At 39.7% G+C, this 144,179-nt stretch overlaps 1 long non-coding RNA gene across 1 annotated transcript; it reads left to right on the top strand.

Moving 5' to 3' along the window:
* Positions 1-38,165: 38,165 nt before the first annotated feature.
* On the top strand, positions 38,166-97,304 carry LOC139078772 (uncharacterized). The gene is made up of 3 exons (XR_011531824.1): positions 38,166-38,358; positions 66,396-66,492; positions 96,179-97,304. It is a non-coding gene; the product is annotated as an uncharacterized lncRNA (long non-coding RNA).
* Positions 97,305-144,179: the final 46,875 nt, after the last annotated feature.

Genomic DNA, 144,179 nt, shown 5'->3' with positions numbered 1-144,179 from the left:
GCTCCCTGATGGGGAAGGACCTTATGTGTCACCCTCAGATTGTGCAACACTACTTCCACCGTCCCTCCCGCACCCAGCCCTCCCCACCCTCCGTCCCTGCCTCTGTTTTGGGCTGGGGGTGGAGCGAGGCCAGTGTGTGAGATGCCCTCTGCTCAACAGCGATGTGAGGGGCAGAGGGAAGGGCCCTGCAGTGACCCAAACAGGCCCTCATGGACTCCCGTTTGCTGATCTTTGAAATTCCCCAACAGAGAATAAAGCTTCTGTCTGGAAACAGATGTGGGGGACACAATGGAAAGAGAACAACGAGCTCGGAAGACTTGGATTGTAGTCCTTGCTCGCAGCTTGGCTGTTTATCGCTTGCCCTTTTCAGAGTCATTTAACTCTCCCGGTGACAGGTTTCTCTTATCTGAAGTGGGGGGAGAGTTGAACCTGCTGTCGATGTCCTGGGAGCTGCTTTGATGTTTAACAACCTCACACACGACGTGAAGCTGCTGTGTGCACGAGAGGAGGTGTCGTCATCCTGGGAGAGGGAACATACTGAAATTAAAGGTGATCAAAATCAATCGACCCAATGGCTGGAGAATTGGACACTGGCTATTGTACTTAGAGATGTATCTGAAACATACGTTAGAGATAAAAAAAGACTTGGAATTGTTTTTAGAGCATAAAAAATTAATATTTATATATTTCATAGGTATCACTTACAAAAAGTGCAGTATGGTTGATCCTTTTCTCCTGCATTCCATGAAACTTAGATGACAGACCAAGAACAGAATATAAGAGCAAATTTCTCTTGGCTCCTGGCTTCGTGATTTCCCTGTTCATGTTTATGAGGGGCCAGGTAATTTTCAGATTTTAATCTCAGTAAGATGATTTGAAGGGAAACAACCTGTATCAGTCAGGGACCAACCAGGAGACAGAAAACACACAGTCATGTGAAGAGGGAATGTTTAGAATAAAGAGTCATTAACTGTAGTAGGATTATGGGGAATTGGTTAGCAAGGAGGAAAGAGAGCTCTAGTGAACACAGGATTTGCAGATAGAAAGTGCAGTCACTATCCATAAGGCTGAGGTCCAGACCTCCTGGAGGGCACAGAGGCTCCCTGGATGGCCATGAAGTTGCTCAGGTAACATGCTGGCAGAACTTGCTGGAAACCTGCCCTCTGGGGTGCCAGGGAGAGCTGTCCACAGGGAGGTGCCATCCCTCAAAGCTTCCTGCAGAGTCGCTGAGGAGCACTACTGGTCACTGGGCCCTGCAGGAGCTGGGCCCGTTCACTGTAGGAGCTGGACGTTGGACAGACCATGCGTGGCTCGAGCCTGGAGAAGTGAGCACTGTGGAATCAGGGAGAGAAAAACTCCTTCCTCTGGCAGTGTCCCTCCAGCGTCCACTACTAACAAAGGTTCACCTTGTGCCAGCTGGCAAAGGCGGAACTTCGAGAGGATCCAGCTCCATTACACAGAACAGTGAAGGGTAGATTTGGAGCTGAGGCAATAGATTGATAACTGACACAGACCGTGACATATTACAAGAAACCTCGGGCTCTGGACCCAGCACTGCGACTCGCTAGACACAGGGCCCAGGCGCGTCCCGCTCTCCATGCCTCAAATTCCATGTCTACAAAATGGCATCCTCTATGCTTATCCCTCAAGGCCATTGTGAGGATCAAATAAGATAGAAGGTGGGAGTTGTGCGTCATTAATAAGAGGAACAGCAGCGTTAATACAGGCTAGCATTGAAAATGCTGGATTCTGCGATAGACTGCCTGAATCCGTTTCTCCACTCATAAGCTGGGTGACTGTGGGCGATCCACCTGCCCTCTGGGCCTGATTTCCTTACATGTAGTGATGACACCCACCTCATCACCTCATTATCTTGAGGAGTCAGTGTGATACCCACTCAGAGTGTTTGCACATATTAAGGGCAAAATACATGCTAGCTGTTGTTGTTCATTCATATTGTTAAATTACTTCACATAAAATAGTCACATGTTCTCGTTTCCGTTCCTCTGTATTCACTCACCTTTATTCATCCAGCACCTACTGTTTGCATGCAACATGTTCGGTGTTGCTTTGGAGGCCCAGAAACAGAGACCACTTTGAAAAGTGGGAGCTATAACATTTTCAGGGATGTGGTTCCTTAAAAGGAAATGCTGTTCATTTTTCTCAAGGCCAGTAAACACCCATATTCACTTGAATTATGGTCTTTCTAAAATTGGCCCAGTGTGATTTCCCTAATCCTGAGGATTTAAAGTCTAAACAAGCTTTAATTTTTAAAGAAAGTTTTGCAGCAAGAATTTCTCAAAACATTTTCTGGATGAAGGGTTGAGATTTTTCTATGTGTTTGTTTTAATTAATGTAGCTAAATATGTGGCATTCAAACCACTGAGCAACAGTCCTTTTGTGGGGAGAGGATATGAGAGCCCAACCAGGCCCTGTGGGCTTCACTGCCTCCATTCCGTGTCAGCATGACAGATGCTGGGAGGGGAGATGCCAACGGCAACGACACTGAGGTGTGCTCAGAGCCCGCTGTGCCCCACTGGCCTCTTAATTATTTCCCTGATTGCAATTTCTTCACCCTTCAATCCTTCCAGCGAAGGGATGCTCAGCCTTAGCAATACTGACATTTTGGGTTGGATCATTCTTTGTTGCGGGCTGTCCTGTGCATTGCAGGATGTTTAGCAGTGTCACTGGCCAACACTCACGAGATGCCAGGAGCACCTCCGTCTCTACTCTGACAAACAAAAATGTCTCCGGAAGTTGTCAAATGTCCCCCAGGGACAAAATCACCCCTGGCTGAGGACCTCTGGCAGCCCTTAAGAATCTTCCTGAAAGCAAGCCTTTCCCCAGCCTGAATAACGTTCACATTCTTTAAGGCGGCACTCAAGCCTCTTCAACACCCTGACTCCTCCTGTATCTCCAGGTCTTATCTACTCTCATTTTGACTCCAAACAGTGGATATGCTCAGAATTTTCTTCCATGGCTGTTCAGTCTTACCACTCTTCTTTCCTTCCATTTCCATCTCTGTACTCTCCAGCTATGCAAGGAAGATTTGAATAAGCAGAAAGATATAATCTAGTTTTGGATAGAAAATCTCAATATTGTAAGATCAGTTCTCCTTAAAATAACTTATAATTAGTATGATCTCAGTAAAACTACTAGGAGAAATGTTTGTAGAAGCCAGGCTAGCTTGTTCTAAAGTTTTATGTAGAAAGTAAACGTGTGAGAATAACTAGAAAAATTTTAAAGAGTACTGAGGTACAATTATTAAAACATACCAGTTATTAAAATATTATATATAAAGGTATTGTAACTGAAACAATTATTGTGTGATGTATAATTACAGATGATTTAATAAAATAAAATAAATATTATAGAAATATGACCAAATGCATGTGTGAATTTAATATAGGAGAAAGAAGGCATTTCAAATCATTGGGGAAATGGTGGATTGTTCAATAAATGGTTTGCGGACAACAAGCTAGCCATCTGGAAAAAAATAAATCCTTACCTTACTTCTTACATTAAATTACTTCCCAGGTACTTCATAAATGTAAACGTTAAAAAAAAGACATCTAAGAAAAAAATGGAATCATTTTATTAGGAATTTCTAAATAAGAAGAAAAATCCATGACCCATGAGAGGAAAATATTGATAATTTTAGTTAATAAGAAATTGTGCTTCACAAAAAACACCAGAACAAAGTTAAAAAACAAAAATAAATGGCAATGATATTGGTAAGATGTGGTCAAAAAAGGGTTAATTTCTTAAAATATAAAGAGTCTATGAATAAATAAGAATCAAATCAAGTAGAAAAATGACCAATAGGCATGGGCAAGAACTGCAGAAAACAAAGCAGTAAAAATCTCAGAATATTCTCAAAATCAGCTTTATTATAAGAAACATAAATTAACGATGCTCCATTTATATCTATGAAAATGTCAAAGATCAGAAAGTTATCAATAAACAGAATTTTTATAAGGGTAGAGAAATAATACACTCTTACCTTGCTACAACTTAAAGGGAGAACAATTTAACAACGTCTTTCAAAACTCTACATGAACATATCCAGTCATTCCATCTTTTTTATTGTGGTAACATTGGTTTATAACATTATATAAATTTCAGGTGTAAGTCATTACATTTTGATTCCTGTGCAGATTACATCATTTTCACCACCTACAGACTGGTTACAATCCATCACCACGCAAACATACCTAATCACCCCTTTTGCCCTCCTCCCTCCCCCCTTCCCTTATGGTAACCACCAATCCAATCTCTTTCTGTCTGTGATTGTTTGTTGTTTTTATCTTCTACTTATGGGTAAGATCGTACGGCATTTGATTTTCTCACTCTGACTTATTTCGCTTAGCATCATACCCTCCAGGTCCATCCAAGTTGTCACAAATGGCCGGATGTCATACTTTCTTATGGCTGAGTAGTGTTCCATTGTGTATATATACCACATCTTCTTTACCCATTCGTCTCTTGATGTGCACCTAGGTTGCTTCCAAGTCTTGTCTATTGTGAATAATGTTGCAATGAACATAGGGGTGCATGTATCTTTATGCATTTGTGTTTTCATGTTCTTTGGATAAATACCCAGCAGTGGGATAACTGGATCGTATGGTAGTTCTATTCTTAATTTTTTGAGGAATCTCCATACTGTTTTCCATAGCGGCTGCACCAGTTTGCACTCCCACTAGCAGTGTACGAGGGTTCCCCTCTCTCCACATCCTCTCCAACAGTTGTTTCCTGTCTTGTTAATTATAGCTATTCTGATGGGAGTGAGGTGATATCTCATTGTAGTTTTGATTTGCATTTCCCTAATAATCAGTGATGTTAAACATCTTTTCATGTGCCTATTGGCCGTCTGTATATCTTCTTTGGAAAAATATCTGTTTAGATCTTTTGCCCATTTTATAATTGGGTTGTTAGTTTCTTGTTGTTGATATGTATGAGTTCTTTATTTTGGATATTAACCCCTTGTAAGATATATGGTTTGCAAATATCTTCTCCCAGTTGTTGTCTTTTTGTCTTGTTGATGGTTTCTTTTGCTGTGCAGAAGCTTTTAAATTTGATGTAGTCCCATTTGCTTATTTTTCTACGGTTTCCCTTGCCGGGTCAGACATGGTACTTGAAAATATGCTGCTGTGTCTGTTTCTGTGCCAGAACCATGCTGTTTTAGACTCTAGCTTTGTAGTGTATTTTGAAACCAGGGAGTGTGATACCTCCAGCTTTGTTCTTTTCTCTCAGGAGATTGGGCTAATTGGGTCTAATTGGGGTCTTTTGTTATTCCATATAAATTTCAGGATTCTTTGTTCTATTTCTATGAAAAACATCATTGGAACTTTGATAGGGATTGCATTGAATCTGTAGATTGCTTTAGGAAGTATAGACATTTTAACTATGTTAATTCTTCCAATCCAAGAGCACGGATTATCTTTCGATTTACTTATGTCTTCCCTGGTTTCTTTCAACAATGCTTTATAGTTTTCATCATACAGGTCTTTCACCTCTTTGGTTAAATTTATTCCTAGTTATTTTATACTTTGTGTTGCAATTGTGAATTGGATTGTATTCTTAATTTGTCTTTCTGCTACTTCATTGTTAGTGTATAGAAACACAACTGATTTTTGTATGTTGATTTTGTATCTTGCAACTTGACCATGTTAATTTATTATTTCTAAAAGTTTTTTGGTGGATTCTTTAGGGTTATCTATATATAAAACTATGTCATCTGCAAATAGTGACAGTTTCTCTTCTTCCTTTCCAGTTTGGGTCCCTTTTATTTCTTTTTCATGCCTGATTGCTCCAGCTAGGACTTTCAATATTATGTTAAATAAGAGTGGTGAAAGTGGGCATCCTTGTCTGATTTCTGTTGTTAGAAGGATAGATTTCAGCTTTTCTCCACTGAGAATGATATTAGCTGTGGGCTTGTCATATATGGCCTTTATTATGTTGAAGTACTTTCCTTCCATATCCATTTTATTCAGAGTTCTTATCATACATGGCTGCTGTATCTTGTCAACTGCTTTCTCTGCATCTATTGAGATTATCATGTGAGTTTTATTCTTCATTTTGTTAATGTGGTGTATCATGTTGATTGATTTATGAATATTGAACCATCCATGCATCCCTGGAATAAATTCCACTTGATCATGATGTATAATCTTTTTAATGTATTGTTGTATTCAATTTGCTAGTATTTTGTTGAGGATTTTTGCATTGATCTTCATCAATGATATTGGTCTGTTATTTCCTTTTTTCGTGTTGTCCTTGTCTGGTTTTCATATCAGGTTAACTTTGGCTTTGTATAATGAATTAGTAAACTTCTTCTCCTCTTCAGTTTTTTGGAAAAGTTTGAGAAGGATAGGTATTAAGTCATCTTTGAATGTTTGGTAGAATTCACCAGGGAAGATGTCTGGTCCTGGACTCTTATTTTTGGGAGGATTTTGATTACTGTTTTGATCTCCTTACTGGTGATTGGTCTATTGAAATTCTTTCTTTCTTCTTGATTCAGTTTTAGAAGGTTGTGTGATTCTAAGAATTTATCCATTTCTTTTAGATTATCCAATTTCTTGGCATATAGCTTTTCTTAGCATTCTCTTATAATCTTTTGCATTTCTGAGGTGTCTGTTGTAATTTCTCCTCTTTCATTTCTGATTTTATTCATTTGAGCCTTCTCTCTTTTTTCTTGATGAGTCCAGCTAAAAGTTTGTCAGTTTTTTTATCTTTTCTAAGAACCAGCTCTTGGTTTCATTGATCTTTTCCATTTTTTTTTTTTTTGTAGTCTCTATTTCATTTATTTCTGCTCTGATTTTTATTTCCTTCCTTCTACTGAGTTTGGGCTTTGTTTGTTCTTCTTTTTCCTGTTCCTTTAGGTGCACTGTTAGATTGTTTATATGGGATTTTTCATGTTTGTTGCGGTAGGCCTGTATTGCTATAAACTTCCCTCTTATAACCACTTTTGCTGTATCCCATAAATTTTGGCATGTTGTATATTCATTTTCATTTGTCTCCAGGTATTTTTTGATTTCTCCTTTGATTTCTTCATTGACCCAATCATTGTTCAGTAGCATTTTGTTTAATCTCCACCTATTTGTGGCTTTTCTGAGTTTCTTCCTGTCACTGATTTCTAGTTTCATACCTTTATGGTCAGAAAAGCTGCTTCATATTATTTCAATCTTCTTAAATTTATTGAGACTTGTTTTGTGGTAAAATATGTGATCAATCCTGGATAATATTCCATATGTATTTGAAAAGAATGTGTATTCTGATGTTTTGGGATGGAATATTCTGTATATATCTACTAAGTCCATCTGGTCTAATGTGTCCTTTAAGGCCAATATTTCCTTATTGATCTTCTGTTTGGATGACCTATCCATTGGTCTAAGTGGAGTGTTCAAGTCCCCTACTACTATTGTGTTTCTGTAGGTTTCTCCCTTTCTGTCTGTTAATGATTGCTTTATATATTTAGGTGTTCCTATGTTGGGCACATAGATATTTACAAGTGTTATATCCTCCTGTTGGATCGTTCCCTTTATCATTATGTAGTGCCCTTCTTTGTCTCTTGTTGCAGTTTTTGTTTTATAGTCTATTTTGTCTGATATAAGTATTGCTACTTCAGCTTTCTTTTCATTGCCATTTGCATGGAGTATCTTTTCCCATCCCTTCACTTTCAGTTTGTGAATGTGTTTAGCTCTGAAGTGTGTCTCTTGTATGAAACATATGTATGGATCTTGTTTTTTTATCCAGTCAGCTACCCTATGCCTTTTGATCGGAGCATTTAGTCTGTTGGCATTTAAAGTAGCTATTGATAAATATTTACTTATTGCCATTTTGTTATTTTTTTCTGGGTGTTTTAGTAGTTCTTCTCTGTTCCTTTCTTCTTCTCTTACTCTCTTCCCTTGTGGTTTGATGGTTTTCTTTAGTATTATGTTTGGGTTCATTTCTCATAATTTTTTGAGTATTTATTATAGGTTTCTGGTTTGTGATTACCATGGGGTTCATATATAATAACATACATATATAGCAATCTATATTAAGTTGATGATCTCTTTGGTTTGACCTCTTTCTAAAAGCTCTACTTTTTTACTTCCCTCCTCCCACATTTTATGTTTTTTATATCAAATCTAACCTCTTCTTTCGTGTGTGTATCCATTACTCTCTTATTATTGAAATAAGTAATTTTAGTACTTTTGTCTTTTGACTTTCATGTTATCTTCATAGTTGGGTGATCTGCTATCTTTACTGTACTTTTGCCTTTACCAGTGATTTTATTGCCTTTTTTGGGGGGGTAATTTTCTTATTCCTATTTGTGGTCTTCTCTTTCCCACTTAAATATGTCCCTTTAGCATTTCTTGTGAAAACGGTTTCTTTCTCTTTTTTATTTTTTTTTTTTGAGGAAGATTAGTCCTGAGCTAACTCCTGCCAATCCTCCTCTTTTTGCTGAGGAAGACTGGCCCTGAGCTAACATCCATGCCCATCTTCCTCCACTTTATACGTGGGAGGCCCACCACAGCATGGCTCTTGCCAAGCGGTGCCATGTCCACACCTGGGATCCAAACTGGTGAACCCCATGCCACCGAGAAGTGGAATGTGTGCACTTAACCACTGTGCCACTGGGCCAGCCCCTAAAAATGGTTTCTTGGTGATAAACTCCTTTAAGTTTTGCTTTTCTGGGAAACTCTTTCTCTCTCCTTCCATTCTGAATGATAACCTTGCCAGGTAGAGTATTCTTGGCTGTAGGTTTTTTCCTTTCAGCACCTTAAATATATCATGCCATTCCCTTCTAGCCTGTAAGGTTTCTGCTGAGAAGACAGCCTTTGTATGTTACTTGTTGCCTCTCTCTTGTGGCTTTTAGGATTCTCTCTTTATCTTTAATTTTTGAAATTTTAATTATAATGTGTCTTGGTGTGCCTCTTTGGGTTTATCTTGTTTGGCGCTCTCTGTGCTTCCTGTACCTGGATATATGTTTCCTTCCTTAGGTTAGGAAAGTTTTCAGTTATTAGATCTTCAAATAGATTCTCTGCCCCTTTGTCTCTCTCTTCTCCCTCTGAGACACCTATAATACAGATGTTAGTGCACTTGGTGTTGTCTCAGAGGTCCCTTAGACAGTTCTAATTCTTTTTAATTCTTTTTTCTTTTACCTGCTCAGCTTGGGTGATTTCCTCTAGTCTTTCATGCAGCTCACTGACCTGTTCTTCTGTATAAGCTACTGTGCTATTCAGTCCCTCTAGTGAATTTTTCATTTCCAGTATTGTATTCTTCATTTCTGATTGGTTCTTTTTTATATTTTCTAATTCTTTGTTGATGTTCTCACTGGGTTCATCCATTTTTCTCCCAAGATCAATGAGCATCCTTATGACTTTTTGTTTGAATTCTTGTCAGGTAGATTGTTTATTTCTGTTTTGGTTAGTTATTTTCTCAGGTTTTGTCCTGTCCTCTTACTTGGAATGTATTACTTTGCCTCCTCATTTTGCTTCTTTTTCTGTGCTCATATCTGTGTATTGGGTAGGTCAGCTACATCTCCTGATCTTGGAGAGGTTGCCTTATGTAAGAGATGCCTTATGAGGCCCAACAGTGTGCTTCCTTCTTGTCACCAGTTCAAAATGTTCCAGGTGTGAACACTGTGTGGGCTATGTGTGTCCTTTTGTTGTGGCAGCAGGGTTTCTCTCCCTGCAGGTGCCCGGGTAGTCTAGGCTGTCCCCCTGGCCAGCTTGTTGTGGTGCTCAGCTGTGTGTGGCTGCTATGGACCCTTCAGTCACTTTTCAGGTGTGGGGAGCCCCAGTACAGTTGGTTGCAAGGTCTAATGGCACATTCCTATTGCAATTTTTCTGTTAAGTGAGTACACCCCTAGCGTGGCTTGTTGCTAGGCTCAGGGGCTTACAACTGCTCTAGGTCTCTGGCTTGCAAGGCTATTGTCAGCTCTCTCAGGATTGCAGCTGACCGGGGCTGGCCCCAGGCACAGGAGCACTCAATTGTTTCAGGCTTTGGAAGTTGGGGCTGATCCCCTATGTGGCTCTTTGAGAAGCACAAGTGTTCTGCAGCTGACAAGACCTACCACCCACAGGGCCACACACTGTCAATACAGTCCTGCCCTGTGCATGCGTCCCAACCCACTGAAGTGGACCCGGTCACCCCACTGCAGAGGCCCCACACACTCCACCAATGCCCCACACACTCCACCCACTCCTCATGCCTGCCCTGCCCTGCATAGATGGACCCACTCACCAGACTGCAGAGGATCCAGGCACCCAGCTTATGCAGGCCCACAAGTTGCCTGAGGGCTTGTTGTTGGCTGGGGTCAGTCCCTATTGTGGGCTGCCTGCCCTGGCTGAGCTGGACTAAATCAGAACTCTAACTGGTGGGGCAGAGCCTGGACAAACAGGTCAGGGGAAGAACTCCAACGGTATTTGCCAACATCTGTGTCAGCCTGCCTGTCCTAGGTCACAATAATGGCTGTTGCCAATGTCTCACCTCTCATGGAGATGCACCCAGAGCCTACCAGATGAGTCTCTTTTCACCAAGGACTGTGCAACTTTCTGGTGATTTTAGGTTGCTTTCTGAAATGGGTGAATTTGTGCATGGGCCCTTTAAGAGCTGGGTTTCTTCCCCTTGTGTCTGATAGCTTTTCTGGGGGTATTCCCTGTTGTTGTTAGTAGCCAGCAGAGTCAGATATCATGACACTTGTCTCATTTGTGCTGATTCCAAAGGATCTTATATCAGAAACACTCCCTCGCTCAGATCCCCCATGCCTCCAGAGAAGGCTGCGTACCTTAGGCTTTCTCCCTGCTGGCCATGAATCACCATGACTTTCAAAGGTGGCTTTTTTTTCCTCTACAGAAAGGAATTTCTGCCCCTTCCACCTCAGTCATGACTGTCCCTTGTTGTGGGGGTTCTTTTTATCCAGTTTTCAGTTCTCTCTTAGGGGTAATTGTTCCCAGAGTAGTTGTAAATTGGTCATGTCTGTTAGAGGAGGTGAGTTCAGAGTCCACCTACACTGCCATCTTGACACCTCTCCTCCAGTCATTCCATTTAAAAGAATTTATTCTACAGATAACCCATATGATACATGCAAAGACATTTGTGCGAGAATATTCACTAAAGGGTTGTTTAGTGATTAGTTAATAGCAAAAAACCAAAAGGCCTCCAAATGTTCATCAATATGAGGAATGACAAAGTAAATGATGGTATAATTGTATGAAACACTCTACAGAATGTGAAATATAATGTGGTTGATATATGTGTATTGAAACTGATTGATTTACAAGATACTTTAATGAGATATCTTAAGGAAAAAGGAAAGCATAGAATAGTGTTCACAATGTTTGTCTGTGTGTATGTGTGTGTGAGTTTGTGTGTGTCCATGTACATAGAATATTTCTGGAAAATAAGATGCAGAATTCACTAAGTTGACTTCTGAGGAAGGAGTGATTAAGAATCTTGTATGAGAACAGGATTTAATTTTCATTGCTTACTCTTGGGTTCTGCTGATTTTTTAAATATAACACAATGACAGCAATAAAAATGGCAAGGCAATCTCTACTCGCAGAATATTGACAAAGGCCGAGATGTGAAATAATTTAAAAAGGAATTTTTTGGACAGCTGTAAGATACTAATAGAAAAGTAAACATCTTATATTTTTGTAATCTTCTCCTGCTTGCAAAGTACATCTGCTGTTATCTACTGTTTCCCAAATTTATCTGATGAAAAGAATTACTCAGTTCTCTGGAAAGCACAGGAATCTGGATAGTTGGTATTTTTTTAAAATAAGCAACTCGAGTAGTTCTTATAATTCAGCAAACTTACAAAATATGCTCACTGTACCCTCAAAATAAGCCTATAAGTAGTAGTTAAAATATATATTCTTTATCTCCATTTTACAGATGAAGAAATTGAGGCTCATTGAGTTTACATGACTTTCCCTTAATAATCAAAGAACATTTCTGAGCTGTGACATACCTTTAACTATTAATATATCTTTCTCTGTTTTGTAGTCTAATTTATGATAATTATTCACTTTCAGCAATTAGAAGGAAAAATATTTTATGAATGTTGGAATATCCACACCCTAGTTAAAATTGCCACTCATAACCACATACCACTGGATGAAACCCAGTTCTTCAGGTCACGAGGAGTGAATTCTGGGGATGGATGTGAACCAGAGCATAAATCTTTATATAAATTTCACCCAGTTTTTCCCATTTTAGGATAAACATACAGAATGAAAAGGAGAAGGGGGGATTTTGCAAGTTAGTACGTTAATCCCGGCCTGCCACTAAATTGCCATAGGAATCATTTATTTTCTCATCTAGAAGGCCTTTTCTGAGACATTGTGAGAGGACGAAGTAATTACATGAATCATGCTGTCACTTAAAAAATAAAACACAAAAATAATTTAAGGAGGAAAGGGAAGTAGTGCCTTGAACATGCACGTATCCACCAGAAACTGGGACAGAGTCTCCCGGTCACGCTTGCTCAGGGCTCTAGGCCACGCTTGCTCGGGGTTCCAGGCCATGCTTGCTTGGGGTTCCAGGCCATGCTTGCTCGGGGTTCCAGGCCCGCCTGCTCAGGGTTCCAGGCCACGCTTGCTCGGGGTTCCAGGCCTGCCTGCTCAGGGTTCCAGGCCACGCTTGCTCGGAGTTCCAGGCCATGCTTGCTCAGGGTTCCAGGCCATGCTTGCTCAGGGTTCCAGGACTGCTTGCTCAGGGTTCCAGGCCACACTTGCTCAGGGTTCCAGGCCACACTTGCTCAGGGTTCCAGGCCTGCTTGCTCAGGGTTCCAGGCCTGCCTTCTCAGGGCTGCCTCCACTGGGGCAAACCTCCCCCTGGCACCCTGAGTAGCATCTCAGGCCTATCCTCCCAACTTCAAAGTGCAGTCAAATTTTGACTACTCAGAATTTTAAGAAATTAGCTGTTTTTGAGGGCCAATTTTTATTTTAATACCTGAGATCTATGCCTTTAAACACTAAAATATGAGCACATTCTAGCTGTTTTAGATAGAAATTAGTTTAAAATATATCTTTGTAGCCTTTTGTACAGACTACATTTAGCAGGACCCGCCTGTTTCCTATGACTAATGTCATCACCAGAAACCTGGTCCCGTAGGTACTGGGACACAGTGACTCCAATCAGGGCTGAGGAAGGATGTCTGAAATTACAGAGTGAGCTTTTTGGCCCTAAACTAAAATTGAATGGTCGCAGTTGATGTACCTATTTTTCAAGTTTTTAAGGTGTTTTATTTTGCTTTGTTTTCAGTATCTAATGTTTTGAATGGTTAGTAATCTTTTCACATGTCTTTTCTCCGTCATTGAGTGATTGGAAGCCCCTAAAAGGCAAGGACTGCACGGAAGTCCTGACCCACAGAATCTGTGAGCCATAAATGTGTATTGTTTTAAGCTGCTCAGTTTCTGCTATTTGCTGTGCAACAACAGAAAATGAAGACATTTTATTATATGTCTTTCCTTAATAAAAAGTAAGTTCCTTGAGGCAGAGATCTAGTTATCTTTTCTAGTTATCTTCACCAATATATCCCAACTCCTAGAACAGGCACATAGCAGGTCCTCCGGAAGCATTTATTGAGAGACGAAGGAAAGATAAGGCTGTCAGAAGGTGCAAAGTGTTGTATGTGAATCTCAGCCCATCTGGAACCAACGTTGTGGCTGGACCAGCCCTTGTGGTTTTTATTATGATTGCAAGACACTCTCAGCACTAACCATCAGGAAACTCTGGGAAAAAAAGGGTTTGTTACATGTAGGTCCTAGAAATTACATGGCACACCTGGGGCCAGTGAGGTTGTGGTGGGAAAGAGAGAGAGAGGGCACGCAGGCCTGGGGTTCTGCTTTTACTGAGATCTAAGGTGGGGGTCTAGGGTTTTTCAGGCTCACTCTTTTATTGGTGAATTTAAAACATAAAGGTAGGAATTTAAAGTGCAAGGTGAGAAAAAACCAGTGGCCACAATGGTCACTTATTGAAATCAACCAAGATCCCTAAAACAAAGAAGCCTGGGTGGGGGTCAAGGGGCTCCCTCCTTATCTAGTCCTGTGGCTGACAATGTGCTTATTCAAGAGATAACCCTCTTTGTAGTGGCTGCTTTAGTTGTCAAAGCTTAAGTCAGGCACTTGTATTACAAAAAGGAAAAACCAACTGTCAGGGCTTACACTACACAAAGAGTTATGGACACTTCACCAATTTAGCAAGAAAAAAATACTCAGAAGACAGAAAAGTGCAAATGTTTAGACTACTTTGCTTTTACCTCCATTCCTCTAAAACATAAATACTACAGACACAACTGTGATTACGTCTCTGAATACACTTCCTGAAGAATGGAGTAAATGCAGAGTTCTGAGATAGGCTAAACTTATAAAATATACCCTTATGTAGAAATACATTAAAATGATATCAACATGTTTGTAGGTAGGTAATTTTTTAACTTGCTATGATGTAATTTTAGGACTTTGAAAATAAAAAAAATCAACATGATTAAAATTTTATCAAGTTAATCCTAAAAATACAAATTTGTTACATTAATGCATGCATTTTTGTTCTTTTCTATCTTGCTTTGTGTTTAGTCATTTCTACATTGTGAATGACCTCATTTTAAATATTGAACTTGACAAATAAAAGTGGCAAGTAATAGGATATATTGGAGTATATGAAGAAGCCATTCCGTATAAACCTAATTTGGCCTGACTTTGTTTTTTCCAAAAGGGCCTGACTGTGGCTATTGAGCACGCATTGTACATCCGCTTTAAAACATTTACTATGGCAAGAACAAATGGCCTTAAGATAAAGGTGCAACTCCCCCTCCCAATGTTGGCATCTCCTTAAAGATTAAGCATCTTTCCTTAGGCTGGAAACTGATTGCAGCACTCATCTGTGACCACCCAGCTGGAGGCAACAGACCTGCCACCCTGCTGTGTTCACCGAGACAGCAAGCCTATCTGCCGTTTCCATCAATCGCTGTGCCGACAGACCAGCCTCGTGACTATTGTAAAAGGGACATTTCAATCATATGTGAAACATCCTCTTTGAGGGTATACAACCCCCCTGTATACGCCCACTTCTTTGGAGTGCTCTGTTCCTTTGTGGAAAGACTCTCCTGGGTTATAATCCTCAGATTTCAGCTCAGAATAAACTCAAATTTTCATTTATAGATTGGTTATGGATTATTTTCGTAGACAAACTTTTCAACTAGTTCTCTGTAAAAATCCCTATGAAATAGAGTTTCTTTGGTTTATATTGAAAACATTTTAAAAGCTAAAAGAAGTGTTCCAGAGGATAAGTAAGACATATTTTTGACTTAGTGACAAAATATGGTGCTTATCAAAGAGGCCAAATTGTTTCTATGAGAGTGTATGTGACTATGTGTGTATACAGGTGAGTGTGTGTGAACCCTTGTCCCAGGGCACTCTGTTTACAGTTAATTTCCACTCACATGAATTTGCAAACAGGATTCTTCTTTGAAGTGATACCATTATAACCTGATTTAGAGAGAGGGCATCCCCAGAGGGCCTGAGGGCCTCAGAGTCATGGCTAGAATATACGGTTAGAGAAAACACAGTATATCGGGTCCTCTAAGGTCCAGATGAAACCGGGCTCAAACCATATTTAGAGATGCTTTAGAAAGAAAAAGTATTACTGACTGGTTATGTGAGGGCAGATTCATTCACTTATTCATTCAACTTCATATTGAACTCCTTCAATGTACTAGGCACTGTTTTGGCCACATGGGATTCATCAAGGAACACAATCGAGAAAGCCCCTGACTCATGGGGCTCATGTTCAAGTGGGAAGTGGATGGGAAACCCACGACAAATTAATGAAGTAACTCTTCATGAGGTGGTGATAAGCGCCTTGAGGAAAAATTAAGCTGGGAGACAATGAAACAACAGGGAGATGTTCTTTCAGGAAGTGTGGCCGTGGAAGCCTCTTTGATAGAGCAGTATTTGAGCAGAGACTTCCCTGAATGAAGGGAGGGAGAAGTCCAGGCGATATCCAAAGGAAGGGCATCTGGGCAGAGAGAAAAGCAAAGGCCGAGGTTCCAAAGTGGAAGCGTGCTAGGAATGGCCAATGACCGCGATCATGTCATCCCTGCCCCCAAATCAGGTCCACAACTGCAACTATATCTGTTGCAAGCTACAGCCATAGTGATTACTTGAGTGGAGTGGGATGAGCAGAAAGTAGATGAGGGGTGTCAGGGGAAGACGGTGGGAAGGTGAGTGTAAAGGGCTTCAGGTTTCATTCACAATGAGTCGGGAGCCACTGGAGCTTCTTAAGTGCAGGAGTGATATCTGACTAATATTTTTTAAAGTGTGAATGTTTTCAATGTTTACCCTTGAGATGTGTGAAGAATAAACTGAAGGAGGAAAGTGGAAGCAGGGAGGCCCTTTAGAAGGGTATTGCAGTAATTCAGTGGGAGCTGATGGTGGCTTGTATCAGGATATAGCAGTGGGAATAGAAAGAATTGTTTGCTTTCTGGATGTATTCAAACAAAGCCAACATGATTTGCCAGTTAAATGGATGTAGAGTGAGAGAAAGAGAAATCAAGCATGATTGCAAGGTTTTTAGCCTGGGTAGCTGGAAGAATGGAGTTGCTGTTTTCTGAGATGGGGAAGATCAGATGGGAAACATAACTGAGAAATTATTCAAGAATTCAGTTATGCAGGTGTCGTTTTAGATGTCTATAAGACATTCAAATGCAGATGCCAAATGGAAAGTTTGCTATAGGAGTCTGGAGTTAGTGGAGAGGTCTAGACTAGAGATGTAAAGGAAGAAGTCACCAATCTGTAGATGGCATTTGAGACTATTGGATAGAATAAGGTCATCTATGAAGGGACTGTAAAGAGGAGCCATCTGAGGACTGAGCCCAAGGCCACTCCAAATTGCAGAGGTCAGAAAGATGAAGAGAAGCCAGCAAAGGAAGCCAAGACAGAATAGCTACTGAGGTGCATGGATAACCCTGATGCCAGGTCAGAAGAAAATTAGGAAAGACAGGTGGTGATCAATTCTGCTGATTGTAAGTGACTAAGTTAAGGACCGAGAGCATCTGAACTTTGGATTTATCACATGAGCGCAATTGGTGAATTTGACAAGAGCAGTTTTTATGGACTGGGGGAGTGAAAGTCTGATTCGAGTAAATGCAAAAGAAGATGGGGGAAAAAGACAGAGTCGGGGAAGGATGTGAGGATAGTTATACATAGACAGCTATTTCAATAGACTTTTGTTGAAGGAGGAACAGAGAAATGGAATGATAGCTAGAGAGGGATGTGAAGGAAAAGAATTATTTTTTACTATAGCATATTTGTATGCGGTTGATAATGTGATTGAGGAGTTGGATAAAATGATGATACCAAGAAAGAGAAGGAACAACTCCTCAAGTAATTCCATTGGACAGGGAAAAAGGAACAACATCCAGTGTGTAGAGTGAGTGCAGATGGAGCAGTCGGTGGGAACACGGACAGTTCCCCTATTGCAACAGGTAGAAACATAGTGTATACGTGCAGGTACATTAACAAATTTGGTGGCAGGGGCTTGACCTTGCTGGGCAGTCAAGCTTCAGTTTTTCCAGTGGTTTGTAACTCTAGCTACATATCCAAGTCATGTGGGGACATTAGAAAATACCAATGAGAAACACAAATTAAAACCACAACAAGATACCACTACACACCTATGAGAATGGCTAAGATGAAACATACGGACAATACCACACTCCAGCAATGAGGTGGACAACTGAAACTGCCACACACTGCTGGTGAGATTATACAGCCACAGTGCAAAGCAGTTTAGTAGTTTCCTGTCATGTGACCTGGGGATCCCACTCCAAGTTGTTGACCCAAGAGAAATGAAAATTTATATTCACCCCGAAACCTAGACATGAAGGTACACAGCGGTTCCAGTGCTAGTAACCAGAGGCCTGAAACAATCCAAATGTCCTTCAACAGATGAACGGGCAAATAAAGTGGAACATCATATAATGGAACACTACTCAGCAATAAAAAGGAGCAAACTATTGATACAACAACTTGGATTGACCTCAAAGGCATAGTGCTGAGTGAAAGAATCCAGTATTAAGAGGTTACATACTATATTATTCCATTTATATCATACTGCCCAAAAGGCAAAATTACAGTGATGGGGAACAAGTGAGTGGTTTTCAGGGGTGGCCGTGGGAGGTGGGTGTGACTATAGAGGGGTGCCTGAGTTATTTGGGGTGATAGAACTGTTCTTGCACATGTGTTAAACCTCATACAATTGTTCATGAATAAAAAAGTCAATTTTATTGTATGTTAATTACCAAAAAAAAAAATCCTCTTACTGGTAGTGAGAACCGTTGGGGAGTGTGTGGTGAGTAGATTCCATTTTCTGGTGCATGTGGCAGTGGGGACATCCCCCTTTCCAGGCTATCCCCCGGGAAGGAGGACTGAACTTTGCTCCTGGCTGCCCAGCTGGTGCTCTGGCTCTCCTGGAGATCCTATAGGATATTAGGAGATGACCTAATATCCTATAATAGACCCTTTCCTGTTTGAACTAAAAAAAAAAATGCCTAAACTCCACTTCATCATCCCCTCCCTCAAGAAGGTATGGATTCTTAAACTTTAAAAATTTTTAAGTCTAATTTACAGCCAGGGATGAAAATGACTAAGATCAAGAAAGTGAAAGTAAAGTTTAGGAAGAGTTTAAGATTAAATGATATTTTCCTGATAAGTGGCAACAAGCTGCAGAGGGCTTTGGCCCAGACTGGGGGGTGTGAGGGTCATCTAGGCTTGGAGTCTGGCAGTGAGAAAAGATCCGGCATTTTGCAGGCTGACCCATAAGGGGCATGAGGAGATTAGCTCTGGTGGTCTTTGGCAGACTGTGTTGGTGAGACAGTGGGTGATGAGGAGGGAACAGGGGTCTTGACGGCAGCATGCGGGCCTCTATGGATCTTCCCTTGAGCTACTCTGGCAGTTGTGTGCTTGGCAAGGGAAGCACGGGGAGCTTGATGGGTGCTCCCTGTCACATCAACCAACAGAGGTCATGAGGAAAGTGGGAACATTTCACCCTCTTCCTCTAATAATAATGGGAGAGGGAGTTGGTTATGGAAACCAACATGATCAAATTTATGTGATGAATATACCAACACATTTAAAGTACTTAAAATACTGCCTAGTGCACAGTAGGAGCTTAATAAAGGTTAACGGAAAAATAAAAAGATAATGTGTCTGAAAACACTTTTTCTTTCTGGGTATTAGTGTAAGAAATTATGTCTTCAAAGATTATATGCAACTAACAAAACCACTTTCTTTACTCATCAGATCTATTTTCCTCGATCTTTTGGGGTTCTTGGCAGATTCCATGATTTGGCACATGCTTAGAATAGCTCTGTTTATAGCAAAAATCTTCCTGCAAACACATTCGAGAAGACCTGTGATCCAGAGAACACTTCTGGGGCTCTGCATGGCTGAAAACACAGAACTCACAAAGAAATGTTCTGCTGAGCTCAGATCCTTTTGGGCTCTCCAGAGTTTGAGTTTACTGGTTCAGAACCTGTCTCTCTCTGCCTTTCTCTTTTTCCTTTATTCCTTTGCCATAATGAATCTCAGCAGAATTCTGCAAGAGGGTCACTCCCTGGGAATGAGGACCAAGAAAAGAAATGTACTCAACATTTACTCTGATAAGCATCTCACACAGGGAAGTTTCTTGTTGAACGCAATGAGGCAAAATAAAGTTTATGTCTGCTTTGGAGATAATCTAGGATGTACATTGAGAAACCAGTCTTTACGTGTGCTAAGTACTGTGCTTTGCTCTTTTACCTGTAAGATCATTCTTTTTATGACAATCCCATAAGGTAGATCAGGTAAGTAATGAAGATTTTATAGATGAGGAAGCCGAGACTCAGAAAGCAGCTTGTCTATGGTGACAAGTGGATGGCAGAACTGGGGTGTAAAGTCACCTCCTCTGCAGTGGACCTTTCTTCTCAGTTCTGTGACCTGCAGCCTTGTTCTGAGGCACAGGCGTCAGTGAGTCACTGTGAGCAGTAAACGCCCCCAGTGTCCTCCAAAGTGCTTGCTTCCTCTTGAAAGGGTTGTCTGGTGGGAGGTAATCCTAAGTTAGATCTGCTTTCAGCAGTTCACTCAGCTGCCTCATCTGTTTCTCAGGGCTCAAGGGTCCCATGGGTTTGGAAACCCAAAGTGGTGCCTCAGTACGCCCACGTCCTTACTCCCTAAACTGATTTTTCTCCAGGAGCCAGTGTCCGAACCCTGCTGTTTCTGTGTGTCTCATCTTCCTCTGTCTCAGGGGCAGGAAGTGGGGAAATCACTGACCTTCCACTTAAAAGGAAACACTGAGCAAGACATCCAAGATGCCTGTTAATCAGATGATCACGCCATCTCTGTGTGACCACTGCAGCTGGAGATGTGGTAATGCAGCACGCAGGCCAGGCTCTTTGCTGGCATCCAGCTTCTCTGTGGCTCTCCTGTGGGCTTGCCTATCTGAGTGGTGAGAGGCTGTCTTTTGCTTAAGATGTTTAGAAACCAGATACGGGATTTTCAAACTGAAGGGGGTCATCTTACACAATTCCTTTGGGGAGCCTAAGGGAGGTCACAGAAGTAAAGAAGGTTGGACTAAGACTTAGAACCAGGTCTCTTGCCTCTTTATTCAGTACTTTTACTGATAACAATATTATGGGTCATTTTTAGAAATGTTAAATTTCTATCTGGAAAGCAGAGTCAGGTTTTCTAAATAATGGGTACAGAAACTCATCCATTTTCTGTGAAGTTCCCAAAACTGGGTCAGACTTTGAATACATTGTTGACACAAATAATCCATAACCGACCTATAAATCAAAATTGGAGTGAGTTTATTCTGCGCCAGTGTGAGGATTATAACCCTGGAAGGCCTTAGTGGGCATTCCAGAGAAGCATGGGCTTCAGTACAGTCTTATATCTTTTTGGAACAAAGAACATACATTAAACACACCCAGGATACATCGTCATCAAAATTTCAAGAGGTACTCAGCTGCAACTTAGAAAAGTCAACGTGACTGTGATGTCAGGAAAGGGACTAATCCGGGCGTTCACCAGCAGGACGTTACCAGCAGGGAGTAGGAGGGGAAGTCTGCAGTCTTATCTAAAGAGAGAACAGCTTTTACTTTGATGGTTAAGCAGATGGACAATGTGTGTTGATAGGCCATAAGTCAGCCTTTTAGTTCAAGCCTAATCAATTTTGAACTCAAATAGTTACCCCATATAGCTCAATATGTGAAAATCTCGTCAACATAATAATTCCTCATGCTGACACACAGAAATCAGAAGGGTTTTCAGAGATATAATCTCTTTCATTTCTTCCCTAACTTATATTAAGCTCTTACTATGTGCTAGGCACTGTTTTAAGTACTTCAAAATGTGTTAATGCTTTTAATCACATAAATTTTATCGTGTCAATTTTGACCACATTAAAGATATTGTTGGACAATAATAGCATTGGCCAGCACGTTTGAACAGAGGCTGAGCTAAGCATTTTACAAATGTTATCCAGTTTAACCCAGACTTCTCTGAGCTCTAGACTCAAATCACCATTCCCCATTTCAATATCTCCTCTTGAGAGTTTCAGGGGCACCTCAAGTTCAGCTAGTCCTAAGGCAAGCACCTGCTCACCCCCCTGCCCCTCGTTTAAGACGTGTGCTCCCTACCTCAGCGAACACATCTACTAGACACTTCCTAGACTAGGAGCTGCCTTGACTCCATCTCCCTAGCTCTCCATTTCCAATTCATCACCAAGTTCTGTGGATTTTAACTCTTGAGCTTCTCTCAAATCTATTCATTATGGAGGATTGGAATTGGCCACCCCAAAATGTGTCTCTTTGGCATGAGGATTATTTTGGGCTTGTTACTTTTAAAAACTGTAGACATGGGAAAAGCTCTGAAAAGTAGAATTTAACCCTTTGTAAGGGTCACATTTGTAAGGGAAATCTCCATCTATAAAGGTGTCTGCTTCTCTGTACCAAGAAGAAGGGGGGGATGACCTTATCTTTAGAAACTCTTATCAATGTGGAAGGCAAGGGCTTAAATTTACATAATAACCTTACTCTTGTTTACTGTGCTTTTCTGGTAATCTCCCATAACTTACTTCTGCCACCCCAACATCCTCCTTTGCTTTTAGCTGAAGATGATATTTAAGGTGAGAGCTTCCATCATTTTGGTGAGTTACTCAGTTTTCCTGGGTCTCTCCCATATATACATGTTATAAAGCTCTGCCTAATTTTCTCTTGTCATTCTATCTTGTGTGAATTTAATTTGTAGCCTGCCCAGAAGGACCTAGAGTGGGTAGAGGAAATGTCTTCCTTCTCTACAGTTTGGTGACTTGGACTGATAACATTTCACTGGCTGGACACTGCTCGCTCCTGGACTGCTGCAGCTGTGAGATCCTGGGCCCCTGACAAGAGTCAGCAGGAGGTAAGAGTTCTTACCACATCAGTCTCCTGGGTCTCTGCCTCCAGGGTCCAATGGAAGTGAGAGTGGTGAGTTTTTTTGCTTTTCTAAATTTAGCTTAGCAGGAGAAAATTTTGGTGAAGCTAGCTTCTTGGACTCAGCAACTCTAGGATTTGGTTGAGTACTCACTGTTTGTAGATCCTTTTCCTCCTGGAGATAGTATTCTTCTTTGTCTCTGTCTTTGTTTTTTGTTTGTCATAAGACAGAGGCATAGCTCTATAAGCCTGTTGTCTGGGAATACACGCATGAGGTGAAAGCTGTTGCTAAGGGCATCTTGGAAGGCAAAAAGGCCACAAATTTGGTGGGCACGAGTCAAGAGGTTAAGAACCATTAGGACGCTTGCCACCTTAAGAACTCTCCCATGGAAGGATGAGTTGGTCACAGAACAGGGTAGATGACACAGGTCCCCTGTCAACTTCAAGAAAATGTCCATGCAATGACGAGGTACTCTGTAAAACACACACAGTCTCCAACCCTGTGGCAACACCTTCCTAGGTATTATTCTGGCTCCAAGAAACCCAAGGCTGAGCTAAAGCTGTTAATGTGCATATCAGATGAGGTTTGTTCTTTTGTCTTATTCTATGTCTTGAGAGCTTGGCTTTGTGACCTTTCTGGTGTCTGCTATCTGGAGGATGCATGTGCTGGTATGCATCGTGGCAGCCAGTCAGGTAGACTGGAGTTCCAGGACACACTCTCTTTGTCTGGCTGTGTCAGCTCTCAGGGGAGTTTGTCATAAGGGGTCCCAATTGCTTTCATAAGGGGCCTTTGTTGTCTCAACCTTCATTGCTTGATGTGCAACGAATGCCTTTTCTTTCTTAGACTATTTTTGGGAGTGAACTTTCTGGATCTCCTTTGGGTATGCCTCTTGCTTCCATGGTAAGTTTATTGGTATGAGTCACTGTTAAGATGCTACTCATCAATGTGGCCAAATGATGGATCATTTAAATTAGGAAAACTTCTAAATTTGGGGGAAAAGTTTGTGAGAACTCTCACCATAATTTTTATTGGGACCTATGAAAATACCAAGTTAAAAAGGAAATAGAAAAAAAATAAAACAACAACTCACCTTAAGACCCTGACTCAGGATATAATTGAATTGATACTATATAAAAGTGTGAGTGTTAAGATTATAAAGGTTGGAATGTTTGAGCTGATTTTTTATAAATAGGTTGTATCAACTTTACCTGAGCATGTTTTAAAATGTCTGACTGAGGGGCAAAAGGGGCAGAGCAAAATGGCAGGGTGAGCTGACCCGGGATTCTCTCCCCTCCAAAATACAGCAAAGGATTGGAAAAACTGAATTTCAGAGAATAAATCTAATGCCAACACATTAGAGACCTACAATACCAAGAAGGCGGAGATCATAAACCCTACTTATGGCCTCGGAGGTGCCGGAACGGTAGGAGAGAACATCGCTCCCTCCCCTAGAGTCTGCGATCGCTGCGGCGCGGGTCGGGAAGGAGCGGGGGAGGGGCCGCACGACCGGGGATCATCCAGGACTCCTGCCGCTGATTCAGTGGAGACCCGCTGACGGGGGGAAAGCTTCCATCCGCGGGGACCCCATAAATCAAGGGCCTTGGGAGACCAGAGAACAGAACGGAACTGAATCCAGATCGGTGTGAGTGAGTAACAGCCCCCCCCCCCCCCCCGCAAAGTGCACTGGGTGCCGCCATCTTGCCCGAAGTCGGAGAGTTCAGAACACGCGGCTCTTGACCACCATCTAGTGGCGACAGGCTGTAACTGCAACCAAATTCTACCACCATGTGAAAAAACCGCTCCTCTACCATCCAGCAATTTATAAAAGCCCCAGACCAGAAGGAAAACAATAAAAACACAGAATTAAGTCCTGAGGACTTGGAATTAGGTAAGCTAAGTGATAATGAGTTCAGAGCAGCTATAATCAAAAAACTCAATGAGGTAGAGAGAAAGATAGAGAAACAAGCCAAGTTCTGGAGTTACTTCACAAAAGAGATTGAAATCATAAAGAAGAATCAAACAGAATTACTAGAGATGAAAAACACAATGGACCAGATAAAACAGAATACGGATTCCCTGAATGCCCGTGTAGACACCATAGAAGAGCAAATTAACATAATTGAAGATAGACAGGCTGAATGGCTCCAGACAGAGGAAGAAAGAGAACTAAGAATTAAAAAAAACGAGGAAAATCTCTGAGAGAGTGGATTCAATGAGGAGTAAGAACATAAGGATCATAGGAATTCCCGAGAATGTGGGAAAGGAAAATGGAGCAGAAAGTGTGCTTAACGAAATTATTGAAGAGAACTTCCCAAGTCTAGGGATTGACAGAGAAATGTGTGTACAGGAAGGTTTCAGATCTCCTAGACTTGTCAGTGTAAAAAGACCTACTGCAAGGCACATAGTAGTAAAATTGGCAAGAAGGAAAGATGAGGAAAGAATACTCAGGGAAGTAAGAAAAAAGAAGAGAATAACCTATGAAGGAGCCCCTATCAGACTTTTAGTGGATTTCTCTACAGAAACCCTACAAGCTAGGAGAGAATGGAGTGACATATTCAAAGCTTTAAAAGATAAAAATCTTCAGCCAGGAGTTCTCTATCCAGCAAGAATTTCCTTCAGATATGAGGGAGAAATTAAATCTTTTCCAGACAAACAAAAGTTAAGGGAATTTGTAACTAAAAGCCCTCCACTACAAGAAATCCTCAAGAAGGCTCTCATACCTGAAAAAAGAAAAAAGGGAGAAAGGGGTCACAATCCACAGACTAGGGAGACCGATGGATAGAACCAGAACAGGATAGCAAATATTCAATTATAGCATTAGGGTAAAGGTAAGGAAACAAACCAAAGCAAGGACGATCTTATCACTCTAACTGCAAATTCATAACACGAGTTGGAATAAGAAATGAAAATAATTATTTAGGAGGGCAAGAGCAAAGGGTCTAAATCAGTATTGGTCAAGCAAGTAAGAGACCACCAGAGAATAGACTATATTATACACAAGATTCTAAATACAAACTTCAAGGTAGACACTAAAAGAAAGTACAGAACGGAGTCACAAATCATAAATAAGGAAAAATCTAAGAAACCCAGCATAAGAAATTGCAGTATTAAATGGGTAGTCTAAAGCACACAGGAATAGAAACGCAGGAAAACAAGATATTGAGCGACAGATTGACAGCATTAAGTCCACATGCATCAGTAATCACTCTCAATGTAAACGGATTGAACTCTCCAATAAAAAGACACAGAGTGGCAAAATGGATTAAAGAACAAGATCCAACAATTTGTTGCCTCCAGGAAACACACCTCAGCCCCAAGGACAAACACAGACTCAGGGTTAAGGGGTGGAGGACAATACTTCAAGCTAATAGCAAACAAAAAAAGGCAGGTGTTGCAATTCTTATATCAGACCAAGTGAATTTCAAAATAAGACAGGTAAAGAGAGACACAGAAGGACAATATATAATGATCAAAGGGACACTTCATCAAGAACAAATAACACTTATAAATATCTATGCACCCAACACAGGAGCACCAAGATTCATAAAGCAACTATTAACAGACCTAAAGGAAGATGTTAAAAACAACACAATAATAGTAGGGGACCTCAACACCCCACTCACATCAATTGACAGATCATCCAGACACAAAATCAACAAGGAAATAGTGGAGCTAAATGAAAAACTAAAACAATTGGACTTAATAGACATATATAGATCACTTCACCCTAAAAGAGCTGAATACACATTCTTCTCAAGTGCACAGGGAGCATTCTCAAGGATAGACCATATGTTGGGGAACAAGGCAAGCCTCTACAAATTTAAAAAAATTGAAATAATAACAAGCATCTTCTCCGATCACAATGCTATAAGGCTAGGAATTAATTACAAGAAAAAAGCTGAGAAAGGCACAAAGATGTGGAGACTAAACAACACACTACTGAACAAGCAATGGATCATTGAAGAAATTAAAGAAGAAATAAAAAAATACCTGGAAACAAATGAAAATGATAGCATGCCATACCAACTCATATGGGATACAGCAAAAGCTGTATTAAGAGGAAAATTCATCGCAATACAGGCACATCTTAACAAACAAGAAAAATCCCAAATAAGCAATCTTAAAGTACACCTAACTGAACTAGAGAAAAAAGAACAAATAAAGCCCAAAGTCAGCAGAAGGAGAGAAATAATAAAAATCAGAGCAAAAATAAATACTATTGAAACGAAAAAGGCAGTAGAAAGGATCAATGAAACAAAGAGCTGGTTTTTTGAGAAGATAAATAAAATTGACAAACCACTAGGCAGACTTACAAATAAAAAAAAGAGAGAAAGCTCAAATAAACAAAATCAGAAATGAGCGAGGAGAAATAACAACAGACTCTGCAGAAATACAACGAATTATAAGAGAATACTACAAAAAACTATATGCCAACAGAATGGATAACCTAGAGGAAATGGATAAATTCTTGGACTCCTACAATCTCCCAAAGCTCACTCAAGAAGAGGCAGACAATTTGAACAGACCAATCACAAGGAAAGAGATTGAAACAGCAATCAAAAATATCCCAAAGAATAAAACCCCAGGACCAGATGGCTTTCCTGGGGAATTCTACCAAACTTTCAGAGAGGATTTAATACCTATCCTTTTCAAGCTATTCCAAAAAATTAGGGAAGATGGAACACTTCCTAACACATTCTTTGAGGCCAACATCACGCCGATACCAAAACCAGACAAGGACACCACGAAAAAAGAGAACTACAGGCCAATATCATTGATGAACATAGATGCAAAAATTCTAAACAAAATTTTGGCAGCCAGAATTCAGCAATTCATCAAAAGGATCATACATCATGATCAGGTGGGATTCATACCAGGGACACAGGGCTGGTTCAACATCCACAAATCAGTCAATGTGATACACCACATCAACAAACTGAGGAATAAAAACCACATGATCATCTCAATAGATGCAGAGAGGGCATTTGACAAGATCCAACAGCCATTTATGATAAAAACTCTGAACAAAATGGGCATAGACGGGAACTACCTCAACATAATAAAGGCCATATATGACAGACCCACAGCTAACATCATACTCAATGGGCAAAAACTGAATGCCATCCCCCTGAAAACAGGAACGAGACAAGGATGCCCTCTATCACCACTCTTATTTAACATAGTTCTGGAGGTCCTGGCCAGAGCAATCAGGCAAGAAAAAGGAATAAAAGGAATCCAAATAGGGAGGGAAGAAGTGAAACTCTTGCTGTTTGCAGATGACATGATCTTATATACAGAAAACCCCAAAGAATCCATTGGAAAACTCTTAGAAGTAATCAACAACTACAGCAAAGTTGCAGGGTACAAAATCAATTTGCATAAATCAGTAGCATTTCTATACTCCAATAATGAACTAACAGAAAATGAACTCAAGAACACAATACCATTCACAATCGCAACAAAAAGAATAATATACCTTGGGGTAAATTTAACTAAGGAAGTGAAGGACCTATATAATGAAAATTACAAGGCCTTTCTGAGAGAATTGGATGACGACATAAGGAGATGGAAAGACATTCCATATACATGGATTGGAAGAATAAACATAGTTAAAATGTCTGTTCTACCTAAAGCAATCTACAGATTCAGTGCTATCCCAATCAGAATCCCAATGACATTCTTTACAGAATTAGAACAAAGAATCCTAAAATTCATATGGGGCAACAAAAGACCCCGAATTTCTAAAGCAATCCTGAGAAAAAAGAACAAAACGGGAGGCATCACAATCCCTGACTTCAAAACATACTACAAAGCTACAGTAATCAAAACAGCATGGTACTGGTACAAAAACAGGTGCACAGATCAATGGAACAGAATTGAAAGCCCAGAAATAAAACCACACATCTATGGACAGCTTATCTTTGACAAAGGAGCGGAGGGCATACAATGGAGAAAAGAAAGTCTTTTCAACAAATGGTGCTGGGAAAACTGGAAAGCCACATGTAAAAGAATGAAAATTGATCATTCTTTTTCACCATTCACCAAAATAAACTCAAAATGGATCAAAGACCTAAAGGTGAGACCTGAAACCATAAGGCTTCTGGAAGAAAATGCAGGCAGTACATTCTTTGACATCAGTATTAAAAGGATCTTTTCGGATACCATGCTTTCTCAGAGAAGGGAAACCATAGAAAGAATAAACAAATGGGACTTCATCAGACTAAAGAGCTTCTTCAAGGCAAATGAAAACAGGATTGAAAAAATAAACAACCCACTAACTGGGAAAAAATATTTGCAAGTCATATATCTGATAAAGGCTTAATATCCGTAATATATAAAGAACTCTCACAACTCAACAACAAAAAATCAAACAACCCAATCAAAAAATGGGCTGGAGACATGAACAGGCATTTCTCCAAAGAAGATATACTGATGGCCAATAGGCACATGAAAAGATGCTCATCGTCGCTGATCGTCAGGGAAATGCAAATCAAAACTACACTAAGATATCACCTTACACCCATTAGAATGACAAAAATATCTAAAACTAATAGTAACAAATGTTGGAGAGGTTGTGGAGAAAAAGGAACCCTCCTACACTGCTGGTGGGAATGCAAACTGGTGCAGCCACTATGGAAAACAGTATGGAGATTCCTCAAAAAATTAAACATAGAACTACCATATGATCCAGCCATCCCATTACTGGGTATTTATCCAAAGAGCTTGAAGTCAGCAATCCCAAAAGTCCTATGCACCCCAATGTTCATTGCAGCATTATTTACAATAGCCAAGACATGGAAGCAACCTAAGTGCCCAGCAACAGACGAATGGATAAAGAAGATGTGGTACATATATACAATGGAATACTACTCAGCTGTAAAACAGAACAAAATCATTCCATTTGCAATAACATGGATGGACCTTGAGGGAATTATGTTAAGTGAAATAAGCCAGTGAGAGAAGGATAATCTGTGTATGACTCCACTCATATGAGGAATTTAAAATTATGGACTAAGAACAGTTTAGTGGATACCAGGGGAAAGGTGGGGTGGGGGGTGGGCACAAAGTGTGAAGTTGTGCACCTACAACACGAAGGACAAACATTAATGTACAACTGAAATTTCACAAGATTGTGGCCTATCATTAACTCAATAAAAAAATAAATAAATAAATAAGAAATAAAATAAAATGTCTGACTGAGAATGTTTCCCCATCCAAAATTCTACTACCAAGACCTATTGATAAAGTCCTAATGAAAGCTATGATTAGAGGTATAAGAGTTGATGGAATTCAGATGAAATTTGTAGGAATTTGATATATTACGGGCTTTATGTAAAGTGATTGTATCTCTCTGTCTGGTTGTGTTATAGATTGTACTGTGCAGGTAGACATTGTCTCACTGGGGGATGTTTACCCTGCCTGACTGTAAGACTTTTAAAGGTGTGATACATTGTCCTGAAAGTTTTAGAACATACAAATCTTTGATCCACCTCTTAAGTTAATAATTTCCCTGATACAAAGAAGCAATTGGAAGGATGTAGCTGGAAGGGTGAGTCAGCCTCTTTTTTTGTCATTCAGGCTGTAATCCAGTTCTTTGGAGAACTGAAAGCAACCATCTTTGCTTTGCAAATCTCTGGAAGGCCACAGATTTGGCTCTAGAATGCAGTTCAAAGTTCACCTGTCTTTTGCTGACCCCACGGCCTCCCCTGTTCCTCTCAAAGTGCTCCTAGATATTAATTGAGACAAAAAAATTGAGACATTAGAAAGAGATAAGGCAAATATGCCCCAGAAACTCCTTCTTGAAGAAAACGTGACTGCTTTCTCTTTGTCTTTATGATGCAGATTTTCTGGTCCCATTTTCTCTAGGACCTGAGAGCCATTCTTTGAAATACAAATGTTTCCCAGAAACTAATAAGTTTTGTATTGCACTTCATTCATAAAAATTTAATGTCTTTGTCTCTGTCTACCTGTGTGTTTATGTGTGTCTGTATGTATGTTATATATGTGTGATATTTTACCTCCAGATCATATGGCCAAAATCAAGGGCTCTATTTAAATGACTTGAAGTAAGCACTTAACATGTCTTTCAAGTTAACATGATATGAAATAAACTTTGCTGAATGATTAAAATAGACATGTCCTCAAAATTATCATCATTGGGTATGATGCAGACATGCAGCCTGGGTTTACTAATTAAAAGACAAACAAAAAAGCTCATGCTATCCCTGTTACAAATTTTTCAGCATAATAACTCAGAAGGATGGCTAATTTTGTCTAATGTCTCATGAAGTTTTTTGGGTAATCTAAGCATAATTATTGAGAACAAATGATTTAGCTATAAATGAAATAAAATTTTATAGATAAAATTTTATCAATAATTATAGTTTATGGCATGTGTATTTAAAATAACTTCCAAAATCTCTTTGGTAAGTTGAAACTTTGAAGTTTTGCTAGGTTAATATAAATGATAAAATTCATTGAGTATCTAGATCATTTCCAAATAAGATACTAGACATTAATTACTAAGTGTGAGTTTATCTACTTTTGGCATCTTATTACAGAAAAACTAGAAGATGTTTGGGTTTATTGGTAAACAAGTCTTGTGTTTTAATGAAAGACTGTACTATAAAGAAATGTTTCTAAAATTATAAAAATTATTTATAAACTTCTGAGCTACAGAATGCTAATGTAAAAGAAAGTTTATAATTGCTTACTTAGTTTTTACTTAGAAATTAAGGTTTCTACATATTAAAAATTCTAGTATACAATTAAAGCTGCTAGAAATTAATATGGAAAACATATTTGTAATCAAGAAAGTAAGATGTACGTTTTCAGTAAACAAGGTATAAAGAATGGAAATAGTTTTGTTCATTGGGTTAAGATAGATAAATTGGTCGTAAAGTACTAGGAGGAAAAAAGGAGGCATGGGACAAATTATGAAAGTAAAAACAGCTATAGAAGGTTTATGAAAAAGAAATTCTGAAAACAGTTTTGTGCATGGTCAAGTTGGCTAAAATTAAAATGAATTTAATTAAGTAAATGAGTTTTAATATCAAAAGTAAACTGGTGCAAAATTAGAATTTGGCTTTTTTTCCCTTCTCTTAAAAGGATAATTTTCTTGAACTTTTAATCTGTTCTTGATAAAGAGATTATAAAAGATTTTCTCTTTGAGCAGTCTAGCAGAAGGGTAGGGATTTTATGTTTTATCAAAATAAATTGCCTGCATTGTTTATCAAGTCCTTAATCACAGGTGCTAAGGTCTTACAGCTATTTAATCTTCTGCATTTACCTAAAAATCTTTAATTGTCACTATGGTTAAATGGATAACTAAACATTGTTTCAAAGGGACCTACGGTATTATGTGGGTAAATGTTACTGGTGTAAGTTTTAAAAATTATATTAACATTCCTAAAATTCTGATCTGTCCTGATTGTCAGCCATAATTCTCATTATCGTCTTAAAGTGTTGTAGCCACAGAATTAACCGAGTTTGTCAATTGTCATTTTTAAGTGTTTTGTCATTTACAGACAGTTATTGTTTTACTCTGATGCTTTGGCAAATATGTCTCATCTTCAGAGAGATTCATGGAAAGGATTCTGATACTTGCTCTAGAATACAGGTTTCTGATGAATTTTCAGATTGTAAAATTGAACTAAGTAAGAAATTACAGAACTCTAAGAGAAACTTATGAACCCATAAAACTGCTAACAGAAAATTAAGATAAAAAATTGATTACACAGAACTGAATGAACTGATGAGGATGATTATAATTTTATGAGTTTTTGTTTAAAATGTTGCTGATTTTGTTTAGCATTTTGGGTTTTTTTTTCAGGTGTAGGGTAAACTTTTTCTCTTAATCTAACGATAACTTATAGAAATTTGGTAGGGGCTGGCTCCGTGGCCGAGTGGTTAAGTTTGCACGCTCCACTGCGGTGGCCCAGGGTTTGGATCCTGGGCGTGGACATGGCACCGCTCGTCAGGCCACTTTGAGGCGGCGTCCCACATCCCACAACTAGAAGGACCTGCAACTAAGATATACAACTATGTACAGGTGGGGGGTTGGTGAGATAAAGAAGAAGAAGAAAAAAAAAGATTGGCAACGTTGTTAGCCCAGGTGCCAATCATTGTTTTTTAATTTAATTTAATGTTTTTAATTTTTATTTTTTTCGGATGTACATCATATTTCGAATTCTGTATACATTACATCATGTTCACCACCCGAACACTAATTATAGTGCATCCCCTCACATGTGACCCTAATCACCTCTTTTGCCCTCCCCCCCTTCCCCAATGGTAACCACCAGTCCAATCTCCAATGCTATGTGGGGTTTTTTTGGTCATTTTTATCTTCTACTTATGAGTGACATCATCTGGTATTTGACTTTCTCTCTCTGACTTATTTCACTCAGCATAATACCCTCAAGGTCCATCCATGTTGTCACAAATGGCTGGATTTCATCATTTCTTATGGCTGAGTAGTAGCCCATCGTGTGTAAATACCATATCTTCTTTATCCATTCGTCCCTTGATGGGCACCTAGATTGCTTCCACGTCTTGGCTATTGTGCATAATGCCACAATGAACATAGGGGTGCAAGTGTCTTTATGCCTTTGCATTTTCAAGTTCTTTGGATAAATGCCCAGCAGTGGAATAGCTGGATCATATGACAGATCTATCCTTAATTTTCTGAGGAATCTCCACACTGCTTTCCATAGTGGCTGCACCAGTTTGCACTCCCACCAGCAGTGAACAAGGGTTCCCTTCTCTCCACATCCTCTCTAACATTCGTTGTTTCCTGTCTTGTTAATTATAGCCATTCTGACCGGAGTGAGGTGATACCTCATTGTAGTTTTGATTTGCATTTCCCTGATAGCTAATGATGTTGAGCATCTTTTCATATGCCTGTTGGCCACCTGTATATCTTCTTTGGAGAAATCTCTGTTCAGATCTTTTGCCCATTTTCTAATTGGATTGTTGGTTTTCTTGTTGTTGAGCTGTATGAGTTCTTTGTATATTTTGGATATTAACCCCTTATCTGATATGTGGTTTGCAAATATCTTCTCCTAATTGTTAGGTTGTCTTTTTGTTGTGTTGATGGTTTCCTTTGCTGTGCAGAAACTTTTTAGTTTGATGTAGTCCCATTTGTTCATTTTTTCTTGTGTTTAAAAAAAAGAAATTTGGTAAATTACACTTTTGTAAACAAAATTGAAACATTTATCTTTTTCTCGCTACTCAATCCTTCAAGAATTTGGAAACTTTCAGTAAATATTGTTATTTTTGTGGCAATATAGTTATTTGCATAAGTTCAATAAGATCTGTTCTCCTTATAACAGGACACAAGTGGAAACATTGATTATGTTACCAAAGCTTTGGCTGGAATGTCATATTTGAGAGAAACAGGCATAGACTCAGATATGACTAGACGGCTTTTGAGAAACAAAGTTTGGACTTTATGGAATAAACTCACTTGGAAACATTGGCCTGGTATCTTATTTCCTAGCAATCTTACCAGGGTAAGTAAGGAAGGTCACTTATCTGGCACATGCAGGAATCTCAATATTTTGGGGAACCTCAAGAGAAGAGAGGAATTCACCCAAATCTAAGGTATTGCAAGCAACACCTGATGACAAATCCTTGGCTTGGCTTTCCTGGCCTTGAGAGGCCTTTACAGTTCAATCTGAGATTCCTTAGAAAAGTTGCAGCAAAGCAGATTTAAAAGAGCCTATATGATCAATGGCTATTTTTGCTGTACTTATGCAAATAATTGGGCCAAGTTTATTGAAACTAAACTTACTTTGCAAACCAATTAGTCTTAATTTGGCTATCTTTGGTAAAAATGAGGGTGATTTTAGAGAGGAAAGTTATATTTCAGTAAAAACTGTAATACACATTTGTGGATATTAGATCCTAGTTCTGTTAATTGTTTTTGAGGTTTTTCCTACCTGTAAGCTGGACTAGATGCTGAATTCTTCTAGTCTCCTGAAATATCTGACTACAAATCTCTAAACTAACATTTAATTTTTTTCCATCATTTTCATTTGGAATCATTGAGAACAGAACTTGCCCTTTAACCTGAAGCCTTGCAAACTGAAGCTGAACAACTTGATATAAATTTAAGAGAGATTCACGTCTGTTGCTGTGTGAGCCACTCAGAAAGATACTTGAACACCCAATGACATCATCAGAGACATCTCAAGCTGAAAAAGATGCTTCAAACCTGACATCTAGAAATCTTCTGACTGGCTGCCCCCTGGACTCAGGAGCTGGTTTATAATGTGCTCCAACCATTAACCTTATTTTTTTCTTTTTATTTACGTAGAAATACTTCTTATTAAATACCTGATTGCTTCTTCCACAATATAGCCCTAACTTGGGGAACCCACCTGCATCAACACCTTCTAAAATAAATTTAAGTGGACTGATCTATTATCAGGACTAAGAAATGTGTTCAGTGAGATGGAACAATCTACCACTGAGCTTCTGGACTATGAAACTTCTTAAAGTTTCAAAGGCAAGACTGTGGGAGGTTGGCATTGGCCACCCCAAAATTTGTCTCTTTGGCATGAGGATTATTTTGGGCTGGTTAGTTTTAAAAACTGCAGACATGAGAGAAACTCTGAAAAGTGGAAGTTACCCTTTCTAAGAGACATTTACATTTGTAAGGTAAATCTACATTTGTAAAGATGTCTCCCTCTCTCTACCAGGAAGAAGGGAGGATGACCTCATCCCTAGAAACTTTTATCAATGTGGAAGGCAAGGACTTAAATCTGCATAATAACCTTATTCTTGTTTACTGTGCTTTTCTGATAATCTCCCGTAACTGACTCCCCCCACTCCCAACATCCTCCTTTGCCTTTAGCTGAGGATGGTATTCAAGGTGAGAGCCTCTGCCATTTTGGTGAGTTACTCAGTTATCCTGAGTCTCTCCCATGTGTACATGCTATGAAGCTTTGTTTGATTTTCTCCTGTTATTCTGTCTCATGTCAATTTAATTTGTAGCCCTGCCAGAAGGACCTAGAGTGGGTAGAGGATCTGTCTTCCTCCCCTATATTATATTTCTTCATCTCTATCAGACTACCCTATTCCAAAATACCATCATTTCTCACTTAGATTTTGGCAGAAGCCTCCTAATTGGCCTACCCACACCTACCCTCACATCCCTTAAGTATGTTTTCCAAATTGCATCCAGGGTAATCTCTTTAATAAGACAAATGTGAACAAATTCCACTTCTTAAAACATTTAACAGCTTCCCATTGCCCTTATAATAAAGACAAACTCCTTAGTATGGTCAATGGAGTTTTGCATGGTCCACCTCTCTCCCTTGTTTTCTACCACATTTCCCTCCTGCTATCAGCTATATTATTCTTCTCTTGGTCTTGTTACATGTAATGGTCCCTCCATCCTTGGGACCTTTGTGATGAGGATTTTTAGGCTGCTTAATTTTAAAATGGCTTATGATGAGGATTTTTAGGCTGGTTAGTTTTAAAACTACAGATGAGATTCAGGCTCCAAGGAGTGGAATTTGTTTGCCCCTTTGTTGGGAAACATTTACATTTCTAAGGGAAACCTCTATCTGTGAAGATGCCTCCCTCTCTGTGCCAGGAAGAAGGGGGGATGGTCTTATCTCTAGAAGCTCTTAATCAATGCCAGAGGCAAGAACTTAAGTTGGTTACTGTCTGGCAACCTCATGTAACTGACCCCCCCCCCCCCCCACAAATCCTCCTTTGTCTTTAGCCGAGGATAAAATTCAAGCGGTGACTTCTGCCATTTACTCAATCCGGTTGGTTTGATTCTTATCTAAAAGTTGTGGGACCGCCAAATGGCCAGACCATACGGGCACTGATACCATTTTAACTTTTTTACATATTCTTTGTCTTGTAAAGAGATAACTCACATACCTATGCCTTAAATTTAGCCCTAACCCTCAACTCGTGGCAGCAGCAGGAGCTCTGACTGCCCGTGGGTCCTGTCCCCATGCCAGCGGGGGCAGCAGCAGCGGCTCTGCCTGCCCATGGGCCCTGTCCCCATGCTATTCTACTCTCTAAATAAAAGAGCACTACTGCCAGATCTTAAGAGTCTAAGAAATCTTTCTTTTGACTCCTCGGCTCACCGACCCCGCATCACTTTGCACATACTATTTCCAATGCATGAATTGCCTCTTCCTCTAATCCAGTTAAATCCCTCATCCTTCATGTTGGCTTTCCCTAGTTTTCAGATTAATTAAAATCTCTCCCATTCTACCTTCTCAGCAGCATGACCTCTCATTTATATAATTATATTTTTTCATTTACTTGTGTGTTTCAAATCTTTCTTGCTCACTAGGCAGTAAACTCCATAAGGGCAGATGTGTCTATATTTGCTCAAAATTGTATTCTCAGTGCCAAGAATAGTGTCTGACCTATAGTGGGCGTTCATTTTTAGGTATTATCTGATAGATGAGTGAAATTAATAAATAGATTTGTCCGACATGATAGAATTTTATTGTGCTGTCACTACTATTTCAGCAAATTTTATACTGACTATAGAAAGTCTTCTCCATGTGATAGAATCAGAAACTCAAATGCTGTTAGGACCAGGTAGGTACTGTGCATGAAAGGGCAGTCATCATCTAAAGGCATAGCCATGGGAAATATAGACTCAGCAATTTTTCAGAAGAAACCATGTATTTTTTTACGTTTCTTATAGATAGAGAAAGCACTAAGAGGATTTTCCAGATAGATGAGGGAAAGGTGTGGGGAAAGCTTGCTAAATGCTACTAGAAAGGTGTGACGGGTTAAATAGTGTCCCTCCAAAATTCACATCCACTCAGAGCCTCAGAATGTGACCTTATTTGGAAATAGAGTCTTTGCAGATATAATTAGTTAAGGATTGAGGTGAGATCATATTGGGTTAGGGTGGACCCTAAACCCAATGACTGATGTCCCTATGAGAAGAGGAGAGGACACAGAGAGACTCGGAGAGGAAAAGGCCACATGAAGACGCAGGCAAGATTAGAGAGGCACTGCCACAAGCCTACACATGACAAAGATTTCCAGAAACCACCAGAAGCTAGCAGAGAGACAGGGAAGAGATTCTCCCTCTGAGTCCCCAGAAGGAACCAACCCTGCTGACATCTCGACTTCAGACTTCGGGACTCCCGAAGTGTGAAAGAATAAGTGTCTGTTGTTTGAAGCCACTCAGTTTGTGGTACTTTGTTATGGCAGCCCTTGGAAATGAACACAGCAGGCAAAAAAAAAAAAAAATCAGGACAAAATTATTCAGGTAAGATTTGGGCCACTGGAGGTCATTAGAGATCTTAGCAAGTGACCTTCCAGGGGTGAGGTTTGAGAAGTGACAGGGAAGTGAGAAAGCAGAAATCCATCCCCACACACCAATGCATCCTGTGAGTAGAAGCTTCCAGGGCAGAGGGATGCCCTGGGGCACTTGCCTGCCTGCAGGTCTGTCTGAGGTGCACATAGAGGAGGGACTTCCAGTCCTTGGCCATCTCCCGGGAACACATGAGACTGGCTGGGCGCAGGACCAAGAGAGAGAGTTTGGCTCTGCTCAGGGCCAATAACATGACACAAGTGGAGGGACCAGGGACAAGGCCAGAGCCAGATGGAGGCAGAGCCCCTCCATGTGGGGGAGTTGGGGACAGAGAACAGCTGATGACGTGAATGCGATTGCAGGGGCCAGTCACAGCACATGCCATTGGAGAGCCCAGGCCCTGTCCAGGCAGATGTCAAACTCAGGCATGGCTCAGAAAAGCACATCAGGGGCCAGGCCAGCCAGTGAGGAAGCTGGCAAGGGATTTCAAGTAGAGAGTGATGAGAGCAGTCATGTGGCACCTTGTACCTTGTTGTTCTAAGAATTGTGCCTATTCTCATCCAGACCCCAGCAGTGGAAGAAATGTGGACCTGATGGAGAGAGGTAAGGAGGAGTCTGGGTCTGAGATGGGCCACTGAGCCCTTCATTATGTGATGCTGAGTACTTTTAACCCAACTCTGAGCAGCTCGTCTCCAATAGCCTCTCTTGATTGTGCTTGCTGTATCTCTTAACTCTCTTATGTTTTCATTTCTTTTTTTAATTTGCATATTGTTTACATAACTTTACATAGGATAGGCACCTTTTTTCTTCCTCAACCTAGTATCTGTAAACTCAGTAAATGCTCAGCAAGTTGTTAATAGCTAATTTTAACAGAATTAGACATTATAGAGAATTCAAACCAATAGTCAGAAATGGCCATTTCCCACATCCCTGGGAAGCAGGATGTTAAAGGAACTATCTTCATGATTGTTTCTTCCTTGTCTATGTGGGAATAATGAGAGTATCAGCTCAACACTTTCCTAAGTGATAAACTATGTAATTCCCATTCCACAGTTCCATCAACATAAGCCCAGTTCTGCTGTTTAAAAAATAAATGAAAAAAATAAAATTATACTTCAATAAAAATCATTTTTAAAAATGTGCTCATTGCTCCCTTGAACACACAGAGAGTGTTTTCTTATGGGCTTTAGTTCAGAAATGAGGCAGCCACTGGTGATAATTTGGCAAATGATGAGGTAAACCTAATTAGGAAAGTCCTCAACAAATTCACCCACTTGTTTACTCAGCCATTTACTGTACCCAGTAAGAAGTGCTCCCTGAGCATCTTCCGTCTGTGCACCGGGCACTCTCCTAAGCACTATTATGGAGCAGAGATCCTCTCGCTCTCATGAAACACAGACAATGAACAATGGGCCAACAGCATATGTCATAATGAAACCAGTGGACAGTTAGCCATTAATGATTAGGTAACTAGTAACTAAAGTTTTTTTAGGCAGTTATTAATTATAGCTTTTAGTTGTTTGCCCACCCATGGTTAGCTGTACTGCTTTTTTTTTTTTTTTGAGGAAGATTAGCCCTGAGCTAACATCTGCCACCAATCCTCCTCCTTTTGCTGAGGAAGACTGGCCCTGAACTAAGATCCATGTACATCTTCCTCTACTTTATATGTGGGACGCCTGCCACAGCATGGCTTGCCAAGCGATGAGTAGATCCGCACCTGGGATCCAAACCGGAGAACTCTGGGTCGCTGAAGCAGAACATGCAAACTTACCCACTGTGCCACCCACCAGCCCCTATACGGCTAATTTTTAAGAGTCACGTAGATAGGCCATCCATTGTCTGACTCCCATTAAGTTCCTCATGGATAACATCTCTCTGATGCTTGGGTCACCATGGTAACAGATGCCTGAGTTGTTTTTTAGCAACTAAGAATCAACCCCTGTCCAGTTCAGGCCTGTCAAGACTACCAACCCACCAACCGGGCCTGCACAGGTGTATGACAGGTGAACTCCTGGCATCAGGGAGACAAAAATTCCACCCTCAGATGGTTAACACCACCATTTTGAGAACACGTGTCCTATGAAGAGCCGGGAGGTTTGACTCCACCTGTGCGGATCATCAATCACCTCACTCCTCCCTGCCTCCATCATCTGTCTCCACACCTCAGACCACTCTGCCCTCTACCCCATCAATATCCCTAGTCCAAAGTTTGGGGGAGGTGGATTTGAGATTTGTTCTCTCATCTCCTCACTCGGCTGTCTTGTGAATAAACGCTTTCTCTGCTGCAAACTTCTCATCTTAGGGATTGGCTACTTGTGCAACAGGGAAAATGAACCTGGCTCAGTAACAATAAGTGCTTAGAAAGAGTTACAGGATAGAGAATTAGAGTGTGTTATTTTAGATAAGGCATTCAGAGAAGGCTTCTATGAAGAGATGACATCTGAATGAGTAGAGACCTGGATGAGGTGAGGGGACAAACCAGGGATACATACTGGAGAAGACAGGTCCAACTGGAGGGGAGGGAAAACGGGAAGGCCTTGGAACTGTGAAAATTAATAAACAGAAACCTCATTTAAAATGGAGTTGAGAGGCTAGAAGAGAGAACTCTCACGCATGTGCCACTCAACACACACTATAGACCCCAAGAGGAAGAGACCATCCCTTCCGTCTCCCATAGGAAGTGGGACTAATTACCCCAGCAGAAGGAAGGAAGAAATTTCTCCTTGTCCAGCAACAGCTCAGCCAATGAAAAGCCACTATGCTTTAAACCCCTAGTCTCCTCCAGTGGACTTTTCCTCTCCAACAGCCCCTCTCAAATTCATCCTTGCCAGTGGTTCGCCTCAAACTGCGTGTCCTGGATCGCAATTCTTTGCCATTCCCAAATAAACCCATTCTATTGATTAAATCATGGGCTGTTTATTTCACATCAACAGAACATTCTTGGCATGCTGGGAGAATAGCAAACAAGCTGGATAGGCTGGGTCACAGGAGAAAGTTGTGGAGGATAAAAGTTGGAGAGGAATCCAGAGGCCAAATTACATAAGCCAGAACAAGGGCTTTGCATTTTATTCTACATGAGAGGGAAGCCTATGGAGTTTCTGAGTCAAGTAATGACAGGATTTGACTTAGGTATTAAAAGGATGATATTGGCTGTGTTTTGGAGGATACATGGTTAGGGGAGATATGGGACAAAAAATTTTTCTACCCTTCTGGGTTCTGTAGCAGGTCTAACAACTAAAGAGACATAAGAGAGAGTAACAGGAAAAAAAATAAATTTAATTACACATGTGCAGGAGCCCCAAAAAGGGATGAGACTCAAAAGGCAGCCAGACAATTGAGGCTAATATATTATCCTGAGCTTAGGAAAGGGTCAGGGACCTGGGACTACAAAGGGAAGGAAAGCAATTCACAGGAAAGTGAGAAGAGGAAATGCTTGGTAAACAAAGTTTGCCCTGTTATGCAGATAAGTTTCTCAGATAAAAATGTTCTCTCTGATAATAGCTGTCTTCCTGGTACAGGCCCCCTTTCCAGTGTAAATTTCCTTTATAATTGCAGGATTCTTCCACAAATGGGAAAATTTCTATTTCTTTTAGGTGTTTAAAGAGGAAGTAAGGAGTTCTTCCTGAGTCTCCTGTGTCTTGATTTCCTTTAGCTCAAAATAAGTGTCGTGTCAAAGTGGCATATTCTGGGGGCTTGCTCTGAACCCCTTCAGGGACAAGAGTGCAAGCAGAGAGGTCAGCCAGAAGGCTTTGCACTGGCCCAGGGCAGAGATGACAGTATTTGGACAAGGTGGTAGGAGTGGAGATGGTGAAAATTGGTCAGATTCATCCTGTATTTGTAAGGTAGTTGTAGTGGGTCGAATGGTGGCCCCTCCCAAAAACGATATATCACGTCAACTCCCTGGGACCTGTGAGTGTGACCTTATTTAGAAAAATAGTCTTTGCAGATGTAATTAATTTAGGATATTGAGAGGAGGAGTCATCCTCAATTATCTGGGTGGGCCCTAAATCCAATGACAAATGTCCTTATAAGAGATATACAGAAACTTGACACAATAAAAGCTCTTGCCCACATTTTCCTTACTCCCTCTGCCTTCTGACTGATCCCAGTGCTTACCCATGTGGCCCTCCACGGTATGGCATACCCATTCTCTTGGGATCTGTGGCTATAATAAATTATCTTTTCAATGGCAGTCATCTCCTGATCTGTTGGCCTTGTCATACCTAAATAATAATAAAATCTAGATTTAAAACAATTGGTGCAGTCAGCACGGTGGTCTGGCCTAGTGCGCACTAGACTGTTCTTGACTTACTAACTGGTTCCCCTAGATGGTTGCGGCACCCTAGGAAGGCACCCCTGCCTGCTGGTGTGCACTGATGCCATGGCCACAGATGCTGTCTATTGCATTTGCTCGGCATTGCCATTAACTCCCATCCTAAATTCAGAACTCAAAAGCTGAGTCCTCTCTGTGTTCCAATCCAATGGAGCTACTTACCTAGATTCTGGGATGATGCTCTGGAGGCACCTTTTTTTGGGGGGGGGGGAAGATTAGCTCTGAGCTAACATCTGCCACCAATCTTCCTCTTTTTTGCTGAGGAAGCCTGGCCTTGAGCTAACATCCGTGCCCATCTTGCCCTACTTTATATGTGGGACACCTGCCACAGCACGGCTTGACAAGCTGTGCATAGGTCTGCACCTGGGATCTGAACCGGCAAACCCTGGGCCACCTATATAGCTTCCATGTACATGAAAACTCAGGATATATGAGGCTTTTAATAATGATTCTGCCTACCTTTATATATATTAGGCTATATATATATATATATATATATATATATATATTAGGCTTTATATACATAGGCTAATGAGATGAGGAACTTTGTTTCTGGTCAAGGAGAATTAAGTTAGGTAAAGGGTGGACAGGAAGGAGGATGACCACCCCATCTCCACCACCACCACCACCACCACCACCACCAAGAGCTAATGACATAGGCTGTATACACCATGAAGAATGTGGATCTACCACAGCAGAGTGCTGGTAGGGACCATTATTACCCCGGCCAGACTATTCCTGCCCTTAAGATAAGGCTGTGCTCTTTGAAAGTGACTCACAGATTATTTTTTCATCATTTTAGTGATACCCCAAATTATCTCTAATTATCTTATCATGAAACTCTAAAGGTCTCCAGACTAAATTAATTCTAGGCCATTGGAATTTTAGTGTGGATTGCACCACACAAGTCAGCACTGAATTATTAGCATTTTACACTGGTCACCTTGTGTCCCTCTATACCAGAGTTGATGTCTCATCATTTTGCAAGCTCCTTATGGGTAGAGACTTCTATTTCTCCTTTACAGTATGAGTAAATATAAAATGCTCATTAAAAGCTTAGAAAAGTATGTAGTCTTATCTCTTATCAACTCACATAAGCAGAACTGGTTATGATATCTGATGTATCTTCAGGTTACAATCATATAGAATAATGTCAATGGGTCAAGGGTTTCCCAATTCAGTTAAGAAATTGGGTTCAATTGCCAAAAGTGTGGGCTTTATCATAGGATATTTATATCAAAAAAACAACTTCCAATCAGTCATCCATTGTTCTTCTCATACATGTGTGGCTTTAGGAAAGTTATCAGTGTGTTAGGGTTGATCCCCCAATGCCACTTCTCAGAATGACCCATGGGAAAATGGCAAAGGAGATAGGCCTCTCCCATTTCTCAACCCACAACTGATGCAAACTCTTTATTCGTCAACCAAATTGGAAAACCAGCCACAGACAAGCCAAAAGCAAATCCACTAACCCTGAGATTAGTGTATTCCAAATTTTCTGATCTTTTTTGCTCATATGTTTTACTAACACCCTTACCAGTTGGTCCCTCTAGGTTCAAGCTGCTTAAAGTGTGATCTATGAACCAGTAGCTGTGGCCTCCTCCAGGATGTTGCTGAAATGTAGAATATCAGACTCCTAACCCCAGACTCACAGAGTTAGAGCTTGCATTTCCCAAGGTGAAGTAGAAGTACATCAAGTTTGAGAAGCTTTACATTAGAAGAACTAAAATAAAGATTCCATTTTTATCCTGTGCAGTTTTTGTTTTTTGGGGGTCCTTTTTCCTCCCACAAAATTTTGAAAAAGGTAGAATGTTTCATGTATAACACTGGGAAAAAACAATGGAACTTCTAGTCATTTGAGTTGTCGGCTCCAATCCTAGCTAAGCCAAGAGTGGCTTTCTGGCGCGCGGCTTGCTGTATAATGCTTGAGAGAAATAGAAGGGAGTGGATCTGTATTTCAACCAATACTATTGATGAGGAACAAGGAAATGTAAAATTAAGATAACCAAGGATCCCAACATCCAAGATATTAAGAAATCCTTTGCCACAATAAGTCACGTGAAGATCCTCTCCTTTTTTATTGTCAGCAAGCATTCACTGAGAGCCTGCTAAGTCCTGGATCTATAAGAATGCACAAATCGCCTGCGAGTCTTGAAAGCCTCACAATCAAATTGAATTTCAAATAATTATGACACAAAGTGTGCACCAGCTGTTTCAAGAACAGAAGAGTCTATCAGTTCTGCTCAGGAAGGTCCCACAGAAGACCTCACTTTGGGCTGTGCAGGACCTATCCCCCAGTTGGAGAGAGGATGGCAGGGCCCCTCTGAGAGGGCTTCAGTCATGAGTCCAGAGCTGATGCCCCACTGTGGTAGCATCCTTCTTGCTAGAAGCAATCAGGTAATGAAAGAGTAGGAAAGAAATAGGCTTGGGATAAATGGATACCCTTCCTTACTAGTGTGTGCAATGAGCACAACTCTAGGACTTAGCATTTGATTACTAATGAGGACTTTGGAGCCAGACAAATCTGGCTCAAATTCCATCTGATTTGACAATGGGCTGTGGGTGTATAAGATGTTGTCACTGGGGGAAGTGCAGGAAATGGTACACAAGGACTCTCTGTACTATTTTTGAAACTTCCTGGGAGGCCTAAACTATTTCAAAATGAAAAATATATGTAAAAGAATCTCATCTGGTATTTAATTGCTTTAGAACCTAAGACAACTTTGCTTTCTGAGTCTTAATTTTCTCATCTGTAAAATGGTTATGGTAGCATAAACCACAGTAGTTATAGTAATTACAGTACTAGAGTTACATATACCATGATTGTATGTACTATGGATGCTAGACCATAGTCTAGTACATATTTGTTGTCTTTTTGGTCACTGAATATGCTCTCCCCTTTCTTCAGGGAATCATCCATCAGTTAATGTTCTCTACTCTCTCCCAGACAAGGTCAGGGAGTTGGAGGAAGATAAGACTCCTATTAGGCCAGTCTAACAGTATCAGTTATCCACTGGTGTATAAGAGACCATTCCTTAATTTAGTGATAAAAAAATAATTTTGTTATTTCCCACAAATCTGGGTTGGATAGCCAGTTTTCTTGCTGGTCTCACCTGACTTCACTCATGTAGCTGAATTTAGCTGGTGGATTGGAAAAGAATTTGGCTTATACTGGGCAGCTTGACTCGTGTCTGGGGATCAGTTGACATGGCTGAGCCTCCCTCTTCTGAGCCTGCTCTCCTTCCATGGGATCTGTTACGCTGCAGAAGGCTCTCCCAGGCCTCTCTTCATGGCATGCTGGCATGAGGTTCCCAAAGGGCAGAGGCAGAAGCTATGAGGCAGTGGCACTCACTCACCAATGTCACCTCTGCCACATTCTACCCATTAGAGCAGGTCACAGCCCAGTTGCACAGGGAGAGGAAATAGACTCCAGCTTTTGATGTGAGGAACTACAAAGTGTCTGTGGCCATATGTGATCCACCACATCAAGCTCCTCGCTCCTTGGACTTGGAATCTGGGGCAGAGTAATGTGAAAAATGATGCAAAAAGCCTGGAGTTAATTCACCTCACAGGGAAAATTCCAGCAAGACAGTGTATTAATTAGTTCCTGCTACCCGCTTCCTGCTCTTTCTTGTCCTTTCCGAGCCTGTTTCTTCAATGATTCTTTGGGTTCTGTAAACTCTCCTGTACTTTTCTTTTAAGTTCTCCTTGTGCTTCACTTGGATAGAGCTACTCTCTGTTGTCCACATTTATTTTATCTTATTTATTTTATTTTTTATCTTTTGGTGCGGAAGATTGGCACTGAGCTTAATATCTGTGCCCATCTTCCTCTTTTGTATGTGGGATGCCACCACAGCATGGCTTGGGATCTGGGCCCCTGAACTTAATCACTGTGCCACTGGGCCGGCCCTGTGTTGTCTGCATTTAAAGAACCCTGATATGAGTAGCTCCTTCACAGAGCTGTCGTAAGGTTCAGGTGAGATAATGTAAATGAAGTGCTTAGCAGGGTCCAGGCCCATAAACATCTCTCAGTGTGTTTAGTTATTATGATTATCATGATTTGAACTTTGGAGGGGTGACTAGAGGGAAAAGTGAAGAAGAATGGCATTGCAAAGATTCTTGCTCCCTCTCCCAGGGATCCTAGGATCTTTGGAACTGAGACTGAGTCTGGCTCCATATGTGGGTCAGGCCTCTCTTCCTGACTTCCGTAAACAGGCACAAAGAGTTTCAGTCCAGTCATGGGGATATTTTAAAGTTATTTTTATGTGATCCCATAATAAATTTATTCTCTAAAAAAGGAGAACCAGTGCCTGCCCAGAGACTGCCACCTCCTGTAGCACAGTTCCTCCCGAGTAGTAAAATAGACATAAAGTAAAAGTCAGGAACGTGGGAGCAGGATCATATTGATGCTCATGATCCTGACACGATATCGTGGGCTTCTTGTTCCCCTGCCAATGATATTACACTTCCTGGTGGATTCACTTGTTGGAAGTTCTGGTCTCCAAACACTTGGTGCAGACTCAGTGCACATGGGAATGTCATGTATGATAGAGATAGCATCTCAAAATCAGTGGGCAGAAGTACTACTTGATAAATAACAATTGAGTGGTCATTTGGGGGCAAAGAGTTAAAACTTCACTCACACCTTCACATAAATTCTGCATAAATTCAATATTAAAATGTAAGAAACAAATTCACTAAAGGACTATAGAGTGATGCTCTAAAAGGCTAAAACATGGGAGAATTATTTTTATATCTTTAGAGTGGAAAAAACTTTCTCACCATGACTCAAAATCAATAAGACATAAAAGGTTGGTAAATTTGACAACATAAAAGATTAGAGAATTGTATATGACAAAACACACACACATGTGCCAGAAATAAATTCAAAAGACAAGTGACGAAGTGAGAAAAAATATTTTTCAAGTCATATCACGGAAATAAGGTCAATCTCTCCAATACATAAAAAAACTCTAGAAATCAATAAGAAAAAAGAAAACAATGAAGTAAGAGCAAAACAAGAGATAATTTAGAAAGAGGAAATAATAAATTATTCCTATACATAGTCCATTTAGGAACAAACTTGTTAAACACATATATACAACTTAAAACTATACTGAAACAGTATTTTCACCTCTCAAATTGGCAAAACCATCAAGATTTGATAACACTCTTTGCTGGTAAAGACATGCTGGGGAAACGGCTACTCCCAGACATTTCTGTTGGAAAATGGCTTAGTACAATCTTTATGGAGGCCAGTTTGTCAATAAATATTAAAATTATAAATACTTATGCCTCTATACCCAGAAATTATACTTATAGGAATTTGTCTTACAAATATATTCACATACATATAAAATAATTTTTAATAGTAAAGATTAAAAGCAACTTAAATTTCCATCAATTGGCAACTTAAATTCTGGTACATTCGTAGAATATAACTCATTCAGTGGTTAAAAAGAAGACGAGAAGAAGGAAATGAGAAAGCTTTTTATGTACCAATGCGGAAGTTTCTCTAAGATTTACTCAGGGAGAAAAGCAAAGTTCAGAACAGTGGGTGTAGTGTCACCATTTGTGGTTAAAAAGGGGAAGGGCAGAGGAGAACGTGTACTGAAATGTCTAAATGTTTTTACCTGCACATGTATTCAAAAGCTCTGGGAGCTCACCAAACAAAAACCGGTAACAAGAGTGGGTGGGGAGGGAAGATCTTTCACTGTTATACCTTCTTATGATTTTGCCTTTTGAACTTGAATATATTGCTTAGCCAAAAAAATACCAATAATTAAAACAACTATCTCAAAGACAGAAGAAACATAAAATGAAGGTCCTGTCTTTTCAGGAAGACTGGGGAATTTAAGACCATCCATGTGCTGAAGTTCTAATGAGAATAACTACGTGGCTACCATTTGTAGAGCCTGTATACCTTACAAAGCATTTTCCTCTGCTCCCCCATCTCGCTACGTTACACGATTGCTCCCTTAATTCTTAAGACAACCTATGAAATTGTTTTTGTTGTCTCTTTAGTAGTAACTGAGAAAATAGTGCCTCTGAGGTTTACAAATCCCCAGATTTCACATTCATTAACAAGAGCTGGAACATAAACACGAGTGTCCTTTCTCCAGACTTCTTTCTACCACGCCTTGCTGCCTTGGGGCACTTGGCCTGGGTTGTTGGCCTGGGTGGCTATACTCCACATGTACCCATCATCTTGTGGAATGCACAGTCCCTACTGACCCTTCGGAGTGATAATACAGATGCTTGTGCTGACCTTGTTTCAAATGAAGGCTCCTGGAGTCTCCTCCATGTGCAGGATGATGATGGACATAATAATATGATAACATGGACATAATAATACTGTGACATGATAAACACTTGATTCCAAGAACCAAATTCTTAGCAAAGAGCAGCTGTGTTGTCTAAATAATCAAGCCAACTATGGTACATTTGAACAGCTCTGTAATTTCTGCCAAGGGGGAAAGTAGTGAAACTTGAAAGATGAACCAGGTGGAATGGATGGGGAAAGGAGAACAGAGCAGATAGTGGGAAACTCAGTCACAGCAGGGAGAATCGGAGAAGATTCACAAAACGCTTGATCTGGTAGCAATTTGGAGATAGGACAATTTCCTTATTTTACAGATAATAATAGGGAACTTTCACAGCCCTGTGTGCTAGGCACTGTTTTAAGCGGTTCACATGAATAACTCATTTAATTCTCATATCAATCTTATGAAGTAGATACTACCGTATATCTCTTTTTTTTCAAGTATGGATAAACTGAGGCACAGAGGATTTAAACAACTCATGTAAGTTCACACAGTTAGTAAGTGTAGAGCGGGCTGTTAGGATCCAGACAGACTGGCTCTGAGGCCACGTTCTTAACCATTAAACTCTGAGGTAAAGTGATTTGCCCAGCTCAACAAGTGAGTGAACCAAACTTGGGCTACGGCCCAGGTTTTCTGCGAAGTCCAGAGAGGATCCAGTGTAGACACACGATAGGTACCATGTGGAGAGGATAACTGGAACAGACTTAAAAAGATGTATCAGGAAGAGAGAGAGAGAGAGAGAAGAAGGAAGAGTGGGCCTTTCTCCTTGTCCTCGGGGTGTATGGTCCAGCTGCTCACCGGCTTCCGTCTGTTCATCTGCAGCCCAGGAGCTCTGATGGTCTGCTGTAGGATGCTTTATACAGGGCTCGGAGGAGTCATGTCATTTTGTCACTTTGACCAAAGTTTCCCCCAGTGACTATATCACCTTAACTATACTCTCTTCCTTCCTTTGTTCTTTTTTATTATCAATTAAGAGCAAATTGCCCTGGTTAACGAAACTATGCTCCTGAGTTTTTAGAAGAATAATAACCATTTGCAAGCACCATTTGTTGACCTTTTTACGTTCAGTATCTCATTTGATTATTATTATTCTACTTTAGAGATGAGAAAATTGAGGCTCAGGTGGGTTAAGGAATTTGCTCAAAGGCATAGAGGCAGTAGGTAGAATGATTGAAATTTGGATCTGAGACCATTGGGTTCTTTCTTTCTCTGTTCAGGCTGCTATAACAAAAGTGGGTGGCTTAGAAACAACAGAAATTTATTTCTCACAGTTTGGAGGCTGGAAAGTCTGAGATCAAGGGGCCAGCAGATTTGGTGTCTCCTGAGGTCCAGCTTCTTGGTCTGTAGACATCCGTCTTCTTAATGTCCTCACATGGCAGAAAGGGGGTAAGGGAGCTCTCTGGGGTTTCTTTTATAAGGGCACTAATCCCATTCATGAGGGCTCCACTCTTATAACCTAATCACCTCCCAAAGGCCCCACTTCCAAATACCATCACCTTGGACATTACCATTTAACATTTAACTCAGTCTATAGTAGATTCTAAACCTTAATCTTTAATATGACAATGTATTGCTTTGCCAAAGTGTATTCTGAATCCTATAGGTACTCTCATATGGTGGGAACATTCAAGTCCTAACATTGTTGTATCCACCAATTTGAGAAAATAAGCTACAAGTATGTATTTTCAGATGGCAAAGAGGGGGCCTCTTTTCCAGCCACTCTCCTATTCCCAGAAGATCAGAGACTGACTTTGACCAGATCACAGTGAAGTAATTGTGGCCTTACGTATAAAAGAAGCAAACCATTTAGGAATAATTTAGCACCACGTTCTAGGCCAAGAGAAAATAACTCAAAATAAGACAATAACACACAAAGGGAAATAGATATCTTTCTTGTTTTTTTTTAAAGATTTTATTTTTCCTTTTTCTCCCCAAAGCCCCCCGGTACATAGTTGTGTATTTTTAGTTGTGGGTCTTTCTAGTTGTGGTATGTGGGATGCCATCTCAGCATGGCTTGATGAGCGGTGCCATGTCTGCGCCCTGGATTTGAACCGGCAAAATCCTGGGCCACCGAAGTGGAGCGTGTGAATTTAACCACTTGGCCATGGGGCCGGCCCCGGGAAATAGATTTATTCTTGGTAGAACTCTGTATATGCTTTGCAGTTCTACAGCAGTAACAGATTTCTCTAAGTTACTGAGTTCAGACAATGTGTTTGATAAGAAAAACCCAAAACATGAGAAAGAAATCAATGGACTTCATTTTTTCCTTTGCAGTGCCCAGAGCGTATTTCTTGAATGCCTGTTCTCTGGTTGGTGTCACCTGCTTTCTCTCCTTCATAAGACTCTACCCAGCTTATTTAACCCACAGTCTTCTCTAACATATGTCTCATTTCATTAGTCAGCAATGTGGTGAATAGTGGACCTTACATTTCCTAATGCTCTTTCCTGGGCAACAACAAATGGGGATAAATTAAAACTTTAAGGAAATGTCTTGTAGCGTCAAAAGGAACCAGAGCAAAAGTCAAGTGGATAGATAGCAAAGGGCTTCTGTGGACATTCTTTTTGGGTGGAGCCATTTCAATTGAAGTGCAAAAAGTATCCTGGTAAGGCGGAGAAGCTGTGACTTTGAATGGCTCTTCCCCTTTCATATATCTGGTATTTTTTGAGTGCCTACCAATTTTCTAAACTTTACTCTTGGCTTAGGATACAAAACAGATAAAAATCCCTGCCTTCCACATGTTCTGGTGGGAGAAGACAGAATATACACATAATAGCAAGTAAATTCAATTGTGTATTAGAGAGTGATGTGTTTTGGAGAAAGCTAAGATAAGAACTGATGAGAGAGTGCTAGGAGGTGGGCAGTTTCAAATAGTGTGACGTCAGGGAAAACTTCACTAAGTAGCTGACATTTGAATCAAGGAGGTGAGCTGGGAGAAGGTGAGTCAGAGAGATGGGAGAAGGAGGCAGGTACTGTGGGCTTTGCAGGTCGTTGAAAGGACTCAGCATCCTGCTTACACCGTGACAACAGCATCATTTGTAAACCTATTGTTGGCAAAGCATCCCATGCTTGTTTACGTACTTGGTCAAATTGGAGGCTACCTCGTGAGTTAGAGAAGCACAGCAGGTATTAGTGAGCCCATTTTAGAGATAACAAACCAGACTCAGAAAATAGTGAATAAATCACCAACTTCTCAGAGAGGGATTTGACCCTATGTCTCCTCATTTCTAGACCTGTCTTCCTTCCACCATGTCTTGATTCTATCCCAGGATATCCATGCTTTTAAATGGGGAGCAAATAAAAACTCCAGCTCATTCTTAGCTTTGATACAGTCTCACTCTTTTTTCCCCTGGTCCCTTGCACTATGTACAACTGCAAAGGAGGGCAGGTTACCCACAGCCCAGCCCTATGGCGCACCATTCATGTAGACTACTTGTGAATGGTGCCCCCTGGAGCCGAGCCAAGTGCTGGCCCTGCCATTATGTACCATCTCCCCTCATCTTGACTTTGTCTCTTATTTCTAGCCCTTTCCCTCTGAACTCAGTGGCAGACTCTCATCTTCCCAGTTTTGACTCTTAGCATCCCCTAGATAAAACATGGTTTGTGCTGATGCTTAGGCATATAACTGGCGCAAACTCAGCTCGGCCTTGAGACTTCATCTAGAATTATTTTCACAGTAGGCATATCAGCTATTCCTGCTCCTTCTTGTCACTCATTCCCTTGCCCAACAAGAAACATGGCAGTTCCCTTCGACATCCATCTACCCAGCCTTGAGAAAATCAGCTCCTCCCCTTAGACAGTTGGTGTTTATCTTTGATTCTTGTGTTTATTTCAAACCTCCCCAAGCCCTGGTCTGTAAGTTTTTTCTGTGCCCTGTCTTTCCTGAGTCTTTGAACAGCTTTTTTCATGGATGACTAAGCCTGAGCCAATTTGATGAATGGAGTCTTCAGAAATGGACATTCATTAGACAAACAGATCTACTAAGCTAGTAAACTTTGTCATGGGCTAAGCAAATTTCCTTTCTTGTAATCTTCTCTCATGGTGGTGGGCTGTTTTCTCAAAGGTCTTTGTGTCCCTAGTCGCTGCTGCCGTTTACAGAGGGGTGACCACAACCACATTCTTTCCCACGCCCCACGCCCTGACTTCTGGGTTTATGAGCGAGTGTGAGAATACTTGAAGTCACAGAACTGAGGCCTCCAGCAACAGATTGCGTCTGTGTCCTCAGTCACCATGAGATACTGATATCCTGCCCTTTCTCAATTAAACCTCTTTTTGCTTCTCCTTGCCCTCCAATCCTGGATCCTCTTTGATCCTGTTGTTCTCTTAATATAGAGCCAGTAAGCTTCATTTGGAGGAAACAGAGGCATCCTTTGTTCGTCTCTTAACATATGAAATAAAAGTATAAGAATCTGATTACATGCAACATGAATGTACGACAGCACCAGTACAAGCCATTAGAGGAAACCTCCACGATGGGGCAGCCCATGTTTTCCTGCTCTCCAGGCATGGCTTTCTTTTTCTGATTTCTCCTTACGAACTACTTTTTCCTAATTTTCCCAGTGAATTAAGCATGGGTGAAATATCTTTATTTTAACTGCCCAAATGTTGGCTTCTCACTTTGAGATGAGCCTCAAATAAAGACTTGAAAATACTCTGAGAGAAACCATTCACAAAGCAGGCCAAGCTGACCCTCATGATATTGCCACAGGATAGAATTTCTGAGATGGGTGGGCAACAGCTACTTTCATCCTCCTGGGGCAAAAGTGCATAAAATCTAAGTTACTCAGAATAAGGCCCTCCGGGTTGAGGCTTCTATCCTATTGCTAAAAGATTGTTAAGAGCTACAAGTAGTTCATGTGTTACTAAGATATGAGAGAGTATTAAATACTATCTCAGAGTATTAACAATTAACAATACTCTGTATTAATGAGTATAACTATTAAATATTAATGTACATATAATATATCTTATATGAGTACATATATATTTTACATCTCTCTCTCTATCTCTATCTACTGATGGTTGGGAGGAGGAAGGATGGGGAGGGGAAGTTTAATACCACTCAGGCTGTGTCATGGTGCTTTGCAATAAAATATGTGGTTTTAGCTCCAAAGCCAACATGCAAAAATCTTCCTTAAGAGAGGAAACGCTGAACTGGCCAAAACCCAGACACAACATAAAGGTACTCAGTTCAGAAAGAGGAACATGGAGGCACAAAGAGAAGCTTTCCTAAGTCAACGAGTAAAGCAGAAAGTTGGCATTTTTGCAAAGAAATTAAAGACAGTTAAGCCTCTATAAAAGTTTTACTTAGAGTTTGCGTCTATGAAAAGACCAAGGACACTGTGCACACTACGATAAAGGCCCTGAGCGTAGACTGTGAAATTCAACTCAGAAAAGGATGAGAGGGGACCTAATGGAATAGGCCAGGGTGGGCACCAGAGGGACTGAGACAGGGCATGGGGAAAGGGCGGCAGGGTGAATCCAAGCAGACTTTGGTGAAGGGTCATTCTTGGGAACACTTGGGAATTTATGTCAGAATTACACTAAATAGTTTTTATAATCGTATACTGTTGCTCCTCCTGGCTAACAGTAGTTATGTTCTATAAAGTCACCACAAACAGTGAACTCGCGGACACTGAGCCATCACTCCTAGGAGAAACACAGGGTGGGTTCCTGTGAGCCTCTGGTCACGTGGTCACAGCATTTTCAAAACTGATCAATACACAACTTTGTTTTATATGTGTCTCTGTTTAAAGACTCCTTATTTATTATACATGTTGTTGATTCATTAACGTGGAACTTGCAGCCCACAGCGCTATAACTCACGCCTGAATGAAACTTATCTGACACGCGTGTTTTCTCTGGAAGCACATCCCAGCTTTCCTGCACTTAGCATCACTAGACAGCACTTCAGCACCATGCCTGGGGGCCATTTTAAGCAGTTAAGGATCAACATCAAAAAGCTCAAAAATGCAAAACGCATGGCATTAAACAGGCCACGAAAAGGACACTTGGTTACAGTGTGAGAACTGAGACAAGAAGGCAGAGTGTTGCCTTGTTCCACCTCTGCTGGGAGTATGCATGTTGGGCGTGTCCACAAGGACTGCGAAAGTGCCACAACTGTTGATTTGGGGTTATAAATAAATTTTAGCAGGTAGGTGAATTCACAAATAGGCAATCCATGAATAATGAGAATTTACTGTATATGTATATCTCAGTCAACATATATATATATATATAGCAAATGTATTTAGTTCTCATTCCAGAATGTGGTCTCCATTAAGCACTTTCAAGTATCAGATGTAGATTCCTTTGGACTATTCAAATCAAACCTCAGGTGCCCAGGGTGGGCAAGACTAGGTAAAGAGAACGTGATCATGAAGGCTTCCTTGGGTCTGCCTATACTGCCTATTGCTCATATACATTTGTCAGTAGGACATCAAGACCAAACAGATGTGAGTATATGCAGTCAGACATATGCAAATTCACCTCCACGTGGATTGACAGAACCCCGGTGGAAAGGGTAAAGATTTCACCCTCCATCACTGGCCTGAATAGAATATAGGAGTTGAAATGGTCTGAGCTAATTTTTTAGTATTACTTCAAAGTATTACTTAAATTATCTTCCAGTGCTGAGGCAATTTGAACTGCTGAGTGCCCTGCCGCCCAGGAAGCAGCATGGAGGGCCCTCATCTGGGCCTTTGGCTCCCACTATCAAGCTGCTCTGGCCAGGGCCGCTGCCTCCCACTGGCCACATCCGCAGCTCCTCTGTTGTGCTTCAGTGCTGCACTTCCTAGGACTCTGGAAAGCCACAATCAATCGGTATTTTTAGCAGAAGCAGAACTCCCTGTATTCATTTCCTGAGGCTGCCATAGCAAATTAACACAGACTCAGGGACTGCATCTGCAAAGACGTTTTCTCCAATAAGGTCACATTCACAGGTTCCAGGGATTGACATGGACATAACATTTTTATTGGGGGGGGGGGGTACCATTCAACTACTACACTCTTCTTTCATCCATTCCAATCATATTTTTTTTTCATCTGGGCACTAAAGTTTCCCCTGGCCTTAGAGTTAAATGGAAAAAAGATAAAAAACAAAAACAAACCTCTCTTAGTTTTAGTCCAAAGACCTTTATTTCCCCAAATCCCAAGCCAGAGTGAAGGATCAGTCCCTAAGATTGATATCTTGCCAGTGTCTCCATTCCGCTGCCTTAAGGCTCCCTCACATCTCTTCCACAAAACCCTTGTGGAGCTGGCTAAGACCTCAACTTTGGTGTTTCCCCACTGTCAGCCATAGCCTAGACATAATGAGTTTCCCAGAGTGAACAAAGCTGAGGCAAAGCCAGGACCTTCTCTCCACTCCCCAACCCCTAACCACAGATGCATCCCTAAACCAAAATCTTGGCAAGAGTTTCTGTCTAAAATTCAACCACACCAAGAGCCTTTGACAAAGTTGTAGTTTGTGCCAACGAGTCGATTCTGACTCCTAGTTGGATCCTGTGTCCGTCAGGGCAGAGCTCTGAGCAGTCTTTTTGCACCATCCTCCCATCTTTTGGCGCTACATCAGACAATGCTTTGCTGCTGTTCATAGGATTTTCATGGCTAATTTTTTTGGAAGTGGGTGGCCAGTTCCTTCTTCCTAGTCTGTCTTAGTCTGGAAGCTCCGCAGAAACCCATCCACCATGAGTGACCCTGCTGGTGTTTGAAACACCGTGATATAGCTTTCAGCATCACAGTAACATGCAGCCACCACAGTGCAACAACTGACAGATGAGTGGCGTGGTGCCCTGACCTGGAAACAAACTGGAGTTGTGGTGATGAGAGCGCTGAACTGTAACTACTAGACCACCAGGGCTGGCTTCACAAAATTAGCGCTCGAGAAATCTTTATAAATATTTAGTACTCATATCTTATTTTTACTTTATTATTCAATTATTAAATATAACTAAATATTTACAGAATGAAACATAAACTTTTTTTCGCAATTAAATCTTAATAATTCCCTTTCCTGAACTACAGCCTACTAAAACGATTGAGCAAGTGAAACATTTGTTGACTTGAATTAAACCAATCCTGAAAACAAAAAGAAAATAGACAAATAAAAAAGAAGTGAAATAAACTCATTGTGATGGTTAATTTTATGTGTCCACTTGGCTGGGCCACAGTGCTCAGATGTTTGGTCAAACATTATTCTGTTTAACTCAGTGGACTTTGACTAGAGCAGATTGCTCTGTAATGTGAGAGGGTCTCATCCAATCCACTGAAGGTGTGAATAGAAAAATAGGCTGGCCTTCCTTAAGCCAGGGGGCTTTCTGTCAGCAGACGGTCTTAGGCCTCAGGATTTCACCTGCAGTATCAGCAGACTGCCTTAAGACTGCAACTGCCGCTCCTTCCTGAGTCTCCAGCCTGCTGGCCACCCCACCAGATTTTGGACTTGCCAAGACTCCACAGTTGCATGAGCCAATTCCTTAAAACAAGTCTCTTTCCATATACATACGCATGTTGGTCTGTTTCTCTGGGGAACTCTCACTAACACACCCATGCTGTGCCAAAGTCCAAACACAAAACCAGTGGCAATGACGCTGATTTTTTTTTTAACTTAAGTTGATATGAGTCAGCTCACTATTGAGTTAAAAGGCTTATATTCCTAGAAGTCACTTTGTAATGTTTGTTTTTTATATCCCACAATCTCAAACAACACACTAAGTTTATTTAACCACATATATGCCTTACTTTTGTATCTAGGTTATTAATACGGGGTCTCCTCGTGCCTGTGGCTGGCATCACCTGTTTTATAAGCAGGCATAGGAGAGCCCACTTCAGCTCTGCTCTTGACCCGTGGTTCTCAACGTGTGCTCTCCAAACAGCAACATCAGCATCCTCAGGACCTTGTTGGAAAGGCATATTCTCAGGCCGGGCAACACCTGCTGAGTCAGAAACTCTGAGGAGTGGCCTCACATTGTCTTTTAACAAGCTCCCCAGGTGACTGTGATGCATGAGAAAGTTTGAGAATCACTGCCTTAAAGAAGACAAAGGCATTTCCCTGATTTTCTCAATTATAGAAGGTAAAGGTATTCCCCCAAATATCTCTTTTGACTGTTAGGGTCTGGAATAGAATCCTTCTAGATCGGTTATTGAAAACAATAATTTTCTACAACGAGAAATGCAGGTGGATTTAGAAAACAGTTCCATGATTTTTATTGCAGCTCAGAAAATGGCAAACGTGGTGAACACAAGCAAATCTCTGTCAGTGATTACCGCTTACCCTCCACTCGAGTTAGACTCAGTTCCTCTCCATTCCTGTTTGTATGCCTCCCCTCAGGCTTTGCCTTGTCACCTAAATTCCCTCCTCTCTCTGATGCTTGGATTACTCGCTTGAGTGATGTCTTTTCAGCTACACTGCTCTCTCCTTTCACCAAATACCTTGTTGGATTATTGCATTTTCTCGTTTAATTACTTTAATTTAGCATTGAATTGCATTTATATTTATCTTTTCTTCCCTCTCTGGACCCCACAGAAAACTGCAAACCTCTGAAGAGAAGGGCATACAACTTTAGGTAGTTATATACACCTGTCTTAGTCAGCTCAGGCTGTGAAAACAAGACACCATAAAGTAGGTGGCTTATCAGCAACAGAAATTGATTTCTCACAGTTCTGGAGCTGGAAGCCCCAGATCACGGTGCCAGCATGGTTGGGGTCTGGTGAGAGCTCTCCTCTGGGTTGCAGATGACTGACTTCTGGTTGTAACCTCATGTGGAGGCCTAGCTCTCTGGCTTCTTCTAAGGACACCAATCCCATCATAAGGACTCCAGCTTCGTGACCTCATCACCTCTCAAAGCATCACCTTCTAATGCCATCTTATTGGGGATTAGATCTCAACACAAGCATTTGAGGGAGGTGAAAACATTCAGTCTGTAGCAATACCCACAGCACCCAGCACAATGTTAAACACATCGTAGATAAGAACAGATACTTGTTAAACTGAACCAAATTACAAAGAGTGGATGGTCTCTCGCAATTGCTAACAAATGTGCCTGTCTTTTACTGAGCTATCATGAAGAAGTTTCTGTTCCTTGTCCTGGAGGAGATGCATTCTAGGAAAGGGAAACGAATATACAGAGACAAATATTGAAAATAAAACAGGGCCCTGCAGAGGTGTAGACAACGCACTGAGGGACCACAGAGGCAGGAGCAACATCGCACCAGACAAGCAAACCATATCTGCAGCTTGCAGTGAGACAGCACTCGGTCAATATTTCTGATGAATTAAATGACGTCTATGTTTTGTAGTTTTTGCAGTAGCTGGAACAGAATGTGATATGTACTCAAGAAATGTTTGTGGAATGAATGAATCAATTCTCAGTTTACATTTTAGACCCGAGCGTCTCATGCCCTCCCGGCATCATAGGCCAGGAGCATACCCTGATATGCAGCGGGCACTCTTGTTTCTAAAGCCTATGCACTCAGTTGAATCTGTAGCAGGAATTCGCCTTTGCAGAGGGTGGGTCAGGAGTTTATTCTTGCATAGGGAAGTTGGGAGTCTGCATCACATTTCCTTTGGAGAGCAAACAATGTGTTCTGCGTTATCTGATGACTCTCAGGCACTTGCTGAGCAAACTGCATCTCTAGGGAGCTGAACACTTCAGTTCCTACCGGAGGACCTAGATTTGATATAGTAGAACTCAGTCGATGGAGCTCTTGATGCTTCTGCTAACATGACTCACAAGTCCGCCAATTCAGCTGCCTGCGTTTGAGTTCTGGGACTGCGGACAAACCCTGGGCCTAAGAAAGAATCTCTTCTTGAATGTAGAAGGTGACTTCCCTTACTCAATGGTTTGTTATCCCCAAATTAGACAACTTTCTGGTACACTGGAAAGGGCACTCAAATGAGAGACAGGAGGTACTGATTCTAGGCTCTGCCAATAGCTAACAGCATGATTCTGGGCAAATCACACTTGTGGGCTTCAGTTTTCTCCATAGAACACACAGATCATCTAGCTTATATCTAAGATCCTTCTGGCTTAGACACGCTATTATTTATAATTTCACTGTGCTCTTAGGCCTATTTGGTATAAGTTTCTACACACTAAAGCATATGTTTGCCTCAAAGTATTACATCTACCTGGATAATACTTTTCCTGCTTGTTCAAGTTTCTGGCTAACTTCTCATCATTTTATGCATCCTTCTGGAATTTCTGGCAAATTCTAATATCAGTCTCTTTATGTCTGGTTTATAAAGCATGCAACTAACCTCTAGTTTACTTTGTTTCTGCTACTATATTTCAGAATCAATCATAATTATCCAGACTATAAGATCAAGGTTCTAAACCATAAACAAAGAAATTTTCACAATTAGAATCATTTCTTCATGGTTGGACTTTCTAGAAATCAGAGAGGTCAGAACTACTGAAGCCCAAGTTACTCAGACCTTGAGGTCTCCAAGGTCACTTGGCCTGGAATGGTTGGTATTTTTAGAAACTGGTATGGAGTTACTTTTGAGAAATGTGAGAGTGATAAAATTACTCCCAGCAGTATTTGTTGGCTGAACTCGTTAATCTTGAAGCCCGTTTTCTGTTGTGGTGACAAGGTGAACAAAGTGTATAGTATAGGATATGACGCATTCAGAGATGCTTTTTTGCAAGCTTTGGATGGAGCTGATCTCAAACACCAAAAGAACACGCGCTCTCTCTCAGACTTTTATGGTATCTTTGGTGACTCAAGGGTTGCAGCATCAGGGGTACAGGGTTCTCAGTCTAGGATCTCAGGAGGACATAATGACAGCAGAGGTGGGCATACCAGTAGTAAGGAGGAAGGGAAGTCCTGGTGCAGGGGCTGGTCTCAGGGCTAGGGAAAGGACATAGAGATGTGAGGTCGTGAGGATCTAAAAGGCCATATTTAGGTTAATGTGCCACAAGGTCTCATAGAAAATCTCAGAAAACTTTAATGAGAATTTTTGGTTTGTTGGAGTTGTTTTTTGTTTTAGACCATCTTTTAGGAAATCCAAACTTCCCATTATTAATCATATCAGTGACTATTATCTATTGAGGACCTATCATAGTCTAGACCTGTGATATCTAATACAGTAGCTACATGGAATTATTAAACTAAATTAATTATTAAAAATTAAAAATTCAGTTCCTCAGTCACATTGCAAATATTCAATAGGCACATACGGCTAGCAGCTACCATATAAGATACACACAATAGGGAATTTCCGTGATTGCAGAAAGTGCTCTCCGTGCTGTGGGCACTCTCCAAATGCCTTTGGGCATTATTCCTAATCCTCACGCTTCTCCACAGGAAGTATTATTACCTCGTTTTTGCTGCTGAGGAAACCACATCTTGGGTTCAGTGATTTGGCCAAGCTCATGTACAGAGTAACTGGCAGACGTAGGACGTAATTTGAAATTGATTGGGCTCCTAAGTCCCTATTCCTCTTTGTATCATGTGCCTTGGTTATAGTTTTTCATCATGAAAACTTCTTTTTCAAAAAGTCTTTCGAAAGGACGTTAACTAAAGAATAGAGTTATCGTTGAACTATTGAGATTTTAAGTAGATTGTCAAGCTATCAAGGTGAAGGTTTATCTAAGTTGTCATATAAATGGCATAGGAGCTTCAACGTGGTTATATGTCAATAGACTGTATCACATTTAGCCGTAAGTAACACAAACCAGATTTGGAAGCTGCTAGATTATACCTGATAGTTCATAGTCCAAGAAACGGATATAGACATCCTTGAAGACAGACATCATTCCAATGTACTCCTAAAGGCAATCAGCATCAATCTGCCATTGGATATCACCCAAAAACAATGAGAAATAAGCAGAAAATATGACTCCATCTTATAGAAATTCATGTTTTGTCTAAAGTCGAAAGACTGTGTGTATAGTTCTAGAATGTACCTTAAGAAAGTGTTAAATGAACTGGATAGAAAGATTCCAGGCATGGGAAACTAAATTAAAAGAAATAGATAACTTGTAGGTAAAGAGAGAAAAAAAAATATGAGTGCTTTTGCTAGTGAAATGATAAAGGTGGGATTACAACTGGAATAACTGGTCTCTGTTTCTCGGGGAAAGGACCAGGCTTCGTCTTTTGTATCTTCCACAGCACCTTACATATTACTGGAATACAGTTGTTGCTCATCAATTATTTCTTGAATTGAACCAAATGTAAGAATTTTCTGCCTCCACAAATCCTGATGAAATAGGTAGAATAATGGAATATATGACACAATGTGGTATTCTGGTCAATTTTTGGATAAGAGCAGTTTTGCTCTCCTCTAACATCCATGTTCTTCTTCTACAGCACATGCGTCTTTGATACTGTGTTCAGTTTCTGTGGCTAACACTTAGTATGGTTTACCCTCACAAACTCACCGTGAGAAGACAAGATGCATGCCCCTCAGGTGTGCAGACTCTTCAACGTCAGCAGAGCTCAGCTCCGAGGGAATATGTGTGCCCCACCTCAGATGCCCATGAGATGGTCTGAGTACAGACTGTGAGTCCTTGAAGCTTGGGTGTCTGCCCTGGAAGGCAATCTGACAGAGATGACACAAGCTGTGCTCAGACAGAAAAGAGGACAACGTGTTTAAATGCTGGGAATAGGAATCAAGCCAGAGGGCAGTGGAGGGAATGGAGTAGTCAGAGGGAAGCTCTGTCTTGCCAACATGTTTTACCTTTAGGCAAGCGGTCATCTTCAAAGCCACTTCCTGTCAAGGTTAGAGTGATAGGAGACAGACCCTTCCTTACTCCTGCATGCCACGGATACTCATACCTCATATTAATAGGACATTATCAGGCCAGACGCCAGGTTCAGTGACTCACAAGGGAACAAAACAGTGGCACATGTTGGGTGGTTTCAGCTTTCCAACAGTTCAAACCCCAGTGCTGAGTTGCCGCTCTGAGTGTGAGCAGGGAAGTTTCACTGAGCTCTCTTTTTCAAAGAGGTGCCTAAAATCACAGAAAACTAACTGTGTATTTCTACAAGCTGGGGGGATGTGGCCAGGGCCTGGGGGGTGGTCAAGGAGTGATTTAACAGTTCCCTGTGTCTCGAGCTGGAGGGGCGTGAATAAGCTCAGAGGATGGTATAGGGATGAGAAAGAGAGGAAGCACTCCTTAGCGACTCTTAGTCTCTGTTAGTTTTTAAAATTCTCCATTGAATACCTTTGTGCCGGCTCAGTACATTTAGGAAGCTGTCTGGTCTTGTTGGGAATGGGGCTACAATTCACTCATTTAACAATTGCTGAGCCCTTATTCAGTAGCGTCTGGCTATGAGGGGCCTATGTGAGCACATAGGAGGCTGCCTAACTAAACTGGGGCCGAGGTGTGAGGAGGTTCCCTCTGGGGGAGAGGTTCTGAGATGAGATATGCACATTGGGAGCGATCAGATAAACCACCAGGGAAGGGTGTTCTATGCCACGGCAGCAGCACACGCGAAGGCCTTTAGATGAATGAGAGCATGAGTATTCACGGAAACGAGGAACACAGTGACTGGAGCATAAACACAAAGTGGGAGCAGATGGAGGATGGTGGAGAGAAGGGAAGGGCCAGATCCAGCCTGGAGGCCACACCAGCCCTCCACTGCTGAGTTCTGGATGAAGCCCACACTTTGATCTGTGTGTACGATTCATTTAACTGTTCACAACAACCCTAGCAGTAGCCACTAGTATTTTCCCCAATTTTAAAGGTAAGGAAAGTGTGGCTTAGTGAACTTATGTGACTTGTCTGTGATCACTGCTCTGTAGCTACTTACTGAGAGCATCAGAATTTGAACTCAGGCAGTCTGTCACCAGACTAGCCCTTGGGATTCAGTGACAAGATTAAATGACATAATTAAGTTAGCATTCCGGAACTGTTGTTCAAAACCAGATCTTAACCAAGCCCATCGAGCCACAATACTTTATAATTTGGTTTAAAGGATTACTAACAAACATTAGAATTTACTCATATAACTCATTCATTCCTTCCTTCAGTAATTCAGTCACCGTATGTGTACTGAGCAACTACTGTATGCTGATGCTGGTGTAAGCACTAGGAATACAGTACCAACGTTCTTCCCCTCCGGAAGCTACATTTCTAATGGGGAAAGTCAAGCAGATAACAAAAACCTTAAATATCATAAACAGAATTAGAGTTTCTTTGATGAACAAAATTCTTTAATTTTAATGTAGTTAAATATATCAATCTTTTCTTATATAACCAATTTAAGAATATTTCTCCCAGCTTAAAGTCTAAAAGATATTCATGTATATTTTCTGCCAGTTATCTTCCAATATTTTATGTTTTTAAAATTGCAAATCTACGGAAATATTGTAAGAAAAGTACAAAGAATGTCAATATGCTCCTCACCTACATTCACCTAGATTCATAAATTGTTAATATTTTGCCATATATAAAAATTATTATTACTTCTATTATTATTAGTTTACTCGAACATTTGGAAATAACTTGTGGACATTAAACACTTTCCCCTTAACTGGTTCAGCGTGTTTCCTGCGTTCTCCTCCATAACCACACTGCAGCTGCAATCCTCGAGACAGCCAGCACCCACGCTGCTTTATTATCCAACACACACTTCATATTCTAATTCCTCCACTTATAGCAATAATGCTATATGTATATAATGCTATAATATATGTGGTATAAACATATAATAAATTTCAAAAATATTTGGATTTACGGTCCAATCAAGGCTCATGTATTGTATTTACTTGTCATGGTTCTTTAGACTTCTTTAATCTAATTAATACCCCAGCCTCTTTTTGTCTTTTATGCCACTGACAACTTTTAAGGATCCAGGCCAGTTGTTTTGCAGAATGTCCATCTATATGGATTTTTCTGATCATTTCCTTGCATTTAGATTCAAGCTAGTATTTGTTCCTGGTCTTACTGGCAGTTACAGATCCTTAATAAAAGTTCCCCTCTCCTCTGGGACTTCTGTGAAAATCTTGAGTTCCTTTTCAGTCATTGCATTAACTCGGGCACAGGTTAAGCTACTGTGACAAAGAGACCCACAACTTCGGGGCTGAAACAAGATAGATTTTGACTTCTCTCTCACATCAAAGTGCACAGGCGAGCAGTCTGCAGTCCTGGGAGAGAGCTCTGCTCCACAGCATCATGCAGGGGCCAGGGTCCTTTTGTTTTGTTGCTCCATCATTGTTATCCCCAAGCATCTGTTCTTCACAAATCAAAGCTGCCTCACTAGCACCACATCTGAATTTCAGTCTGCAGGAGGGGGAAACAGAGTAAAGTGCATGCAATTTCTCCTTTTAGAGGATGAGACATAGAAGTTGCTCTTGTAACTTCCTCTTGCATCCGTTGGCCAGACTCCAGATGGAGGCACAAAGGAGGCTGAGAAAGGCAATTGGTAGCTAGGAAGCCAATTACCCAGTTAACACTCTAGTGATTATATCAATAAAAGGGAGAAGGAGAGAGTGGACCTCAGGGGCTGTTAGTGGTCTCTGCCACAGCTGTCCAGTAGGTTATTATTTCCTTTAGTGAAGAGTGAATATGTGAACAAGTGGATTGAGCTCATTAACCTAACTATTTCCTTGGGTTCTCTTTCACAATACTTGCTCAGATATTTTCTTCTCTGGGTAGAGGTCTTCAGAATTCTCTTAATATAGTTGTAAAATATCAAAAATATTCATTAAATAAAATCATCAGACCAAAGTTCCAAGAATGAAGACTTGTTATCTCATAGTTCTGTTTTCTCAAAGACAATCCTGATGGTGATGACGAAATTCATTCAAAAAGAAGAGACAAATTGCTTCCATTCCAGAATCCAGGTTTCTCACTTTTCATTCATTACTGGGGGATCTTAAGGGAGAAAAAGATATTTATTTGGTTGGCTTATTTAATGTATAAAAGGCACAAAAACACTGCGAGGTGGCTGTAGCATGATAATGTCAACAATGACCTTAGCGGTTGTTTACATGTATTTCCTCATTTTATAGGTGATGGAAATCGTAGAGACCTCCCAGCGAGTTACTTGTAGACTGAGACTTGGAACCCGGTTCCTGGCTCGGGTTCAGACCTCCCTCCCCATCACACAACCTCTCACTGATCTGGAGGCAGGTTCTCTTTCCCACACAACCGGGCTCAGTTACTAGAGTTCAGGGGATATTTCTGTCTCTTCCAAGTTATCTGAAAAAGAAGTGCATTAAAAAAAAAAGCAAACAAAAACCAAAAAAGATTGTTGAAAGCGTTTGTTTGAACTGTGCTGTAGAATCTCTTTAAAACTAAGAGAAGAACACGTGATATCTCAGGCCCAGCATATCCACCTTCCCTCATACTGGGGGATGGTCCGTCCCTTCTGTCTTTGCCAAATGCCAACCTCAGTCGCTGCCGGGCTCCCAGAGCCCTTGCTGATGTCACGTGCATGCGAAGCTGCTTCTCTCAACAGCTTCCAAGGCTTCATCTACAAACAAACATCCAGCAGGAAGACAGAGCCTATCTTTTGAATTCTCTTTCCACTTTGATACGAAAGGGCCCCATGGTATTTTATTTATTTTTGCTTTTGTTCTTTTATTTTTTTATTGTGAAACATTTCAAATATAAAAACAAGAAAAGAGAATAATATAACATTAATATACCCACTACTGAATTTAAAGGACTCAACATTCTGCCATATTTTCTTCAGATATTTTTAAGGATATAAGACGTTAGAGATATTCTCAAGGCTTGATTTCACCCCCTTCCCTTCCTCCTCTCTCTCTTGCTCCTTCCTTAGTGGTAATTAATAATATTTTGAAATCTTCTCCACTGAAGTCTTCCATATCTGTTTATTTGTTAAATTATTTATGGGTACATTATAATTGTTATTGTTATTATACATGAATTTCTTTTTACCTCTTTTGTTTTAAACTAGAGAAAGATATTTTGTTTTGTTTTAAATTTAGGATCTTCATTAGCTTCCTGTAGCTGCTGTAACAAATTATCACAAACTTTGTGGTTTGAAACAAGACGAATTTACTCTTTCACAGCTCTGGAGGCCCAAAGTCCAGAACCAAGACGGAAGCAGGGCTGCGCTCCCCACAGAGTCTCCAGGACCGAATCCTACCTTGCCTCTTTCAACTTCTGGTAGGTGCCAGCATGCCCCGGTTTGTGCCGTGTCACTCTAAGGTCCACCTCTGTTGCCTTTGTTGTCTTCTCCCCTGTTGTCAGATCTCCCTCTGCCTCCCTGCTAGAAGAACACTTGTGCTCGTATTTAGAGCCCACCCAGATAACCCAGGATAACCTCTCCGTCTCAGGGTGCTTAACTTAAAATCACATCTGCAAAGTCTTTGCCACATAAGACAATGTTCTCAGGTTCCGAGGATGCAGAGGAGGACGTCTTCGGAGGCGTTTTCAGCCTGCTACAGGGGCTATGCTGAGATTTGTAACACACAGATGCCCAGCTGTGAATTGTTCTAACAGAGCGTAGAGTTGACCACAGAAAGGACCTTGGAGGGTTTTACCCTTAGGACACTCCCCCTGCTTATTTTCATTACATGTTTTATTTCTCTTCTTTGTTTAACATAAACCCTTTTTTAATACATTCGGTAGCTAATTAAATTCTCACTTGTCAATGTACGTTACCATTGTTTCTTTTATCCTTAATGCACTTTTTTCTTGCTGACATATGATACTTTGTAGGTCTTTTAGTGAGGATCTGTGACTAATTCCCTTTATTTTTCCTTTACTCTTTAATGATTCATTTACTGAGCACAAAATCCTGTTCACTATCATATTCTTTTAACACATTAAAGTATTACCCCCTTGTCATCTACTGTAGCTGATGAGAAGTGTGCTCTGTGTCCGGTCCTTCGTGGATAAAACGCCCTTGGTTTCTGTCGTATTGTTAAATTCTGTTTAGATTTACTTCGATTCTCTAATCTTCCAATTCAAAAATTCTCTCTTCAACAGTCCATTCAAGAGTTGCATCTTCATTTAATTTTGGAAAATTCTTCCCCATTATTTCGTCAAATACTGCCTCTTCACCATTTCTTTCATTCTTTCTTCTAGAACTCCTGATACATAAGTGTTGGGTCCTTTCCTTGTATCCTCTGTGTCTTAAACCTGCTATTTAATTATCTGTCTCTTTGTGAATTTTGTGCTAAAGACAGTTTTGTGCCAAATTCTGTTTAGATTTATTTCAGTTCTCCAATCTTCAAACTCACACATCCTCTCTTCAAAGCTCCATTCAGGATTTAGGCAGAAGCAGAATTGGGGGTGTTTAAGAGCTGGGGCTCTGCTGCCAGTCTGTCTAGGTTCAGTTCCGTTTCTGTAACTCATTAGCTGACCGGGCTTGGACAACTTACTAGCTTCTCTGGACCTCACTTTCCTCATGCGGAAAATGGGGATAAGAGCGTTTACCTCATAGTGTGTGTGAATGCTGGGACAGCCACGGATGCACAGCACTTAAAGGCGGTCTTATACACGTGTTGAGGCTCACTAGAGTCACGTTGCTTTATTGACATCTAAATTTACGTCAAGAATCTTTTTAAAATAATTCTCATATCCTATCTTTAATTGCTGCCTTTAAAACTGTCTGTTATTTTTAATGCAAATTGTGTCTTCATTTATCTCTTTGAATATCATAAACATCTTTATTTTTATGTATTTTTTTATACTGCTCCATAAACTGGATTTCATCTGAAGAGAATTTGTATTCTGGTTTTTTTGGTCTATTGGCTATTTTGTAAAATGTCATGGGATTCCGGACATTTAGTAGCAGGCTCTTTTCGAGTAGGAGATTTTTCTGTTCTCTCTCTTGCTTGGGGTTTACCCTGAGCTCGCCCCTCCTGTCCGGCAGGTGTGGAGCTGCCCTCACCGGGCCTGCCAGGCCTCCAAGTAAGAGGTAGACCTTTGAATGGTAATTTGGGTTCATCCCCAGCCTGGATTGATATTGAGGGTATCAAAGACAGTGTCACAGAACTAATCCCCAGATGGTAGCTACGAGTTAAACAAAAGCAATGTGTCATATTTTATGAAATCCAGGGTGTCATTGATTGCCAGTGAGAGTGCTAAACAGTCAGCACTATTTTATGTACCACTAAGGGAAAAACCCTGCCAATTAAATCTTGCCATAATGCTGTGTTATCACACGTAATTTTTATTTTATACTTATCAAAAAGAGTTCTTTTGAGTTAGAAGTCAATTTGTGTGCGTGTGTGTGTGGAGAAGACTGGCCCTGAGCTAACGTCTGTGCCAGTCTTCCTCCATTTTATGTGGGACACAGCCACTGCATGGCTTGATGAGCTAGGTCTCTGCCTGGGATCTTAACCCCCAAACCCCAGGCCACTGAAGCGGAGTGCATGAGCTTAACCACTACACCACCAGCTGGCCCCTAGATGTCAATTTGTATTGTATATAACTCTGTACATGTGTAAAAGTCGGTGACTAAGGTGCTCCTACACCGTTGTCAGCTTTTTGGATTCACACACTGATGTTCATATCTTTTACATCACATTGGTCTTTGTGGTAATTAGAGCATGGGTGACAGAACATTTCTTAGAACATCCTCAGAATTTTCTTCATGCCTCTGACCCTCATCTGTCTTATCATCTTATCACCTGTCAGGGACCACCACATCACAAAAGACTGGTGGCCAACAGAAATTCTGGGAAACTTTCAAATTTTAGAGATATTGAAGTGTGGAAAAATGTGCATCATAGAATGATTTTTTAAAAAGTGATAATTGCCAATTTGTATTGCTATTCAAAATAAGATATTTAACAGAACCTGAGTCATTTTGAGGCAGAGTTAAAGGGGAGGCATGCTAGAATTTCCACCATTCTGCTGTAAGGAGAATCTGCTTTGCTCAAGAGCACTGGCTGAAAAACCATTTCTGCCCACTATTGTTAGTGGTGTCAGCTTGGACAAGTTAATTAGACTCTCTGCACCTCAGTGCTCTTCCCCGATGGGTTGTGAGACAGTTACAGGAGTTAATATGTGTAAAGCGCCTCGAACTGTGTGAGTTCCTGATTATCCTTCTTCCCAATCCGAGATTTCTAACTGCTCAATTCAGAGTCTTCTTCTGTTTCTAACTGCCTTTCACAGTCAGCAAGATCTCCACCCCAGCCCTGGCTTCCAGCCTGAGCTCAGCTTACACAGCCCATCCCCCAACCCCACCTTTCCCTCTGGAATAGGGCTTGTTTTTTGTCGGCTTTTCCAGGCAGGATCTCAACCCTGGTCACAGGGCCTTTTTCCAGGCGCAGAGCCTGTCCCTTAGATATCAGACCTGAAGTAGGTTCGCTCACCCGTTGCACAGCAAGCCAGTCTCTGACACTGGGTGTAGTGGAAGAAAGTAGGAATTTTATTATTGCACAGCACTGGGCAAGGAGAGAGGGCAGCTAACGGTGAAATCCCAAACTCCCCGAAAAGCTAAAAGGAAGGGTTTTTATTGGGGATTTTAGGTAGGGGAGGGGGAGCATATGGCCTTGCTGGTCAGAGCTTTCCCACCAGGCTGTGTGCGTGGCCTTGAGACTACCTGCAGAGAGAAGGAGGAGACGATAAGGAACACAGGTGGTGGTCCTTGGCCAGTTGTCTCCATGGCGGATGGTGGATTCTGGAGCCAGGGAGCCAGGGAGTGAGCAGGGAAAGAGGGCTTTGGTTTTAACACCATATATGCTGGGCTTAATGTAGTCGAACTGATATCAGGGCCGGGATCACCTTCAGCCCTGTTCCCTGCTCAGCTTCCAGCCCATAGAAATGTTTCTCTGGTTTCTGAGCTCAGCTAAGTCATTTTCACTTTCTCTTTTTATATTTTACCAGTATTAAAAGATAAACTGAGACATACTAAAATTTTTAAGTGTTCATTTGAGCGAAAATTGACTCAAATCAGTCAGTACTGAAGCAGAAGTGGTTAGAAGTGCCCCACTGACAGAAGCTGGGAAAAGACTTTTACAGAGAAAAGGTGGGAGCAAGACGAGGAAGCTGTTTAATTGGCTCTAGCTTAACCATTTGCCTTGTTTGGAAAAGACTAGTTGGCTGTTTGTGGTAGGTGGTCCTTAGGTTTTGATTTCTTAACCTTGAAGCATTTACAGGCTTATATTTTGGTTTGCTTACGTAGGCTGCTAAGGTATTAGAGCGTCTTACTATAATGGCCTTATTTTATCAATTGAACACCAGTCATTGCTATATCTTTTGATCAGAGAGGGTGATTAAAGCGTGGATTCCTTGTACCACCTTGGCTGCAGTTCCTAATTGTGTTTGTATGTATCAGTCTCCTTCATTAGGACACGTGTCTTATCCATCTTGATGTGCAGGCCGGCACCTGAAACAGAGCCTGATACATGGCGGAAGTCAACAAAAGTGATGAGAGAAATGAAACAAACATTTTTATTTCAGAACTTACCACCATTTCTTTTTCTTTTTTTTTTTATTGAGGTTATGATAGTTTACAACATTGTGAAATTTCAGTTGTACATTATTAATTGTCAGTCATCTTATAGGTGTGCTCTTTCACCTTTTTTGCTCACTCCCCATCCCACTTCTCCCTAGTAATCACTAATCTGTTCTCTTTGTCCATGTTGTTTATCTTCCACATACGAGTGAAATCATACAGTATTTGTCTTTCTCTATCTGGCTTATTTCACTTAACACAATACCCTCCAGTTCCATCCATGTTGTTGTGAATGGGACAATTTTGTCTTTTTATGGCTGAGTAGTATTCCATTGTATATATATACCATATCTTCTTTATCTATTTATCAGTCAATGGGCACTTGGGTTGCTTCCACATCTTGGCTATTGTGAATAATGCTGCAGTGAACATAGGGGTGCACAAGTCTCTTTGAGTTGCTGATTTCAAGTTCTTTGGATAGATACCCAGTAGTGGGATGCCAGGGTCATATGGTTGAGGACTGTCCACACTGTTTTCCATAGTGGCTGCACCAGTTTGCATCCCTGCCCGCAGTGTACGAGGGTTCCTTTTTCTCCACAACCTCTCCAACATTTGTTATTTTTTGTCCTGGTGATTATAGCCATTCTAATGGGTATAAAGTGATATCTTAGTGTGGTTTTGATTTCATTTCTATGATGATCAGTGATGATGAGCATCTTATCATGTGCCTATTGTCCATCCTTATATCTTCTTTGGAGAAATGTCTGTTCATATCCCTGGCCCATTTTTTCATTGAGTTGTTTGATTTTTTCTTGATGAGTTGCATAAGTTCCTTATCTATTACAGAGATTGACCCTTTGTCAGATATATGATTTGCAAATATTTTTTCCCTGTTGGTGGGTTGTCTTTTCATTTCAATACTGTTTTCCTTTGCCTTATAGAAGCACTTTAGTTTGATGAAGTCCCATTTGTTTATTCTTTGTATTGTTTCCCTTGTCCGAGAAGACAGGGTGTCTGAAAAGACCCTTTTAAGACCAACGTCAAAGAGTGTACTGCCTATATTTTCTTCTAGAAGTCCTATGGTTTCAGGGCTTACTTTCAATTCTTTGATCCATTTTAAGTTTATTTTTGTGAATGGCATAAGAGAATGATCTACTTTCATTCTTTTACATGTGGCTGTCCAGTTTTCCCAACACCTTTGTTGAAGAGATTTTCCTTTCTACATTGTATATTCTCAGCTCCTTTGTCAAAGATTAGCTGCCCATAGATGTGTGGTTTTGTTTCTGGCCTTTAAATTCTGTTTCATTGATCTGTGTGCTTGTTTTTGTACCAGTACCATGCTGTTTTGATTACCATAGCTTTGTAGTATATTTTGAAGTCAGGGATTGTGATGCCTCCAGCTTTGTTGTTTTTTCTCAGGATTTCTTTCACAATTTGGAGTCTTTTGTTCAGCACCATTTTTTAGCATTTAGTTTAGTTTAATTTGGGACACCAAGTTTCTGCTCCTGTTCTTTATTATCAAACTTAAGGTCTTGGTCATAAATTTCTGTTAGGTTTTTTAAGACAAGTATTGTTTTTTTGAAATAGTTTTAAATCTATAGAAAAGTTGCAAGAACAATATAAAGAACTCCAGCTTCCCCTTTGCTTAGATTCCCCAATTACTATATGGTCTCCATCCTCCTCCTCCACCCTCCCCCTTCTCTCTCTATGTGTCTGTATATGTGTACACACACAGACACCCCTCTTCTCTCTCTATGTGTCTGTATATGTGTACACACACAGACACCCCTCTTCTCTCTCTATGTGTCTGTATATGTGTACACACACAGACACCCCTCTTCTCTCTCTATGTGTATGTGTATGTGTACACACACAGACAACCCTCTTCTCTCTCTATGTGTCTGTATATGTATACACACACAGTCACCCCTCTTCTCTCTCTATGTGTCTGTATATGTGTACACACACAGACACCCCTCTTCTCTCTCTATGTGTCTGTATATGTGTACACACACAGACACCCCTCTTCTCTCTCTATGTGTATGTATATGTGTACACACACAGACACCCCTCTTCTCTCTCTATGTGTATGTATATGTGTACAGACACACACCCTTTTCTCTCTGTGTCTGTGTATATGTGCACACACACACACACCCCAATCTCTCTTTGTATATAAGCATATGTGTACACACACAATTACTTCTCTCTCTATGTATATGTGTACACATACACACCCTTTTCTCTCTGTGTATGTGTATATGTGTACACACACACACACTCTGACATGATGCCCCATTACCCCTAAATACTAAAGTGTGTCACTCCCAAAAACGAGGACATTCTCTTACCTCACCACCCTCTAACCCACCCAATCATAAAATCAGCATTGTGACAGTACAAGCATTCAATTGGTAGACTCTATTCAAATTTTTCTGGTTGTCTCAACTTTCCTTTTCCTTTCTGGTTCCAGATCCTATACTGTGCTATACTGTGATCCTAAACTGGTGCTGTATTTAGTTGAGATGTGTCTTAGCCCCTTTGGGCTACTATAAAAAATACCACAGACCTATGTTAAAGAAAGCAACAATAGGTCCAAGGCAAAAAGCCAGGTCTGTTGGGGTTTTCCTCATTCAAAGATGAATATACAAGAAACAAAAATATATGGACTTTGCTTAAAATTAAAAAAAAAACCTTTCAAGATTGCAGAATGCAAACATCACCCTGAAGCTATAGGAATTTCTAAAGAAGAAACTTTTAGAAAACCGTTTACTACCCTCAGCAATGTGTGAGAAGCTATGGTCTCTATTAAATAGGAAAAAATAATAAAGAACAGGCTGAGATGAAAAAAGAAGACGATGAAACAAAAAGGCAGATACATGAAGTGAAGATCTTCCCCCAAATTAGAAATTCAGCAGAATAATTTAAATACCCTTTGACGAGAATAAAGAATAAAATGACATTACAGAAAATTGAATGATTGATATAGATGAGAAATTTGAGAAATCTCTCTGTAATGTAAAGGAAGGTCACAAAGATAAAACAGTGAAGGAGACAGTCAAAATAGACACCTAAAGAAGCATGATATTACCTCAGAAATATGCATGACTCTTAGGGAGAAATCAAGACAGCAAGAACAAAAGCAGTGATGAAAGACCTACCTGAGCGCACCTTGCCTAAACTGAAATCTCTAAACGCATGCGTGTCCAAAGGAATGTGTGGACTGAAAGTACCATAGTTGAAACACAATCACTGAAAGACATCTCTATGTCTTTCCTGACCAGACTTTCAAATTATAAGAAGAAAACTGTTCTCCGGAATTCAGGAAGAGAAAGGGGCAGCTGCTTCTATAAAGGAACCACAGGTTAACAGCAACAAACAATGGGGCAGCATCCATTGAGCTCCAGTGTGAAGAAGTGCGCCTCCTCAGGTCAGACCTCATGGGGAAGAGCCACAGACATAGATGTTCATTGTATGAGGGCTGAGGAAACATTTCACATATTACTTTTCTTGAAAAAAATATTTAAAAGATATTCCATCAACTGAAGGATTAATGAAAATTAAATATTCAGGAATGGGTAGGCCATAATCTTGCCTTATTGGCTTGGGTCCCAAATTCAGAAATATAGCTTTTAAAAATCCTATTAGTGCAGATAAGAATAAGAGCCATCAATGGATGCTAAAATTAGTGTGATGAAAAACAGGATATTCACATAGCCTCAAAGCATCTACCCACAAGACAGTTATTAATTACAAAGGTAAGAACAGTAACTTTACAGAGAAGAAACCTGGCACAGGCAACATAACTGAGTGATCAAAGTTGTCAACATCAGTAATAAGACATACAGACATCATGTATCTCCTAATGTGATGCACTGGGAAGAGCACATCCCTTCTGTGGTATCCTTGCCAAATACACATAAACTCAATCAAATCAGGACAAACCCAAATCAAAGTATGTTCTACAAAACAACTGGCCAGTATGCTGTGAGTACCAAAGTTGTAGAAGACAAAGAAAGAGTAAGGAATTGTCACAGACGAGACGAAGGAGATGTGGCAATAGATACAATGTGGAATCCTGGGTTAGTTCCTAGAACCAGAAAAAAGACATTGGTGGGAAAACTAGTGAAACGTAAATAGAATCCATAGATTAGCTAACAGCATTGTATCAATGTTAATTCCCTGGTTTTGATAATAGTTACCTGGTTCCGTATATGATAATAGTTCTATTATCATTAGAAGAACTATTATCATTAGTTATAGAAGCTAATAACACCAGGGAAAACTGGGTGAAGGGAATTTGGAAACTTCCTGTCTATTTTTGCAACTTTTCTGTAAGTCTAAAATTATATCAAAATTAAAAGTTAAAAGAGAAAAAAACCTCCTAGGTAAGATGGGAAGAAACATTCTCACCCGTTCCCTAAGCCTCACCTTCCCTCTTGGCCCTGGGCGGTTAGCATGAGCCTCAAGGGTAGGATGAGGAGGGCGAAGTCACAGCTACAGAACAGAGGCTGATTACATAAGTTACATGGTAATTGTTTAAATTGTTCTTTTACATTTTAGTGAGGCCATTTTTATACAATGTATGCAATCCCGGTCATGGAAAGGGTGCACATGGGCAAACCAGTTACTCTAACTTGGCCTTAATCAAAATGTTGCATCTTATGTTTATAAAAATATCACAACTATGTTTTTAAAAATATCACAAGGAACTCTCAAAAATATTCACAGCAATTATGCCTTGACTGAAGAATGATGGGTGATTTCTATTTCATTCTTTAAACTTTTAAGTAATTTTCAACTGATGTACAATTAATGTATTTTGTGTATCTAATCAAGCCCAAATTATTTAAAACTGTTTGACACAATTGTATATATGCCGTATGATCACATGGATACACATTTGGTACAATCTAGAGAAGTAAGATTTTTCTCCCCCGACTGGTTAGGACCACTTTCCTTTGACCACTCTGACTTCTCTGTGACATGTTCGTTTTGGACAGACTGCACCATTATTGAGATCTTGCTAAGTAGAAGCAGATTTAGCAAAATATTTGATTTTGGTTTAGTGGATCTATTGTGTGGTTCATTCCAATATAGTCTAGTTGTTGCTACCTATTATGGCATAAGCATGGCACCCAGGAAAACCCCCACTGCCACCGTGCCAACCAGCCAGCATTGCACATAAAAGTGAAGGTTAGAGGTTGTATTGAGATGTGAAAGTATCTGACAAATATTTTAAAAATTCACATTGCATTATCAACAAAAATTGTGAAACTGAAAGAAACTTTTGTAATAATCAATAATGAAGAACAAGCTCATTCATACTAGAGAAAAGAATATATAATCTTTTCTATTTTACTTCTATTCTCTATTATCAAAATCATTGTCATATGAAGAGGCAATCCAAGTATGCAGCCAAAAAGTTTTAAAAAGGTAGGAAAAAGATATTATAGAATGTATCAGGCAGTTAGTTGATAAAATTATACTATTTCTTTGGATTTTGTAATATTTTTAAAATTTGTAATTCATTATGATTTTTTCATTCTAAATATGTTTACATATTCTTTTTTAAAGAGCTCCCTTCCCTAATCTTCTAAGCTCAGGCCTCCAAAACTGGATCTGTGTGTGAGTGTACAGTCTCCCGCCTCTGAGGCTATTTCCATATTTAAGGAGTGTTAAGTAAGATGTTCATACTTTAACTCTTAATAGATTAACAGAGATTAGCACCAGAGTTAATAGTTCCGAGACACTAAGGCAAAGAATGAGAATGACGAATTTAGTGGAGCACAGAGGAATAAGATTGAATCAGAAGTATTAATTTGTGGTACTTAGTGTGCATGGCTTGCTTCACACATACCAAAGACTATTTGCGCCTACTTTAAACACAATTAATTTTTAATTTACTAATATAAAAATTTAAAAATCCTGGTTCTCTTTAAACCTTGTTGAACACAAGCTTAAAGTTCATTTTTCTTTATTGTATTTATAAATACAGTGAATTTTAACAATTAAGGAAGCTTTTGACTACCATTTAATCAGTTTATTCTGAACAAAATATGCTAAATAATTAACCCTATTTACAACTTATTTATACTTTTACAAACATTTTACACTGCTTTTACAAGTGTAATATATTTGATTTCTTTTGAAGCACTTGGAATGCCTAACATCAAAAGCAAAACCTGTTTTACCTAGCCACTCTCCTAAATCTAAATAAATTAAAAAAATAGCGAATCCTAGATTCCCTTAAACATTCCAACATTGTTTACAAACTTATTCTCTTATCACTCTCACCTAAAAACTCAGGCCCAAAATAAATTATTTAATTACACATTTTAAATTGGAATCACAAAGTTAATCTGTCAGATACATGAATATGACAGATTTTCTCAAACATAGCACCAAATATATAAATTGTTCCTAAACTTAGCCCCAAGTTATTACCGAATATTTGATTCATTTTATTACCTGTCTATGTACAATTCTAAGCCTTGCCAGGATTAAGTTTTACTGTCTGTCCTAGTCATATTGGGGTTGCTGTCTCTAGGACCTGAGGTGTTTATCAGTCATAGACCTTGAGCCAGGAAGAGACCTGATGTGGCAGATGGTCTTTCAAGATGGCGCCCTCAATGGACCATGCCTCTGGGAATCCACATCTCCTCAAAATTTCTGACTTCCTTGTAATCAATGGAATGTGACAGAAATGAAGTCTTGTTGCTCCACCCAATCTCTTTTAATGTTCACTCTGAAGGAAGCCAGTTGCTATGTAAGAAGTTTAACGACCTCGAGTCCACTACGCCATGGAAAAGCCCAAACTAGCAGGTGTCATGTCTGGATAGAGAGAGATACACCTGGCCAGTGCCAGCTGTCCCAGCCTACTACCATTCAGATCATGCCAGCTGTGGCCCCAGATATTGTGCTTCTGAATCAAATCATCCCTAGGGAACCCATCTGAACTCCTGGACAACGAAATTGTGAAATATAAAAATAACAAGTTGTTTTAAGCTACTAAATTTTAAGGTAGTTTGTTACACAACAATAGATAACAGAACACCTACAAGGTGATTGGGTCACTACAGACATACTGAGCCCCTTTTTATGGTTTTTATAACATAGGATTCCAGGTGCATCCCTTTTAATTAGGATTCCATTATCCCAGTTTATACTATTCCTGAAATCTTCCATTTGATTTGAGTCAGTCAGTGCCCAGCCTGAAGGTTATAGCAGCTTCCTTTACAGCTTCGTTGGATCTTGCTTTCTTTGTTTGTTTATTTTCTTTTAGTCTGAACTAAAACTTTCAAAGAAATTAAATGACATCTGATTGGATTCTGCATCTCTTTCTTTGTCACATCCCAAAGCCACAGCATTAAAATCAATTAATGAAAAGGAGACTTATGCCTCTGACAGTGTGTGGAGTCCCCTCTGTCAGCAGTTCGGGGCGGATGTCCCTGAGGCAGACAGTATTTGCCTCCACTCCTACCCATTGCTGTCATGAGACCAGGCGTCTGGAGAGCAACTTTGCTCAGAAGGCACTAGAGCTAACAGCGCTTGGATACTTTAAGCTTGTTAGGGTTTGAGACCTACGGAGGACATTATAGGCTTCAAGATATGCTGAGAGAGTTGCAAAATCAAAAAGGAAAAACATTTAATTAAATGTTGATAAATATGTGTTAACTTCATTAAACATTGAATTTAGTACTTGTAAAAATTTTACTATATTTAAATATAATTCATTGTTAGATTTTATTTTCACTTTACAAGAATTTCTGAGAATGCAAAATGAATGTCAAAACATCAGTTTTGTGATTTATAGTGATAAAGTAAATTACTCACAAAAAATAAAAGAATATAAATATGCTTTAAATTGTAAATGAAAAATTACATTTAATGTGGATTAAGGGTACATCGTGATAGTTTCATGATGTAGGTTAGGAGTTCCACAAATAGGAGTACGAACTATCTGTTAGGTCCTAACACGGTTTTGAGGAACTAGCCAGTTTACTTTAAAAACATCCCAGGTCCATTTTACACACACAGTTACTGTCCTTTCAGCCTGCTCAGTTGTCCTGGGCTGTGTGCTAGACTTTCACTACATCTCTTACAGAATTAGATCCTAAATGATCCTGCAGCAATTTGGTTCCACCCTTAGGCAATTAGTATACTACTGCCAGTTTTCAAAATAAGTCACAGACAAACGAAATGATTTACCCCTATGGTTCACAACTAGTAAACAGAAGAGGAACCAAACCTGGAACCTGTGTCTCCTGACTCCAACATTCTTTCTCCCCTGATTTTTCCCTTCAAAACTCCTTGTAACATTGAAAAACACTGTTGGTAGCAGGAAAGCTACACCATGCAATTGCCCCCTTCTGCTGGAACATGGCTCTACAACAATTAGCCAAGAAATCACTCTTAGAATTGTGCTTTGAAAAAAAATGGAGAAGAATAAGAAAGGCTACGCAGGAAAGGGAGAACAGAAGAGTGTGAGTGAGGAAGCACAAATGATAACAAAAACCAAAACCCAAAAGTACTTCATAATGTTGTCCTGGGCTGGCACTCTTGCTAACATCCATCCTAGATGGGGTTCCAGTCAGAGGTTGGAGTGTAGAAGCCAGAACAGTTTTCTGTGCTCGCATCCTGGGGAGCAGGGGACAAGGGCAGAATATTAGAGACAGACTTAATTGTCTTTGGGAAACATGTTTTTTCTCCTTCAAATCAAACCCAGTTCCCAGAAAAGAATCTGCTCTTGGTCACTTACACAACCCCAGTCAGTAAATGACCTCCCCAAGGGGCCTATGCATTTCAGCTGTCTTATCTTGGCTGCAGGAAGTAGAAGTGAATTTTGACCCACTGTTACTAATTGTGTAGGACTTCATGTCATGTCTTTCTGTGTACTTACATTCCCCTGCTTTGGTGTTGAGATTTGACCTCAATTTTCCTTCCCACTAAATTCTTTATTGAAAAACATTTATATTTTAAGGTACATCAGAATCTTTTGTTGCTGGACAGAGTATAATTTATTAAATTGAGAAATAACTATGTCCCCAGCAGCTAAGAACTGTTTATTTTCCCTAAGGTGCTTCCTCTTCTTAAATTACACCATTTAGTCCTACAGTCCTGGCCTGTTCCACTAACAGAGGGAGCTGTCTTGCCCTTACCACTCCCAACGAGGCTGCAGAAACCCCTCACCCATAGGAAGTCTTTTCTGGAGCTCTAAGCAAAGGACAAAACCCCCAGATGGTCCATGTGCTTGGAAACTTAGAGAAAATCAAGCCACGAAGCAGGGGAATGAGAAACAAGCCCCTCAAAGAACTTAAAGGCAAACAAAAGTCTTCTCCCTTTCAGTCGCTTTGACAGGGAAAACTGAAACAATACCGAATATCAAGAGGTTGATTTACTTTGCCTTCACGTTAATTCTCTGATGGTTCTGCCAACTCTCCCTTCAGTCCTTCCCCTGATGTTGAGAGTGTGCCCTTGATTGCTCCGCCTGTCCAATACTGGTCCTGGGTCCAGCACTCAAGCATTCCTGCAGGAGACTCTCTCTAGTCCGCTCAGTGTCTTTCTTCAGGGATGAATATTCAAATTAGACAATGTTAAATTATTATTTTTAACAAATAACTTATTCATACGTAAAAATTTTAAAGGTGCATAAGGGAAGCCAGTGCAGAGGCAGTCTCCCACCCCTGTCCCTCAGGAGCCCAGCCCCTGGCCCAGAAGAGTTACTGTTACTAGTTTCTGAGAGTCCTAGCAGAAATGGGCAATGCATTTAAAAACTTATAGGATTCTGAACATTCCCCACAGACACGTAGTGACAAACATGCTGTTCTGTAATTATTTCACTTAACGTATTTTCGGAGAGCTTCCCAAATCAGTACATGTGAAGGTGCTTTGAAATGACAATGTACTGCATATAGGGACACAGCATAACTTATTTAACTCTTCACTGTATTAAATTTATTTTCAATATTTGTTATTACAAATAATGCTGTAATTAATATCTGTGTGCATCTTTCATTTCACACACAAAAAATTTATAGTAGGGTAAAAACTTAGAAGTATTGCGAGGCCGAAGAGCGTATCAACTTTTAATTCCGAAAGATCAACTTTCCTGTTCAATTTCCCTCCAGTGCGATTGTATCCATATATCTTCCCACGTGAAGTGGGAGAGATTCAGTGCCCCACACTCTCGCTGGCGCTGTTGTTTTTTTAAAGAAAAGTCACCTCGTTGTTTAGTTTGTGTTTCATTTATGACTGGGTCTGAGGTTGCATATCGTTTCATAAATTTTAAAGCCAATCATGTTTCTTAACTTGCAAGTATCTGGTCATTTCTTGCCCACTTTTCTGATAATTTACTAGACTCTCCAGTATTGATTTGTGATGCTAAGAAAATTAACTCTGTGATTTTTGACTTGACGTTTTCTTGCCACAAAGAACTGCTTTAATCTCATGTGGTTGCATTTTTGAATCTTTTTTCTTTTTTTTAATGGCTTCTAGATTCTGTAGGCATTGCTTAGAAATGCCTTACCAAAACCAAGAACATTTAAAGAAAAATTCTCCCATATTTTCTATTAGTATTTTTATGGTTTAATATTTTCATGCTTATATTTTTAAACTGTATGCAATTTTAGATTTCAACTTGTTTGTACATATGAAGGCTATAAACTTTTGGCATATTAATTTCACCCCCAGCCAACATATTGAATTTTGTATTAAGTATAATAAAATTTCAGTTGATTATGTTAGGGTTTTCAGATACATAATCTTATCTTCATATGATCATAATTTTCTCTTCCTTGCTAAGGTTTATATAAGCTTTTTCTATGTAATTATTTTATTGAGATCATATTGGTTTCTAACATTGTGTAATTTCAGGTGTACATTACTATGTTTCAGTTTCTGTATAGACGGTATCGTGCTCACCACCAATAGTCTAATTTTCATCCGTCACCATATATATTTGCCCCTTTACTCCTTTCACCCTCCCTCCTACTGCCTTCTCCTCTGGTAACCACTAATCTCGTCTCCTTATCTATGTGTTTGTTTATCTTCTACATATCAGTGAAATAATACAGTGTTTGTCTTTCTCTGTCTGGCTTATTTTGCTTAGCATAATATCCTCAAAGTCCATCCATTTTGTCACAAATGGCAAATCTTTTCTTTTTTATGGCTGAGCAATATTCCATTGTGTATATATGTATATGTGCGTGTATATATATACACGCACATATGTATATATACCCCACATCTTCTTTATCTATTCATCCATTGATGGGCACTTGGCTTGCTTTCACATCTTGGTTATTGTGAATAATGCTGCAATGAATATAGGGATGTATTAATCTCTTTGAGTTGTTGATCTCATGTTCTGTGGATAAATTCCGAGTAGTTGGATAGCTGGATTGTATGGTATTTCTATTTTAAATTTTTTGAGAAATTTCCATATTGTTTTCCACAGTGTCTGTACCAGTTTGCATTCCCACTAGCAATGTATAAGGGTTCCCTTTTCTCCACATCCTCTCCAATGCTTCTTATTTCTTGTCTTGTTGGTTATAGCCATTCTGATGGGTGTGAGATGATATCTTAATGTAGTTTTGATTTGCATTTCCCTGATGATTAGTGATGTTGAGCAGGTTTTAATGTGTCTGTTGGCCATCTGTATGTCTTCTCTGGAAAAATATCTGTTCATACCCTTTGCCCATTTTTTGATCAGGTTGTTTGTTTTCTTGCTGTTGAGCTGTATGAGTTCTTTATATATTTTGGAAATTAACCCCTTCTTGGATATATGATTTGCAAATATTTTCTCCTAAATGGTAGATTCTCTTCTCATTTTGTTCACGATTTCCTTTGCCCTGCAGAAGCTTTCTAGTCTGATGTAGTCCCATTTGTTTACTTTTTCTTTTGCTTCCCTTGCCTGAGTAGACATGGTATTCAAAAAGACGCTGCTAAGACTGATATCAAGGAGTGTACTGCCTGTATTTTCTTCTAGGATTTTTACAGTTTCAGGTCATACATTCAAGTCTTTAATCCATTTTGAGTTAATTTTTGTGTATGGTATAAGATAATGGCCTACTTTCAGTCTTTTGAATATGGCTGTCCATTTTTCTCAACGTCATTTATTGAAGAGATTTTCCTTTCTCCGTTGTATGCTCTTGACTCCTTTGTCAAAGATTAGCTGTGTGGTTTTACTTCTGGGCTTTCAATTCTGTGCCATTGGTCCATGTGTCTGTTTTATGTCAGTGCCATACTGTTTTGATTACTATAGATTATAGTAATATATCTATAATACTATATAGTACTATAGCATAGATTATAGATTATATAGATTACTATATATTTTGAAGTCAAGGATTGTAATATCTCTAGCTTTTGTTTTTTCTCAGGCTTCCGTTGTCTATTTGGGGTCATTCTTTGTTGCATATAAATTTTAGGATTCTGTGTTCTATTTCCGTGAAGAATGGCATTGAGATTCTTATTGGGATTCTATTGAAGATGTAGACTGGTTTAGGTAAATTAGACATTTTAACTATGTTTATTCTTCCAATCCACGAGCATGGAATATCTTCCCATTTCTTTATGTCTGCTTCAGTTTCTTTCAATAACGTCGTATAGTTTGCAGCATATAAGCATTTCACCTTCTTGATTAAATTTATTCCTGAATATTTTGTTCCTTTTGCTGCAGTTGTAAATGGGATTGTCTTCTTAACTTCTCTTTCTGCTAGTTCATTATCGATGTACTGAAATGAAACTGATTTTTCTAGGTTGATTTTGTACCCTGCAACTTTGCTGTAGTTGTTGATTATTTCTAATAGCTTTCTGGTGGATTTTTTAGGGTTTTCTATATATAGAATCACGTCATCTGCACACAGTGACAGTTTCACTTCTTCCTTTCCAATTTTGATGCCTTTTATTTCTTTTTCTTGCCTAATTTCTCTGGCTAAAACCTCTGATACTATGTTGAATAGGAATGGCAAGAGTAGGTACCCTTGTCTTGTTCCTGTTCTCAGAGGGATGGCTTTCAGTTTTGCACTATTAAGTATCACGTTGGCTGTGGGTTTGTTATATATGACCTTTATTATATTGAGGTACTTTCTTTCTATACCCATTTTATTGACAATTTTTTTATCATAAATGGATGTTGGATCTTGTCAAATGCTTTCTCTGCATCTATTGAGATGATCATGTGATTTTTTATTCTTTGTTTTGTTAATGTGGTGTATCATATTGATTGACTTGCAGATGTTGAACCATCCTTGCACCCCTGGAATAAATCCTACTTGATCATGGTGCATGATCTTTTCAATGTATTGTTGTACTCAATTTGCTAATATTTTGTTGAGGATTTTTGCATCTATGTTCATCAGTGATATTGGCCTGTAGTTTTCCTTTTTTGTATTGTTATTGTCTGGTTTTGGTATCTGGGTAGTGATGCCCTTGTAGAATGAGTTAGGACGCATCCTGTCCTCTTCAATATTTTTGAATAGTTTGACAAGGATCGGTATTAAATCTTCTTTGAATAGTTGGTAGATTTCACTAGAGAAGCTATCTGGTCCTGGACTTTTCGTTTTGGGAAGATTTTGATTACTGTTTCAATCTCTTTACTTATGATTGGTCTATTTGGATTCTCTATTTCTTTATGATTCAGTTTTGGGAGATTGTATGATTCTAAGAATTTATCATTTCTCCTAGGTTATCTGATTTGTTGGCATGTAGCTTCTCATAGTATTCTCTTATAATCCTTTTCATTTCTCTGGTATCCATTGTAATTTCTCCTCTTTCATTTCTAATTTTATTTATTTGAGTCTTTGCACTTTTTTTCTTAGTGGATCTGGCTAAGAGGTTGTCAATTTTGTTTATTTTCTCAAAGAACCAGCTCTTAGTTCCATTGATCTTTCCTATTGTTATGTTAGTCTATTTTTCATTTATTTCTTCTCTAATTTTTGTTATTTCCCTCCTTACTGGCTTGGACTGTTTATTCTTCCTTTTTAGTTCTGTTAGGTCTTACTGATTTGAGATTTTTCTTGTTTGTTGAGGTAGGCATGTAGTGCTATAAGTTTCCCCCTTAGTACTGCTTTTACTGCATCCCATAAGAGTTGGTATGTTATGTTTTCATTTTCATTTGCCTCCCAGTATTTTTTTACTTCTCTTGATTTCTTCATTGGTCCAATGGCTGTTGAGTAGTGTATTGTTTAGTCTCCACATGCTTGTGACTTTCTCAGTTTTTTGCTTGTAGTTTATTTCTAGTTTCATAACATTGTGGTCAGAAAAGATGCTTGATATGATTTTAATGTTCTCAAATTTATTTTGGCTTGCCTTGTGTCCCAACATATGGTCTATCTTTGAGGATGTTCCCTGTGCACTTGAGAAGAATGTGTATTCTGCTGTTTTTGGAAGGAATGTTATATTTATATCTATTAAGTCCATCTGGCCTAGTGTTTCATTTAAGGCCACTGTTTCCTTATTGACTTTCTGTCTGGATGATCTGTACATTGATGTAAGTGGGATGTTGAGGTCCTCTATTATTATTGTGTTGCTTTCAATTTCTCCCTTTAGATCTGTTAATAGTTGCTTTATATACTTTGGTGCTCCTGTGTTAGGTGAATGTATATTTGTAAGTGTTATATCCTCTTGGTGGAATGTCCCTTTTATTATTATATACTGCCCCTCTTTGTCTCTCATTATCTTTTTTATCTTAAAGTCTGCTTTGTCTGATATAAGTATGGCTGTACCTGCTTTGTTTTGCTTGCCAGTTTCTTGGAGTATAATCCTCCATACCTTCCCTCTGAGCCTATGTTTGTCTTTAGAGCTGAGATGTATTTCCTGGAGGCAGCATATTCTGGGGTCTTGTTTTTTTTTTTGTTTGTTTGTTTTTTAAATTTTTTTCCTTCTCCTCCCCAAAGCCCCCCCCCTCCCCACCAAGTACATAGTTGTGTATTTTAGTTGTGGGTTCTTCTAGTTGTTGCATGTGGGAGGCAGCCTCAGCATGGCTTGATGAGTTGTGCTAAGTCTGTGCCCAGGATCTGAACCAGTAAAACCCCAGGCTGCCAAAGTGGAATGTGCCAACCCAACCACTCAGCCATGGGGAGCCCCTTGGGTCTTGTTTTTTAATCCATCCAGCCACTCTGTGTCTTTTGATTGGAGATTTCAACCCATTTACATTTAGAGTGTTTATTGATATATGAGGGCTTAATACTGCCATTTTATCTGTTGTTTTCCAGTTCTACATTTCCATTGTTCCTTTTTACTTGTATTTCTGACTGCCATTTCAGTTTGGTGGTTTTCTGTGATGTTTTTCTCTTTATTTATGATTTATGACTCTGCTCTGATTTTTTGTTTAATGGTTACCATGAGGTTTGTATAAAAGATCTCACAGATGAGATAGTCCTCTTTCTGATATTTCTGATAGCCTCTTATCTCCATTAGCCTAAGCGTGTTCTGTCCATTTCTTTTTCCCCTTCTGTGTGATTGTTGCCACAAATTATTCTTTTTTGTGTGGTGAGTTTGTGGTTAAATTGAAGTGTTTAAAGTTATTTTTGGTGCTTTCTTTCTCTTTATCTTTTATGTTATAATTGTTTTCTAATCTCTTCTGATGGAGAGCTGCAATTTTCTGATTTTGTCTATTTATCTCCTTATTCAAAGCTTGGTAAATCTTTGCCTTTTTGTGTCAGGTAGGAGGGTTTCCTTTATCATTTCTTCTAAGGCAGGTCTAGTGGCGATGAACTCTCTCAGCTGTTGTTTATCTGGGGAAGCTTTTACTTCTTTGTCATACCTGAAAGATAATTTTGGTGGATAGAGTATTCTTGGCTTATAGTTTTTGTCTTCCAGTGTTTTGAATATATCATTCCACTCTCTCTTAGCCTGTAAGATTTCTGCTGAGAAATCTGCTGAAAGCCTAATGGGGGTTCCTTTGTAGGTTATTTTCTTTTCTCTTGCTGCCCTTAATGTTTTTTTCTTTGTCATTGACTTATGAAAGTTTTAGTATTATACGCCTTGGGAAAGGTCTTTCTGCCTTGATATAATTAGGAGTTATATTGGTTTCATGTACTTGTATGTCTAGTTCTTTCCCCAGGTTTAGAAAGTTCTCAGCTATTATTTCTTTGTACAAGCTCTCTGATCCTTTCTCCCCCTCTTCTCCCTCTGGGATACATATAATCCTTATACTACTTTTCCTAATTGAGTCTGATATTTCTCAAAGAATTTCTTCATTTTTTAAAAATCTCAGTTCTCTTTCCTCCACCACCTGAAGCATTTCTTGATTTCTATCTTCTAGATCACTTATTCTGTGCCCCATAACATCTACTCTATTTTTTATGGTTTATACATTATTTTCCATCTCATTAATTGTGTCCTTCACATCCAGAATTTCTGTAGTTTTTTAAGGCCTTCAATCTCTTTGGTGAAGTATTCCTTCTGTTTCTTAGTTTTATTCCTGAGCTCATTGAACTTTCTGTGTTTGCTTGTAACTCACTGAGTTTCTTAATGATAACTATTTTGAATTCTCTGTCAGTTAGATTGTAGTCTTCTGTGACTCAGGTTTGCTTCTGGAGACTTGTCACTTTCCTTCCATTCTGCAGTGTTACCGTAGTTCTTCATGGTGTTTGATGAATTTTTCCTCTGCCAGCATTTGTGCATTTGTGGTAATATCTGGCAGATTCCAACCTGCCACTGCTGGGATGGGCAGCAAAGGCTGTGTTTTCTGTTTCTGCCCTGTATGCTTGTAGTTTTGCTGGTTGGGCCACCGTGTGTTCATGTGGGCTGGCTGCAGCCACTTGGAAGATCATGCTCACATGAGCAGAATGCCTTTGCAAGGGCCAGCAGCTGTGTTTGGTGGGTGGGCTGGTTGCACTCTTGCAGGCAGGGCTGCTGTGCTTGGCAGGTCTCACCCACATGGATGGGGCCCCTTCACATAGCCAGGCACTCTGCTTGGTGTGTGTGTCCTCTTGGCTGCTGTGTCAGTGGACCAGGTGATTTTGTGTGGGCTGGTGTTGTGCTTGGCAGGTGGGGCACATTTGTGGGGTCTGAGCCTCTACCATGCCACTCAAGGGAGAGTGTTCCCACAGGCAGGGCTGCTGTGGCACAGTGGGTGCTTCCATAGGCCAGGCTATCACTCTGAAAATGTTCCCACACTGGCCAGGATGTCCTTGCCTCCACTCATAGTCACACTGGCTGCCTTGTGAGGATCCACATCCTAAATTGCTCTTGCCAGGGAGTAGGAGGGGTCCACTCCATTAGTTCAGTAGCACTAACCCAAGAACCATAGCTTCCCAGGGACCCAGTACACCTACCTTCAGATGTATAGCTGTGTGGATCTCTCAGGTCTCCTGTTGTGCTGTGTAGGGAATCCTCTATTTGTTAACGGATGTGCATTTAGATGTAACTTAGAGGGGAGAGACAAAGGGAACAACTCACTCTTCCATGAAGCTGACGTCACCCTCTATATAACCTCATTTTTCAACAAGGTTCTCAAGTTTATTTATATAGAGTTCAGTAAAGTAGTATTGTGATTATTTATGATAATTTAAATTTCCTCTAGATCTGTGGTTATTTCCCTAATATCCTTTCTTATTATCTGAATTTATGAGCTTTCCTTTTTATATGATTAAGTTAGCAATCACATACTCATTTAATCTTTTTTAGAGATCTAACTTTTGGATTTATTTATTAGTTGTATTATTTTTTTTGCTTTCCTACTCATTTTTGTTTTTATCTCCTTGGTTTCCTTGTTTCTGTGTCCCTTAGATTTATTTATTTATTTATTGGTGAGGAAGATTGGCCCTGAGCTAACATCTGTTGCCAATATTCCTTTTTTAGCTTGAGAAAGATTGTCCCTGAGCTAACATCTATGCCAATCTTCCTCTACTTTGCATTGGATACTGCCACAGCATGGCTTGATGAGCAGTGTGCAGGTCTGTGCCTGGGATCTGACCCTGCAAACTCTGGGCCACCGAAGCAGAACGTGCGAACCTCCACCACGCCTTCAGAAGAGCCCCATCTTAGATTTACTTTGTTATTATTTTTCTAATCTCTTGAATAGATATTTCATTTATTTTCACTATTTTTTATTTGTTAAGATAAGTGTTTGAAACTATAAACATTGTTTTAGCTGAATAGCAAAAGTAATGATATGTAATGTTCTTATCATTGTTATTTTCCAGGAATCTGTCATGTGGATTTTGTTTTTCTCTTAAACCCAAGAGTTCTGTGAGGAAGTGTCTGTTTTGTCATATTGTAGTTTTGTTTGTTTCTTTCTTTTCTAGTTTTGTTATGAATTACTGGTTTTATTGTACTGTGATCTTGGCTGTCTGTACCATGTCTATTTTTTGGAATTTACTTAAGTTTTATTATGGCCTAGTATTTATGACTAATTATTTTTACAATGTTCTGTGGATACTTGAATAGTCTTTTTCTATTTCAAGGAGAAAATTATAGCCATAATAAGAATGGCCTCATCTCATTGTTATTTATTCCATTACCTAATTTTTGACTACTTGAATATTCTTAGGTTGAGAAAGTGATTAGAATAGAATAGTCTTTGATAAAGTCTATTTTTTATTTCTTATGGAGTTTGCTGTGTGAATATTGATGCTTTATTATTTGATATATTAACAACTTTTAGATGTTTTTTAGATTGTGCATTTTATTATTAAAAGACATCTTGGTCTCACTTATTGCTTTTGGCTCTGAAAATAACTTGGCCTGCTATTAAGCTTACAACTCCTGCTTTTTGTTTTTAACCGTGTGATATGCCTTTGCCAGCCCTTTCATTCAGAATTATTGAGTTCCTTTGTCTTAAACTTTCTCAAGCATAAAGTTGGATTGTACTTTATGATCATAGCTGAGTTACTTGCTTTTAATAGGTGAGTTTGTATCAAACATTTACCTTTGCTGAAGTTACAAAATGTAAGGCAGACTTCTAGTTAATTAAACAAATGTTTATTTAAAAATATTCAATCTTTTACAATGTAGAAGGTATGGCAGATGTGTTTTTAAATTTTTACCTAGGGCCAGCCCCATGGCTGAGTGGTTAAGTTTGTGCGCTTTGCTTCAGTGGCCCAGGATTTCACCAGTTTGGATCCTGGGTGCAGACATGCACCACTTGTCAGGCCACTCTGTGGCAGCATCCCACACAGCACAACCAGAGGCACTCACAACTAGAATCTACAACTATGTACCTGGGGGCTTTGGGGAGAAGAAGAGGGAAAAAAAGAAAAAAAGATTGGCAACAGATGTTAGGTTAGGTCAGGTGCCAAACTTTAAAAAATTAAAAAAATAAACACCAAAGCATTTATAAACTACTGTTAAAAATTTTTTTTTACTCAAGATTAGTGGAGAAAAATTTTGATGTATTTGAATGCAAGAATTCTGTGGCATATTCCTCTTCAGTTTTCTCATATTTAAAACAAAGCTGGATGTTTAAAATATCTCATAGATTAAATGAGACATAAAAATGTCTGACATAGAAGTATTTGTCAGCATTTATATTTATGTTGATAGATATATTTGATTTCATTTTTGATCCAAACAAAATTCCTCAGTATGCTTTTTTAAATCAAAGTATAACATGAATTTGAAGTAAAATCAAATGGAACAGAGGACTTACAATGAAAAGTGACAATTCCCTGCCCCAGCCAGAGGCAGTCACTTTGAATCATTTCTATTTTTAGTTTTTTAATAATTATATCTTCAAATTTCTAAACAATATCTTTATTCAGCTATTTCTTTGCTTATTTACTTTAGACACACCAATTGACTTTCTGTTCTGGCACATAAGGGTTTTGCTCATTTACACACACCCCCTCAGCTCCACTTTATGCTCCCAATATCCTTGTACCATTAGACTTTCTATTTGTTACTGCTATCTTATTAAAGTACTTAAATTTCTCATATTAGTTGTTTATTGCTGTGCAACAAATTATACTAAAGTTTAGTGACTTACAGCAGCAATAAACATTTATTATTTTACACAGTTTCTATGGGTCAGGAATTTGGGAGCAAATTAGTTGGGTGGTCCTGGCTCATGAGATTGTAGTCAAGACATCGGCTAGAGCTTCAGTCACCTAAAGACTTGATGGGGGTTTAAGGATTTGCTTCCAAAATGGCTCATTTGCATGGATGGTGAGTTGGTGCTGACTGCTGGCAGGAGGCCTTTGTTCCTTGCCTTGTGGACTTCTCCATAGGGCTACTTAAGTGTCCTTGCTAGAAGACATTGGCTTCCCCCAGGGCAAGTGATGCAAGAGAGAGCCAGGTGGAAGCCTCTGTGTGTTTTATGGCCTAGTCTTGAGAGTCACACACCATCATTTCTGCACTATCCTTTTGATTATACAGGTCAGCCCTGTTAATGTGGGATTGGACTACACAAGGTCACGAACAACAGAAATTAGTTCATCTTGGAAGCTGACTACACAGTCTTCCCTCTGGCCCTCCACAATTCACATCTCTCTCACATAAAAACTACACTTGCTTCGTCTCATGATGCCACATGAGTCTTATCCTTTTATAACACCTACTTGAAGTGCAGGATCTTGCCATCTAAATCAGGTGTGGTTATGTGACCAGGGAACCAGGCATGGAAAGGGTTACTGAGGATCTGTCAAAAATTAACATAATTTGTCAAGTGTTTTTCAGACAAAAAAGAAACCATGTGTTCTGTTTTGTGGAGGTTGCTATCCCTGTTTTGCAGAGATATCACACATTTACAGGAAGATCCCTGCAAATTGTTCCAGCACCAGATGTACTAAAGTTACCTTAACTTATTAGCATCTTACATTCTCCTCCTCTGGGAGGGTCCGAACAGCCATTTTTAGATCATGTGATATAAGTAATAACACATCTACATGCTATGCATGCACTTTAAAGGGACACAATTGTTACAAATAAACCCTGATCTTCTACTCTCTTTTGTATAAAGTCTCCACAGGCACTGAGCTTGGGGAAACACTGCTTTGGGAGTTATCCCCAGTGTTCTCCATTACCTGTGCAAGCAATAAACCTTTCTTCACCTGCTCCTGCCTTGATTGTGCTTTCCAGCCCTGCACTCACCATGAGATGAATCCATTGAGTTTGGTTCTTTGACTTGGTCCTACTCTTTTCCTGGAATAATTCTCCATGACCCTTGGCTCTGCCTTCTGGGCTACTGTAGCCATCTTCTGAGTTAGCCTACCTTTTCGATGAAATGTTATCTGTGTTTGCACCTGAATAGTCTCTCTGCTTGCTTCCCACCTGTAAGTTTGTGGGTCCAGTGCTTCTTTTCTTTTCATATTGTTTCTGTCCTTTTCAATCCAAGCCAGTAATATTTTTTCCAGCATAATTTTCTTTTTGGGGATTCACGCCATTGGACAGAAGAGACACACACATAAGGGTTTCTTTATGATCCAGTCTTCTTCATCTTGATCTTCAGTTAAGACTGTTGAGAGACAGCACCCTAAAACTTCTTAGAAAGCTCTATTGTTTAAAGCATCGCCTTAAATCTTTCTGAGGTGTTAACAAAGGATTTTATAGCTGCACCCTTGGCTTTGCAGCTAGGTACTGTTTTCTTGATGGTGTCCAGGATTTTATCCTCTTCTAGAAGCCATATCTTAATTTTAGCATTGTTTTCCACTTGGAAAGGCTGAAAAATTTTAAAACCTGGCTTCATGAAGTTCTGGTTTCTTTCCATATGAAATTTCTTTCTCTGGCTTATCTCTTTCCTCTTATATTTTAACATAAGCTGCAAGAAAAAACCAGGTAACAGTTTCAAATTCCTGTCTGAAAATCTTCACCACATCACCCAGTTCATCAGACACTTTTCTATTTTCCATATCACTTCAGGCAGCAGTATTGCTACTTTCTGTCACTACATAACAAGGATTCTGTTTCTCCAGTTTTCAATAACATTTTCTTTAGTTTCCTTAGTTCACGACAACAGCCTCCTAAAGGCCATCCAGTTTCTACTAAAAGTAACTTGAAGACACTTTAGGTTTTCATTAACATTCTGTCTAAAATCTTTTCAGTTTCCACCCACTACCCAGTTCCCAAGCCACCCCCACATTTTAGATTTTTTTGTTGTAGTATCACCTCGCTTCTAATACTAAAATCTGTATCAGTTATCTATTGCTGTTTAAAAAATTACCCTAAAACTTGGCTGCTTAAAACAGCAATAAACATTTATTATCTTAGACAACTTCAGTGGACCAGGATTCAGAAGAAGATTAGCTAGGTGGTTCTGACGTAGGTTCTCTCATGAAGTTGCAGATGAGATGCCAGCTAGGGCTGTAGTCATCTGAAGGCATCCACTTCCATGGATGGCAAGTTGGTGCTAGCAGTGGTCAGGAAGCCTCACACTGTCATCACACAGATAACCATAGGACTACATGAATGTCCTTACTACCTGGCAGCTGGCTTCGCCTGGAGCAAGTGACCTGAGAGAGAGGGCCATGTGGAATCTACAATGTCTCATATGAACTAGCCTTGAAAGTCACACGTTTTCACTTCTGCAAGATCTTCTTTGTTATACTATACTATATAACCTAGTTATATACTATGTCAGCCCTATTCAATATGAGGAAAGACTATATGAGGGCATGAGTACCAGGTGGCAGGGTTCATTGGCTGCAAATTTGGAGGCTGAGTACCATAACTCTCCTTCTTATTCATCATGCATGGGCCGCACCTCCTAGATTGCCAATTAGTAAAATGAAGATACCAGCTTCCCTAGTATACATATCCCCTTTGCTCTCTACTGCTGCTCTCTACTTCCACCATCCAACTGCTGCCAGCTGTCATTTACTTATTTATTTATTGCTAAGGTTAAGAACATTTACATTCCATTCTGAAACCATAATTCATTTCCACACTGCATCTATCAGTTAATTCTAGACACCAAAATCAGTAAATAGCATTCATATTCTTATAGTTCTGTAAATAGTTATTACTACAGAACTAAGTAGTGAGCAATGATATTGTTCTTTCTCTTTTGTTCCAAAGCCAAATTCCCATGTCATGCAAAGGATGATGTTTAGATTAAGTTCACTTCCTTCTAACTCAACAGTTGTTCAAAGGTATGCCATTTCTTAATTTCCTTTTTATTTAAACTATGCCCTTCCTTTGTAATTTTTATTTCCCTGGAGTTTGATTCTCTCTCTCTCTCTTTTTTTCTTTTTAAAGATTTTATTTTTCCTTTTGCTCCCCAAAGGCCCCCAGTACATAGTTGTGGGTCCTTCTAGTTGTGGCATGTGGGATGCCGCCTCAGCGTGGCTTGATGAGTGGCGCCATGTCCGTGCCCAGGATTCGAACTAGTGAAACCCTGGGCCTCCGCAGCGGAGCACGTGAACTTAACCTCTCGGCCACGGGGCGGGCCCCCTCTTTTTTTTTTTTATCATTGTTAGAAGAAAGCTATGCCTTCTAAATACCTCCTTGTCCTGACTATTATTTTCTACCTATTATGTATTAAGTCAGCCTGATTTTTCTATTGTTGTGGATATATGCTTTTGGCCTCAAAGGACAAAAAACACAACTCAAAGTGGCCCAAATTGTAACTGAAAATCCAAGGTAGGATGATTTTTAGGGTTGGTTGACCTGGTTTCCTCATGAAAGTATGGTAAGTACCTTCCCTTGGAGGTACCTGCTTCCTCATTCATGACCAGCAGAAACAAAGAGTCACTACCAGAAGGCTTTCTAGAAGAATAAGAAGGAATATTCCCAGACACCCTCATAAACCTTCCCTACTTCCTGAATTGCCTGAATTATTGCTCCACATGACCATTCTTGAGCCTGTCACTCAGAAGGAGATTTACTCTGTTTGGCGTGTGCCGGTAAGGGTCTGTTCCTGATGCTGGAGATGAAGCCAGTGTCTCCTAAATCATATGAAGTAAATGGAAGTCTAGAAAACTGAATATCAGGCTTCTCTTAGGAAAATGGAGGGAGTTTTAAACTCTAGGTAGGCAAATAAGTGTAAATTTTTAAATGGATGGCTTTTTTTTTGTCTCTGATTTCTTTAGGTTCAGAAATTTTACAATGATGCTTTAGGGGGTAGCTAGCTTTTCTTTATCTTACTTGGCATGCAGTAGGCTATTGCAGTTTGAAGTCTTGTGTTTTTCTTCAGTGACAAAGTTTTTCACATACTATTTCTTTGATATTTTTTCTCTCATGATTTTTCTCTATCTTTTAGGTCAATTATCTGATTTGTCTTCATGAAGTAAATGATAGCCTCTATCGAGTCCCAAGTTTTGATCCCTAGTTTCAATGTATATATTCATCCTTTCATTAACTCATCGAATAATTTATTGAAACTTTATCAAATGCCATTATATAATAGGCACTGAGCTATGTGCTAAAGATACAAATATAAGTAAGATACATTCCCTGCCCTCAAAGTGTGCACAATCCAGTGGAGAAGATACACTTCTAAGTAGGTGCAATGATATATACAGTGCTGTGGTTGAAATATATACAGAATAGAGATGGAGTACAAAGGAGGGTGGAGACTATTCAATTGAGCAGTGGACAGAAATGACTTCATAGAGAGGATGTTACTTGGGCTGCATCTTGAAAGATGAGCAAGTACTCACTAGGTCAATGGTACGTAAGGGGTCAGGGCTTTCAAGGCAGGAGAAGCAAAGCAGCATAATGCCTTTGGAGAAGCTTCAAGAGGTTTGTGATGGCTTAACTGTAGAGCTGTGCTGGTATAGAACGAGAAGGGAGAGCCAGACAGGACTCAAATCATGAAGACCGTATATGCCAGGCTACAGAGTTTTGACTTTATCCTGTAGGTAACGGGCCATTAAAGAGTACTAATCAAGAGGGTGGCATGGTCATAATGATGTATTAGATATACCACACGGTTATGGTGCAGAAAGCAGATTGAGGCATCAGTGCCCAGGAAATCAGATACAATACTATCATTGTTGTATCACTATACAAACCTCAAGTGAGGGATAATGATTACATGATCTTGTAGGATATCAGAATTTGCCACCCCAAAGTACGCTACTCTGGCATAGGGATTATTTTGAGCTGAAGGCAACTGAGAAAAAGGGCACAGAATGAGATCTCTGTCTTCCACCTATCCATGTGAAAACAAGAAAACAAACTCCCCACGTGAAGATGTCCCCTGTCCTTCCTGTACCCGGGAGGAAAGAACAATCTTATAACCAGAGATGAGAAGGCACTGAGCAAGAGTCTGCACAAACAATCCTACTAACTAGTCCTTAGCTACCATTAGTTTCCCACATATTTACCCTCCTGCAGTTTGCTGCTCAAAGATCTTTTCCCTTGCCTCATCATTTCTCTTTAAACTTATCCTCCCTTGTCCAAATGGTACAAAAGCTTCCAAGATTAGCTGTTTCTTTGGAAGTTTTCTCTCCTTTCTACTAAGACCTCCCAACCTTGCCTCGTGCCATTATAAAACTTTTAGCATCAAATAAATGTGTCTGCCTTTTCTCCTGTTAATCTGCCTGTTGTCAGTTTATTTCACAGACCCAGCTGGAGAGCCCAAGAAGGAAAGGAGGATTCTCTTCCTTGACAATCTTTAGTCGCAGAAAAGGGGATGAAGAAATATGAACTATGTGATGGAGGTCGCATTAATGGAACTGAATTAGACATGGATGAGGGGATAGATAAGGAAGTATCCAGAGTGACAATCAAGTTTCTGGCTGGTGAACGGCTGGGCTTTGATGCCATTCACTGAAGTAGCAAACACAGGACAAATAGCAGCAAAATACTTTGAGAGAAGATAATGTGTTTTTCTGTGTCATTTAATTTTATATGCCTGTGAGACATCCAATAGACATCCAGTGAACGAACACACACCTACAGCACAGGAAAGGTCCCTGGACTGAAGATAAAGATTTCAGGGGATTCAGCATATATATGTTAGGCAAAGACATGAGAGTTGACGAGATTACCAAGGGATTGCATAAAGAATTAGAAAAGTCAAGAAGTAAAGGATGGAGAACACACTCTTGCGGCACAGCACATGGCAGAAACCTGATAAATTTATTGTCAGTAAATGAATTTTAACTTATATGGCTTGCTTGACCAATTTGGAGTATAAACACTTTCACATTTATCTTGTTTTTCTAATTAATTCGAGTTCTCACATGCCTTTATTTGAAGCAAGTATAATACCTACCCAAGAAGACTTCCTCTAACATCTAAATTCGAGTATAAATCTTAATTCCCTCCCCAGGAGACTGTTGGGCACCACTCATGCCAGTGTCTAACCAGTTTCCCAAGCCAAAAACAAAAACCTGGGAGTTGTTCTTAATTCCTCTTTGTCCTTAATTTCTCATCACATGTCCAACCTATCAGTAAATCCTATTAACTCTGCCTCTAAAATAGCTCTTAAATTGTTCACCCGCTGTTCCCCATGCCCATCCGACACTACCAAGTCACTATCAGCTCCTGCCTGGACAGTCGCAATGGCCGACAAAGTTCCTGCTTTTACTCTTGTCCACATAAGATGCATTCTCCATGTAACAGCCAAAATTGTCTTTTCGAAAAGATAAATCAGATCCTGTTATTCCTTGGTTTAAACGCCTCCAGTACTTCCCATTGTATTTTGAATAAAATCTAATGTTCTTACCATGTGCTACAAGGCATTCTTCTGTTTATTTCTCTTTCCCAACCTCTTCTACCACCCCTGGACTGCGCCCTAATCCCACTTCACTGCCCAGCTCCAGACTTCTGGAAAACAAGCAGCTTGGTCCTGCATTAGGATACTTGCACTGGCTGCCCCCAGGCCCTACCGAGTTCTGTCTCTTCCCCTTGTTCTGTCTATGGCTTGCTCTCTCCTGTTATTTAAATCTTAGTTTAAATGTCACCTCTTCACGAGGCCTTCCTTGACCACCTAAACTAAAATAGCACGCTGTATCATTTCATCGTAGCCCCCAGCACTCCCTCCTCTCTATCTGTGGTTAAAGACAATACCAGGTGATGAAGGAGATGATTTTATTCAGGCTGTTACAATAGAAATAACATTCACTAATGAGGGATGTCTCAAAGGAAAAGAAGGGATCTGCAGCTGTACAGGAGGAGGTAAACAAGGAAGCCCACAGCCAGTCCACAGGGAATCATAAGGAAGGATGGAGGGAAATATGTGAGAACAGGGTGGCCCAGTGTGGCTGGCTGTTTCTCACAACACAGAGAGATTTCTCAACATTGCTGCTTTCTGTGAGCACAGGGTTTAGATAAAGTCCAACATTCTCTCTCTCCCTATCTATTTATTTATTTAGTGACAAATTTATAGATATTTGAAATAAAACTCTTAAGAGTTTCAGTAGGATTAGATTAAATGCTTCAGAGGTTACTTTTTCCAGCTTAAAAATCAATTTTTAAAATGCTATATTGGATATCTTCTTATCATCTACTTTGAATTATGTCTTACCTACATAATAGAGGACTTGGGTTAATATGCTATCCTGAAAATGTTCAATGATAGAGCCACAGATTAATCAAACTCTGCATTTTGGAGGAAATAGTAAAGGCTTGAGTTTAAAAGACAAGCCTTTAAAGGGCTCAAATATGACAGGAAGCCAGATTTCCAAGACAATGCCACATCTAACTATATAAAATCACAGAATACTAGAACTGTGGGAGACCTCATCCATTCCAAACCCCTAATTTTACAAATGAGAAAACTGAGGCCCAAACGGGATGAGATGACTCATCTAAGGCACACAGGGCTGGAGAGAGTCTGGAGCTGACTCTCCTGGTTTCTAGTCCAGAACTGAAGAAGTTATAAGTATGGTACTTAGAAATCATTTTCTTAGAGAACTACTTAAATAGTTTAAACAATTTCCCTGAGATATTAGTTAAAATACTAAAAAGTCTTTACGTACTTAGTGTCAACGAAAATAATCCATAACCAATCTACAAATGAAAATTTGGGAGAGTTTATTCTGAGCTAAAACCTGAGGACCATGGCCCGAGACCATTCTTCCCGAAGGAAGAAAGGGCACCAAAGAATTGAGTGTACAGAGTGGTTATATACCCTCAAAGAGGATGTTTCACATAGGATTGAAGTGTCCCTTTTACAATAGTCACGAGACTGCTCTGTTGGCACGGCAATTGATGGGCACAGCAGGTAGGTCTGCTGTCTCGGTGACCACAGCAGGGTGGCAGGTTTGTTGTCTGGAGCTGGGTGGTCACAGGTGAGCTGGGTGGTCACGGGTGAGCACAGCAATCAGTCCCCAGCCTAAGGAAAGATGCTTATCCTTAAGGAAATGCCAATGTGGGGGGAAATTGCACCTTTATCTTAAGGCCATTTGTTCTTGCCATAGGAAATGTTTAAAGCAGACATACAATGTGTGCTCAATGGCCATGTCAAGCCCTTTTGGAAAAACAAAGTCAGGCCAAATTAGGTTTACACCAAATGGCTTCCTCATATACTCCAATATATCCTATTGCTTGCCATATCTATTTGTCATTAGGTAAGATATTTCAACCCATGGCACACCTGCCGGTTGGCAGTAACAAAATCTCAAAATGAGAGGAACTCAAATTAATGAGCTTTCATAGTCCTTTCAATATGTGGTCTACATCATACCTGGCATTTTTAAGAAGCAAAATCTAATATGCCAAGTACTAGATGTGTTGTTGACACTTAAATATCAAAGAGAATAGGATCTCTTTTCACTAAAAGAATAATTTGGGTACAACCTTTTATATAATTAACAAACTCATTCCCCAAATGAACTGTCCTTTAGGAGAGTTCATCCTTAAATCTCTTAAGAAAACAAGAAATTCAAATTTTAGTATATACAGTTTTTATACTTAAAAACATTACATCAGAAAATACATTATTTATAAAAACATGGTCCAAACAATTAGTATCGATCTTGAGCCTTGACTATCTACACATAGGCTAAGCAGAGGGAGAAGCCGAGCAGGCAGGACAGAGATTCCTAACTTTAAGAAACTTGCAACCCACAAGAAGAGATAAGAAACATGAAAAAATGTCCTCAATACAACATAATTATCATGTGTCAAAGGACAGGTAAAAACACAGGGATATGACATTTCAGAAATATGTACTGGGAATGAAGCAGCAAAGAAAAAATCCTTATCTTCTAGGAGATTGTATTCTGTTGAGAGAGACAAGTTGTATACAAATAAATAATCTATATCTACATCTATATTCCTATTTATCTGTATGTGTATATGACATCAGGTGCATCTATATGTGTATATGACATCAGGTGCAGATAAGAAGAGAGTAGAGTGACATTCTTTTATGTGGGGTGTTTTGAGAAGGCCTCTTCTGATACTGTACTGTGATATTTAAGATGATGGAGGAAAGGACATGAGCCACGAGGAGTGTCCAGGGGAGAAAAGCCTTCGAGGCAGGTGGAAAAGGAGTTCCAGGAACATTTCAGAGTGACTAGAGCTCAGTGTTCTGGAGGTGGAGGGCTCATGAGGGGTTTGTTTAAGAGATGTGGCTGGAAAGGTAACTGGGCTGATTGCCACTCCCCAATACTAAGGACTTTGAAGTTCCTTGAAAGGACCCTGTCTTTTGCTCTGAATAAGATGGGAGCCCGTGGAGAGCTTGATTAAAGCAGTGGATGATATGACCTGGGTCCCAGAAAGGTTACTCTGATTGCTGTGGAGGACAAGTGCAGAGGAAGGAAGCCAAGTTAGGGGATGTATTGGTTTCCTAGGGCTGCGTAAAAGATTACCAGGCAAAAATACTAGGCAGCTTAACACAAGGGAAATTTCTTCTCTCACACTTCTGGAGATGAGAAATCTGAAATCAAGGTGACTGTAGGGTTGGTTCCTTCTGGAGGCTTTGAGAGAGAATCCATTTCATGCCTTTCTTTTAGCTTCCAGTAGCCAGCAATCCGTGGCATTCTTTGAATTGTAGACATATTACTTCAGTCTCCGCCTTGCTCCTCACATAGCCTTCCTCTCTGTGTCTATATCTATTTCTACTTTTCTGTCTCTTATAAGGATACCTGTCATTGGATTTAGGGCCCACTCTAAGCCAAGAAAATCTTAAGCTCTTTAACTTAATTAGGTTGGCCAACACCCTTACCCCACATAAGGCTGCATGCTGAGGTTCCTGGTGGACATGAATTTTGCAGGAGCCACTATTCAACCCAGTACAGAGAGTATTTGAGTAATTCAGACCAAGGGCATTAGAGTGATGTAGGGAGAAGTCAGATTCTAAGGTCCTGGAAGGCAAAGAGGGGGTGTATCTATTTTGTTTACTTTGTGTTCTCAGGCCCAAGGACAATGCCTGGCATATACGAGGGGCTCAAAAATGTTTGCTGAAATTATTTGCATTATGTCATCCACATATCAAAAAACCTCGGTGTTGATAATAGTCAGGGTCAGGAAACCCCCTTGCTTCAGTGAGGTCTGCCAGCCTAGTTCAGGCCCTTTCCCAAGAAGCCCTCACTGACTTCTCCTGTCTCTTCTCTAACCTCATATAACCCTGCCGGTCACTTCTCAGTGAGCACATGTGGTGTTACTTAAGTTCTCTGCAGGGGCCCATTATCCAAGCCTTTGATCAATTTATCAACTCCCAGAAGAGGGCACGGAGCATTTCCCATCTTTGCATTCAGCAAAACAAAAACTGTTAGCATCCTGTGGCTATAATCCCCCCATGCTTGGACTGAGTAACTGTTAATTGATTGATTGACCCAGAACAGCCTAGGAAACTAGAGATCTTTTTGCTAATTGCACGTGTAGCTAGAGGAGGAAGAGGTGCTTGTCAACCACTCATAAATACCCATGTGTAATGGTATGATTATATTTGCAATCTGTGCTGAAGGTCCTGTCCTCTCATTGGTGGTTTCTCTCTGAATTGGGGGAGAAGCCCATTCCATTCCTTAATTCCATTGGGAGCCCATGTTTTTGATTCAGTGTCATCATTCCTGAAGTCCCTCCTAGGACAATGGTTCTTAGACTTGGCTGCATAAGGGGTTCACCTGAGGGAATTTTTAAAAACATGGGTGCCTGGGTCTCATCCTGAGGTTTAGATTCGGTTCACTTGAGGTGTGGCAGGGAACCTGCATTTGTCAAATCTCCCCAGTTGATTTTAATATGCAGTAAAGTCTAAGAATCATTGTCTTTGCAGAGCGTAAAGGACAACCTTCAGCTAACAGCAGTTACTGATTTGAGTAGGGCCTTTTGTCTGTCTCTTTGTACTTTTTTTGTGTGAAAAAACAGTAAGCTAGATAATTCTACAGGGAACTCCTCAATGCCAAACCCACATGTTGCTTTAGAGCCAGCTGTAGTCACATACAAATCACAATCAGGAATTATGAGAAGGAATTTGCCCGAGAGTAACCTGCCCCTGACCCCTCAGCTTGGAATTTCCCTGTGTTAACAGTGTTCTCCTGCTCCATCTGCAGTAAGTGACTCAGTCTGTTTCCAGGAGAGACAGCCAATGGAAGAGTTAAAGCAGCATGACAATAATTTTTCCTTCACAAACGTCAGACTGGGTAAGACAGTCTTTTTAAGTTATTGTTTGTTTCTTAGCCCAGGGAGTAGCTGGATCCTCTGACCATGATTATTTCTATTTTTCCTCAAACATTTCTATTTTTCCTTAAACGTAGTGGCCTTCAATGGTGCACAAGGAGCTGTAGTGCTTTAGCACAAGTGCAGACTTCATCAGAAAGCGAAAAGGAGGCAGCGGAGGGTCTGGTCTGGGTCTACCTGGGGAATACTGAGACCCAGAAACAGAGTGTGGAGGCTAACACTGGAGTCTCATGGTTCCTAGGGACCACAAAAAACCATATCATCAAGTGCTTCCTATTCATAATTCTACTTAGGTACAATTACACACAAATTAACTAACCAAAATATACTTTATCAATTTTTAAATTGTTCTGGATATTTTTAATTATTCAAGAAATCATCCAGCACCAATTTCCAGGCTCTCTCTTTCTCTCTTTCCATGACTTCCAGAAGCTCTGCTAGGCACATGAAGGCTTCCCTGGCCTCAGATTGGGAGACACTGTGCCTTTGAAAAGTTTTGAAAAGAATCACTTTAGGAGGTGATGTTCCTCACCAACTCTGGAGGAGTTGTGATATAAGAGAGAGTAGACACTGCCCACAAGAATTTACATATGCTGAAGGCATCTTTTTGAATGCCATGTCTACTCAGGCAAGAGAAACAGAAGAAAAAAAAGTAGGACTACATCAAACTAAAAAGCTTCTGCAAGGTAAAGGAAACCATCACTGAAACCATCAACAAAACAAAAAGACAACCCACAAACTGGGAAAAAATATTTGCAAATCATATATCTGATAAGGGGTTAATTTGCAAAATATATAAAAAACTCATACAATTCAGCAACAAAAAAACAAACAATCCAATCCAAAAATGGACGGAGGATATAAACAGACATTTTTCCAAAGAAAAAATACAGATGACCAACAAGCACATGAAAAGATGTTCAACGTCACTAATTATTAGGGAATGCAAATGAAAACTGTAATGAGATATCACTTTATACCTGTCAGAATGGCTATAATTAGCAAGACAAAAAACCAACAAGTGTTGGAGAAGATGTGGAGAAAAGGGAACCCTCATATACTGCTGGTGGGAATGTAAACTGGTACAGATGCTATGGAAAACAGTATGGAGATTTCTCAAAAAATTAAAGATAGAAATATCATGTGACCCAGCTATTCCACTACTGGGTATTTTCCCAAAGAACTTGAAATCTACAATACAAAGAGACTCATGCACCCCTATGTTCACTGCAGCATTATTCTCAATAGCCAAGATGTGGAAACAGCTCAAGTGCCCTTCTACAAATGAATGGATAAAGAAGATGTGAGATATATATATATATATTGATATATATATATACATATATATATATATGTATAGTGGAATACTACTCAGTCATAAAAAAAGACAAAATCATCCCATTTGCAAAAACATGGATGGACTTTGAGGGTATGATGTTAAGCAAAATTAGCCAGACAGAGAAAGACAAATACCACATGATTTCACTCATAAGTGGAAGACAAGCAAATACACGGACAAAGAGAACAGATCAGTGATTACCAGAGGGGAAGAGCATTGGGGGTGGGCATAAGAGGTACAAGGGCACAGATGTGTGGTGCCAGATAAAAAACAGACTACTGGTGGTGAGCATGGTGCAGTCTATACAGAAACCGATAAATAATTGTGTACATCTGAGATTACACAATGTTATAAACCATCATGACCTTAATAAAATAATTGAAAAAAAAGAATTGATATATGTTGCAGGAAAAAGAATAAATCCCTTTATTTTCCATGCTTGCTTGCTTGCTTGCTCTGAAGCTCTCATTTTCACCAATGACTAAATAAATGCAGATGTTACTTTTCCAGTTAGTGGTGATCCAGTAAATTTGAAGCCATAACCTGTCTCAGGGTAGCTCTCTCCTTCCAGCCCTCTCCCCACTCCTTCCTGGTGTGACAGCTCACCCTCATGGGATTAGGGTGACCTGGCCTGAATGCTGGGTTTTCCTGGTAGCTGTTGCTGACCTTTGCGGAGACCCACTGAGATGCCCAGAGTTGATATAAAAATTATTTTGAAGTGAAAACATTTGAGCTAAAGAAAATGCAGAAGGAAATCTTACTTGAATGTCCCTTAACTGACTAAAGCAGAGCCTCCAGAAAGTACAGCTGCCATTAACCCCCCTCCAAGGGTGTCTCCTATGAATTTAGCTGCCATGGAGACAGACTGTCCATTTTTATTAGCATCAAAAAGCTCAATAGAACCTCCACACCTTCCTAATGAAGCCCTAAACCACCCTTACCCTTTAGGAAGTTTGGTCTATAAACGTTTTATCTCTGGCTATTGGGCAAGTTACTCATCACTGAGGACTCTTGCTGCTACATGCATGCATAAATAAACCCCATCTTTCTTCTGTTTTTTGTTTATCATCAGATAATTTGTAGGGCCCCTACTACTGGATTCAGAAAAGGAAGAGTTTTCCACCCAAAATCTTACTTCTGTCACCTGGTTTCTGGGCATTGGCCTCTGTTCTCACTGCCTTTACTACTGAAGAATTGTCTAAGGGTGTAGGTACAGCTCATGACCCTCCCTGCTGTCAGTCATGGGTGGTCCCCTTTGGGGACTCAGCCTCTTCTCAGCTCTCCCAGGTGCTTCCTATCCTCTGAGTCTCAGCTGTTTCTTCTAGTCAGTTCCTGGCCTGAGCTATTCTCCCTAAGCTTCTTCTAAGGATTGTAGGGGAGGAAGAAATTTTCCTGTACCCTTCTAGGTTCTTCTGGCTGGTCTAAGAATTAAGTTGACATGAAACAGAACAACAGGAGAAGACCAAACAAAGTTTAATAACATGTACACACGGGAGAAACTCTGGAAAGCTGAGTAACTCACGAAAATGGCCAAAGCCACCACCTTAGATACCATCTTCAGCTAAACACAAAGGAGGATGTTGGGGGTTGTGGTTTGGGACTTCAAAGGGGAGGAAGGCAGTTCACATGGAGATGAAAAAGCAAATGTTTGACAAACAAATGTTTGCCATGCCTTGCAGAGACATTGGAACATAGGACTCTGATCAAATGGGCCTTGCTACCTTCCTCCCTGTCCACCACACCTAGTTCATATTATGCTAGAGTTATTTGCGGTGATAGCTCCTTCCTGGAACAGACCTTCTATCTCAAATTCTTTTAGGCAGTTAGGGGGAGGTCAAAGTTTCTTCCTGAGTCATTTGTTGTCAAAAATAATCAAGCCAGGGGCCGGTGTAGTGGTGTAGTGGTTAAGTTCATGTGCTCTGCTTTGGCAACCCAAGGTTTGTGGGTTTGGATCCCAGGTGCAGACCTACACACCACTCATCAGCCATGCTGTGGTGGCATCCCACATACGAAGTGAAGGAAGATTGGCACAGATGTTGGCTCAGCAATGATCTTCCCCAGGCAAAAAGAGAGGAAGATTGGCAACAGATGTTAGCTCAGGGCCAATCTTCCTCACCAAACTCCCTCCCCCCCAAAAAATAATCAAGCCAAAGAGATACATTTTGGGGTGGCAAATTCTGCTCCCCTATAGGGTCATCTCACCTTGGGGACCCCCAAGTTAGACACAGAGTCTCTTAACTCTTACTTATCTTCCATGTTACCACCTGAGGTCTACAGAATTTTGAATACCTTATGTACCATAGTGTAACTACAGAGCTGTAGAAGTGCTAGCTCTGGGGTCTTCTCTGATCAAGAGAACACAACACTGTGCCTATGGGAGATCAGAATACGCCAGCCAAAATATGCCACCTCTGTATAATAATTATTTTGTGCTACTGGCAATAGATGCAGGAAGAGTTCTCTGCCCTCCCCTTACATGTCTAAAAGTAGAGCACAAATTTCACTTTGAGGAAAATGCCCCTTGTCCCACACCAGGGAGAGAGACTCATCATCAAAGATGGAGACTTGATGCCAGATGAGTTTGTGTAAACAGACCTTACTAAAATAGCCCTTCTATTCCATTAGTTCCTCTATATATTTCCTAGTCACTGTCCCACAATTTATCATTCTTTGAAGCCCAAACTCTCTTTTCCTTTGTGAAAACTGTATTTAAACTCCCCAGTCTAACTGCTTCTTTGAGTTTTCCTTCTTTTCTGTGAACTCCATACATGCAAATATTAATAAAAAATTGTGAGCCATTTCTCTTGTGAATCTGTCTTTTGTTAATTCAATTAGAAGGCCCCTGCAAATAAACCCAAGAAGGGAGAGGAAAAGGTTTCCTGTGCTATACTATTCTATGAAGCTGCCCTACATTGATACAGGGGCAACCTATAAGGTAATCTCCCAGAATTCCTATCAGGATTTGGGGCACAAGTTCCTTTGCTCTTGACTTCTCTCTCAACCTATCTGGACATCACTCTGCAGTTCTTGTGCCCCATCCACCACCCCAGATCAAGGCCCAGGCCAGAGGGGCTGAGTCTCTTTCAATCATCTCTTTTTTCTCTTTAAAAGGGATTTTACTTCTCCTTCTTGACCTGGAGTAATTAACCCTACCTACATCTTTTTCATTCTATAGAGTTCATTGTAAGCAGAATTCTCTTTCCCTCCCCAAGAGCATTCAGTCTCACAAGTTAAACTTAATAGCAAAAAGGCAGCATGGAAAAGAAAATCTCTGCAATAGAAAATACATCAGGAGCTATTTTAAATGTTCCTTTTACATGTGTCTTCTTCTTTATCACTAGGATGTCGAAGGAGTCATCCAGTCACACTCTTGGCAAGGTGGGACACAATCAAGGAAGGTAGTATATCCACACATTAAAAAAAAGAGGCAGGATTATCTTTGGGAATTCTGGAAAGATGGTAGCAGTGGGGGGAGCATACTTTTTGGATATTCTAGAATACTCACAAAAGATAGAGGAAATAGATAAGAAAAGAAAAAGTCCACAGACATTTTGCCACAATTTATCATTCTTTGAAGCCCAAACTCTCTTTTCCTTTGTGAAAACTGTATTTAAACTCCCCAGTCTAACTGCTTCTTTGAGTTTTCCTTCTTTTCTGTGAACTCCATACATGCAAATATTAATAAAAAATTGTGATAAAAAAATTAATAAAAACATATTTTTGTTTTATAACAAAAGTATATGAAGGGGCATTCTACTTAAACCCTCAAAAAGAAAGTGAATAGGGACAACCTACCAAAACTCATAAGATTGACATGGTGTAGGCATGTGAGTCCAAAAAAAAGAAAAGAAATCAGAGAAGGCAATGGGGAAACTCAAGATCCCTGGAATAGGAGGACCTTACAATAACCAAGCATATTCACTGGCAAGAGTTAGTTGGTGAATTTGAGAAGAGCAAATTGAACTCTGAACTGGGCAGAGACATTGCCCTCTTTAATAGAAGTAAGGGTAAGGAGTTTGTGGCAAGGTCTGTAGGGCTGGGGCATTCCAGCCCTATGAATTTTTGAAACAGATCAGCAAGCAAGGCTGTCTTCCAAAATAGGAACTCACTGTGAGGGAAAACTGCTGAGTGTGGAAACAAATGTGAGCAGAACAATAAAATCAAGAGAAGGAGAACATCTAGGTAAAAGTAGGAGACAGGAACAGACCCAGAAAGTCTTAGAAATAAACAGCCAAATTTTGTGTGACTTTTAATTGAAATTTTTATTGAGGTAATTATAGATTCACATGCACTTATAAGAAATAATACAGAAAAATCCTCTGTACATTTTACCCAATTTTCCCCAATGGTAACATCTTGCAAAAATATAATATGAGAACCATGATGTTGACATTGATACAATCCACTGACCTAATTTATGTTTTCCCAGATTTATTTATGCACATTTGTGTATGTGCATATTTAGTTGTATACAATTGTGTTACATATGTAGGTTAGTGTACCCACTACCACAGTCAATAATACTGAACAGTTCCAACACCACAAGGACCTCTCATGTTGCCTTTTTATAACCACATCTGCCTACCTCCCTCTCTCTCTTCCTCCACCCTACTGGCCACCACTGATCTGTTCTCCATCTCTGTGATTTTACCATTGTAGTATCATTATATAAATGGAATCAGTATATAGATGGAACCATACAGTAAGTAATTTTTGTGATTGGTTGTTTTCACTCAGTATAGCTCCTTGTAGATTCATCCAGGTTGTTACAAGTGTGAATAGTTCCTTCCTTTTATTACTGAGTAGTATTACATGGTATGGATGTCCTACAGTCTGTTTAACCACTTACCTGTCAAAGGACAACTAGCCTGTTTTTAGCTATTACCAATAAAGCTGCTATAAACATTCCTGTAGAGGTTTTTGTGTACAGTGCAATTACTGGACTATATTATAGTTGCATGTTTAGTTGGTTAAGAAATTGCTAAGCAGGTTTCCAGAGGGGCTGTGCCCTTTTATATCCCCATCAGCAATGTATCAGTGATGTAGTTTCTCTACTTCCTTGCCAATATTTGGTGTTGTTCCAAATGCTTTAGAACTATGCGAACACAGAAAAAGAAGCTCTGTGAACTTAGCCTAGTTTTAAAAGTTTTTCTCTCTAAAAGAGGAAAACTAACCTCATGTAAAACACAAACACTAATCTCACATAAAAGTGGACAAAAGAAAGCCATCAAGGTTAAATTTTGTACAAAATTATTATAAGAATAAAAAACTGAATAACATTCCTAAAAATAGCAAAAAATGCACCAGAAAGTGCTCATAAAACAGATCAAAACTGTAACCTATTTTTAAAGCTAATTAAAAGACATCAAGAAGTTGATAAAAGACATGAAAGAACATAAATAAGTTGGAAAACTCAGAAATAATGAGACAGAATTCAAGGAAGAAGTAGAAACACAAGGAAAATATCATTAAAAATAAACTAGAAGGAACACAAGCTCTGCTCACTGGAAAGTCTGTATGGCTATCCTATTACTGTGGCGGCCCCCAATAAACCACACCTCTCTGCCTTTGTGTAGCTCCCATCCACACTGACTTTGGGATACGCATTATAATCAATGAGTCATGAGCAAACGTCATGCAAACAGATGCTTGATAAGTTCTTGCACATTGAGGTTTGAACTCTTGGCATGCTAGCTCTTAGGATACTCCCTGTTAGAAACCATCTGCCATCCTGTGAGCAGCTCTACTTAGCAGTGTGGAAAAGCCATGCAGGGAGACAATTGAGACCCTGGCTGACAGCCCCAGCTGGGCTGCCAGATGACAGCAGTTATTTGCCATCCATGTGAGTGATTATCCGGCCCTGGTGGAGATGTCCCTTCTGACATTGTGTGAGACAGACATTCATGGTCCACACCAAGCCTAGCCCAAATTGCAGAACTGTGAGAAAATAAAAGATTGTTGTTTCTTCAAGCCACTAGATTTTGGGATAGTTTGTTATGCAGCAATTGATGACACACGTCTAGAAACACGGACAACTCAGTCACAATGTGCATCCCTGGCACCCATTTTATTGTCTTGAAATACCATTTCCCACTAAAAAACACAAGGCTTAGTAGAGAAATGGCTGATTCTAGGTCCAAGGCATTAAATGTATGAGATGCTTATGGGACACCGTGATATACCAGAGAGCAAGGAAGCTTCAAAGACTAATAGAGTCATGTCAAAAGACAGAAGCCAATTTGAAGAGCTTCCCACTCACCAAAGATAAAACAATTTAAGCTTTAGTAAAGATAGGTCTTGGAACACATAAAATATGTTTAAGTTCAAATTGCATACTTAAAAGTATAGTCAGTCACATTCTGAGAATGACAGGAAATCAATTCTCTTGAAAACTGATAAATAAAGGGAAAGAATCCAGAATAACTCCTGACCTCCATGTATGACCTGTCCTACTGATTCACCAAATAGTATATGAGGGAAACATTTCATGAAAATGAAATGATGGAAATAGAGTTTCACAATTTTACAACCCCCAACAAATTAAAGGATTTAGATGATGATCATCAATGGTTGATATCACAAAAGGAGACACTAAGATACACAATCTTGTAAAAAGGATCAGACATGAGTCTGGTCAAGCCTTTGGCTCTAGCTGCCAATGTGCAGAAAATACAGGGGACAGAGGAACATACTGAAAGCAACCACGACCAAGAGCCTGACCATGAGAAACTTGACAGGTCAGATGGCAAACTGTAAGGAAAAGAAAGGAATGGAGGAAAAATATGTAGATTAAAAGAACTAGAAGACATGTAAAAACATGGGGAGGGTTAACCTATAGTATTTAAGGATGTACATTTGAATGATAGAGCCACAAAGAAATGTAAGAAATGATAACTAGAAAGTCAGGAGAGTAGTTACTCTGGGAGGGAGGAAGAGAGTTATGATTGGGACAAGCTCTTGGAGGGAGCTCTGGGATAACTGGCAGAGTTCTATTTACTGATGACTGAAAGGATAATAACATGAATTACCAATACATGTAATAACACAAATGATTCTCAAAAATATTATGTTGAACCAAAGAAGCCAGTATGCACACAAAAGGGTGCGTAATGTATACTTCTAATTATATGAAGAGCAAGAATAAGCAACGTCAATTTATAGTGGCAGAAATCAAAATAATGGTTGCTTCTTGGTAGACAGGGTAGGATTAACTAGACTTGGGCAGAAAAGAACTTCCTGGGGTAGTAAAAATATTCCGTCATGATTAGAGTGTTAGTTCCATGAATGTACACATTTATCAAAATTTAAAAAACTACACACACACACATATTACTTTAATAAAGAAAAAAATAAGAAAGCATTTATTGAAATGGTTGATTCCAGGTCTAGGCTAGGAAAGGTACAAGATGATTAAGCCAAGAATATCTTGTCTTGAAAGAAAGCAAGGATGGCATCAAAGCCTACTAGGGTTGTCATGAACTGAATTGTGTCCCCCTAAAATTCACATTGAAGTGCTAACCCCCAATGTGACTGTATTTGAAAATAGGGCCTTTAGGGAGGTAATTAAGGTGAAAATGAGGTTATAAGGGTGGGGCCCTAATCTGATAGAGCTGATGTCCTAATAACAAGAAGGAGAGACATCCGATCTCTTCCTCTCTCTCTTCATCTGTGTACAGAAGAAAGGCTGAGGGGCCTCACCAGAAACCAATCTTGCTGGCACCTTGATCTTGGACTTCCAGCCTCCAGAACTGTGAGAAAACAAATTGCTGTTGTTTAAGCCCATTAGTTTGTAATATCTTTTTGTGGTAGGCTGAACCAACTACTACAAGGATTATGTGACAAAAACTCAGTAGCCAGCTTGAAGAGGCTCCTGCTGGCCAGAGATGATATAGTTTGAACATTGATAAGGATAATAACTACAATTAATTTAAACACTATGAATAGGTTTAAATGCACGAGTTCATATTATTCTAAAAAATGTAGTTAAAAACTCATTGGTCACCTTTGAAGGGTACTAAGCAATCAACTTATTATTTTGAAAACTGGCTAATTAAGAATAAGAGTTAATCATTTACCTGCCTTTCCTAAACCTCTAGGTAACAAAATAGTTGATAAACTTTCTCCTTATAGATGTATTTTAGTTAACAAGTGAAAAAAAGATAGAATATGAAATCATCATTTTATAACCTCTAATGAATTAATAGATTGACAATCATCACCATGAGCTGATAATGTCAAAGACAAATAAAATTCATGACTTTATGGTGAGAGCATATAAGAGCACTTGTAAAGTAGTGTTGCCTTTAGATTCAACTACAACTTTAGATAAAATATAGGAATCAGAGAAACATGTTAATTATCAGTTAAAAAGCAAGAAAAAATGCAAGAAAAAAGAGATGAAGGAGGAATATATATCAAAAGAGATTTAGAGATATATCACCCAGTCACAATGTTATGGACATTATTTGGGCTACAATTCAGATAAGGGGTTAATATCCAAAATATACAAAGAACTCATACAGCTCAACAACAAAAATCTAACAGTCCTATTAAAAAATGAGCAAAGGATATGAACAGCGATATCTCCAAAGAAGATATACGGATGGCCAACAGGCATATGAAAAGATGCTCAACATCATTAGCTATCAGGGAAATGCAAATCAAAACTACAATGAGGTATCACCTCACTCTGGTCAGAATGGCTATAATTAACAAGACAGGAAACAACCAGTGTTGGAGAGGATGTGGAGAGAAGGGAACACTTGTTCACTGCTGGTGGGAGTGCAAACTGGTGCAGCCACTATGGAAAGCAGTATGGAGTATCCTCAGAAAATTAAGTATACATCTACTATATGGCCCAGCTATCCCACTGCTGGGTATTTATCCAAAGAACTTGAAAATGCAAAGACATAAAGATACCTGCACCCCTGTGTTCATTGCATCATTATACACAATAGGCAAGACTTGCAAGCAACCTAGGTGCCCATCAAGGGACAAATGGATAAAGAAGATGTGGTATATATACACAATGGAATACTACTCAAATATAAGAAGTGATGAAATCTGGCCATTTGTGACAACATGGGTGGACTTTGTGGGTATTATGCTGAGTGAAATAAGTCAGAGGGGGAAAGTCAAATACCATATGATCTCACTCATAAGTAGAAGATAAAAACAACAACAAACAAACACATAGCAATGGAGATTGGATTGGCCGTTACTATAGGGAAAAAGGGGAGGGCAAAAGGGGTGATTAGGCTCACATGTGAGGGGATGGACTATAATTAGTTTTTGGGCAGTGAACATGATGTAATCTACAAAGAATTCGAAATATATTGTGATGTACATCTGAAAAAAATAAATAAAATTAAAAAAATTTATGTAAATGGAATCATATAGAATATACGTTATACTTTTTGTTTTGACTTCTTTCAAGATTATCTTTGAGAAATTTATCCGTGTCATTGTGTGGATCAATAATTCTTTCATTTTTTACAAAGATTTCACATTTGTTTACTCATGATACTGTTAATGGAACATGGGCTGTTTTCAGTTTGGGGCCGTTAACAAAGCTTTCTCATTCCTGTACATATCTTTGGTAGAGATAAGCACTCACCTCTGTTAGGCAAGCACCGGGAGTGGAATTTCTGGGCCATAAGTATGCTTAGCTTTGATAGGTATTCACAAATAGTTTTTTCCAAAGTGGTTGTACCTGCCTCTGATGAGGATCAATTAACCAAATTTTGCTTTTTACTGGATTCTAGAGTTAAGGAAGGCAGAAGCCTATAAAGGAATTCTTTTAGAAAATTCTAAACTTTACAGATATTGTAAGCTCTATGAGTCCCTGAGTGCCTAAAATTTGATATGCTTTAAATGTAGGATTTGTTTGACACAGGCTTTTCAGAAACATAGATATTTTGTATCCCTCACCCATCACTAAGAGAAATCCCAAGAATGGAATAGAGCCCAGAGAGAAGCCTGTCTGGCTTTCTACTTCTCAATTTTGAGCAGAGAAGACTTGTGAAGTTATTTCCCTAATGTGTGTTCTGAGAATCTGTTGAAAACTTGGGTTTTGTGAGCCATCACAGGGTGTGTCATGCAAAAAGAATTTGGGCCAAATAAATTTGCATGTTAGTAGATTTAACCTCTGAAAAGCCTGAAGTAAAGAAACTATCTGCTTTATATAAGTCAGAATTTGCTAACTGAGCTGCTGAAAACCACTCCTCTGGTTTGCGGGTACCTAGAACTGTTGACGCGCATAGGACAATTGTTTTGTAACTAGATGGGAGTAAAGGCTTTGATTGCAATCACAGGACAGCAAGTGTGAGACAGGCTGAGGATAATGGAAGAAAAGCAGATATTGACTGACTATTTGGCTGCTTCAGTGAAGACCAGAAACAGAAGGACTTATTTTCACTTGTCTTCATGAGGTTCTAAATAGAAACATGATTTTTCATCAGGCAACATCTTATGAGACAGAATCTAAGAGGAGAGCTTTCATTCCTTCTCCCCTTAGAACCCAGCCCTGCTTGAGACACAGAAAATAGGTCTTACAGAGTGGGGTCTTTTTTATTCTCAGGGTGAGTCTCTCCAGCAGCCACTGCAGTGCAGCTCCTCCAAGTGATACTGGCTCAACACAAGGCTGGAATAAGGGAAGCCATATTGCAAGGAAAGAAACCATATTGTAACTTTGAGTGACTTCTGACTGACTAACCCTGACTCACCAGCCCCTTTGAATCTTTGCTTTAGTTTGCCTAGATAAGTAAGGGTCTGTCTCTGAGGGATTTGCAGGTTCTGTAGATTTTATGGCCCATCTAAGCTGTGATAAGATGATAAATTTGTTCTTTTGAGTTCTCTAGGAATGTGATGACCCCTGGGCAGAGAGCGTATAATAGCCATCATCAATGACAACTGAAAGATCAGGGTATAGGGTGTTGCTCTGGTCTCTGATGCATATCCAGTAAAACAAGGGACTATCAGGAACTGGGACCAGATGTCTACCCAACCTGGAGACAAGCTACCTTCTCTACCTGGAGACCAGCCCAGTATATAACTGGCCTATAGTGTTTGTCTTATAAGCTGGCTCTTTAGGACATTAGTCAGCCATCTTCCCTCTTGCTAACAAGCTGTAATAAAAAACTCTTTCTCTCCTACCACCTTACCTCTTGACTATTGGCATGTCTTGTGGACAAACGACCCCCCCTTGGACAGTAACACAAGCATCTTCCAGGCCTTGGACACAGACAATTGGGAATTGAAGCTGGAGCAACAACATGGTGGAAGACTCATGGATACATTGGGCTCTTTTAATCCAGCATTTCCCAAATTAAGTTGATATGGGACATTTTTTAAAACAAAATACATATTAAGATCACAGAGTAGAGTTTGGGAAAAGCTAGTTACTCCACGCTTACTGGTAACTAGTAATTATCTACCCAAGACAAAACATGATCATCTAAGTCTCAGGATCCACAGGTGACAAGTAAATTCTTGGAAGATTTTCACTCCAGGTGTCTGACCCAGTCAGCTGGCCAAGGGCCTTTTGTGAGCCCTGTATAAATGTAATAAATTATATTTACTTAATGTAAGTTTTATGTGACATGGGATCCTTCATAAGAAAATGAAGACCCAAAGAAATAGCCCTGAATATTTTTATGCTAGGTTTGAAGAGTGGGCAGTTGTGTGGAAATATGATAGTTCAGAGAGCATGAGGTAAGTGTAGTAAACTGGAGGAAACTTAGCAAGGCCTGTTGGTTAGAATTCTTCACAGCATTCCTTTGTCTTCAGAGATGAGGATGCTCCTTTCCTCTGGATACGAGGAGGGCACTTCTCACATGAGGGTTTATGACCTATTTCAGGGGTCGAGGACAGGGAGAAGGTCAGAGTAACCTTCTTCTATCTGCCATTTTCTCAAACTCCTTCAACTTAAAATATTCAATATGTCAAGGTGCCGTATTTTGGAGTGGCATGTCCTGAACCTCATCATGATCCTGACTCAATCGTCACAAGCCTCTCATCTTAAATCAAACTGCTAATCCTCAATAAATTCTGACTTTATCACCGCCACTCTGAGATACTGCCAAAGCTTTGCCAGGTGATGTTCTTCCTTACTGAAGTGAGCAATAAACCCAGCTTTCTTTGGCCAGCAGATTGTGTTGATGGTGTTTGGGGAGCCACCTATCGACACCCCAAATGAGGCACTTAAATCTAGACTGACTTTGCTGTACCTACCTCCTGGGGTTATTCTGGTCTGCTGCCCTTTTAAAAAAAATTTCACTACCTGTCTAATAGGCTTCCTTTTTAAAATTTCCTTTCTTTCTGGAGAATGGAACACATTTTAAAATTACTTTTTTATAGAAGATGGCAACCTCTAAGGTATTGGTTTATCAGGTTAGTTCAACAAACAATTATTCAGCATATACTAGGTGCTGGGGACTATGGATTTTTCTGTAAAAATTTGATAATAAAGGAGAATACTACAATTTTTCTCTGCCACCAATACCATGCTCTAGAATATCCAAGCCTGTGTGCCTCAGCATTATGGATCAGAAACATCTTCTGCGTCACATGTGAAGGGGAGCAGAATTTGCTACACCAAAATATGCCTCTTTGGCCTATTGATCATTTCAAGCTGATTATTTTTTAAGAAACAGCAGACATGAGAGAAGCTCTGAAAACTGGGTAGAAGTTACTGTTTTGTAAGAGACATTTATATTTATAAGAGGAATCTCCTTTTATAAGGTCTCTCCCTCTCTCATAACAAAAACCCTTGTAACTTGTTACTGTGCTTTTCCTGGTAACCTCCCATAACAGGCCTCCCCCCACCATCTTTCCTTCATCTTTAGCTAAAGATGATATTTAAGGTGATGGCTTGGGCTATTTCAGGGAGTTTCTCAGTTTTCCTGGGTATCTCCTGTGTATACAGGAGATATAAATGTTATTAAATTTGTTTGTTTTCCTCCTGTTAATCTCTCTTTTTATTACAGGGAGATCTCAGCCAAGAACCTAGGAATGTAGAAGGAAAAGTATTTTCCTTACCCACACATATTATGTTTCATAGGAAGGGGGATTAATGTTGCAGATGGAATTAAGTCTGCTAATCAGTTGACTTTAGAATGAAATTATCTTAGATTATATGGATAGGCCCAATGTAATCACTAAGGTGCTTAAATGGGGAACAGGGAGGCAGAAGAGCCAGAATCAGAGAGATGGCATTGTAAGAAAGAATTGACTGACTTTGAACTGTTACTGTTACTGGCTTTGAAGATGGACAATGGCAGTGAGCCACAGAATGCAAGTAGCCTCTAGAAATGGGAGAAGGCAAGAAAATGAATTCTTTCCTAAACCTTGCACAGCTATGCTGACACCTTGATTTTAGCCCAGTGAGACTCATTTCAGACTTCTGATCTCCAGAATTGTAAGATAATAAATTTGTGTTGCTTAAGCCACTAAATTTGTGATAATTCATTACAGTAGCAACAGGAAACTAATATACTAACGATCATATTTTGTGGATACTTATGATTAAATATGTGTTTTCCAGAAATATCTGCTGTTTTTTGTTGGATGAACCACCTTACTCTCAGGACATGTGACCTTGGTAATGTTGTTTTTAAATGTACCTAGGACTTTGTTTTATGCAGATATGGTGAGGTCAATAGATCAGGAGATAATTTGCATTTGTTGCTTACAGTTCCCAAGAAGAGGAGGCATGCCATACCATGGCAGGTCACATGGGGAAGCACCAGGGTTGGTTATGAGGCAGAAGGAGTGAGGGGAAAAGGTGGGCAAAAGTCTTTATCAGTGAGGAATGGGTGAGGCAAGGTAAGCAGCTGAGCAGGTTTAAGACTGGCTAGTCTGGATAATTTTGCTGGAGTCTGGGATATACAATGGTCTCTAGTTATCTGGTACCTGGCCCTGGGGTGATTTAGGGAAGGGGGTGCTATCTGAACTTCAGGAGACAGGCAAAACGAGGCAGATGGGAGTGGTATGGACTTGAAATTTGTTGATGGATATATCAAAGTCATGCTCACAGATGAGTTGTTTCCTATCTCTAGGAATTAACTAACCCTGTGAGGAGTAGTGCCTGCCCAGGTCTGCAAGCCCTCAAGATATCAAAGCACCATAAAGTATATAAAATTTTTAAAAAGGTGAATACAGATTAACACCCTGGTTTAAAATGTAATGCATGAGACAGGCTGGAAGCCAGTTAACGTATCCAATCTGTATGACAACAGTGATTAGTGATGGGTTGGGGGCCTCAGTCAGTCTAATTGAGGTGAATTTCTGGACTCTGGAAAGTAGCCAGTAACACTTTATGGGTTCTCTCTTTCCACTGATCTTGAAGTTGTGAAGATAAGACTGGCCAGCTCCCATCTTACAACCAAGAGAAGTGGCCTGAGAGTGGCATTAACTCAAAGTCAGAGAATTTTAAAACTAGGAGCAATTGCATCAAGCCACATCTGAAGCCAGAACTTCATTGGATTTTTCAGATATGAGAGCCAGTAAATTTCCTGTTTGATTAAGCTACTACTATTCCAGTTTTATTTATCGACTGCTGAATAACAAAATACCCCACAATTTAGTGATGAACAGTAACAATCTCTTTGTTGTAGCCTAGAATTTGGTGGGCCAGATATTTGGGCAGGGCTGGACACGGCGTTTCTCCTGGTCTTGTGGAGTCAGCTGAGTTCATTTTGGCAGCTAGGCTGATCTGAAGGGTGCAAGACATAAGCAATGACCAATATCCCTCTGAAAGCGCTCTTCATGCTTTTATCCCTCTTGACCTAAATAATCCTGCTCATGAGAGGTTCTCCTGGCATTGCTTTACCAATAGGGGTAGTATGGGTTTGGGCTGAGTCATTGCTTTCATATGTTCTTCTTGTCACAGTGGTTCTTGTCAGTATTGAGGGGGAAAATAATATGAAGAGTTTTAGAATGACACTTTAGGGGAGGAAAACATTTCCTCTACCCACTCTGGGTCCTTCTGCTGGACAACAAGTTAAATCCACATGAGACAGAATAACAGGAGAAAATTGAACAAAGCTTTATAACATGTATACATGGAAGAGACCCAGAAAAACTGACCAACCAAAATGGCTGAAGCTCTCACCTTAAATACCACCCTCAGCTAAAGACAAAGGAGGATGTTGGGGGTGGGAGGAGTCAGTTATGAGAGATTACCAGACAAGTACAGTAAACAAGAGTCAGGTTATTATGCAGACTTGAGTCCTTGCCTTCCACATTGATAAGAGTTTCTAGAGATAAAATCATCCCCTCTTCTTCCTGGTACAAAGAGGGAGACACCTTTACAGATGGAGATTTCCTTTACAAATGTAAATGTCTCTTAACAAAGGGTAACTTCTGCTTCTCAGAGTTTCTCTCATCTCTGAAATTTTTAAAAGTAGCAGGCCCAAAATAATCCTCATACCAAAGAGCAGTATCTTTGGGTGGCCAATTCCAGACCCCCACAACACTGTGTCCTAAAGATTGTTTACTCCAGTGGTTTTCATGGAGAGCTGGGGGTGTTCTAGAAATATCTGAGGGATCATCAAGGGAGATTTTCCCTGTTCCTCTTTGCCCTCTAGGGAACAAAGAATGATAATCCTCTACTCTTACAGGTTCTTGGCTGAGACCTCCCTGTAATAAAAGATTAACAGGGAAAAGAAACACAAGTTTAACAACATGTAGACCTCCTTTATATGTGGGAGATACCCAGGAAAATTAAGTAACTCCCCATGATGGCCCAAATCATCACCTTAAATACTGTCTCCAGCTAAAGACAAAAGAAGATGTTGATTTGGGGGAACCAGTTATGGGAGGAGACAAATAAAAATGGCAAGCAATAGGATATATTGGAGTATATGAGGAAGCCATTTGGTATAAACCTAATTCGGCCTGACTTTCTTTTTCCAAAAGGGCCTAACTGTGGCTGTTGAGCACGCATTGTATATCTGCTTAGACATTTCCTATGGCCAGAACAAAGGCCCTTGAGATAAAGGTGCAACTTCCCCCACATTAGCATTTCCTTAGGGATAAGCATCTTTCCTTAGGCTAGGAACTGATTGCTACACTCACCTGTGACCACCCAGCTCACCTGTGACCACCCAGCTCGAGACAACAGACCTGCCACCCTGCTGTGTTCACCGAGATAGCAGACCTACCTGCTGTTTCCATCAATCACTGTACCGACAGAGCAGTCTCCCGACTATTGTAAAAGGGACATTTCAATCCTATGTGAAACATCCTCTCTGGGGGTATATAACCACTCTGTGCACCCCACTTCTTTGGTGCCCTTTCTTCCTTTGGGAAGAAAGGCCCTGGGTTATAATCCTCAGATTTAAGCTCAGAATAAACTCACCCAAATTTTCATTTATAGATTGGTTATGGATTATTTTCATTGACAGAGCTTATCAGGTAAAGTGCTGCTAAAACCAAAGTGGATTGTCTCCTGGTGAGTTACGTCAGCCTCTCCAGCAGAAATAGTTGTCTAGCAAAGTATATTTGGAGCAAACAGGAGACCATGTGGAATAATTTCCAAAGTCATTGTTCCCCAAACAAGGGGGAAGCAGGGACACTTATTTCAGATGGGGGATGATATTCAAAAGGGAAAGGTGGGTATTCACTTTGATAGTGACCCTGATATCAGTTTCCCCACATTAAACCCAGTGTATATGGGGTTAAAACCAAAACGCTCATTCCCTGCTTACTCTCTAGCCTTCTGGCTCCAGAATCCACTATCCTCCATGGAGACAGACACAGCCAGGGACAAGCACCTGGATCATCTCCTCCCTGCAAAGAGATACAGGCTGGTGGGAAATCTGCTGACCAGCAAGGTCACGGGCTCCCTCCTCTCTGCAAGTGTGTCAAGGCCAAAGACAGGCTGGTGGGAAAGCTACTACCAGCAAGGCCATATGCTTCCCCTCCCCTACCTAAAACCCCAAATAAAAACCCTTCCTTTTAGCTTTTTGGAGAGTTTGGGATTTCACTGTTAGCTGCCCTCTCTCCTTGCTCAGCACCGTGAAAAAATAAAATCCCTGCTTTCTTCCACCACACCCGGTGTCAGAGATTGACTTGATGCACAACAGGTGAGCAAACTCACTTCAGGTTGGGTAGCAACTCGCTCAGGCTCTGTTGGAAAACATGCTTCCACATGCACTGCAGCTGATGGTAATAAGGACTAAGCTCCTTCTGGAGAGATCTTAGCATTAAAAATAAGGCGTAGCTCTTGTGATAAGGCCTGGTCAGGTTCAGAGTGGTTGGTGATTGCATCTCCTTAACATAACAGAAGGAAGAAGAATAATTTGGAAAAAACAATTAAATGCGTCCACACCCACCCTTGAGTTCCTCAGGGCAATTAGTGAGGTGCCTAAAGTACAGCAAAGGAGAGTCAGGTTGTTATGCAGATTTGAATAGGTGCCTTCTCCATCCATAAGAGATTCTACAGATTTGGTCCTCCTTCTCTTCCTGGTACAGAGAGGGAGATAGCCTTACAAATGAAGATTTCCCTTATAAATGTAAATGTCTCTTACAAAAGGGTAACTTCTACCCAGTTTTCAGATATTTTTATGTCAGCTGTTTCTTAAAAATAACCTGCTCAAAATAATCCATATGTCAAAGAGACATATTTTGGAGTTGCTTGATCTGCTCCCCTTCACCCCCATACCCCAAGTGGTATACTTTTATTTCTTATAACCGTTCCACATGTGTGATTTCATTTGAAGAAAGAGTTCTGCAAACTAAAATAATTTCAAAAATGCTTACTGTGATATTGTGAGATAATAAATATATATTTGGTCTTTGATCCCATTCCTAGCACAAAACTCGTAAAACCCATGTTTTAAGTGATTAGAGCTGAAGAAGTGTTTTTGTTACGTTAATGAGATGACTTGGAAAGCACCTGAGGACGGGGGCTGCTTGCCGGTGGCTGACTAGGCAATTTGAGGGTTGGAAATTTCAGTCCAATCCCTCCAACTCCCACCTCCTGGGACAGAGTGGGGCTGGAGATTGAGTCCGGTTGCCAATGGCCAGTGATTTAATCAGCCATGCCTGTGAGGAAGCCTTCATCAAAACCTGAAAAGACAGGTGCAGAGAGCTTATGGGATGATGAAAACATGGAAATTTGGGGAGAGTGATGTGCCTGGAGAGGGCAGGGAAGCGCTGAGCCCTTTCACAGTACCTTGCCCTATGCATCACTTCCATCTAGCTGTTCTTGAGTTATATCTTTTTACAACAAATTGATCATCTAATAAGGAAAATGATTCTCTGAGTTTTGTCAGCCGCAAACTAGTTGCACTCAAGGAGGGGGTTGTAGGAACCTCTGATTTATAGTCGGTCGGTCAGAAGTACAGGTAACAATCTGGACTTGTGATTGGCATCTGAAGTGGGGTGGGGGGGTAGTCTTTTAGGTCTGAGCCCTTAACCTGTGGAATTGATGCTGTCTCTGAGTAGATAGTGTCAGAATTGAGTTGAATTGTGAGACACACAGCTGATATGGAGAATTGCTTGGATGTGGGTAACTCCCCCATACACACACATTGATGAGGATTTTAGGCTGGTTAATTTTAAAACTGCAGATGAGAAGTAGGCTCCAAGGACTGGAATTTGCTTGCCCTTTGAGAGACATTTGCATTTGTAAAGGAAATCTCCGTCTGTGGGGGTTGCCTCCTCTCTGTGCCAGGAAGTAGGTGGGATGGCCTTATCTGTGGAAACTCTCAATGGGGAAGGCAAGGACTTAAGTTGTTTATTGCCTGGCAACCTCATGTAACTGACCCCCCCCCCCCCCACCAACGTCCTCCTTTGTCTTTAGCTGAAGGTAATATTTAAGTGGTGGCTTCTGCTGTTTACTTAATCCAGTTTGATTATTATCTAAAAGTTATAGGACCACCCAATAACCAGAACCCTACTGGCACTGATACCATTCTAACAACTTTTTTAACATATTCTTTCTTTTGTAAAGAGATAACTCATATACCTCTGCCTTAAATTTAGCCTAACTCTCCACCCATGTTTGCAGCAGCAGCAGCAGCAGCAGCGGTGGCAGCAGCAGCAGCTCCCCATGCCAGCGGCATCTCTGACTGTCCGTGGATCCTGTCCCCACACAGCAGCTCTGACTGCCCATGGGTCCTGTTCCCATGCCAGCAGCGGCAGCAGCAGCATGCCAGCACCAGCTCTGCCTGCCCATGGTCCTGTCCCCATGCTATTCCACACTATTCTCTAAATAAAAGAGCACTACTGCCAGATCTTGAGAGTCCAAGAAATCTTTCTTTTGACTCCTCAGCTCACCGACTCTGCATCACACATTAGGTGTAGAATTTTTGCCTACTTAAACTAATCCTCCTATTCACAGAGGAGGAAAGAGATAGTCAGTTAAATCAGACTCTTTCAGAGTCTTTATTATATTCTTTGAGAATCTGATGAACGCTAGGGACCATCTCTCAGGAAAGTATACTATGTGCTTGCTAAGTGTTAAATATAATTTAATAGACGTTCTGGAGTTCACTCATGGGCAAAGACCTCCTAGGAAGATGTTTGCAGACCATAGGTTAAGACTTGTGTTATGCTGGTAAATGGTTAACAATCTTCTCTCCTCATTTACTTCTGCCATAGATATTGGTTGAAATTTTCATCTATTCTAATAAGTAAAATTAAAGTGAAATAATGAGGTACGTCAGAGTTTCACTTGTTTCTCTCACAACATGAGTGACTTCTTTGCTGAACCAGATAATAGTTTTCAAACATTGGAAGAATATTTCTCAATTTGTTGAGCTATTCACAAAGTAATGGCAACAGTCACAGCTTAAAGTTTAGTCTGCATTACTAACATGTTTTCATCTTAAGACTTTCTTAAGTCTAGACAATCAACAAAACAAGAAGTCAAAGTGTGATTTGTAGTGTTTGCTGATTTCTGTGGTACAAACACCCCTACCAGGGCAGATTTCAAGCTACCAACATGATGTGTCGAATAAGGAGTTGGGGCAATATGTACAAGAGCATATCATTATATAGTATTTAGATACATTAGACATCAATCACTTGAAGAGCATGTTACCAGGTAAGGGCCTGCTGCCTGATGCACAAAGAAGCCAATACCCATGGCACAAGCTTTTGAGAATAAAAGGCTTTATTGTGAGGTCGACTAGAAGGGACACAGAGAGGCAAAGCTCTCAAATCTGTCTTAGTCTAGGGTTTGGGGTAAAATTTAAGAGATTAAGGAGGGCAGGCTGGCATGCAGAAGTGCTGGCAGGATGAGTTTCATTTGGCAAGCCTCCGAGCAAACCATTTACGGTGAGGTATGGAAAGGGACTTTAATGCCACATCTTCCTGACAATGGACCCTTCACTTCTGGAAAGGGTTGGTCTTTTGAGTTTTGTCGTGTTCCAGTCCTTTTGGTTCCATTACCTACCAGGGGGATTTGTTGGTTCCAGGTGTTATTTTAGGTCAAAATTTTCTCTTCTGCACCTTCTCTGGCTAAATGACTTGCAGTTTTGGTTCACTGCCCCTGAAAAACAATTTTAACATTTTGTTTCTTGATAATACGGGTCAGTCTAAACTGGTTGTATGATTACAAGCACAGACAATAAACACAGTAATTAGAAACTGAGAATGCTGTGTATTTATTACCTTTGTTTTGTAATACAATTTACTTAGTAAATTAATATAATTTAATGTTTAATAATGGCTGCATTTAACTACTTGCTTATAAAATTCCTGACAATTTAATGATGGGCTCTTTCACACCAGGCATGAGCTGGCGTCTGACTGGTGAGGACACGCTGTGCTGCACTACTTTCCCTCCTATCTGCCTTGCTTGCTGTGACTTGCTTAGCTTCCTTAGATTTTGGAAGCCTTCCCCTGCAATTCTCAACCTTACTTTCTTCTTTTTCTTCACCAAAATTACCTAACTGAAAAGAAGGACAAGATTGCTGAGTCATTTCCCTCCACCTATGATGCCCTTGGGCTGACTAAATTCTTCATGTTATTTAGTTCTGTCCCCACTTTCTGCTGGGCTCCACTCATCACTTTATGATTGAGTTTCTAGCAAGTATAGTTTATGCTTTTCTTACTACTCAGGGCCTGATTGAGAATGACATATGTAGGCCTGAGCTTTATATAATTTGGGGGAATATTTTAAGAAAAAATACAAAATATAAATTCAAATAAAGTACAAGACTTTGGAAATTTCTGTGCCCAAATTCACTTGGTTTCATTATAAATCCCCTTCTGTAGCTCCTAGGCTCTTTCTTTAAAATGGGTGGATAGTTGGTGGTAGGTGTGTGTGTCTGTGTGTGTGCATATGCATATTCATATCAGCACAATAGAGAGCATCCAGAGGAGAATGCCAGCACTAGGCTGCTTTTTGGTAGGGCTGGGATCAGAGTAACCTCATGTTTATGTGGAATCTTTCTGTTAATTTACTGGGTTTTTTTTTTCACTGTTATTCCTTGTTTTACTATTACCACCTGTTAATTTACTATTTCATGTCTAGAAGCCTGTTTTCTCATTTGTAAAATGAAGAGATTGTACTGAACCTCTGTCAATTTTTAGAGTATGATTTATTTTAAATTGTTAAAATGTGCGTGTGTAAATATCTCAATATAAATATTTATGGAATGAATGTAGGATCTGTTCGTGCTTATTGTAATGAAGGGTGGTACACAGGTGAGCAAAACACCATTTCTTATTTTAATTGTTATTGGAGAGAGTGACCTGTCAGAAGAGAGAGAGAATTGAGTAAGAGATTAAGCCTTTCTTGTGTAATTTGTATTCAATTTCAAGTGACATTCTCCTTTTATCCCTTTATAACAGCTCTCCAGCTAAATTTACCTCCTTCAGTCACTCCCCAGCCTCAGTAGCATTTTTAAGTTAACATTTTTCTCCAGTAAAGGGGGTGTGTCTTTCTCAGGAGAAGACAACGTCTTAGTAGCAATTCCCCAATTATGTCCTCTCTCCCCCAACTAGGCCTCTCTCTCCAACCCTGTCTACTTTTTTTCCTTCTCTCTTTGGTATGTTAAATAAAGGTTTCACAGATTTCCCAACCTTACCCTAATTGGCTTCTATTTCTCATCCCACCTCTTGATCTTACATTTTGACAGAGTTCTCTAAGATCCTTCAGTTGCTGGCACATTTCCCAGCCTGTCCCTTCCTTCCATGTTACAGCCCCACCTACACCTTCAGCAATGATCAATGAGCCCACTGGCTTCACTCATGTGCTTCACCTGTGTGGGAGGCACAAGAATGAAGCTGGAATCCCGACTCCACCACTTACCAAACATATCACCTCATCCTGGTTATTTCATTTCTCAGTGTTTGGATTTCCTCATTTAACAAATACAGATAATAACAGTACTTAATTCATACATTTGTGGTGAAAATTAAATCATTAATGTGCATAAAGGACTTAGCACAGTACTGGCAAACAGTGAAGAATGAGTTGTGGGAGATCAGAATTGACCACCGCAAAATGTGTATCTTTGGTATGAGGATTATTTTGGGCTGATTACTTTTAAAAACTGCAGACATGAGAGAAGCTCTGAAAAGTAGAATTTACCCTTTTAAGAGACATTTACATTTGCAAGGGAAATCTCCATCTGTAAAGGTGTCTCCCTCTCTGAACCAGGAAGAAGGAGGAATGACCTTATCTCTAGAAACTCTTTTCAATGAGGAAGGCAAGGACTCAAGTCTGCATAATAACCTTACTCTTGCTTACTGTGCTTTTCTGGTAATCTCCCAATTTCCTCCTTTGTAGTTGAAGATGGTATTTAAGGTGAGGGGCTCTACCATTTTGTCAAGTTGATCAGTTTTCCTGAGCCTCTCCCATGTATACATGTTACGAAGCTTTGTTTAATATTCTACTCTTATTCTGTCTCATGTCAATTTAATTTGTAGCCCAACCAGAAAGACCCAGAGGGTAGAGGATTTGTCTTCCTCCCCTACAGAGTAGATGTGAGATGTTATTATTATATGTTTATACTATTATATATTATATTATATATTTCTGTGCAACTCTAAAAACAGGGTTTGCAGGCAATACAAGCCCTTCTATTCTGACTGCACTGCTGACAATATTTACTGAAGGGTTGAAACTTTGGGTAAAGTCAATTATTTTGTATTGTGTAAAAAGCCTTCTCCTATCTATCTCTCTTCAAACTAAAAGTTAGTTTGAATTTATATATATTTTTATAACATTTTGTAATTGAACTTAATCTTGGTTATCACTAAATATTAAATGTGATGTTGACAAACACTCTCTTCTTAACCAAACTTTACCCAGGCTTCTCTGAGCCCTCTTCTTGACTAGGCCTGAACCTTGGCCCCCATCCTGGCTGGGCCTGCATAGTCTGGTTGTAGCAAGAATCTTGTTCCATCAACTTAGAGAAAATCCTTCCCCACCCTGATACCTGATTCCCTTTGATATCTAATCAAATTCCTCGTGTTCTATTCTTTTTTTTCTTTTGATGAGGACAATTGGCCCTGAGCTAACATCTGTTGCCAATCTTCCTCTTTTTGCTTGAGGAAGATTGGCCCTGAGGTAAAATCTGTGCCAGTCTTCCCCTATTTTTTATATGTGGGTAGCCAAAACAGTATGGCTTGATGAGTGGTATAGGTTTGCACCTAGGATCTGAACCCATGAACCTGGGTCACCAAAGTGCAGTGCGTGGAACTTAACCACTACGCCACCAGGCTGGCCCATCCTCATGCCCCACTCTTGATATCTGATTACCCTGGCCTGCCCTCAGCAAGAATCCTGTTTGCTCATAATAGCAAGACTCTCCTCTACTCTTGAAGTTTCCTCTTACTAATTTTTTATTCACCAACCCCCAACTCTGCTCCTTGGCTATAAATCCCCAGTTGTCTTTGCTGTATTTGGAGTTGAGCCTGATCTCTTGCCTCTATTATGATAGCCTTGACACTGTCAGAGAGGGGAAAATTCCCCCTTCTACCCTTCTTGTGTTCTTATGGCCTGACTAATAATAAAACTGACACAAGACTAATTAACAAAAAAAGCACATTATGTGCACACAGGATAATTGCGAAAATGATGCTCTTTGAGACAGGCAAAGCAGGCTGTTTTAGATCCTTTTATACAAAGAAACAATAAATTTGTGATAAATGACAGGACAAGGATACTTAAGTTTTGGGGGCGTACTAAGAGATAAATTTAAACAGGGTTTAGGGCTGAGGTGGTAAATTAGTAGAAGTAACAAAGTTTATTTATACAGGCTGCTTGGCCCTGAATTCCTTAGCTCTGATGACAAGGATTTCTATCTCCCGGTGTGGGTGTGGGAAGAGTACCTGTCACGTGGGAGATTTATTTCCTGCTTTCAGGGGGAAAAGAAAGAGGAGGAGGAAATGCTTTTTCCCCCATTGGCTGCTTCTCAAGTAACTTTAATCTGAAATAATCAATATGCCACTGCAGGATACTGTCGAGCAGCCCCAGTGCCATCATAGCCCTCAAGATAGTCTTCAATACAGTCTTCCTTACCTTTTAACAAGTGTCAGAATAATTTCTTTTCTTCAACAATGTATCCTACCTAATTGAGGAAAGTGAAGATGGACTTGATCTATTCTCAAGACTATCCATCTTGCCCGTCTGAAGACAGACAAGTTTATTTTAAAATGTAAAATTCAAGCAAGAAATGGTTTTCTAAAACAGTCAGTGGAATTCAGGCAAACATCTGCTTTGCAAAGGGAATTATCATGTTTTTAAATTAAGCATCTGCTGGGCTGATTTAAAACTTTAACAAATGGCTTGTGAGCTTTTGTATAAATTTTCTGTTTTTTAGAAGAGTGGATGTTAAAGGGCCTTCATAGGTCTGTTACCTCCATCCTTGAATTTTCAATAAGATCTATGATAGTGATAGTAATAATGGTATTAATAATAATAATGGCTACCAGCTACTAAGTATTTATCATGCTAAGTACCTTACCAGCAAGTTTCTACTTAATTCTGTCAACTGCCCTGGATGTTAGGTATTATTTATTTTATGAATTTAGAGCCAGGGCACAGAGATTTACATAATTAAGAAGTAGCAGAGCCAGGGCTTGCATTCAGGTCTGTTTTTCCCCAAGTCTGGGTTGTTAATGACTGCAACATGCCAGCCTGTATGCTTTACTAAGCCTTATGACTTAAGGGGAAGAGTGAGCAACATATCGTTCTCTATGCTATTATTTTTAATTCATATTATGATTTTTCTAGGACCAAGAATTAATGAGGAGTATGGCAGGAAAATGTGCTGAACCAAAAAGCAGTAGATCTCAGATGTGTGAATTTGGTCAAGTCACCTAATCTCTTCAAACACCAGCTTTCTGTCTGTATTGTGGGGAGGGTGATGACTCTAAGATGGACTGTAGCTTTATCATTCTGTTCTCTTCTCACCTGCATCAAGCATGTTTGTGTACGAAGATTGTGTAAGAGAGTGATGTTCAGGTCTTAGATTTTGTTTTCATTTTATTGGATATACCACAATTTGTTATCCATTTATCAGTTGATGTGCCATCTTCTTTCTTTTCAGTTTTTAGTGATTATAAATAAAGCTGTTGGGGTAGGCAGAATAATGCTCACCTCCAGAGAAGTCTGGATCTTAATCCCCAGAAACTATGAATACTTTCATGACAAAGGGTTTTTTCAGATGTGATGAAATTAAAAATTTTTAGATAAAGGGATTATCCTGGATTAGCTGGGTTTACTAAATATAATCAGAAGGGTCCTTATAAGGGAAAAAGGGAGGCAGGAGAATCAGTCAGAGAAGAAGATGTGACAATTGAAGCAGAGGAGAGAGAGACAGAAAGAGAGAGAGACAGAAAGATTGGAAGATGCTTCTCTGCTGCCTTTGAAGATGGAGGCATGGGATGAATCAAGGCATCCTCTAAACTGGGAATAGGCAAGAAAGTGGATTCTCACTAGAGCCTCCAGAGGAGCAGAGCCTTGCTGACACCCTGGCTTCAGCCTCCCAGGACTTTTGATATCAGAACTGTAAAATAACAAGTTTGTATTGTTTTAAGTCACTACGTTTGTGGTAATGTGCTACAACAGTAATAGAAAACTAATACAGCTGCTATAAACATTCACTACAGGTCTTTGTGTAAACATATATCTTCACTTCTTTTGGTCAAATTCTGTGGAGTATAAAGCTAAGTCCTAGGGTATGCGTAAGTTTAACTGTATAAGAAATTGCTAGATTCTGGGAGGATGGCAGTGTAGGAGGACTCTGAACTCACCTCCTCCCACAGACACAACAAACCTACAACTACCAATGGGACAGTTTCCTCTGAGAGACATCTGGGAACTGGATAAAAAGAAAACTGACAACAAAGGACAACACTGACAGAGGTGGAGGAGGCAGAATTATACCTCTGCTGAGGAAAAAAAAGTACATCTTTGTTGCAGTACTTCATGGTTAGGAGCAATCTTATAGGTATGAAACTTCTCCTGGAGGAGTGGGGCACCTGAGCCAGGGATCTATGCTACTACAGGAGGGGATCTATGACATAACAGGCATCCCAGCCTTTAGATTCAGCACCACTGAGATGAGGTCGCATAACGCCTGGCTTTGCTGGCTTTGAAAACCAACAGGGAATACCCCCCAAAACTATCAAACTTCAGAGAAAGAAAAATCTGCTCTCAAAGAGCTCACACACAGATTCACCTGTTCTGGAAACCAACACACACAAGAAAAGTGCATAAGCCTTTGGTAAAACAGACTTGCTTACTAAGCCCTGAGTGCATCTCAGAGAGGCAGGAAGCAACTGGGCCTCAGGGACTGAGACACTGGCATCAGCCATTATTGTGACCTAGTGCAGTCATGCTGACATGGACACTGGCAGTTGCCATTGGATTCCCTCCTCTAGGCTCTTAGTGTGAAAGTTTGCCCTCCACTAGAGCACCAACTCAATCGAGCACAGCCAGGGTGGGCAAGCCTGCTGCAAACTTGTGGGCCCACATAGTTGGGGTGTGTGGGACCCCTGCAGTGAGGTGAGTGGGTCTACCTCAGTGGGGCATGCATGCATGCTGGCCTGCATTGGCGGCATGTGTGGGCTCACAGACAGTGGGGCATGTTGGCCACAGCAGACTTGTGTTGCTTGTCATCTCAAACAGGCACACAGGGGATCCGCCCCAACTTCCAATGCCTGAAATAATTATGCGCTGCCATGCCTGGGGCCAGCCCCAGCTACCTGCGCTTATGAGAGAGCTGACAACAGTTGCATGCTACAAAGAGCTGTAACAATTGTGAGACCCTGAGCCTAGCAACCAGCCCCACTGGGAGCCTGACTGACTTAACAGCAAAACAGCAGTAACCATGTGCTATTATACTTTGCAGCCAGCTGTGCTGGGGCTTGTGCTGTCCAATAAAGTAACCATAGCAGCTGTACAAGGCTGAACTTTACAACCAACTGGCCTGGGGGAAGCCTAGCTTACCCATGCAACCTCACCACCACAGCAGGACATACATAGCCCACACAAGGGACATCCCTGGAACGTTTGGAACCGGTGATGAGAGAGAAGCTTATTTCTGTGCCCTGTAAGCCATCTCTTACATAAGGCCACATTTCCAAGATTGGGAGATATAGCTGATTTACCTAATACATAGATATTATCACAGAAAAGTAAGCAAAATGAAGAGGCAAAGGAACACGTTCCAAATAAGGGAACAGGACAAATCCTCAGAAAAAGAACTAAATGGAAGAAAGATAAACGATCTACCTGATAAAGAGTACAAGCTAATAGTCATAAGGATGCTCACTGATCTTGGGAGAAGAAGACATGAACACGGTGAGAACTGCAACAAAGAATTATAATATATAAGAAAGAACTAATCATAACTGAAGATTAAAATAATGGAAATGAAAAATTCACTAGAGGGAATCAACGGCAAATTAGATGATAGAGAAGAATGCATCAGTGATCTGGATGAAAAAGTAGAAGAAAGAACCCAAGCTGAAGAGAATAAAGAAGTAAAAAGACCAAGGACAGTCTAAGGGACCTCTAGGACAACATCAGGTATATTAATATCTGTATTATAGTTGTCCCAGAAAGAGAAGAGAAAGACAAAGGAGCAGAGAATCTATTTGAAGAAATAATAGCTGAAAACCTCCTAACCTGAGGAAGGAAATAGACATCCAGGTACAGGAAACACAGAGAACACCAAACAAGATGAGCCCCAAAAGCCCCACACCAAGACACATTATAAGTAAAATGTCAAGAATTAAATATAAAGAGAATCTTAAAAGCTGCAAGAGAAAAGCAACAAGTTACATACAAAGGAAACCCCAAAAGGCAATCACTTGACTTCTCAGCAGAAATCTTATAGGCTTGAAGGGAGCGGCATGATATATTTAAAGTGCTGAAAGGAAATAACCTACAGCCAAGAATATTCTACCTGAAAAAGTTATCATTCAGAATGGAAGGAGAGATAAATGGAAGGAGACATAATCTTGGTAAAGATAAAGACAAGCAAAAACTAAAGAAGCTTATTACAACTAAACCAGCCTTACAAGAAGTGTGAAAGGGACTTATTTAAGTGGAAAATAAAAGACCACCAATAGGAATAAGAAAATTATCAAAGAAGAAAGTCATTGGTAAAGGCAAATATGTGGTAAATGTAGTGGATCAAACACCTATAAACCTAGTATGAAGGTCAAAAGGCAAAAGTACTAAAAATATCTATCTCCATGATAAGAGGTTAAAGGATACACACACACACACACACACACACACACACTCTCACAAAGGTTAAATATGAAATCAAAAACATAAAATGTGGGGGGAGGGGAGTAAAAGCATAGGGCTTTTAGTAAGAGGTCAAACTTAAAAGAGCATCAACTTAATATAGATTGCTATTTACATAGGTATTTATATATAATAATATATAAACCTCATGGTAATCACAAGCTGGAAATCTATAAGAAATACACAAAAAATAATGAGAAAGGAATCTGAACATAATACTAAAAAGGGAAGAGATAATACTTACAAGGGAAGAGAGCAAGAGAGAAGAAAGGAATGAAGAAGAACTACTATAACACTCAGAAAAAAGTAGCAAAATGGCAGTAAGTACATACTTATCAGTAGTTAATTTAAATATCAATGGACTAAATGCTTCAATCAAAAGACATAGTGTGGCTGAATGGAAAGAAAATAAGACGCGTATATATGCTACATACAAGAGATACACTTCAGACCTAAAGGTACTCACAAACTGAAAATGAAGGGATAGAAAAAAATAATCCATGCAAGTGGAAACAAAAAGAAAGCTGGGGTAGCAATATTTATATTAGACATAATAGACTTTAAAAGAAAAACTGTAACAAGAGACAAAGATGGGTACTATGTAATGATAAAGGGAATAATCCAACAAGAGGACATAACACTTATAAATATCTATGCACCCAATATAGGAGCCCTAAATATATAAAGCAATTATTAACAGACATAAATGGAGAAAGACAGTAACACAATAATAGTAGGGAACTTTAACACTCTGCTTACATCAATGGATAGGTCATCCAAATAGAAGATCAACAAGGAAACATTGGCCTTAAATGACACATTAGACCAGAGGGACTTAGTAGATATATACAGAACATTCCATCCAAAAACTGTAGAATACACAGTCATTATTTTCAAAGATTGTCACTTGAGCTAACATCTGTTGCCAATCCTTTTCTTCTTCTTCTTCTTTTCCCCAAAGCTCCCCAGTACATAGTTGTATATTCTAGTTGTAGGTCCTTCTCACTCTGCTATGTGGGATGCCATGTCAGCATGGCTTGATGAGTGGTGCTGGGTTTGTGCCCAGGATCTGAACTGGCAAAGTCCTGGGCTGCCAAAGTGGAGCACATGAACTTAACCACTCAGCCATGGGGCCAGCTCCCTGCACATTCTTTTTCAATGCACATGGAACATTCTCCAGGATATATTACATATTAGTACACAAAACAAGTTTCAATAAATTTAAGAATATTGAATAATGCCAAAGCCATCTTTTTTGACCAAGGGGTACAAAATGAGAAATCAGCTATAAGAAAAACACTGGAAAAGCCACAAATATGTGGAAATTAAACAAAATGCCACTGAACAGCTATTGGGTCAATGAAGAAATCAAAAGAGAAATGAAAAAATACCTAGAGACAAATGAAAATGAAAATATAATGTACCAAAATTTATGGGATATAGCATAAAGCCATACTAAGTGGGGGTAGGGGGTGGGGATGATAGCAACAGCAGCTTACCTCAACAAACAAGAAAAATGTCAAGTAAGCAATCTAACAATACACTTAAACCAACTAGAAAAAGAGAAACAAATGAAACCCCAAATCAGTAGAAGGAAATAAAAATCAGAGTGCAAATAAATGAAATAGAGACTAAAATAACAATAGAAAAAAATCAATGAAACTAAGACCTCATTCTCTGAAAAGATAAACAAAATTGACAAACCTTTAGCTAGACTCATCAAGAAATAAAGAAGACTCAAATAAATAAGATTAGAAATAAAAGAGGAGAAATTACAATGGACACCACAGAAATGAGAGATTATAACAGAAAACTGTGAAAAGCTAGACACCAACAAACTGGATAACCTAGAAGAGATGGATAAATTCTTAGAATCATACAAGCTTTCAAAGCTGAATCAAGAAGACATAGAGTATCTGAATAGACCAATCACTAGGAAGGAGATTGAAAGAGTAATCAAAAATTTCCCCCAAAACAAAAGTCCAGGGCCAAATGGCTTCCCCAGTGATTTCTACCAAACATTCAAAGAAGATTAATACCTATCCTTCTCAAACTCTTCCAAGAAATTCAAGAGGACAGTACACTTCCTAACTTATTCTATGAGGCCAACATTATCCTGATTCCAAAACCAGACAACACACAAAAAAGAAAATTACAGACCAATATCAATCATGAACATAGATGTGAAAATCCTCAACAATATACTAGCAAATAAAATACACTAATACATTAAAAAGATCATACATCATGATCAAGTGGGATTTATTCCAAGGATACAGGGATGGTTCAACACACACAAATCAATCAACATAATATACCACATTAACAAAATGAAGAATAAAAATCACATCATCTCAGTAGATGCAGAGAAAGCATTTGACAAAACGCAACATCCATTTATGATGAAAACTCTGAATAAAATGGGTTTAGAAGGAAAGTACTTCAACATAATAAAGGCCATATATGACAACCCCCCAACTAACATCATACTCAACAGTGAAAAATTGAAAGCCATCCCTCTAAGAACATGAACCAGTCAAGGATGCCCACTTTCACCATTCTTATTTAACATAGCATTGGAAGTCCTCGTCAGAGCAATCAGGCAAGCAAAAGAAATAAAATGATCCAAATTGGAAAGGAAGAAGTAAAACTGTCACTATTTGCAGATGACATGATTTTATATACACAAACCCTAAAGAATCCACCAAAAAACTGTTAGAAATAATAAATAAATACAGTAAAGATGCAGAGTACAAAATCAAAATAGAAAAATCAGTTGCATTTCTACACACTGAAAGTGAAATAGCAAAGAAATTAAGAATACAATCCCATTTACAATTGCAACAAAGAGAATAAAATACCTAGGAATAAATTTAATCAAAGAGGTGAAAGATCTGTATGCTGGAAACTATAAAACATTGCTGAAAGAAGCCAAGGGAGACATAAATAAATGGAAAGATATTCCATGCTCTTGGATTGGAAGAATTAACCTAGTTAAAATGTCCATACTTCCTGAAGCAATCTGCAGATTCAGTGCAATCTCTATCAAAGTATCAATGGCATTTTTCATGGAAATAGGACAAAGAATCATAAAATTTATGTGGAATAACAAAACACCCTGAATGGCAAAGGAATCCCAAGAAAAAAGAACAAAGCTGGAGGTGTCACAATCCCTGACTTCAAAATATACTACAAAGTCATAATAATCAAAACAGCATGGTACTGAAACAAAAACAGACACATAGATCAATGGAGCAGAATAGAGCGCTCAGAAATAAATCCACACATATGTGGACGGCCAATTTTTGACAAAGGATCCAAGAACTTACAATGGAGAAAGGAAAGTCTCTTCAATAAATGATGTTGGGAAATCTGGACAGCCACATGCAAAAGAAAGAAAGTAGACCATTATCCTACACCATACCCCAAAATTAACTCAAAATGGACTAAAGACTTGAATGTAAGACCTGAAACCATAAAACTCTTAGAAGAAAACATAGATAGTACATTCTTTAACACTGATCTTAGCAACATCTTTTTGAATATCATGTCTCACCAGGCAAGAGAAACAAAATAAAAAATAAACAAATGGGACTATGTCAAACTAAAAAGCTTCTGAATAGCAAAGGAAACCATCAACAAGATGAAAAGACAACCTAACAACTGGGAGAAGATATTTGCAAATTGGATATCTAAGTGATTAATATCCAAAATATATAAAGAACTCATGCAGCTCAACAACAAAAAGCAAACAACCCAACTAAAAATGGGCAAAAGATCTGAACAGACATTTTTCCAAAGAGGATATACAATGGCCAATGGGTACATGAAAAGATGTTGAACATCACTAATTATTAGGGAAATGCAAATCAAAACTACAATATGATATCACCTCATGCCTGTCAGAATGGCTATAATTAACATGACAAGAAATAGCAAGTGTTGGAGAGGATTTGGAGGAAAGGGAACCCTCATATACTGCTGGTGGGAGTACAAACTGGTGCAGCCACTATGGAAAATAGTGTGGAACTTCCTCAAAAAAGTAAGAATAGAACTACAATGTGATCCAGGTATTCCACTTCCAGGTATTTATCCAAAGAACATGAAAACATGAATGTGAAAAGATATATGCACCTCTATGTTCATTGCAGCATTATTCACAGTAGCCAAGACTTGGAAGCAACCTAGTGCCCATCAAGGAATGAATGGATAAAGAACATGGTGTATATATACAATGGAATACCACTCAGCCATAGAAAAGATGAAATCTTGCCATTTGTGAGAATACGGATGGACCATGAGGGTATCAGACAAAGTAAAATACCATATGATTTCACTCATAAATGGAAGATAAAAACAATGACAGCAAAAACAAGCAAACACATCAATACAGAGTTTAGACTGGTGGTTATCAGGGGGGATGGGGTAGGAGGAAGAGTGCAAGTGGTAATAGGGCACAGGTGTATGGTGACAGATTAGTCTATGAGTGGTGAACATGATGTAGTCCATGCAGAAATCAAAATTTAACAATGCATACCTCAAATTTATATAATGTTACAAACCAATGTTACCTCAATAAAGTAAATAAATAAATGAACAAAGAAGAAACTGCCAAACTATTTCTCAAAGCAGCTAAACCATTTTATATTCCCACCAGCAATGTAATAAAAGTTATAGTTAGTTCTAGTTCTGCATCTTTGTCAGCACTTTATAAAGTCAGTCTTTTTAATTAATTAATTAATTATTTGTTTGTTTGTTTTTTGGTGAGGAAGATTGGCCCTGAGCTAACATCTGTGCCAATATTCCTCCATTTTGTACGTGGGATGCTGCCACAGCATGGCTTGATGAGCAGTGTGTAAGTCCATGGCCAGGATCCAAACCTGTGAACCCTGGGCCACCAAAGTAGAGCATGTGAGCTTACCCACTACACCAGTGAGCTGGCCCCTAAAGTCAGTCTTTTTTATTTTAATCATTTTAATATGACCTCTGATGTTGATCATCTTCTCATATGCTTATTCCCAATCATATTTTTCCAATGAGATGTCCAAATATTGTGCTGATTTTTAAAGCTGTTTTATTGATATTCATATACCAAACAATTCACCCTATTTAAAAAGTACATCTTAATGGTGTTAGTATATTCACAGGCAAGTGCAATCATTACTACAGTCAATTTTAGAACATTTTTATGACTCGTAAAGAAATCCCATATTCTTTACCTATCACTTTCTGTTTCCCACCTCGACCACCACCACCAAGCCTCTCTATGGATTCCCTATTCTTGACTTGCATGCTAATGGAATCACATAATATGTGGTCTCTTGTGACTGGCTTCTTTTACTTAGCGTTTTTCCAAGGTTCAACCATGTTGTAGTATGTATCAGGACTTTGTTGATTTTTATGGGTCAGTAATCTTACATTGTACAGATATACCACATTTTGTTTATCTATTCATAAATAAATGGACAACTTTTGTATATTATTAATAAAGCTGCAATAAATATCCATGCACAAATTTTATGTGTACATATGTTTACATTTCTCTTAGTTATATACACAGAGTAGAATTGCTGGGTCATGTGGTTAACTCTATGTTTAATTGTTTGAGACATTGCCAGACTGTTTTCCAAAGAGGCTGAATCATTTTACTTTCCCGCCAGCAATGTATCAGGATTCTTACATCACTACATCCTTCCAGATACTTGCTATTATCTGACTTTATTATTCTAGCCATCTTAGTGAGTGTGAAGTGCTCTCTCACTGCCGTTTTGCTTCACACTTCCCTGAGGACTAACAATATTGAGGATCTTTCCATGTGTATATTGGTCGTTTGTATAACTTCTTTAGAGAAATGTGTGTTCAGATTCCTTGCTCATTTTTTAATTGTAGTATTTGTCTTTTTATTATTGCAATGTAAGAGTTATTTATATTCTAGATATAATTCTAATTTCAGATAAATGATTTGCAAATGTTTTTTCTCATTCTGTGGTTTGTATTCCTACTTTGTTGATGTCATCTTTGAGTAACAAAGTTTTTAATTTTGATGAAGTCCAATTTATCTATTTCTTTTGTTGCTCATGCTATTGGTTTATATCTAAAAATCCATTGCCAAATCCAAAATGAAGATTGACCTCTAAGACTTTTATAGTTCTACCTCTTACATTTAGATCTTTGATCCATTTTGAGTTAATTTTTGTATATGGTGTGAGGTAGAGGTCCGATTTTGTTCTTTTGCATGTGGCTATCCAGTTGTCCCAGCTCCATTTGGTGAAAAGACTATTCTTTCCCCCATTGAAGGGTCTTGATACCCCTGTCAAAAAATCACTTGGTTATAGATCTATATGGTTTATTTGTGAACTCTTAATTATATTCCATTGATCTATATTTCTATCGTTGTGCCAACACCACACTGTCTTGATTACCATTGCCTTGTAGTATGTTTTGAAATGAGGAAATGTGAGCTCCTCTACTTTGTTCTTCTTTTTCAAGATTATTTGGCTATTCTGGGAATTCACAATTTCATGTGAACTAAAATTTATATGAAATAAGCTTGTCAGTTTCCACAAAGGGGACAATTGGGGTTCTGACAGGGATAAAATTGAATCTGTAGATCAATTTGGGGAATATTGCAATCTTAACAATGTTTAGTTTTCTGATCCATAAACATAAGATGTTTTTTGATTTACTTAGATTCACTTTAATTTCTTTCAACAATGTTTTGTAGCTTTCAGAGTATAAAGTTTTGTATTTCTTTGCTTAGGTTTATTTCTTAAGTATTTTGTTTTGATGCTATTGTAAATGGTACGGCTTTCTTAATTTCATTTTCAGATTGTTCATTACAAGGATATAGAAATACAATATAATCATGTTGCCTGCAAAGAAAGATAGTTTTGCCTTTTCAGTCTGGATGCCTTTTATTTCTTTTTCTCATGACTTATTGCACTAATTGGGACCTCCAGTACAATGTTGAATAGGAGTGATGAGGTGATCATCCTTGCTTTGTTCCTGATCTTAGAGGAAAATAATTCAATATTCACCCCTAAATATGATATTAGCAGTAAGTTTTTGGTAGATGCATGTCCTGGTCAATTTTATGTGTCAGCTTGACTGTGCTAAAGGATGCACAGATAGTTGGTAAAACATTATTTCTGGATGTGTCTGTGAGAGTGTCTTCAGAAGAGATTAGAATTTGAATCAGTAGACTGAATAAAAAAGTTTACCCTCACCAGTGCTGATGGGCATCATTCAATCTGTTGAGTGTCTGAATAGAACAAAAGGACCTGTCTGCTTGACCTGAGACCTCCACCTTCTTCCCTCACATATCAGCACTCCTGGTTCATGGGTTTTGGGGTTCTGACCAGGACTTAGCTATTGGCTCCCAATTTTCAGGCCTTTGGGCTTGGACTGAATTACACCACTTGTTTTCTGAGTTCTCCAGCTTGTAGAGAGCAGATTGTGGAGCAGATTCTCAGCCTCCACAGCTGTGCAAGCCAATTCCTGCAATAAATCTCTTCTTATATCTATCTATCTATCTTTCATCTATCTATCTATCATCTACCTATCTATCATCTATTTATAACCTTTTTGTCCTATTTCTCTTGGAGAACCCTAACACAATGCCCTTCATCAAATTGAGGATGTATCCTTCTATTTCTAATTTTCCTAGAGTTTTTATCATGAATGGATATCAAATTTTGACAAATGTTTTTTCATCCTCGATTTTTTATGGTTAAAAAATAAACCTAATTGATGGACATGCATGTGGTTCACAAATTTGCTATTACAAACAAAATTGTGATGAGTGGCATCATACTAATATCTCTTTGTAGATGTGTAACTGCAAGATAAATTCCCAGGAGCAGGAATCTTGGAAAATGATATGTATTTATAATTTTGGTAGGTGTTACCAATTACCCTCCATGGGTATTGAACCAATGTATATTCCCACCACCAATATAAGAAAGTTCTTCTTTCCTCTTAGGATTGCTGACAAAGCGTATTTTTAAACTTTAAGATTTTCCCAATCTAGATTGGTAAAAAGTGGCTTCTTGGTGTATTTTTAAATTTAATCTCTTATTATGAGTGACTATGACTACCTTTTCATCTTCTTAAGGGCGTTTTTGTATTTACTTTTATTTTCCCATCCTTTGTCCTTTTTTTCCCCTTTGTGTGTGTGTGTTCACGCGCGTGATTTTCTTATTGATTTTTAGGAACTTGGTTTTTTTGGTGAGGAAAATTGGCCCTGAGCTAACATCTGTGCCAATCTTCCTCTATTTTCTATATGGGATGCCACCTCAGCATGGCTTGATGAACAGTGCAGGTCCACACTCAGGATTCTGGCTGGCAAACCCCGGGTGCTGAAGTGGAGCTCATGAACCCAACCAGTAGGCCACTGGGCTGGCTCCAGGAACTTGTTTTTTATGCATCAATTCTTTTTGGTCAATTCATTATCTTTTGACTTTTCTTTTGGTGTGTGTGTAAAAGACATATTTCAGCTTATCTTAAATAAGTCATATTCTTTCCATTATTTTCTCTGATGAGCTTTTTGGAATGTGGGAGAAAATAGGAGAAATATGAGAAAACATGGGAAATATTGTAATTTTATCAATTCCTTTCACAAATTATCTTGTGGAAAGATGTCCACAAGTGGTGAACCTTATAATAGTGTGCTGATTCCTGCTAATTTCTTTTACAGAGAGTACTCAATATAACTTGAGTGTTTCTTCTTTCACTGGTATGGATAAAAGGTGCCATTTTCACTCACTCACATCATACCCTTAGGGTCAGAAAAGCAGGAAATGTCAAAGAACAGAGTGAGATAATTTGGAGTTAAAATGTGCTCTTGGACTCATGGTCACTTTCAAATGATTAGCGGCTTGGTTTCAGATGGAAGGCTCCACACCTCTGAGAGTATGTTCACCATTGGCATCTTAGCCCAAATTACATGTGGTAGTAGATGAACACTAGGGTGTCATTTTAAGACCCAGGCTCTTTAACTTGAGGAATTCTGAGAACCTAATTTTCTAGCGTTTACGTGGACATTAAAGTATTGAGTTCACAGTGATGAACTCAACCAACTCTTCATTTAACTTGTCCTGTCATTGCTCTCAGTGTATGACACTATCTCACATGATGTTAGCACATACAGTAGGAAATGAAAGCTATGTCTTCTTTTAAAATTAATATGAATAACATAGTGTTATGACATAAATATCTTCCTTCCTTTTTTCTAACTTCTGTTTTCCATTACTTTTTTTGTTTTAACTCCAACTCAACTCACCCACTCTTTCCTTAGCTTTTTTGGGGGCAGTATCTCAGTTCCTTTTTGTTTTCTTCTTCTTAGGACACACAGGAAAATCTCTTCTGAGAGTTAATTATGTCCATATTTGTTGTATTCTTGAGAAATTCATTTTAATGAATCAAAGAATTTATTTTTAGAACATCCCAAATGTTCTGTTCCAGGAAGAATGAGTGTACTGATCAATTTCAATTACACCCACTGCTTGTAGAAACCTACAGTGGTAGAGATATGGAGAGTGAAGTAAAGAGTTTTATTTATTTATGCAACATGTCAGAGTTTAAAAGTACTTATTCATGATAGTCACCATCCATTTATTTATGCACCTATTTAACAAAGAGTTGTTAAAATAAATGTAAGTACATTTATTTTTATACTCTGAGTTTTTAAAAATAGATGGATGGATTGGGGCCAGCGTGGTGGCATGGTGGTTAAGTTCGCACCCTCCACTTTGGTGGCCCAGGGTTAACAGGTTCAGATCCCAGGCACAGACCTACACACACTGCTCATCAAGCCATGCTTTGGCAGCATCCCACATACAAAGTGGAGGAATATTGGCACAGATGTTAGCTCAGGGCCAATCTTCCTCACCAAAAGAAAAAAAACGTAGATGGATGATATAATTATTATCATCAAAGGAACCTGGTGGCCATCTGAGAAGGCAAGATGAGCAATGATGTAAATCAATTATTGGAAAAATAGAATGGTGAAAGCAATATAGAACCAAAGCACAATATAGGACAGCAGTACTTTCCTAGGCCCCTACTTCATGTCCAGGTATCTCCAGCATCTTTAAATCTTTCCTAACTAATTTTGTTGTTAAGCTGGGCAATGAGTAAAGTCAGCATTATCATGTACAGTGTCTTTGCATAAATTACCAAAAGATGCCCACTCTGGATAGATGAATTACAAAAAGGCATTTACTTCTGAGCATATGAAGCATATGAAGATCCACGTCATGCATACTATTCCTATCTACTCACATAAGCCTGCTCAAACTTATCATAAGCACCATGACCCTGGCACCTTGCAAAATGCCTGCCTGTAGTAGGTACCTAATAAAATCTGTCCATTTGAATCGACCCTACACTTTCCTTCCTCTCTTCCTCCAAGTTGTCAGTAATATCACTTGTCACAACTCACTGCCAATACATTGTGTACTTTTCAGAGATGTCAAGGTTTCCTGACTGACCGAGTTCCCACTGAAGCCAGTACAGCTTACAAAACCCACCAGAGACCCCAATGCTTTAAAGCCTTGCTGGGAAAATGTTGGGCCAAAGCTGCCACCAGATCCCACATGACGGATGAAAAATCCAGCTATCCACAGACTAGTCCGTCCTCCCTAAGTCTCAGGTGTACCTCCACAGGGGCTGGGCTAGAAGACAGACACGTGGCAGAACTCAAAATTGCCTCTCTACTCCATCCTGGCCCCTTGCCCATGAGTTGTTCTTGTGTATTCTGATTCTGTTTTCCCTTAGAAGGAGTTTTTTCTGTCAATAGATTTCTGGTGGACCATCCCAAAGCAGCCCCGATATACTCGAATAGGCTTAAAACTTAGAGGAAAAAAACAACAATAACTTCGAAGTTACACATGGGTTTGAATGCCAACTCTTCCACTTTCTAGCTATGAGTCTTTAACTTTTAAGTTACTTAATTTCTCTGCACCTCAATTTATTCATCAATAAAAGGAAGATAAAAATATCTTTCTTAACGGGATGTTGAGATAATAAAACAAACATAGACAAAGTGCCTAGCACACAGCTGATGCAGAGAAAATGGTAGTTGCCATGTTTGTGAAAGCAACATTTAAGCAAAGACATGCCACACTCATGCTGATAGATCCTAGTGGTCATGCAGCAATGGAAGAAGAGACACTGAGGGAGGGAGTTCAGAAGAGTGAATATAGTAATTAAAGGTAGAGAGAGAAGACAAGCGGTTATTCTAGGCAAGGAGGGCCACATGAGAAAAAATGTAGAGGTCAGAGTAAGAAATTTTATTTGGGGAAAGAGTAAGAGGCCATGCTTTCTGGGGCAGAACTTCCATGTTAGATGAATGAAGAATAACTTGGTTGAATTGGAGGAGTATAGGGAACATAATGATTTATTGTCTCTTGACTTATCTATTCCCCTTGATCTGCAATTTGGACTATTAGATCACCATTAAGGGGCTTAAAGAACTCCTAATTTTGATTTAGCCCACACTGACTCAGGAAATGGTTTTGGGATTGCATCTCTAGGCAACCACATTCTGATGTTGTGAGCCTGGACTTTGTGTGTAACTTTTTCTCATCTATAATGGGGCTATAATTGCCAACCTCGTAGGATTATTACAAGGATTAGGAAAGAAGATGCATATGAGGGCTGGAACCATAGCCTGTGGATCTCAGGTGCAGATCATATGCAAACCCTCAGCGTCTGATCCATGACATGATTTCTGCTGCCACACTAACCCCTTCTGGGAACATAAAGATTGAACGGAAAATTTCACTATGCTTGGCTTATGCGGCCAAATTTTGCAAATCTTATTTTTGATTTTATCCCTTTTAGAAATTTCTCCTGTTGTGTGTCCTAAAGATGAATTTCATTTGGATTGTGAAATCTTTATGTTTCACTTTTGG

Source organism: Equus przewalskii, chromosome 2 (genome assembly GCF_037783145.1).
Source record: "Equus przewalskii isolate Varuska chromosome 2, EquPr2, whole genome shotgun sequence".
NCBI lineage: Eukaryota > Metazoa > Chordata > Mammalia > Perissodactyla > Equidae > Equus > Equus przewalskii.
The sequence above is the reverse complement of the archived record's forward strand: the minus strand, read 5'-3'. Positions and strand labels throughout refer to the sequence as shown.